This window comes from Puntigrus tetrazona, chromosome 6 (assembly GCF_018831695.1).
Source record: "Puntigrus tetrazona isolate hp1 chromosome 6, ASM1883169v1, whole genome shotgun sequence".
Classification (NCBI taxonomy): domain Eukaryota; kingdom Metazoa; phylum Chordata; class Actinopteri; order Cypriniformes; family Cyprinidae; genus Puntigrus; species Puntigrus tetrazona.
This window is the reverse complement of record NC_056704.1, coordinates 23935033-24079211: the sequence shown is the minus strand read 5'-3', so window position 1 is coordinate 24079211 and position 144179 is coordinate 23935033. Positions and strand designations below refer to the sequence as shown.

General features: G+C 36.0%; 6 protein-coding genes and 1 long non-coding RNA gene across 15 annotated transcripts in view; 5 read left to right on the top strand and 2 right to left on the bottom strand.

Annotated features, from left to right (window-relative positions):
* The first annotated feature begins 1804 nt into the window (after window positions 1-1804).
* Window positions 1805-3216, top strand: LOC122346445. Its single transcript, XR_006251131.1, has 3 exons — window positions 1805-2075; window positions 2285-2326; window positions 2981-3216. It is a non-coding gene; the product is annotated as an uncharacterized LOC122346445 (long non-coding RNA).
* A 2444-nt stretch (window positions 3217-5660) lies between these two features.
* slc2a1b (solute carrier family 2 member 1b) lies at window positions 5661-18812 on the top strand. The gene is made up of 10 exons (XM_043242639.1): window positions 5661-6017; window positions 12632-12727; window positions 15314-15474; window positions 15622-15862; window positions 15949-16111; window positions 16204-16391; window positions 16513-16617; window positions 17490-17591; window positions 17722-17925; window positions 18009-18812. Exons 1-10 carry the CDS (start codon window positions 6003-6005, stop codon window positions 18204-18206), a joined length of 1473 nt encoding a protein of 490 aa, XP_043098574.1. The 5' UTR covers window positions 5661-6002; the 3' UTR covers window positions 18207-18812.
* A 2874-nt stretch (window positions 18813-21686) lies between these two features.
* On the bottom strand, window positions 21687-30475 carry sun2 (Sad1 and UNC84 domain containing 2). Its single transcript, XM_043242531.1, has 18 exons — window positions 30225-30475; window positions 27492-27612; window positions 27279-27400; window positions 26873-26956; window positions 26696-26755; window positions 26511-26604; window positions 26126-26187; window positions 25896-25999; window positions 25709-25786; window positions 25568-25621; window positions 25394-25437; window positions 25166-25283; window positions 24857-25075; window positions 24609-24693; window positions 23863-23978; window positions 23619-23786; window positions 23445-23534; window positions 21687-22766 (listed from the first exon to the last, which is right to left on the bottom strand). Exons 2-18 carry the CDS (start codon window positions 27608-27610, stop codon window positions 22653-22655), a joined length of 1731 nt encoding a protein of 576 aa, XP_043098466.1. The 5' UTR covers window positions 27611-27612; window positions 30225-30475; the 3' UTR covers window positions 21687-22652.
* Window positions 30476-40892: 10417 nt separating this feature from the next.
* On the top strand, window positions 40893-111691 carry rap1gapb (RAP1 GTPase activating protein b). Of its 8 annotated transcripts, XM_043241432.1 has the most exons (25): window positions 72064-72123; window positions 72231-72339; window positions 75053-75088; window positions 86991-87087; window positions 94166-94213; window positions 96660-96698; window positions 96791-96979; window positions 97915-98018; window positions 98832-98910; window positions 99307-99360; window positions 99445-99528; window positions 99610-99710; window positions 100005-100134; window positions 102298-102453; window positions 102646-102717; window positions 103602-103688; window positions 103782-103922; window positions 104499-104630; window positions 105572-105681; window positions 106118-106237; window positions 107282-107423; window positions 107696-107801; window positions 108597-108649; window positions 108857-108909; window positions 109879-111691. In XM_043241432.1, exons 2-24 carry the CDS (start codon window positions 72296-72298, stop codon window positions 108863-108865), a joined length of 2133 nt encoding a protein of 710 aa, XP_043097367.1. In that variant the 5' UTR covers window positions 72064-72123; window positions 72231-72295; the 3' UTR covers window positions 108866-108909; window positions 109879-111691. The 8 variants fall into 8 exon arrangements, with proteins under 8 accessions (XP_043097372.1, XP_043097367.1, XP_043097366.1 ...); XM_043241437.1 differs by lacking the exons at window positions 72064-72123; window positions 72231-72339 and adding an exon at window positions 40893-41153; XM_043241431.1 differs by lacking the exon at window positions 72064-72123 and having other exon boundaries at window positions 72203-72339.
* Window positions 111686-122217, bottom strand: padi2 (peptidyl arginine deiminase, type II). 2 transcript variants are annotated; one of them, XM_043241439.1, is made up of 16 exons: window positions 122008-122217; window positions 118857-119022; window positions 117720-117789; window positions 117503-117564; window positions 116342-116459; window positions 115834-115983; window positions 115326-115516; window positions 115006-115109; window positions 114739-114850; window positions 114181-114288; window positions 113881-114032; window positions 113603-113750; window positions 113346-113439; window positions 113185-113258; window positions 112964-113101; window positions 111686-112568 (listed from the first exon to the last, which is right to left on the bottom strand). In XM_043241439.1, the coding sequence occupies exons 1-16, from the start codon at window positions 122178-122180 to the stop codon at window positions 112335-112337; spliced, it is 2094 nt and encodes a 697-aa protein (XP_043097374.1). In that variant the 5' UTR covers window positions 122181-122217; the 3' UTR covers window positions 111686-112334. The 2 variants fall into 2 exon arrangements, with proteins under 2 accessions (XP_043097374.1, XP_043097375.1); XM_043241440.1 differs by lacking the exon at window positions 122008-122217 and adding an exon at window positions 120692-120925.
* Window positions 122218-124211: 1994 nt separating this feature from the next.
* On the top strand, window positions 124212-136758 carry lrig2 (leucine-rich repeats and immunoglobulin-like domains 2). The gene is made up of 18 exons (XM_043241937.1): window positions 124212-124850; window positions 125678-125752; window positions 125845-125979; window positions 126203-126343; window positions 126551-126694; window positions 127005-127148; window positions 127309-127452; window positions 128238-128318; window positions 128442-128513; window positions 128869-128937; window positions 129079-129242; window positions 129370-129681; window positions 130739-131020; window positions 131139-131582; window positions 132401-132553; window positions 132671-132811; window positions 132938-133213; window positions 134095-136758. Exons 1-18 carry the CDS (start codon window positions 124669-124671, stop codon window positions 134280-134282), a joined length of 3147 nt encoding a protein of 1048 aa, XP_043097872.1. The 5' UTR covers window positions 124212-124668; the 3' UTR covers window positions 134283-136758.
* A 3806-nt stretch (window positions 136759-140564) lies between these two features.
* Window positions 140565-144179, top strand: part of LOC122347530 (membrane-associated guanylate kinase, WW and PDZ domain-containing protein 3) — a 98417-nt gene continuing 94802 nt past the window's right edge. The window contains 1 exon segment of the mRNA XM_043242892.1: window positions 140565-141624. Coding sequence (XP_043098827.1) covers window positions 141318-141624 — 307 coding nt within the window. The 5' untranslated portion in view covers window positions 140565-141317.

Below are 144179 nucleotides of genomic sequence, written 5' to 3'. Positions count from 1 at the left end.
AAATTTTTTTAGATTTTAAAATAAAACTGTGTGTTATTTGAACAATATACAATGTGACAATATTTATTTTTAACTCATTATAAAGAATTCCAAGCACCACAAAACTGAGAGAACGTGCTTTATTTTGGGGTCAAAAGCTGGCTTTTCTACCATTTAAAATGCAACTTATAATAATGTATTCATACGCTATCAAATATATGATGACATAAAAAGAAAATGCCAAATATATATTATAAAATACATAATGAAGGAAGTAGTACACTATAGTTGTGTCACTGGTGTTACCTTTTAACAAATATGATTAATTTAGAAATAAAAATCACACTGACATTCCTTCTTCCTGTTTGAAGATGAAAAAAAAGGCCCATGTTTAGTCCACTGTCTCTTTTTAATTAGCAGAGATGTTTTAGTGATTTCATATAGTTGTGTTGATATTTGAAAAAAAGCAAAAACAAACACGGCCATGCCCTTTTTTAATATCTTCGCCCCACATGTACGTACGCAACCATGGCAACGACGATTGCGGAAACAAGTGAAGATGACACACAAGCAGATTCGAAACAAAAGCTTTGCGTTAAACAAAGCAAAAAAGAAAAAGATACAACACAACCTCGGGGCCAGATTCAGTCCCTTCCCGCTCCTTGAGTTCTCTGCACCACTGGAAAGCTGCTCCAATATTTACGCACGACTAATGTACATAATGTAAAATCTGATTAATCCTCTGTTTACCGATTTTGCCTTCCGTCGAGTGAGAGGGTCAATATAAATGTCACCAGTGCCATCAGTACACCTGAATGATACTACCAATTACTAATTAATTTTTAAATTTACCTATGATAAATTTAGATTAAATTTTCATTTATGCTACAGTTTATGCAGTTACCATACAGATTGAGGCCTCAGTTAACACTGGACATTGAATTTTGCACAGATTTGAAATCAACTAATATAATGACCCAGATTAGACACAAATACTACTTTGTTGAAGTGTTATCACTTCAAATTCCACCACACTGATCTGATTATGTAATGTTCCACTTTGCATATTTCAAGTAAATACTTCTAAATCTTCTATTCAACTTTTAAAAACAAGTGCAATAGGCTTAGAGGTCTAACATCGACCTTTGTGACCTGATGAAATACTGTTGTTTTAAAATCTTTATATCTGCACATTTGAAAGTTTCTAGCTGAATTTCTTTCATAATTTGTTAAAATGTTAACTTTTTAATGGCATTAGGATTAGACAAATTAAAATGCACATTAAATACATATTTATATACACTACTTTCTTTCGCAGATGATTTCGGCAGTGTGCAAAATCAGTCCAAAATCTGTTTGCAAAATTTTTTTTAATAAATATTGAAATTGTATGATTTAATAATATGTATATTTCAGAAGGTAAAAAATTCTGCTACTTTTTGAGTTTGAATATAAAGTGAAAAAAATATTCTCTATTTTCTTGTAAAATGTATACCTAAAAATCAATTGTACACTCTATGTAGCAGTTGATGTAGTTTCTGATGTAACATTTGATTTAATAGATGTTAAAAAAAAGCCTTTGTGAGGTTTTTAAGCTGTTCTTTTAAAGTCTTTTTTGGAATGGTACTGATTGCTGTAGTCATTATAAATCTGCTGAGGTGCTGAATTAAACAATGCCCTGCAGTGGTCCTATTAACAAACCCATGAGACATGCCGGACCTTCTCCAGCTCGTCTAAACGGGAGCAGTGACTCAGCAGGGTTGAAACTGGCAGAGAGGGCATTAGAGAGGGCGTTTCGACGCTGTTGTAGCAGGCTTGTCAGTTCTGCAACCAACGTATCAGATTTCACGGCTATGAAAGCCCTCGCCTCAACTGTCCAGGCGCTAAAATGTCAGAGTGAAGTTTAGATTGCCAGAAAGGACGTGCATATACAAGGACAAAGCATGAGCTGGCCGGGGCTGTGCCTGAATTTACTCCCAGTGAGTCAAATGACACAAAGACATGCTGACCAGACCATTCATCCAACCTGTGCATAGAGGCCAAGGATGCCAGCTGCCTGGGCATTAGTTCGGACAGCTAAGATATACGGATAAAAGGTCAGTTTATGGCCTTGACCACCTAGAATTTCTGGCATGATGCTGTGCTAATTCAGCTATATGACCTTTTGACCTTAGCTACACATTGTTTTTGGTTCTAAATAAAGCTGTTGCTCATATCACAATAGATTACTATATTATATGCCCTACAGTATATGCTCTTTCTAACTCCTCTGCTAAAGGGTTTTTATTTTATAACTTTTCTGCAGATTGCAATTTAATGGAACAGCTAGAAGTGATTCAAGGTAAAGGTAAGATTTCCCAAATAAATCAATGTTTTGTGTGTATTGTCTTGAAAGGACTTGTCTGTAGGGCTGGGCCATGCCACTTATTTTCAGACTTAAAAACTAATGTCAAACAATAATCATAAAAAACTGTGCATTTAATGACTAAAATACATTCTAAAATTCTACATTCTAAAATTATATCAAGCACCACAAAAGAGACAGCTGTTTTTACTTTCATTATAATGAAAAAAGGGCTATAATTAATGAATTTTCTTTACAAAAGTCAAAATAAGGCTCAGTAAATAATAAGGAAAATTTGTTAGATACCTTTTTCTGATTCTGATGTGACTGGTGTAAATGTAGCACTTTGTTTCTAATACTTACCAGAACCATTTCTTGGCCAGTAACACCAGATTGCCAACTGAATTGTGTATTTGCTTTTCTGAGGCTTTTAGTGATTGGGGCCAAAAGGTTGGACAAAGAGGACCACTTTTCACTGTTATACATCCATCATCTTGTTTTATTGTTTTCATTGATATCGCATATTGTATATAACGCTCAGCATTAAAATATTTTCCTTAAGTAATGATCATACACCCGTTCCTTATAAAACAACTATTGCACTTCATCTTCTTGACTTCTTTACATTTCAAAAAAACGATATGCCCTTTCACGTAGGAATGAGGAGGCGTTTTGACATAATTAAACATCCTCTTTTGAAGACCTGAAGCCAGGCCAGACTTAAGCCTGAGGGGGTCCCAAGAAAAGCGTATTCCAGCACAGTTGAAGGAAAACCTCCCGCTTGGATGCAAGGTGTGATTATTTGTCTGTTGTACCTCGATGTTGTAAGATGCATACTTTACTATTGTCCGCTTTCCGTATTCAGAGGTCAATTTTCACAACTCAGTCAATGAAGCCCCTCACCACCTGCGATGTACTGGAAACCCTGTAGACACATCAATATGGTTCATAGAGTGACTGCTGTAAAAACATTTGAACTTATCCTTTGCCAACATGGATGAACGAGGCATAAAAAGCGTATTTATTTTAAACGCATGTCCCGTAAGGTAACATTTAGTTCTCAGCTGATCCACAGATCGTGTTTAGTATCTAAAATATGAAGTTATATCACCCTCATGAGCAGCTTTTGTGTTTTGACAACAGCCTGAGATAGCCCTGCCTTTTGATTGACAAGGAGAATGAAATGCGAGGCAAGGTTTTCCTAAAACCGAGTACTGTTATTTAGTACTGTTACTGTTTACGTGCTGCTTACTCCTAACCAGAGCTTCTTGTAGTGAATGAAGCACATGGTTGCTGGTTGGTGCGGTTGATACGCACTATGGAATGAGTGTAGATGCCATCTAAGCACATTAGAGCAACAAAAGGGCACATTAGTTAGCCCCTTACGTGCAGGAGTCCACAAACCCTGCCAAGAGAGTGTATGGCTGCTTGTTCTGCCTTTGACGGATGGACTGGGCAGTATTTCTGAATGAGGCCAGCACACCCCAGCATGCTGCCTGTAAAGGGAAATCCAAGCAGGAACAGAATTACGGAACAAAAAAAAAATGACTAACACATTTTTTTCTAAAAATGTAAATATTAAGTGTCACTGTTCCATTTAAACTGCATGTGACTAGAAATATTTAGTTACCTAGATAAACAAAGGTTAACGGGTTTATATATTCCAATTTAAAGTATATATTCAAAATTTAGTATGATATAAATATCAATAAAATTATTATATAGAGTCAAATATTGCAAAATAATATATAACTATAAATCATTGTTTTTGTATTATTTTCTTATTTATATATTAACATTTTTATAGTATTAATAGCATTGTAGGTAGTGTTTATATTGAAATCTTATTCTGATTGGAAATCTTTTCATTGTAGCACCGTCCTGCGTCGTATTGTTTTTTTAGCGCTTTATTCACTCCTCTTGCGCTCTTCTGAAGGCTTGAGATGACGAACATCCTGGACTGTCATGCTTATTTTATTATTTTCTTTTCTGTCTCGCAGGTCCAGAACATCCATCATTGATTGTTCAGAAATGTCTGTTTTTGTTTTTCTTAGCATATCAAAGAAACGCAACAATGCAACAAAAGGTGCGCGCTCTTTAACTTAAGTCAGGGTTTTTTTGGTTTCTCATTTGTGTGTAGTTTTGATTATTGTGCCAGTGCGTTGTTGTTTCCCGCTCTTGCAGGTTGATTATTTTTCTTATGCGATAAGCAGATACTTCCCCACCAGCTCGAACAAAACCTCTCTGTCGTAATGAGTTGTTACGTATTACCCCCTCTCATCTCTCGCTTTCCCACGATCCAAAAGGAATTGTCTGTAAGAGCGAGACACAATCGCTCTTTGAGCTTCTCTACAAACACTTGCTGAGTTTGACTGCAAGTCTGGTGGTTTAATCGCTGATCTGGTACAAAGGGTCCTGAATAGACAGCTCATGCAGCACATAGTTACCTGGACACCCGGTTCCACTCTTGGCAGGATATGATGCCTTTGCATAAGTGATTCTGCCACATAATCTCTTAAACCTGTGCTCATATTTATTTGCCTGCATCTTCAACTTACCACTGAAGTAACATTTTAACACGTAGACCAACTATATAAATAAGTTTAAGAAATTAATATATGTTGCAACAATTATAACAGCAATAATTAGCATTCTGGTCGAATTTAGGTTTTTCTCTTTTTTTTTTCCTCTGGATACCCAGACTTTTCTGTCGCCAGTTGCTACTTTTGTTTTCATTAGATTTCAAAGGAGCAAGACATGAAAGGTTTCTTTCTATTTCGATTATGCAAAGAGTTTTATTTGGAAAGATTGTTTTCTCCACACACTTCCTTAAACACTCTTTAGGAAACACAGATTCCCCTCACAGCCAAATTTTGGCATGCATTTGCTAAATATTCTCATTCTGCCACATAAATATTTTTCTTCTATATTTTTTTATTCTATATTCAGTTATGAAATCTTATTATGAAAAAAATGAAAGCATATTTTTAACGCTGCTGACTCGTGGCTTAGTGAACATTGATGTAGTTTGTATTAGTTTTTAAAATACATTTGCTTTGTAATAATAATATTAATAATAAACTAAAACTAAAAATGCAAAGCTAATATGTTACTAGAAACACTATTGTGCGAATGCGTGTCAACCTATCACCGTTTCGAAACAGAAGTGTACTTTGGTTAGTGTTATCAAAGAAAGACTTTTAAAGACTTTTCAGTCTTTTTAAGATTGATTGTCTTGATGTGTGGTTCTGCACGCTCTTTTTAAGCAGGCCAGATTGGCCAATCACAGGTCACGAATCCAGTCCAGCCCACCTCGCTCGCGACGCTGTTGCGTCATGCATATAGCCCGGCGAACACGGACAGCATCTCAGACTCACCGGTCGAACCGATAACTTTAGTTTTGTTAAGTAGACCAGATAAGAAGAAGAAGAAGAAGAAGAAACAGACGCGTTTAAGAACGAGGGAGCTGTCAGGAGAAGTTGAAGAGAGGCATCTAAAGGCATTTGCTCGGTCTCCCTTTTAAGCTACATCGCGCTTGGCGACGCTGTATTTATTTACTTATAGTTTTTGTCGTTAATTTTATTTAAAAGTTTAATTTTGGGTGAAAACCGAGGGAAAAGACGAAGTTTCGACTGAGTCAACGTACGGCGAGACGTCATCGAACGTTTGACAAGACGTGATGGAGGGCGGAAAGGTAACGCCAAAAAAACTATTTGCTTTTCTCGTCAAAAATAAATAAAGACCGGGGACAAACCCTGATAAGACCGTATGTGAAAAATTTTATTGTTCTGTAATGGTATTACTGTGTAGTTAAACGGAGTAGTTTAATACTTCTCCGAATGTCAGCTATTAGCCGCATAGCCTCGCGAGCCTTCATCTCGAGCTCTAAAAAAGTTGACAAACTAGTTGAGTGACAAAAAAAAAGCCAAAATAAACCTATACCACATGCTGAGAGCTGTCACATGGTTACTGAGTTGTGATGAACGCACATCAGCGTGTTACAGTTTCCTAAAAACTGGTAGGTGTTGATCGTAGTTAGTCAATGCCGGGAACTCGTTTGTTTAAAGATAAAGGCTGTGTGCTAAAAACCTTGTAAGCTGCCTACATAGACAGCAATTTGGCGAATCATACTGCTGTCTTCTTGGATGTGTCTCTATAGCACAATGAGCTGCCTGTTTAGACGGCATCTTTAGGTATCAGTGGTGGCGCATGTGATGCCCTAAAGTGCTATTTTTGTAGGCAGCATGCCTGGTTTTGAGACACGGTCAGAGAATCGTGGTGTACGTGCCCACTTGAATCCATCAGTAGCCAGCTCTTCTCTCTTCATTTTTTTTTTCTTTTCTAATCTTTTCTTGTCTTTAAGTTTCTTTTATTTTTCAGAATTGAATTTTAAAGTACTTCGTTTGCATTTTGGTGTTTACATACAATATTGCAATTTATTACAACATCACATAAACAAAGCAAAAATATACTCTACTATTTTCTATATAATATATCTCTTTGCTTATATCATCAGAAATACTAGAATCATAGTGGTGTGTCCGTATGTGTGTGTGAACACTACACTTTATAGTGTATACTTTCTTTGTTTATATATTTGCAGTAATAGGGTGTCTATATCTATTTAATTGGATTGTGTGTGTGTATATGTAATTACATGTGACTGCATTTCTCCTTAAAATTGATAATAATGTTTCAATTGGATGGCCCCATCTCTAGTTTTATTTTGGTCACCGTCCAAACTAGTGACTAATACTACTAGAGCTAGAGACTCATACGTGACTAGTAGGCTGTTATACATGGCTAACCATAGCTGCATGATGATCACCGATGATAGTGTCTTTCAGATTTCATAAACTTAGCAACTTTACATGATCTTGTGGGCTTTATTTATCTTCTTTCATCACGATAAAGCAAACCACAGGAATGCATTGGTTTAATACTGAATGTAGAGTTCGTAAGTGAAATTAGACCTAAAGTGTTAAAAAAAAATACATTGTGTTTTATGCTGTTGCTGCATTTATTCTAGTGTTTGGTAGATGTGCTGGGAACGATGGAGATATCCCTTGGGGAAGGAGAGCTGCAGCTGGCTTCAAGCTAGGGAAGACTTAACGTAACCCTGCCAGTAAGGTCGTGTTCTTGACCCGTTCCCAGCACACTGCCTAGTGTTTTGCCTGTGTCGTACAGGGCTTTTCATTCAACGCTCACACTTGTGTCCCTAATGCCAGAGAAACATGAACATGCATTGTTGTTTGTTAAGACAACCCTCGTGCTTAGTCTTTTCATACCGAACCAGCTTCTGATATTAAATAACATGTGAAGAATGTATGCTTTACGGAAAGGTTTTAGATATTATGACCGACTCTAAAACGTGCTTAGACCTTTTAAAGTAGATTTATCTCTGTGTATTGTGTGAACAGACAGCAGAACCACGCCTGTCACTCACCTGTCGGGTTTTAATATTTGCGTAGGAGGATATCTATATTTTCTTTTTGTCTCCAGATACTGTGGTTGCGTTCTAAACCAAAAGGAAACATTTCTGTTTTTTTATTTGAACGTAATTGGTTTCATGCAGACTTCCGAGGCACAATGTCACATCTAATGATCTACAACGCATTCTGTTCACCTTCAGATTACCGAGCAAATATTTAATGACTAAACAAAAAAATATTTCCAGGTAAGATGGAAAGATAAAATGAAAAACAGATCGCTTACGAATTCATCTCATTCTTTTGGCTCTTCTTTCCACCTGTCACTGAACCAAACTCTTAAGACTATGGGATATTATGAGCTAAAAAAGTTAAGCCAACCGGATAAAGTCTTCGAGTTAGATATTTGAGATATGCATTTACCATATACTGTGTAACAAAGGCAGTGTTTTTGATTCAAAACATGTCATTATAATCTCTTCAAACTGTTGAAAAATTACACCTGAGCATCAGGACAGATGTAAAGTCAAGTAATTGGAGGCGGTGTGCAGTTGACCTGTACTACATGAAGCAGAAGCAACAAGCGGAAATCTCAATTTGACATTTGAAGCATTTGATTAAGGATTAAATCTAAAGCAGACTGTCAAAAGACTTAATTCTATTTTGCTTTCTCAGTTCAGGCTGGTTTTCTTTTCGTATTCACCCCTGCATGACTGCGTCTCGTGTGTACTTCCCTGTTAATGTCATTTCAGCCTAATGGGTGCTAATAAAGGGATTTCTAAGCAGAATCGGATTATGGAATGATAGAATTCCAGTGAGGTAATTTACTTCCTTGAAAAATCAAGGGGCGAATCGGTGCTGAGCTGTAATTGTTAACGCCAGACGTTTAAAAGAGAGTTTTTAGCTTGAGGTCATTTACTGTAGGTTACATAATATTGTTTGTAATACAGCAGTAGCAAATCCTAGCGGGGGCCCATTTCAGTGAAGGATAGCATTGTTAGCGCTGAAAAAAGATGCAGAAATGTATGCATAGCGGTGTGTAAAAGCAATTCAGTGTAGTTGTGAGAGGCTTATGTTAAACCGTGATATTAGTGGAGTCCCAGACTTTTGGCAGATATATGCTGCTTGAGAAAGAGGACGTGCCAGTCGGAGCATCACCTCTGAGAGAGTAAGTACGGCAGAAAGAGAGAGATCTTTGTCTTTGTTGCCGGCTAAGCTCTTCTCCTTGAGTATAAACCAAACAGCTTCTCTTTCTTATCTTGCAGGCCTGTGTCATCATTAATTGACTCAAAATGTACCCAGACACATTTGACAAAACAAAAAAAACATCTGGATTTCCCAGATCTCGCATACCATCTCATTATGTAGCGTCAGGTGATTTGAGTGACTTTAAGTTTGCTAGTAAGAAAATATTTTAATATATTTAAACGGCATATTTATCATTTCGTTGTTCAAGCAAGAAGTAATGTAGAATAGAACCAGCTGGATGTTCACGCAAATGATCCACGAAAAGGACATGATCATCACTCTAAAGGGATCCTGATAAATATACAGCTACTTCCCACATAAGTAAAACACTGGATGCATAGTATTGATCAGAATTTAAAAGTTTTAGTAGTCTAATAAAATCTAAACTTGTAACCTAGATGAATGAACAAGTTTGAACATAGGGTGTGTTGTACAAGATCATTAATTAACCATTAAATAAACAGAGTAATAAATGGGTGAATTGTTTGAAAGGTCAGTAAGTTCAAGCACAGAAAATGATTAGTTTAGCTTGAAATGATGTTAATGTTGTGACGGGAATCCTTGTTTTTTAAGTTTAAAGAGGCTATAAAGTATGAAAACTTCCAGCAGCGTTGCTGTTGTTTAGTTGATAATCTATAGTTTAGCAGTTATTACACCTAGATTATGAGGTCTGTTGATCCTGGATGACTAAAGATACCAACATTATTAGACACATTTCTGAGAAGGGCAAAATGAAACTAAATTTAAAAAGAAAACATTTAAAGTAAATAATAATAACCCAGCCTCTGCAAGTTTTTCAGTGTCTTAAGCAATGCGAAGATCAGCTCAAATTGGTTACGTAACTCAGAGGGGCCCAAAATCTCCCCCCCAAAAAAGCCTTTGCACTTTGCAATGAATAGCGAGGTTTATTTGCATGCTAGTTTGGTTGCTACAACAGAGCCAGCATCCAATTGCCTGTTGAGGAAAATTGTTTGCATTTTTCGACAGGAAGTGACTCTACTGTTCATGCAATAATGACATTTTAAAAAGTCATTATTATTCCTATTGTTTGAACAGCAAGAAGAAACCCTAACCCTTATGTAACCTAAATATAACACACTCACAATAAAAGCACTGAGTCAAAATATGTGTCCAAGTCAACTGTCAGTATGTGCTATCAGCAGAAGGGTGTGACTGTTTATGTTGTGAGCGGTGTGAATTCAGGATGACGAAGCTAAAATCATCTTGTCATAAATATGTAGCCAATCAACCATTTAATGTAACGTTTCCAAAATTGTCCGAGTTCCACACATTAATATATTTCATAGAGAGGGCCAAGTCAAGTGTATATATCTTTTTGATCTGTTTAGTTAGTTACAGGTATGCAGTGTTTAACTAGGCATGTCTGCATAGTAATATAGGGTAAAGGCAGGATTCCTAGGAGGAATGTTTCATAGCCAAACCTACACCCTCCCCTCAAGTTAAGACGCAAATCTTCCATATTTAGAGGTTTCATCTTTCTTAAAGAGATACAGACCTTACAGGCCTTGTGTTTCCCATCAGAACTAATGTTTTAGCGGCAGGAAGGATGTAGTTAACTACTGAAGGAAGTAGACTGTGCCAAGGCTACTGTTTGTTGCTTTTTCATTTGTGCGAGCTTGGTGAATGTGATCCTGTGTGCGATTTTTGACTTATATTTTAAACTCCAGAATGAATATTTAGGTTTTGTCTGTGTGCATTTGGCTTCCTGGTTCAGAGCTGGTTAAACAGCATAGTTGTGAACTCCGTGAACCAACATGAAGTGAAGGTGTGTCCACTTCATAAGCGCTTGTGTCCTGTTCAGGGGAGTGTACAGTATATGCAAATGAAAGGAGTACAAATATCCAGACCTTGTATCTTTCACATCGCTGACTGTCTGTTTATAAAGAAGGAATCCAAGCTCTGAAAAATGTTCAGAATGGAGATCTGTTTACAGTCTCATCTTGCACGCTAAATGCTGGCCTGAGTAAGAAAAACTTGAAGTTTAAAGCTCCTTTTTAGAGTTGTTTAGGGCTTTTAAAATGAATCAACAAGCCAGAGAACTTTAACACATCCCATCTTTTGTAGATTGATTTCCTTAAAAGGAATACAAAAAGTGTAGAACCTGCTGATGCCGTGTCATGCGAGTTTGAGTAAACTTTAAGAAGTGCTTGAGGCTCTGTATGATGCAGCGACAGTATTTAGTATTTAGACCTACGTTTTCATCAGACATTCATATTCGCAAAGCTGTTAAAGGCTTATGAGTCAGAAAATGTCCTGAGATCCTCCCTGTGTGAAAAGTCCAGTTCAGTGATTTCTAAAAAAAAACAGTAACCCAAACGATGATGATGCCTTCAGAGGAGAAGAGGGTTTACATAAACTCATTCTTTATAGAGGCTGATTAAACCACTAGACATTCTTCACCCAAGTTGTCCAGTAGACTTGCATCATAGTCTTTTTTTAAGTTCAGGTTCAGTCTTTGTAGTTTGCAGAACAGTTTGTTTCAGGTCAAAAGGCACAGTCTCGCTCTCATGTCATTTTACCCAGACTTGGGTAGATAATGTTGAATCATGTGAGGCCTCTCGTGTCCCAGTCAAATTTTTCCTCTAAAAATAGGTAATTGCATTTTTATTTAAAAGGAAATAAAGGCTATATTAGTTTTGCACAGTGACATTTTTTTTTTTTTTTCGACAGTTAATCTTTCTCTGTTTTCACAGTAAATAAATTATATGCTTGAATAAATGAAAATAATGTCAAAAATCATAACCTTAGTGGTACATGAAATGTTTTTGTCATATTCTTGTTCTTTTATTACAATTAATATAAAGGATTGATTATGTAGCATTGCTTCACTGCAATATTAGTACACCATACTGTTTTATTGAGCTTTCAGTTCCCTTTCACCTTCAAGGTTTCCTGTGTTGCAGACAGATTTCATCACATTTTGTCCAGTCATTTTCAAACCAGCCAGTCTCAAAGCAAATATATTTCAGCTTGGCTTTGTTTTGTAATAATGAGGAAAGCGATTTATTTTTTGAGCATTTTCCTGAGAATTATGAAAATAAATCGTCCAAACCTGCAGACAAACGAACAAAACCTGTCAGAAAGTCATCCAAGTGAGTGAATACTTCTATTGTGTTGAAAGAGGCGGAAATGCTTGTCATTTTGCGCAGCACTAATCTTTAATGTCCACCAGGAAGAGAGGGGGTGATGCTGGATATTTGAACAATAGAATTCTTTTGAGAATGCCGGGAAAGAAATATTAATATGTTTGGGTTGTTTCTTTTTTTAATCTTTCAGACAAAAGACTTTTAAACAAGACATTGTAAGACATCTGTTGTCATCTGAGCAATATCTTAGCAGTTAGCACAGTTTGGCTAACATGATGTGCTGATTTTGCTATTTGAGGAAGCAAAGAATAAAAACAAGCTCTACAGCTACCATGACACACAATGTCAAACAACAGGTCACCACACCTCTGAGAATAGTTCTGATTATTGCAGTCAGGTCTGGCCAATCTTCTTTTTTTGTCCCGAGGTTAATAGAGCTCTATTGGACAATGAGAGATGATGGAGATTTCAAAACAATTCATTGTGTAACACAAAACGACTCTGTTTTATTCTTCCCTCGACAGCAACTGACCTTGCCGCTGATGCTGGCTGTCGGGACGGCTGTGATTGGCTCCCTTCAGTTCGGCTACAACACGGGTGTCATCAACGCCCCGCAAAAGGTGAGTGACGAGCAACAACTGACACACGCGCAAACTCTTGAGTGACAAACTCTTTACTGTTCACCCCAGTATCCCAGGTGTGTCCTTGGACTTTAACATTATCAAATGACCCTTCACAAATTCATTATGGACTGCTGCAGCTGTTTCCAAATCCCTGTCTGTCACACATACACACACGCACACACATCAACATAGCACAAATGCCTCCTGTTCAACTCCAGGAGGACTGTAGAGTTGCTCTATACATCTCCTTGGGGAGATTTTGCCTTTCGTTCACATATTATAAGTCGGTTTACATTTGTTAAGTAAGCGACTGTCTATATACATGAAATATGCTCTCTCTCTCTCTGCTACAGGGTGTAGGTCATCTCTCACACATAGCTTAGCTTGTTCAGACATGTGTGTTGAACTAGGGGCCAGGCTTTGCTTATGTGAATGCAGCTTTTCTGTCTTTAGCACTATATGGAGTGTATGGATTCTATATTCTCACTATATGCTCTCTAGAGAAACCAGAGGAGGATTTGACTTATCAATATCCACCATAAAGAACAAGTAGTGTGTGTGTGTACATATACTCACAATATATTATTTTAATATACTGCTTAAGAAAGATTTTTTGTTGTGCTACTTAATATTTAATTTTTCAGTCAATATTGCAAATGATAGATGCTAAATTAAGCATTCTCATTTCCCCAATTTGTTCATTTTGATTGCCTTCTAACACTCACTTACAGTTAATCTTTAAAACACTAATAATTAAGTAACACTGTTCAAATTTGAGCAAATCCAAAAATGATTGCCCTTTTTCTTGTGACATTTAATTTTACCGTTGTATGTTACTTTTTGTGGGGTTTTGTTTTATTAATTTATGCAAAGTAAAATACGATTTTATTATCTGCCTATTGTTATTAGGCCAGAGTACAGTGTTTTAACTACTTAAACATAGCTGGCAAAGAATGGTGTGTTCGCTTTCACTGTTTGCATTTCTGATGGTTGTAACAATAGTTTTAGCACGTGAGATGGGGCTGTGTCGACTCCGAGGCCTTAATAGGAGTAACATATGTGTGGGTGTGGGTCTGACGCAGACCCTCTCTATAAATAATCTCTTCGATAAGATTACTGTACCCTCAAGGGCTCGCTGTCCACAGTCCCTTACTGAGACTGCACTCACAATTTACCAAAACTATACTGTGTTATGAAGCACTATTCAGCATGAAACTCCTCTGTGAATAGACTGTATTATTTGTGACCAGGTGGGTCTTTGCTGTACTCCCCATGCAGGAATTTATTCAGAAAACCAATCATTAAAGTTCAAATGATTTCTCTCATTCATTCCAAACACATTTGATTTTCTTTTTTCATACTTTAAACTGTGTTCAGCATTTACTAAATGCTTTCTAAAAGTACTGTGTTTAAAGAGATTATTTGAGAAGCAGTTTAGCCTCTAAAAATGGAAAAAAGACAACATTTAGTATATGTTATAAACTTTTAATAACTAAATATCTTGTTCTGCGTGCATGTGTCTAATAGTGATTGTATAAAAACAAACACCGTGGTGTTTTTTCTAACAGGCTTGTGTAATGACGGATTAAACTTTGAGGCACATGAGTTTAACCATGCATGTAATTTATGTGATGCTGATGCACTGAAGGGCTTTTTACATACCCAAGGTGTCAGAGAGCTGATGACGAGAAAGGAGAGACAGAAAGTAGTGCAGACAACTGGCATCCTGACCTTAATACGTCAACAGATCATACAGAACAAGCTGAATTTCTTGCCCTTTATAAAGCAGCTTGAATCTTATTGGGTGACATTCCTCTGAGCACAGCAGACAGTCTGTGTTTATCAACAAACAGTTCACACAGAGATCCCAGAGAAACATGACTCCCTCTGAGGGTCTCAGTTTTCATCACAAAACCATGTTACCTAATACTGAACAAGACAGCGAGCCACCTGCTGGGCAGAATTGCTCATTACTATATAGATCTCCAGCAATCAGAGCAGATTGGTGATATAAAATTTAGCTTGTATTAGTCAAATAAAATAAAAAGTTAGCTTTTAAAATGTACTATTGTAATTATAATTAAAACGATTAAAAAAGGAAGAATCACACTTTTGTAATTTGCATAATATTTATATGTGATCAAACAATTTTTTTGATTTGGATGTTTTGCTTTCAGAATTTTTTAATTAACAGAAAATGTGCTTCGTAATAAAATATAAATAACAATGTAAGATTTTTGCTGTAAGGTGTAAGTTTTTTTATTAACATTTTGAGTCAGTTATTTAGTTTAATATTTTTATGTTTTCATTTAAATTTGTTGTTTTTGCAATTATTATTATTATTATTTTTTTGTTGGGCTTTTTATTTAATTTTATTATTTTCTACCCAAGTCCTGTATAGTTTTTACTATTTTATATGTTAATATTTTATTATATTCAACTAAATTAAAATATTTCCTTGGCAAAAAGCTGAAATTAAACAGGGTTTTTTTTAGTTAAATTATTTCAAGAAACAATTTATTTTTAGTTTGAGTTTTAGTAACTTTAACACTCTGGTACTGAGTGACTGTATTTGTCTTGTAGATCATTGAGGCCTTCTACAATGACACATGGAATGATCGATATAAGGATAGCATCCCAAAAACAACCATGACTACCCTGTGGTCTCTGTCTGTGGCCATCTTCTCTGTGGGTGGCATTATTGGATCCTTCTCCGTTGGGCTGTTCGTCAACCGCTTTGGAAGGTGAAATACATTTGATATTGTTTTAACATTAATAATGGCACAGACTTTTACGTTATTATTTTATTCCTTGTATACTATACAGTCATTGTTTCTGATTATTTTAATGTTGTATTATTAATCTCTTCCTATTTTTTTTTCTCGTTTCAGGAGGAACTCCATGCTCATGGCTAACGTTCTGGCTTTCATTGCTGCAGCACTGATGGGCTTCTCTAAGATGGGGGAGTCCTGGGAGATGCTCATTATTGGGCGGTTCGTGGTGGGCCTTTACTCCGGTCTGTCCACTGGCTTTGTGCCCATGTACGTGGGTGAAGTGGCCCCCACAGCCCTCAGAGGAGCGCTGGGCACCCTTCATCAGCTGGGCATAGTTATTGGCATCCTTATGGCTCAGGTACATACGTACTCAGGACGTTTTTTGCAGTTTCACTAATCATTTGTGTGTTTCTCCATATTTATGTGCTGTTTTGTGTATTTTAGATCTTTGGTATGGACTCAATCATGGGTAATGCCACCATGTGGCCATTCCTCCTTGGCTTCACCTTTATCCCAGCCCTGCTGCAGTGCTGCTTACTGCCCTTGTGCCCCGAGAGCCCCCGATTTCTCCTCATCAACCGGAACGAGGAAAACAAAGCCAAAGCGGGTAAGCCCGGACCCACGGCACCTAAAAATCTCTGTTTATCCAGCGTAGTACTGTTTTCATCAGTGTAAACAAATGTCTTTATGTGCCTCTAGTGCTTAAAAAGCTGCGCGGGATGACAGATGTGAGTGCAGACATGCAGGAGATGAAGGAGGAGAGCAGACAGATGATGAGAGAGAAGAAGGTGACCATTCCTGAACTGTTCCGCTCTCCGCTCTACCGACAGCCGATTGTTATAGCCATCATGCTGCAGCTGTCCCAGCAGCTGTCTGGTATCAATGCTGTGAGTACCTGCATGCACACACGTTTACTAATACAACAGAGGCAAACCTCAGACCTGTGCCTTTACTGATTTTATAGAAACTTGATTTTCATGACTAACTGGTGTTAACATTGTTGTGTAGGTATTCTACTACTCCACGAAGATCTTTGAGAAGGCAGGTGTGCAGCAGCCAGTCTACGCCACTATCGGAGCAGGAGTCGTCAACACCGCTTTTACTGTCGTATCGGTAAGTATCCGTATGCAAACATATATATATACATATTCGCATATATATTATAATGGTGCTCCTATAATGATTATGAAAAGTTCATATTAGAGTATTAAACAGGATAACATGCAAGGTCAAAATATACTTTCATTTCCTTATAATATGCATGTATTTTTTATCATATTTGTTAAATGATTCCCAAACTATTTGTTCAAAATAAATTTTTTCAAACCCCTCCAGATGATTTTGTTAATGAGATTTTAATGCTCCAAAAGCACTACCTAGTAGCATTTTCAGTCAGACCAGCTCTCGAAAATCAAGTTTTTCCAGGTCAACAAATGTGACAGACAATTTTATAATGTTTCATATTGACGTCAACATGAAACGGCTTGAGACAAATTTTTAAATCAACTGGTTTCAGTGACTGAGACAATAACTTTATACACAGTGCACTTTTAGATGTAAAACTTTCATTTTATATGAAGTGATAAATATATGCATAGAATTTATTTATATATATATATATATATATATGTGTGTGTATATGTATGTGTATATATATATATATATATATATATATATATATATATATATATATATATATATATATATATATATATATATATATATATATATATATATATATATATACTTTTTTTATATTTTTTATATATTTATGAAATGGCAAAATTTTGATATTTGATATATAAAATAATCAAAATGTAGTAAATTATCAATTTAATTATTATTATTTTTATTTATTGTACACAATTTCTTTACATAAAAATTGTTCAGTCAAACAGTTATTGAATAATGATGTCAATCACAAAATGAGCAAGTATTATTCAGCATTTTTCATCCTATCAATATGATTTGTTATGTTTATGCAGCTGTTTGTGGTAGAGCGAGCGGGCCGCAGGTCTCTGCATCTCTTGGGACTGCTGGGAATGGCTGGATCTGCTGTACTGATGACCATCGCTCTTGCCTTGCTGGTATGCAAATAATATATATTTTAATGCCATGGTGATGATGTTTAGAATTATTAATCATTCAAATAGTCGTCCTTGTGGTTTAGATTGTATGTATTTAATCTGACGTCTTTATTGCCCATCTCTCTAACAGGAGAAGTACGACTGGATGTCCTACATGAGCATCGTAGCAATCTTTGCCTTTGTGGCCTTCTTTGAGATCGGACCGGGCCCTATCCCATGGTTCATTGTGGCTGAACTGTTCAGTCAAGGCCCAAGACCGTCTGCTTTTGCTGTTGCTGGATTCTCCAACTGGACCGCAAACTTTATCGTGGGCATGTGCTTCCAATATGTGGAGGTAAGAGGCCAGTGAGAAGTATCAGGGAAACAGACACATATATAAATGGCTGGGTTAACTTTATTCTCTCTGTGCTTTAACAGGAGCTCTGTGGGCCGTACGTGTTCATCATCTTCACCGTATTTTTACTGTGCTTCTTCATCTTCACCTACTTCAAAGTCCCAGAGACCAAGGGCCGGACGTTCGACGAAATCTCCGCCGGTTTCCGTCAGGCAGCATCAGGTGCTGAGAAGCACTCTCCCGAGGAGCTTAACAGCCTGGGGGCGGACTCTCAACTTTAAACTCCTCCTCTAACCCCGCCTCACTCACCTGGTCACTCTTCTGCACACAACTACTGAGGAGGAGGGGTCGGCGGGCTGTCATTCAAACATTTCCCCCTTCCCTCGGCTGCACTCACCTCTTAGTCTCCCCGCGCTCCCCGACGACTTCAGACAGACGCCTGGTCAAGAGACACGGGGGTTTTAAAGGCAGGGAGTTCTCATATTCCGATTTATCAGAAAGATGATCATTTTTAAGACATGTTTGAGGTGTCGTATTTTGCTTTGGAATTGCTTTGGCTAGTTTTACTAGGTTTTATGTTTTCTTTCCTGACTGTTACTTCTGCTGTGCTATGAGAGAGTAAAAAATCGACGGTCATCGGGTCACTCCTGAAACGAGCCGCTATGCTGTTGACGTCACAAACCCACAGGCCGAGCATATGCAGACCAACAGTTCAATACTGTATTCCTGATAACTGTATCTCCATCATAAAAGGCTTGTGGCATTGATAAACTAAAATGAGGCTCACTAGGGTCATTGGCTTTCTGAAACAACATAACATGAATACAAACAAAAAAATTAAATAATGGAAATTTATGTATATGTGTGTGTGTATATATATATATACACACACACACACATTTGTATTTGACTATATTTGTGTGTGTGTGTGTATATATATATATATATATATATATATATATATATATATATATATATATATATATATATATATATATATATATACACACACATTTGTATTTGACTATATTTGTGTGTGTGTGTATCATATCAACTAAAATCACCAAAATATCGAATTATGATATTATCCATTAAAAACAATATGACATCAAATGCATGTACATTTAATGTTAAAGTATTCTGCATAGCAAGCATTTTTTTCCTTTTTCAAATTCATTACAGGGTATCTTGTCCCAATATTCATATCAATGTGTTCTGTTCTTGCTTTTCAAAATGCTTTTAAGCGTATTTATATTTTGTAACAAGTCCACTTGCTTTCTCTACGAAATGCAGTTTGATCACTTCCTTTCGTTACGTTACTTGTCACCAAATTTTACATCAACCCGGTTTTTTAATGTAAGGTCGTCACTTTATAATGCACACTCACTTAATAGTATTAACATCAGTGCAAGTAAATGTTTATCATTAAGTACAGCAGTTGTCTGACATTCATAATGTCACTCATGAGTAGTAGTTCAGATGTCAGTAGTTAGAAATGCGTTTTGCACAGTCGAATCCCTCCAGCTGAGGGAAGATCGTCAAGTTGGGAAACACGGAGAGCGACCAAAATGCACTGCGACTCGCGGCGTGATTAGAGTGCACTGAACAGCCTTGTTCTTCCTCTTCCTCTTCATCTGATGGAAGAGCTGAAACCAGACCATTGATGATGCTGTTAGTACAAACCATGTGTCTGTCGAGCACCATCTGCTGTTCAGACATGTTTGGAAACACAGTATGCCTGGCTCCAATGTGCCTTGTCTTTTTTTTTTTTTTTTTTTTTTTTTTTTAGACTAGTAGTTTCACCCTTTGTTTTTGTATTTTTTTTAACCTAGTAGTAATCAGGTTTTTACTGATAGTTCATCTATAAGTATTTGTGATATTTTATATATACATCAGAGTAATCAAAGGATATATTTTACTTATGTAATATATATATATATATATATATATATATATATATATATATATATAATATGCTATTAAATATATTATAAAATCTGCTGTTAAACTTTGTTCCGGTTTTTAAGCACTCCAGAATAAATGTTAGTTTTTAGTTGGGTAAAAAAAAAAGCACATACTTGCTGTTCACCTCCTAATAAATCAGATATATTATTTTTCACTTTTTAGATATATCAAATACCTGTACATTTTTCTTTTTTTTTCTTCTTTTGTTTGCTTTTGAGTGTGTGCATGTGATTTGACCAGCAATACAAGAGGTCAAATGAATTTGTGTTTCGACACCAGCATATTGATCCTCGCTGCATTCCATACGGGAGCATCGTGTGTGTGTGTGTGTGTGTGTTTGAGGTTTTGTACACATCAGAAAGACATGCGTGTGTGTATTTGCGTGTTTCAGATCATATGCATGTTCACGTGAACTCTCAGAAACGAGCGTGTCCCACTGTGTTGTGTGAAATTGTCAAAGAAACATGTTTTAAAGTCTATGGAGAGTTTGGAGATTTCCAGCTGTAACTGTACATAATGAATGTAAAATAGGTGAATTTTATGTCTAAGACTTCAAAGTTGTAGTTTTATAGAGTGATTTTTAATAGCTGTACCATTTTCATCTGTTTTTATAACGTAGAATATATTTCTTTTCTTTGATGCACTATCATGGTAGTAAATACTGTAAGACAATGTAAACATCTTACTGTTTTTTTTTTTTTTTTTTTTTTTTTGTTTTTGTTTACCATACTGTATTTATTAGATCACCTAATTTATTTAGTGTTTGCTTTCAGTTTTACTTCTGTTATGGAAATAAAATTGTTAGAAAAAAAACTACAGTGTTCAGTGTGGGTAGTTGTAGCACAGTAGTTCTGATTGATCAAACACAACTGATTCAGATTTTAAGATTTTTTATTTTTTTGGTTTTGGGACAGGCACGCAAAGTCAAAAAACCCCTAAAATATGCATTTATTTTTTACCTTATTTGTTCAACAACTGCCAAACGATTAATTTTTTTCAAAAATCCCCCGGTGATCGTTTGATTTCTTTAAAAACTCTATTTGTGAGCTTTTAAGGCTCCAAAAGCAGCATCTAGTGGCACTTAATGAATTTGCATTTTCATTAAGAAATGCATCAAGGCCTCAAAATGCTAATGCTTCATTTTTATGTCAACATGAAACGGCTTGACTCTATATGAGACTTTTATACAAAATGTATATAAATATTCAAATTTAAAACGTTGCACTTTTCATTCACTTAAATGTGTTACACACTGCATGATATTTAGCATTTTCAAAAATCCATAACGGGCACTTTAATAGAGAAAATGTGTTTTATTTTAAAGACGTAGTAGCCATTGCTTTAGCTTAGAGCCGCAGAAATCAAGAGCCTCAGGAACTTATTTTTGAAGTAAGCAAAGCAACTGAACCCTTAAAGTGTTTCATAGTGAAGTATTGGCCTTTCATAACAAAGCGTTTGTGAGGGTGTGGTACAATTCTCTGGTCAGCAGTAGATAAATGAAACCAGATTCTTCTCTTTGTGTTAAATACGTATAGATGTGTCCACACTAGGGGAAAACAACTTCAGAAAAGCGTGGGTAAAAAAATACTGGCCGTATAAATTTGAATTCAAATTCAAATTGAGTCAGGTCTAAAAATAATGTTGGTGCTGAATTGCCAGTGTATAAAACCATGAACTTTAGCACTGAATTACTAAATGAAGCATGAAAAGATGAGTGCAGCGCTATACAGGCAGATCTGCATTAAAATGTTTTGTGTGTGCGACTCAAATGCATTTGTAAATGCATTCACGCAGCATCATGTACCATGAAATTTATTTAATAAAAATCCTATTCCTTGCAAAAACAATCGACAATGACAGCAATTTCATGTAAACTTGCCAAATTAACACCAAAGCTCTATTAAGCTTAATGTAAAACGAGCCAAAATAAATCAGGGCAATGTAAATATTTATACCTTTTAAGTGAAATTAAGTGCATCTGAAAAACTGCATCATTAAGCACATATGTACAAATAAGAGGACAACAGAAGTATATAATCTGGGACGTTCAAGAGCACTTTGGTTTGAAAACCCAAAACCTGAGTTTGACTCCGGTCCTCCCCCGTCCCGCAGAGGAGACGTACGCCATCTGACACTTCTAGTACCTATCTATACTCTTCAGCCGGGGGGCGGGAAAAAAATGATAACATCTCAGAGTGCAATCAAAGAAAACAGCATTGTTACATAAAGATATACATAAACCATCAACTATTATAAGCTTCTTAAGAGGTATATGATTCTATGATGACGTGAATAAACACATTTCAGAACCATCTATCGTTGCAAAACACAGCACGTAAAAGGCAGAGCAAAACAACACAAATGCTGCTTTTTCCAGCTAAGCATGACACTTTTTGTCCTTCATTTTGTTTTACAAACCATGTTTGCTCTAAAACACAATATAAGCCTGTCCTTCAACAAAAGCACAAACGTCTGTATATCTGTATAAACTAAAAATGTACACCTTTTAATAAACATTTCCTATTAGTACTTAAAAATTAACGTTTGAGGAATGTAAAACAAAATAGTTTTTTTTGAGAAGGCAAACGGTCTTCATTCTGATATCAGTCGACCGTTTGTGTGCGTTTTTTGGTATTCGTACATTAGGAAGCTGTCTGATTCGTTCCTTAAGAGTCCAGTGCATTTGAGCTTTACGTTTTTTTTTTGTTTTTTTTTGCATAGAGTAAACCAAATCTGAAGAATCATTTCAGATCCTCTTCCTCTCAGATGAGTGAAGGTTCTCCGTGAACTCTGAAGCGATACACGCAGGTGTACTCCAGGTGACCCCAGTTGCTCAGGATCCTCAGCTCTGTCATGCTATAGATCTCGGACACTTCCTGCAGCCAAGAAAACAGAAGCAACTTTATTAGAATTTAGGATGAATTTCACAAAATTATATCTGGTCATATCTAGGTACCCCCAAATTTAGCAGTTAATGTTTTTTTATAAATGTATAATTTATATGTATAAAATATATTTTACATAAAATAAAATATGCCTATATTATTAACTAATATTTATTTTGCCCCAAATTTTATTATTATTATTTTAATGTGTACATGCTGTTATTATTTAAATAAACACTACTGTTGAAAAACATTTTTTTAATCATAGATTAATTTAATAAGGATGCATTGATCTAAGTGACAAAAAAGAAAATACTTTTATAAATGTTTAAAATTATTACAAATTATTAATATTAATTACATATAATTATTAAAGTTTTAATAAATGCTGTTTTTTTAAACCTTCTATTCATCAAATAAATATATTTAAAATGATCACCGTTTCTAAAAAACAAAACATTGTAAACACAAGTGGTGTTAAACATTATAAACACTAATAAAATTAATAAGAAATGTTTCTTGCAGGAAATCATGTCATACCGGAGTAATGGTGCTGAAGATTTTATTGCATTTTTGATTTACCAAACTTTTAAACGGTAATGTAAATACAGAAATACAAAATGCACTACAATGATATAACGGTAGATAATAAACAGTCTTTGTGCTCACCGCCAGCTTGAAAGTCTGAACGGGTTCTCCATCCTGGTCATACGTGAATGTACCAAGCAGCTTTCCGTCTTCAATCTCATCAGACATGCCCTTAACACAGAACACCCGAGGAATCTCAAAACGGTTGCTTTTTCATTGTTACGCAGAAAAGAAAACACTGAAATATGAACTCACATAGACAGCGAAATCCTTAGGTGCGCTGTCAATGCGGCCAGTCGGTGAGAGCTCTTTGGGAAGGTGTTCGAGTGTCACGTGGCTGATTCTTACTGGGTACGACAGCGCAATTACCAGGAAACCCTGGGAGCCTTGGAATGCCCAACACTTCCCGGGATACAGCTCCGGCTGCAACACACACACATACAGAGAAGCTCGGGAGTCGGATCAGTGTCTATGTGCCGGTGTTTGTGTGATCTCATACCTGTATAACAGTCCGAGGGCTTTCTGAATGATACCACAGAGGAATGCCGAATAAACTCAGACACGCAGATCTGGTCTTATACGTCTCCGAACAACGAGTGTTGAGCACACTGGCACCTGCACAAACACACACACACACACGTTATACACATATATACACACTACCGTTCAAAAGTACAATTTTTAAAAATGTTTTTGAAAAAAGGCTGCATTTATTGATAAATCAGTAAATGTAGTAATATATTGCAAATTATTATAGCAATTTAAAATAACTGTTTTCAATTTTGAGAGATTGCAAAGGTAATTTATTCCTGTGATACGAAGCTGAATTTTCAGCATCATTGCTCCAGTCTTCAGTGTCACATGAACTCATTGTAATATTCTGATTTGAGCTCAAGAGACATTTTTTACTATTATGAAATGTTGAAAACAGCTATTTTCAATCTCTGTATGTATTTATTGTTCACACACAAACACGTCTGGTCAGCTATCCTTATGGGGACTCTCCATAGGCCTAATGGTTTTTATAGTGTACAGACCATATATTCTATTGTTCTACTTCAACCCCACCACTACAGGCATTTTTAGATTTTCAAACAACTTCATTCTGTGTGATTTATTATCCTTTTTGCCTGTGGGGACCTCAATTCAGGTCTGTGTGTATCCCTGCCAGGGATATAAAACAGGTATACACACACACACACACACACACACACACACACACACACACACAAGAGAAATTAGTACCAGAAGATTCCAAGGCATAGTCCGCCAATCCAATCCCATCCGCCCTGTAGAGACTAAGTGCCCTGTGGACGACTTCTTTGACATCCTATTACATATTAAAACAAAATTCTCATTAAAGGGCATCGTGATCCTGATGTATACTTCAATCTAAGACTAAAACACCTCAAGAAAAAAAAAGACAGAATTTGCCTTTTTTTTTTTACTATACTAATTCTGCATTTAACATGCCGTTCCACACAGACACACACTTGTATCGTGACAGCTCCGGCTCCTTCCTGCTGCAGCGTCTCTCCCACGGTCCTCCACACGTCTCTCCTGCTCTCTTTCTCATGGGCCAGTTTGTCTAGTATCCGTTTCTCCAGATCCTCCAGCGCCCTCTGCAGCTCAGGACGGAGCACTAAGACCGATTCCAACGAGCTTGGATCTTTCAGGAGTTTTATTAGCCAATCGGATAGCTCTGCTCTCAGCTGCAGAGAAGATGATAAAGGATCAGTTGAATAATAAGTAACTGCAATCATCACATCAAAGGGATTTAAATGCGTTCAAAGCAGCCTTACGTTATTGTTGAGAGTGTCTTGTGCATCAACTCTATCCTTGAGGAGGTCTTGGGCGGATTGAAGGTTTGAGATGCCGGACTTCAGTTTAGTAATCTGCTGCTCATGTTCAGTCTCAGCACTAATGAATATTAAACGTATTCATTTGATCACTACATGAAATAATGATGCAATGTGCAAAAGAAGATTTAACTCCACAAAATCAAAATACAAATCTGATGAGACACTAACTTCTTCATCTGGTCATTCATAGACTTCAGATCAGTTTGCAAAGTCTAGGAGACAAGCACAAAAAAAAAAAAATCTGAATTACAGTAGGTGGATGAGATCATTTCCTGTTTTGTTGCTATGACAGAAGAAACAATGGTAGAAAGGAAGAGGGAAGGTTTCGTTTTCTTTCCTCACCTCAGATATGACCTTCTGTCTAATGCTCTCCTTCTTCAGCAGTTCGATGTCTTTCTGAGATAACGGACGCAAAGAGAAAGAAATTGGGACACTTCCTCTTCAAAAGATACAGACATAAGAAGATTTTGATTAGATAATTACCATCAGGCTCGCCTCCCTTTCTTGCAAGCTGGTGAGCTCTTCCTTCAAGTTTGACAGGCTGGCATGCTGGAGATGATCCTACAGAGAAAAGTGCACTCGATTAAATAATAATTAAGTAACTGAGAAATAACTGAGTATGAAACATGACCTTTTAGAGGTCTAAAGAACCTTGAGGAAATCTACTCACAAATATTTCTTTCACGGGTCTATCTGTCTTTTTAACAGATGGAGTTTTGGAAACAACCTCAGATGGAGGAGAACGAGAAGCAAACGGGAACCAGTACCATATTCCTGCACAACGATATTAGGTGATTACATATTAATGTTTACAGCGACATGTGCCGTATGTAGGCTTAACGGTTCAAAGTGGGTTATTTAGAAACATAAAGATTCATTTTTTACTATTTGCTGTCTCACCAAAAATGAGAAAGATGAGAAGGAGGACCAGTATGACAGCCTTTCTCATATCCGATGTGCATCTACAGAGAGAGAAAAAGAGGAAATGTCATCACGTGTAAAAATAAATCTTCAACTGTTCTTTGAAAATGAACAGAATACAGCATACATTTCCAGAACAGAACAAAATTCTCTGCTATTCTGAGGTCTGTGAGACTTTTGTGAATGTTTTTTGTAGTTTGAAACAGTTTTGATGTTGGTCTAGACAATAAAAAGGTTCTTTACAATATAAAGGTTCTGGTTTAAATGCATGAAAGTTACAGTGAATCTAACTATCTAAATATCAAGCATATTCTTAAGACCACATATTAGCAATCACAACACACACACACACAGAGCACTGTACCTGCTGAGCAGAAACACATTGATCAGAGACAGTCGAGAGGTCAGGCTGTACCATGAACTTCCCAGCCACCAGTAGAACATAACCAGAGCCTGAGCTGCAACACACACATGAGCACATGACTACTGCGGGAGAAAAAGCCTGATTGTTCATGTTAGTGGGGTGAAGGGAGGGTTCACATTTAATACCTGGAGAATGAAACGCATCCCACACAACAAACCGCGGTTCAGCTACAGACTGGGCAGAACCTGATAAGGGAAAACAAAGATTTTTCAGCTCTCTTTGCCTGACCGACCAACCAATGCAACCAACCAACTAGCCAGTGATCTTTTTTCCCATTTATAAAATTTGTAATGCACACTTACTAGGGTTTGATTTTATAGATTGTTCATAATGCTCCTCAGCCGAGGAATATCCAGAGGAGAATCCCTGAGTAGCAAAGGGCATGCCTGAAATACAAAGACAGTAAAAATGAACAATGCTTATATAAATGTAATGTATTTTAGTTATTTTAATTTTCTATATATAATTTTTATACATATACATTTTCTTTTATTATATTTTTATTAATGTATATATGTATATATATATATATATATATATATATATATATATATATATATATATATATATATATATATATATAATTACAATACAAATATTTTTTATTTTACTTATCTATATTTGCAGATACTGTTTATGTATTTTTTTAATACTAAAATGACTTATTTATTTGTTTACTTTTCAGCTTTTGCATGTGCAGATACTAACCGTTCTCATTCTCTGTGAATTCACTGCGCTGCCCAGTCAGTATCTGACTCACACTGCTCGCGCGGCTTGAACTGCGGGAAACACTGCCTGCACTCTTGCGGCCGCTCCTCTTCTTGAAGATCCTGAGGGAAAGCATCTACATCAGGTGAAAATGCACATGCAAATATTTACTGTATATGAAGTAGCTCCAGCTCCAGCTCCGTACAAACAGACCTGGTCGGGCTCTCTTTGTAAGAGATGTGGCCAGTGGATCCGGTGGAGCTCGTGCTGGCAGCGTCATCATCCAGCAGGGACGTCCCTTTGGTCACTAACCTTGTGCTTCGCCTTGACATCTCTGAAGAATACATTACAAGTACTTTAACTTATTAGGGGTGACTGATATTTTCTTATATTGATACTGTAAAGCTGCTTTGACACAGTCTGTATTGTTAAAATAGTATATAAATGAAGGTGAATTGTGAGGTTAATCCCATTTAAAATAAAAGTTTTTGTTTACAGGATATATGTGCACATACACACACACACACACACACACACACACACACACACATAAAGCATATATTTTTTAAATATTTCCACGAATTATAAATTATATCATATATAAATATATTTCATGTATAAATGTAACATCATTTTTATTTATATAATAAATATACATAGTACACATACATGTATTATATAAAAAATGTATATTAATCGATTAACAGCATTAATATAGACATATATAATTAATATTAATATATATTTCAATATAAATATTAATATCGATATAGTTCAGGTTTCATTTTCATTTAGTTTAAAAAGTTTTTATTTAATTGAATCCATTTTTATCATTTTATTTGTTTATCTAAGCTTTTATCTTAATGAAAAAATTTTTTTAAGAATTTGTTTTGGTTAACGGTGATGAACCCTATTAAATGTTCCCTCGTGATTATTACAATTTACTCATTAAGAAGTCCCTGCTCACAGGCAACAATGTGAATCAGACCACCAACGTGAAAAACACGTCAATAAACGTCAATTTAATAAGACGCTGCACATTGCAGTCACAAAGTGTAGTCTGATACTGATCTTTGTGTAATTCCTAATCTTAAACAGCAGGCTCATCCCGTGAAGGGTGACGGAGCTTTTAGAAGCAGATTAAGTGAAGGAGAACACGTGGAGCAAATTCCCCAACCACGGACCTCCAGTTCCCCTTCAATCAGTTACATTAAGTCCCTTTAGTTGGATAATCTCAACAACAGACTGCACTTTACATTTTAATTAGCTAGGAATCCACCCTTCTGCGCAGATGGAGAAATGCAAACACACACTCATTCGACGCTCTTGTTTGCATTAATACATCATTCAGCGTTTGTAAGAAAGCACCTATTCTTTTTTTCCCTACAAAGCCTTAATCCTAATAAAGCTAATACTCTCAAGCTGCATTAAATCATGCCTGTACATTTAGAAACTACTCAAAGGCAAACGGAGGAAAGCACTAAGAATGGACAAGATGCAAAGTTTAATAGATCCGACTGTATCAGTATGTCTGTCAAAACCTGTACAAATAAGCATCAGATGCTTTCGGTGACCCAAAACAGAAACTAATGATTGAGAACTGAAGTATTATTTACACCACGTTTGATGTAACGGATCCAGTGCTTTAAAACTAAAGCTAGTAATCCCACTAACAGCTATTTGAAACTGAGTTTTGTCTTTCAGATCAGCTGTGTTCATTAAATTCATCATACATGATTAAGATATTTCTGTTAAATGTGTGCAAATGATTTAAAACACTTTTTATATTATTAACATGTTATTTATTAGTTATAATATTGGTTTATTTATTTGTTGTGTTTGAGAAAATGGTAAGAGAACTGTTTGGGAAAAAACAGTGTGTATATTCTGTATTATTATTATTTTCTTCACTCAATTATTGTTTTTAATATTACTGTTTTGTACACTTTTTCAAGGTGAAAGGACTACTAATATACTACAAATGTTCATGTTATGGTCATCAACAAACGTGACACTGGACCACAAAACCAGTCATAAGTAGCATGGGTATGGTATGTTTGTATATATATATATATATATATATATATATATATATATATATATATATATATATATATAAAATTTATATTTATTTATTTATTTTTGCCACAAATAATTAGGATATTAAGTAAAGATTGTGTTATCTGATGATTATTTTGTACATTTCCTACCATAAATATATAAAAATTAATTTTTATAATAATTTTTGATTAGTAATATGCATTGTTAAGGACTTTATTTGCTTTAAAGGTCTTTTCCCCATTATTGTTATTTTATTTTATTTTTATTCTCATTATTGTTAAAATTTGCCCTATCCTGTCAAACCAATAGAAATCTTATTTATTTAACTTTCATATATTTTATTTTTTAAAAATCTATTTCAAAACAATTGTCTGGTTTTGTGGTCCAGGGACACGAATATATTATTTTACATTGTAAATGTATCACATATTAACTCTATTATTTAAGTTATATTAACTAACAAGAATAACCGTGCAAACACAAGCAACAAACATCCCGTTATATATCGCGATAATGTTCTGGAGGCAAAGCCAGTTTCCATTCTTCGGCGGTTCTCTTGATATTTGCGCCAATTTTAACCACAAAGAAACGTTTCTTGTTAAAACGGGGTCGCTTCGCTTCCTTCCCGCAAATTAAATGTCTGTGATGAACAACCCCGAGCGGACTCTCCAAATGAGAAAATAACTACACGTTATGCAGCTACGCAGCCTTTTGCATGGAAATGCGTGTATTTACGAGTGCGTTTGCGGCACGCGCCTATAAAATGCTCGCGCAGCATCACTTCTATACCTGAACACGTCGACTAGCTAGTCCACTAAACGGGCAACTCCGCTTTTTTAAAAAAAAACGTAAGTTAGCGTTCATACACCCCCGTGGTCGCCTCACCTTCTCCGTGGGTCTCCAGGAAGACATGCAGTCTGTCAAAACCTGCCAAAGTGCGAGCCGCTCATCCGAAACGGCTCCGCGGTGACGGAATAGCGGCGGAGACGTCGCTACGCTCGCGAGACACGGAGCACACGCGTCGATTACGCGGCTTATAACGGTTTCTAACGCGCTACGGCAAGATGCTTTGAGGACGGAAGGGCTCGTCTTTATCAGGAAGGCTCTTTTGACAGTTGTCAGCTCAGCGGCTCCACCTCTCGTCGTCGTCTCTTTGGGGTTGTTTATAGAGAGACGCGGCCGCCGCGCTGCGCCTCCCAGCGGACGTGCGTAAGTTACGTAGAAAACCTCGCTCGTCGAACGACGCGCTTAATTCGCGACATAATCCTTTTACGCAACTGGTCTTCGTTGTTTTGTCCAAACACTTATTTTAACTAGTTTTAAGCACTCACCTTCTGTCGACCAGCTGACTTTGCGTAACCGCGGCATGTGTGAACGGTTTATGTGCAAAAATTCAGAAGTAAATAATAACGGTCGTCACTTCTTCTCAAGGCGTGTTTCTATAAAATATGATATTTATATTTATAGGTGATATGTATATTATGATAGAGTATAGTAACGGAGCTGACGCAAGATTTATTAAACATAATTTTAAATAATTTAATGTTGTAGAATTAAGTAAGTGACTGTTTAGGGCTTTTATAAATAAAATGTTGCCAAAACAAAAGTACTATAAAATATTTTTATGAATAATAATAATAATAATAATAATAATAAAAGGCTTCTGGATTCACCAGTGAAGACTGGAGTAATGATGTCATCATAGAAATTAGTTATAATAATAATAATAATAATAATAATAAAGACTTCAAATCACCTTTGACCTTTTTGTCTCTCTCTATATGTAATCTTGAATATAATTTTCTACTAAAACCTAACTACAGTATGTTCCTTATATATATATATATATATATATATATATATATATATATATATATATATATATATATATATATATATATATCCTATAGGATTCATATAAGGATATGACGGCTAAGACTGGAGTAATGATGTCATCATAGGAATTTATTATAAAACATTTATTTATTTCATGTTATAATATGCTACTGGTTAATGCTTATTAATGAGTATTACTTGTTTGTTGTATTTTTGACCAAACAAGTGAAGTCTTGGTCAAGACTTTTAAAAAATTGGAGAAACTTTTACGGAGCCAAATAATTTTTTATATACAGAAGATGGCGCCATCGAGCTTTCTTATGCTTGGACCGCGCACGAAACCAGGAACAATTGCTTTCAGATATAATCAAATTCATTTAAATCATAGCCTACATTTGTTTGCCCGTGTCAACCACTCTCAGCGCCTGTTAAATCTCTTTCAGCCTTAACATTCAATCAAATTTAAATTACATTTACCCATTAAACACACTAATATTAATTCGTTTAAAAAAAAAACATTTGCCCGTCTGAATATAGAACACTTTTTCAGCACAAGACCTAGCAAGACCTCATATCTTACTGCTTTAGATTGAAAAACTGCATGTTTGCTTTGGCTGTGACGACAGAGAAAGAGGTTTTCTGCGGCAGACAGACAGGGTTAATGCATTCAGAGCTCTGCCGGCAAGTACAATGCAATTTGTACCCTTCTCGCTGAGTCAATGGAGGTTAACTGAGAGCTATCAACTCTGATGTGTTCTAGAGGGATTGAACGAATGTTTGAATGTCACGCGCGCCTCCAGCTGTGTTCACCTTGAAGAAAACATCCAATCAATAGCACATCCTCAAGGCCTTGTCTTATTCTAATCATTGTACTTACATACCATTTTAGTTTGATCATGTCTGATTCTTGAGATATTAACAGAGCTAAGCGACAAAAAGACCTGTATAGCTACAATATATAGGCCTACAATACAATAAATTTGTCACAAGTCGTAAGGACAACGAAAACCAATCAGAATAATAGCTTTCACATATTTTGTCAGCTGTGGCAATGCAATTTAATATAAGTTTCATATCTCAAATCATGTATGTATATATATATATATATATATATATATATATATATATATATATATATATATATATATATATATATATATGCACAAGATGCATTATTGATAATTCTCATCCATTTTGCTAGAAGAGGAAATTTCAGATGTATAAAATGCAGTCAGGTGTCTAAATTCATAGGGATTTTAAGATTGCAATAAGCTTGCAATCTCTGTTGCCAATCTGTGCACCTTGATTAATTAAGTGAGGCGACATGCGGTGATCATTTATTTCCTGCCGGCTCTATGGATTACATTGCTTTATCAGAGCCAGATGTTTTGCTCAAGGTCGCAGATATACACTGTAAGGGATGTCAGGCTCAATTGTAACTGAAAATGTGATTATTTTATCACTTATGCAAGGTACAATCACATAAAGGTCATCCGGAATGAAAAGGAAATGAAGAATGTGAGATGCACTTCCCAAAATTTGATTTTTAGTGCCTTTCTGCTGTTGCCAAGGAAACCAGTTGCATGTGTGTGTGTGTGTGTGTTTTCACGTGTGTCAGTGTATAGTTTGTGTATAGCAGCTATAAGATCACGTAATCAAAAGAAACACCACTTAATTTGCTCTTTTTGTTTCTCACACGCAGATGCACACGAAAATGAGGATGAAGAAATCGCATCTGACTGCCTGGACATCAGGTTTTAAAGCTTTTGTCCTGGACATTCTTTATCGAGTTGAACCTGCCGGCTGATTTATTCATTATTCGGAAAGCGGTTCATGATGAAGCAGTTTTTCAATTGTATGTGAAAGGCAATCAAGCTCACTTGTGCATCTAACAACCTCTAAGGTCCTTAATAAGATGGGGAAAACAGACATCTGATGCATATGGATTTATCTGAACATGTATAAGGAGCTGAGAACAGAGGAAAAAACACTGACCAGTGCATTTCCCCTTGTGCTGAATCACACCGTCAAAAGACATTATTATTATTATTATATTACTAAAGATTATATAATTAATTATAATTGTATAATTATAATTAAACAACAGTTAGTTAGGTACTCAAAGCTGACTGGCCCGAGCAGTGTTCAAACAGCATTTTTTCATAGTTTTCTGTCAGTCTGTGCATTAGTGGCAAGGATTCTGTTTGGAACTATTTTAGTTGCCTGGCTCATCTCTTATTTTACGGTTATAAAAAGAATGCCCTTAAAGGACTAATTGCTAAAAGTTTTTATTTCATTATTTTTATATATTTTAATTTTTTAAATTATATTATTTAATCAACATTATATATATATATATATATATATATATATATATATATATATATATATATATATATATATATATATATATATATTTATATATATAATTTATTTTATTTGTATTAATATTGCTATTACTGTAACCAAATTTCCTGAACAAAATAGGACAGTAATCGCTTTATGACTTCATGTCATATGAATCATTTGCCATTTGTTTCACTTTAAAATTTAAATTCTGAAATGTAAAGAATAAATTTTTTTTCAGCTCAACTGCTTCATTGGTAATCATTTCATGCTTTACAGTTACAAGCCTCTACATTTTTGAAGCACTTTCTATTATATACATTGCTGTATTATAATGTTTTCATGTTCACAAAGTAGACCTTAAAGTCCCTTTGACACCAATACGTAGTGCATGATTTAAATGTATAACAGTGTTGTTCTAAAGTGTATTTTAGGGTTATTCTATGTGCCATTCATATTGTCAAGAGGCTGTGTGTGTGTGTTTGTGTGTGTGTGATTATTTGTGCCTGTGACAAGGGAAATGCAAATATATGGTTTTCAGACTGATTGCATCTTTTCATGGCAGAATGATTGCGTGACAGAAATATTTTATCTTCGAAACAGAAAATATGGATTGCTGACTTCCTGTGAAACAAATTATGCAATATAGCTGTTGTAGATTGCTCCTCACAATTGCTTGGCAAGCTAGAAAGATTGACTGTCATTAGGCTGATCACCAGAATGACAGTACAGACTCTGTTGGAAAGGGCTCTAGGGAGAGGGAGAGAGAGAGAGAGAGAGAGAGAGGGAGGGAGGGAGGGGAAATATGAAGGAAGTGAGGGATATGGAATGCCAGCCGGAGAAAAATAAGCAGGCCAAATGGGAAAGACAGAAAACAGATTAATTATTCATCAGTACTCAGAACCTGGTGCAGTCCCTGTGGGGGATGTAGTATGGAAATATAGTGCCATGCCGTCATATGTTTCCTTTCAGCCTGAATTCTCCATCACACGCAACCCTTGACCCAAAGCGGGCTAAGATTAGTAGTATTTGAGCTCTCAAACTGTATTTCAAAGGACCACTTCGTCCATGCGAAGTGAGGCTATCTTCGGTTCCTGGACCTCCACTTCAGGAGATTAATACCTGGCTTAAATGCACTCAAATATTTTGATATGGAGAAGCAATATGTAGGATCATCTTCTGCTCCGAAGGCTTAGCTGAAAATGAATTGGCCGCTGCATTTATTTCCAAACACTCAGATAGAACTGCAGCACAAAAGAAATGCTTTCATTTTCTTGCAATGATGATAATGCCGTCTGGAAACCACTTGTGTCAATGAATAGAATTTGTAATACAGAATAATGTAAAAGTTTTTCGACTACAACACATTATACTGCTTTATATTGATATAATTTATTTAAAAAACACCTAAAAAGTACAGCAGGCTATTGTGAAACATGTTTTGTTCATCGTAATTTAGTTTATAAATATAAAAATAAAATGTAAAATTTAAAGAGACTTTTATTGGATTTAACCCTTTATTTTTTGATTGTTTGTATGAATTCAAGTTCGATTCAGTGATGCTAAATTGTATTTTATTTAAATTATTATAAGGTTGTCATTTAAATATTATTGATGAATTACTTATAAAAAATATTTAATTGGTTTCTAAAATTTTTTACATTTAGATTATTTAAAATTTATTTGATCATATAGCTACTTTGTATCATTTTTATTATGAATTTTTTTCATGTTACATAAAAAAAAAAAAAAATTCCCACTTTTTAATTTAAATGTTTTTACATTTATTTGTTAATGGAAACCAAGTCCTTTCTTTTTAATCCAAGTCTGGAAAAGTTATAGACCATATCTTGATAACAGCTTTCTCGTCAGGTTAACGTGGTATCCAGTCGTTTCCATGGAAACGAGAGTGTGATAAACGCAGTCTGTCTTTCTGATTCATCTATCCATTTGTTTATCCTCCTGTCAGTCAACATGTACAAACACTCACTTACACACAGAAAGCCTTTTGACCTTTTAGTTGAAATCAGCCCACAATTATGCATTTTTGTAGTGTGTTTACTTATCATTCAAGAGTGACAAAGACTTTTTATCGCATTTTATCCATTTTCTTCATCTCACTTCTATTACAGCACGGCCAAGAACCGCACACATACAGTATATATCCTGCTCTCCCCTTAAAACTCTCTGGTTCAGTAGATCAGATTGTATCGATCAGTAGGGTTAACAGTCCGGTGAAAGCAGGCTGTCTGTGTGTGTAAAATTTATCTCTGCGCTTTATCCCCCTGCAGGAGTGCAGTTTTTTCTTTTTCAACTGCATCGAAATGCTGGCTGCTTCAGACACTTTACAAACATGTCTCTTGCCACAGCGCTCTAAACCGGCTTAAATAAGCCCCAACCGACCTCAAAATGCTCTCAAATGATTATTCAGCAGGTATTTCATTGTACATTATGTAAAAAAGGGAAGAAGCTGATGCAAGATCAAAAACTTAGAATATGCTAATAGAATAACATAAGGGAGATCAAATGTGATGCAAGAGACCCAGTGGGCTGAGTGCTCTGAAGAAGGTTTTGAAGTAGATTTCAAGTTGTTAGTGGTCCTGATGTCCACTTGAAAAGAGATGAATTATAATGTGAATTTGTTTTGCATGTTAGGATTTTTTTTCCAAGAATGAGAGAGCTGCCGAACACTGTTAGGAGTCATATTATTGTAGGTTTGCAACAAAGGCAAGTCCCAGAATTCACTGCAATAAGTTCAAATAAATAAATGAAATGTGCACAGTTCGTATATTACGTAACAGCTTAGTAACACGCTAAAGCCACAACTAATGCAGTATGTGTCATGTGCACTGTAAAAAATGTGGTTTTAAGAAAAAACTGTGAAAATGCTACAATAAATACTTTCCTGTAAAATTAACAGAAAAAATATAAATTGACATTCCCTGCATTGGACTTAAAATTTTGTCTGAATTTGATGTTGCATTGCATATTTCTGTTTAATGAATCTCACCATGATGATGTTTAGTGTTTGTGTAAATGACACTGTGCACCTTATGTAACTTTTCTGTACTTGTATTGTGCAGTAAGACCGGAGGAAAAGGAAAATAGGCTTATATGACTAGGAACTAAACTTTCATTCCGGTGTAATAATCAAGGAAGTTGGCTGCTGTACCAGCGCAGTGATATCACGCATCTTACTACACAATATAACTACAGAAGAGTCAGGTTTTAAATAGGAAATATATCAAAACTCAATTTTTATATACTTCCTATTTAGTAGCAATGCTACTGGTCTAATTGGATTCAATGATTTTTGCTAAGCTATGTTAAAAGTGTTATCGCTGATTGGCTGAATGGAATTAAAAAAACTCAACATTAACTCTGGGGGAGTTGAGAAAGAGCCTATTTCCAAAAAAAGTGGAGTCTTCCTTTAATAGGTTGGTATATTAACATTATATCAATTAATGAAATTAAGGTATTTAACTGTAAATTGAAGTTAAAATGGTAAAAAATGCAAAAAATAACACACACACACACACACACACACACACACACACACATATATATATATATATATATATACATACACACACATATAAAAATGAACATTTAAAGTTAATTTTTATTAATATGTAACTGTATTGACAAAGAAGATATTTTATGAAAGCCATATTAAAATAAAATATGCTACCACATATTTGTGTATTTAGCATTTTTAATATATAGTTAAATGTATGCTCTCTCTCTAAAACGACTTTCTATTCAAATCTGTGTAAACAACTTTTGCAAGAATTTTTACTTAAATGAATAATCTTTAATGAAAGCAGAAAGATTCGCACCCCTATTTTCTCAATACAGCCATTCTGAATTCTCACCGCACTATTCCTGCTGGAACCATTAATGATTCTTTGTCAAAAGGTTAAGACAACATCCTAGTAGTGTGAGTCACAGAGACATCATTATGTGCCCCTCTCTCTCTCACTCACACTCTGTCTGTCTGTTCAGCAACAGCTCCACTAACAAGCAGGCTTTGTGTAGATTCAGGTCACAATCGCTATAGTGCATCCCCTCGATTATTGCACTCTGATGTGACCATGCTCTGGGACTGAAGGTCATTACCTCTACTGGAGCTTTTTCACTGGCCCAATTATCTCATTTTCAAACTAAAGTGGGCTCTTGTGTTCCTGCAGTGCATTCTGGGTCACTGTATAGCGTGTGCTGTTTGGAGCCTGTGGACAATTTAACCACCTACAGATTGTATAACATAAAATGGGAAAATAAAGGTAGCTCAATTTCTTTGTTCTGCCGAACACAAAGGAAGATATTTTGAAAAAGGTTTGTAAGGAGTCTGTTTTGGGTCACCACTGTATCTTCCTTTGTGTTCGGCAGAACAAAGAAATTCATACAGGTTTGGAACTACTCGAGAGTGAGTGAATGATGACAGAATTTTCTTTTTTGGGTGAATTATTCAGTTAAATATTACTAGCTAACCTTCCATTCACCGTTTGTGCTACAGACATGAATGAGGCACTAAATTATATAGTTTGTAGAGGAGAAAGCTGTTATTACTTTTGAAAGCAATCAGACCGGCCATGTTGACTGAAAAAAAATACTAGACTCGCGATCAAGTAAGAGACAATAGAAAGCAGGAGGAGGTCTCTCTATGAGTAACCAACAAAACCGAATACACTAGCAATCGCTTAAAAAACATGTTTGCAGCTGCACAGCGATGCCCGAACAACCATCACTAGCAACTTGTCAGTGATTTTTGCCTTTCTGCTTTTGCTGACTGAATCTGCTTTAGGGACTGGCGCTTTAAAGGAGTCTTTCACTTGATATTTACAGTGAGGTGGGCAATCAGTCAAGCTCAAATCAAGGAGAAACACCCCCACTGTGACCCCCCCCATGTGACCTATCAATCCAGTCCTCGCTAACGCGTTCGGCTACAGTAAAAGAATTCACAAATACCTTTGTGCAAAATATATCCTGAAAAATATCAAGGATTGCTGGTTAAGGTCAAGCGCACGGTGAAAAGCCGTTATATGGATGATGTCAGCATGCTTACTAACTATGCACACAGCGATTGGCTGATTGTTTCTGTCAGAGATTTATTCATAGAAATATTATAGAGCGCGATATTATGTTGCCGTATGCAAATAAAGGTTTAAAAATGTAAATGTTAATGGCCACAAGTGTCATTAATTAACAAAGTATATGTTCAGCTTATTGTCAGCTATAGTCTCAGAAAAACTGATTGATATGACGTATTTGTGCAAACATTTTGCATGCATTAATAAAAACCAGACAATTTTGAATGAACATTCTGTTGATGTTACTTTAGAAGATGTTTGGGAGAACCTTTTCGCCAGAACATTTCCCAGCTAACACACAATGTGTATTTACTGGTACGTTTTGGTCATTTCATTACTTATTCGACAACTAAGCAACGTAACTGCTACACTGCATGCTCATAAATTCATTTCTATTAAATTCACAATGTCACAAGCTCATCAATCTTCAGATAACCAGAATCATAGCCAAAGCTCTGTGAAAGTTCCCTAATATGTTAGATACAGAAAATTAAAACGCTGGAAAAAAAGGGTATATGATTTGCTTTCAATTTTGTTTTAGAGTTATGACATATTATTTTATACTGTACATTAATACACCCATTAATTTCCCCACTTATGCCTCTATTTGTTTCTCTGGTCTCCCCTCCACAGCGTGAATTCATTGCTTTGTTTTCCTAGAGCTGTTCTCAGCTGCGAACTCCATCTTGCAGGCACCTATTGATCTGGATCTTACTATGATTAGAAATCTGGACCGGGGCTGCCTACACACTGCTCCAAAATTACCTGTGTGTGTGGGAGCACAGAGGAGGTGGCAGGCTGCCAAAGAGATACAGAAAAACTCACAGATTGTGAAAGAGCACACGTCTTTATTGTTGGCGGTTGCTCGGTGCTGGTTGGATGGTCGCTTTATCTCGACCAGATATTTTGGGGAGGCTCAGAGTTCTTTGTTAGATGCTCAACGCACCTATAACTACACAATACTGCTACACACGCTAAAAATACACACGCTGGAAATGAAAACTAACAAATGCGGGTGCGGAGGATGCTGCAGGGCAGATACCTCTGCGTTTCTCTCCAGTTGAGAATAAAATCCTGTCTCTTGGCGAAACCTGCGGTGCTGTTTTTCCCGGCTGCACAACTGGACAATGGTGCACACGTTAGAGTAGACTTTGCAAATGTTATTCATCGCACGCACCTTTGTTCTTTTTCTCTGGTGTTGGTTTTAAATTTACCCAGAACCGAACAACCCTAGTAATTATGCTTCAATTAGGCTGGCAGTAAAGCTCACTAATTGGTGCCACAACATGAGCAGAGATTTCATTGCCGGAGGCTCTTTTGCATGTGTTTAACAGTCAAAGAGACACTCAGCAGGAAATTCTTTCTAATACAGGGTCTCCCAGTTCTGTAAAAATTGCTCAGAATGTGTCATACATGCAGCGACCGACGGCTGTGGCGGAGGATGACAACGGCAATGCCATTAATAATGGGTTTCTGTGTGCGGTAGTTAACAGCCTTTTAGCTGTTGCTCGATGGACCACGAGTAGTTGGTGAGAACATAATTATACATCAGAGTGAGTGGTTTCCTCATGGGTTAAAAAATGTGTTAGGGACCATGAGAGTGAACTATAAATGGTTCTTGTGTTTGGAAACATTCACATTGTAATGATAAAACTGTGAGTTATTGCTAATGCTTTTTTCGGTGTAAATTCACATGAAGGGATTCATTTGAATATTCATGTTAAAAAAAATCTTCATGTTGGTTTCACACACACACACACACACACACACACACACACACACACACACACACACACACACACTGTAATTGTTTAGATTTAAATACTTAACAAAAAGCTCAATGGTCCATCAAGTAAACGCCTTAAATACTTTAACTTTTCAAATTTTTTAATAAATACTGCACTGAAAATTAAGGGTTATTTTTATATTAAAATGTAAAAAATAAGGAGGATTTTTTGTGTTGTGACTAGTCACCAAGCTTCCTATTGTTTTAATTAATTAATTTGATCTTACCTATTTTCTCGCATTTTACTAAAATAATAACGCAGTGGCAAATTTTTTTTTTTTTTTTTCAAAGTTTGAATATTCAAAGCAGTCTCAAAATTAACGTGAGAATTAAAATGCGCATGTGCAAAAAAAAACTAAAAGTGCACATATGTGAATCGGCTTCGTATTTTTACGTACCCCAGAGTGTATATGAAAATGCTGATGAGATTGGGAGATGTGCTCGTTGTGTTTGTCCGCGTGTTGTGAGAGAGGAGTGATGGTCACGTGACGCGGGCGTTCTGTACCGTAGCCTCAGCTTGTTTCTTTGAAAGAGGAAAAGCGCCGCGTTCGTTCCTCACTGACATCGTCTCTGAAGAGACGGAGCTCAAAAATACGTTCTTTGTTTGCGTTACGGTTAACCAAGAAACCTTGGCTGCCGTTCCTACCATTTCGCTGTTTTACTACTATCTCGCCCAACAACATTAGAAACGCCAGCCTCGCTTCGAAGACTACACCTGTCCCAGCATCTTCTGAGTGAGGTTCCGCACAGCTACTGGTAATCCATATTACTTTGCCATGCTTTATACGTAACCAATGCAATTACGTGAAACTTGCGTGTTTTATGTTAAATGCCACATTATTTATTACGCGTTATGTGTATTGACTAGCCTGCTGTGCATGTCATCGAGGCGCTCAATTATTAGTCTGAAGTATCAAAATGCACTTGATAACAACTTAAAACGCTTCCCCACGTTTTCCTTTTCTTGGCTTAATTTCGTCTTTCGTTATTTATTTCGGACACCCCGTTGGCTGTTGCCGCAAAGCTGCATTGTTCCAGGTATATACGTGAAGAGCAGAATCGAGCAGCTTGCCATTAAAAATGAACCACGCTGCTTTTTTTTGTGGACAGGGATGAGAGGAATTCTGAGAGACGAGCTCAGAAAATAACTTAACAAGCTTTCTGTGGCGAGCCTGCCTTTGTGATTCAGTCCAGTCCACCTCTGCTTTATTATAAGAGTTCAAACTGTGATGCTTTTCCAATGTGGTAAAAGAGCGTTAATCATTTTCTTACCTCTTTTTTTTTTTGCGTGGCTCAAAAAATAAAACGCACGAACTGCTCTGTTCCGTACAATAAAGTCGATGTATGCTGTCAAGCTCCAAAAAGTGCCAAAAATACCATATGTGATTGACCCTATGTGATCGTTCGTTATCGCACTTCTAGTTTTGAATTCAACTCAAGCGTGAATGAACTTTGGGTCCAAATATTAAGAAGATTTTCCTGAAAAAGACACTTTTTTTTCTGACGGAGCAGTGCGTCCAACGACAAAAGGCTGGGAATATAGTGAAACAAATACAGTGTATTTTTGGAGCTTGATAAGAGCATTCAATGCGTTTAATGTACGGGGTTTGGAGTAACAGATATGCAATATTTGGGCGAAATACTTCCCTAAAAACGACTTTGTGGTGTAAACCAATTCATATTGCATATTGTATATGTTTTTTTATCATCATTATTATATTGCTACTTGTACGTCTGTAAGGCACCAGCACTGTCAACAGCCCCTGATACCGGCTCACACAAATCCATTATAAAAAGATGCGAGCGAGCTGTCGCTAGCTTTTCACCGTCTGCTTTCTGCATTTTATAATGAGTACCTATGAGAAGTGTCTGAATCTTAGTGGAGCCTGTAGTGGGACGTACCAGCGGTGTTTGTCCAATGCCCTGTTATCGCCCGTGTACCACCCTCCCGTCTGTCCCCTCAGCGTCTCTTATCTGCTTCCCCCATTCCTCTCGCTCTCCCTCGCTCTCGCTCTCCCACCTTCTCCATCTCTCTCTTTCACTCTCCTGTAACACTCTTTCATCCTCTATTCATCCTCCTCTCTCGCTCTTTCTTTAACACCCTTCACCCCCTCTGCTTTCTCTGCCCGCGGCTAGCATTATTCCGCGGTCCGTCTGTTTAAAGAGACGGACAGCTGTCGAGAAGCCGCGGAGGGCAAGAGTTCCTGCAGCTATTTGCTGATTGTTGGCTTTTTCCCCATCTCACAAGTCTCATGACCCCGCAGCGCTTTCCACTACAGAAAAATAACACTATTAGATTAGTCCGAGCGAGTGGAGGAGTATTGACTGTTCGGTCTCGCTGCTGGCCAAGGCTAAAAGTTCAGCGCTGTTGTATGTTTTAGGCCCGGCTGCAGACGAGAAATAAATGGATGAGAGGGCAAAGATGGATGAGCTGAACAGTAATTGAGCAGAATCTATGAGCAGGGGATAATGTGTGTATTTTTAAACGTAGAAGGGAGATGGAGTAAACCTGAATGCCGTCTCTTCAAAATCAGCCTCATGCAAGTAAAATCGCTGCTCGTAAATGGAATACATTTGTTAAATCAGATTTTTTTTTTTTTTTTTTTTTTTGCGATATGGCTTCAATTTATGCCACTTTTCGTGAATTTGATATTGTGCGCTTGCAGCACTGCACAGAAAGTGCGCAGAGATTTAACCGTTTATTGATTAAATCGCATCGTTACGTTACATTTTGTTACATTTTGAAGCTGGCAGTAGATAAAGTGGATTAGAAAAGGCAGAATAAAAATAAAAATACTTTATATTCGATGACGTTGGTTGTTGATTTTAAGAAGATCGTGCCATTGTTTTTTTTTTTTTGGACGAAGCATTGGTTGAGAAGTTTAGCCGGATATAGGTCACTTTAAAAAAAGTATTGTAAACGACTTGACAGAAAATAAAATCTGAATTGTGAATGCCCTCTAAAAGAGGTTTTTGTGTATTCCAATCATTTTGATGTGTTTCGTCATGATGGTGTAGCATGATTGATTATATTTTATGTAAGATGAGGATGAAGCAACAGAGATACTGTCCATATTATTATTATTATTATTATTATTATTATTATTATCATAGACTAGTATACACACAAAAATAAAAAATAATATATATATATATATATATATATATATATATATATATATATATACATACACACATATACACATATATAAGAAAATAGTTGTTTATATATTAAATATTTATATCAACCTGTCCTCCAACAAAAAACGACCCTATAGGTACCTATACAACCTATATTTACGTTTTTCTAAGTTAAAGCGTAATGACGTGTATAGTGTCAGTCATCATTAAATGACGTATGATTATCATTGTCAATCAAAATGAGTGTTATTTATATATATATATATATATATATATATATATATATATATATATATATATATATATATACAAAAAATATACACAGTACACACACACACACACATTATGTTCACAAAAACTTCTATATTGGATATGTTTGATTTAATTGCAAAATAAATTATGACGACATGTTTAAAAGTTGCCAAGATGGATTTTTATATACCAAAAAGCTTGAGCTTGTTATTTTTGGAACATAAAGCACACTCTGAGGTGCGCTGGATTACATATGCTCGCCAAAAAACGCTAATAGTTTGGGACAAGGACACGTTTTTGTGTTGAGGGCTTTAGGCAGCAAGTATTTTCAGCAAGGGCAAACAAGGCCAAGGATGCAGAGTGTACACTTTGTGGAGAGAGTGATTAGAAGAGGGAGAGTGAATGTTTCCTTCAGGCCTAGGATACAAAAGCGAAGCCTTTTGTGATCGGAAGCACTTTTAGGACTGTTCTTACAATTCTGTGTTGTTGCAAAATCGCACCTGCCGTACTTCTTACAGCACCATCTTCGCTGTGGGACCTTGTGAAAAATTCCGTGGAATACATTTGTTATAGAAACAACAATAGCAGCTACGGCTTTGCTTTTCAGAAGCAAATGCTGCACAAGGCCGAAAAACAATCGCGTTAAAAGCGTTCGGTCGAGTTTAAATGCTTCGTCCTGACACTAGGCGTGTCCTGTTTTCTGTCCACATAAGGACGACCGTAGATGGTAACCTCGATGAGAGACGAAACCAAAATGAATTCTGCAGATGAATTATGCACATAAAAGCTATGTGTAATTCAGAATGCAAATAAAAACAAAAGGTGAACATTCAGACATTTTGGAGAGATTAACAAGTTTAAAAATGGATTGTAGCTCACAGTTTGCTATAGGGATTATCTGTAAATATTAAGCCGTAAAACTTGATTCAAATATGAATCCTGCATGTTCGTGCAAAATATATGTTCAGCGTAATATATACCCACAGAAATGTAAAAGTATTCATTCATTCAACCCCGTCAAAATAAAAGTTTGGTTTAGACATTGTGCCAGAAATAAATGACTATTATTTAGAACTGTTTAAAAAAAATAATCACACAATATTTCATTTTAATTTGAATAGTGATCCCTTTTATTTACCAAGAAATAAAATGTTTAAAGTTCAGTAATTAAAAGACTAATTAAATTTGTGTGAAACCTTTCATACTTTTACTGCTTGTGAAAAAACTTGAAACCCATTTTAGTAGTAAAGAATGGCAATGATTTTTGTATATTTTTATTATTTTTGTATTTTATTAATATAAATAGTGTGGTTTTTTTTTTAATTGTAATGTTTTTGTGTTTTGCTTTGGTACTGAAACTGGTACAGAGAGCCGTGGATGTTCACTGGTATTGGTATTAAATATAGAAATATTGGTACTGTTTTTGTTTTTTTTTTGCTTTTTACATTTTAAATTTTTTATTTTTTCCCCTTTATTTCTGGCACAATTATGACTATATAAAGGTGTTGTTAGAATACATCAAAAAAAAAAATGCATTATGGATATTTTAACAGTATTACTAACTTTTTCTTAGTTGTTATTTTTTTTATGTCAAATGGGATTTTTCATCTTAAATTGTGAAGATTATTTGCAAAATAATTATCTTTGAGATTATTTGCAAAAAACATGTTTGAAGAAAGTAGAGCAGTGTCAGTGATAGAACACATGCTTTTATCTGGGGCAGTTGCGTCGGACCTTTTCTACTGATTTTCTGAATATTTTTCAGCAGGGATTGCTTTGAATGCGTTCTTTTTATTTTAGTGCTCTGGGATTCCCAGTGCCTTTGATTTTAAATCAAATTAGTTTATAGCTTTAGCCAGTGGTTCATGTTGTAATATCTTGCTGAATCAGTTTAGACAAGTCGATTTGTTTACCTTCAGGATGTTGCTAGTTTAATACAGAAACATAATAATACTATTTTTCAGGCTGACAAATTTATCTCCTCCAAAAGATTGAATTGGACTTGCTTTATTCCCGTTCATTTTCACTCTAATAGATCGAGATCGAAGCCCTCACGTCTGTTTGAATTTTGTCCATTTGATTATATAATGCTGTTTCGTTGTTAAGAGTGAGTTTTATCTTAACTGAATAAGTAAGATGATCCCATACCATAGTGATTTGTTGCTTTGGTTCATGCATTGCTTTGTAGAATCTTTTGGAAATTTCTGAGTGATTCCTCTATCCAGAGATTCCTGTGAAGGACTGAGTCAAAATCAATGTATAATACTCGCGCTAAACTACTCAGATGAGCATAGAGGAGCTTGTAGCCTTTAGGTGACACTATACGGTTTGAAGATGAGACGTGTGACGAGAGCTGATGATGGACTGTCTGTCGACCTCCGAAGAAATAAGGGGATGTGGGCGGTAAAAATGAGACAGATAGATTGGATAAAGCAGAGGTTATAAAAACAGTTCATATCACTTGTGCAGACAGATAGTTGGATAACACCTTTCTAACTCAAAGGTAGCACCTGAAGGAAAGGGTTTCTTTTCAGTGTCCATTAAAGATAATGCACTTTTGCGAGATTGCCGGTGTCAGTTGTCTTCGCGGCGTGCAGCTAGTCATCTACAGTAAATGCCATCACTGTCACCCGAGAGGTTATCTGGAATCCATTTTTGTTTCTGCAAAAGATAAATTATAATCATCATCAATCTGTCATCTATTGAGAGTTGCACGCGTGTCCTCTATGTTTATGTAGTTATTTGAATAAGCATCAAACAAAATGATTAGTTATCAACAGTTCTGATCAAATTAAACATCCGTAAGATAATTAATAATTATTTAATGGTTTTATAATCAAGAATTTCAGCAAGAGTATGAATATAAATGGTTTTGCGTACATAAATAGAAATGTTAATATAAATAATATACAGTATAAATATTTAGTTAGGCCGCTTTTTCCCCCATTTCTTTAATCTGGAGACAAATATTGCAGAATCTAACATGTATTTACTTTGATCACTGCTTTAAAAATTCATGCTGGTGGATTTCACTGGTCTACACAGATGAGTGTGTGTGTGTGTGTGTGTGTGAGAGAGAGAGAGAGAGAGAGACTTCAGACTTCAGAAGGAGGGTGTTGAATATGTAATTGTCACTGGGACTAATCTACTGAGATATTACATGGTTATTTCTTTCCTCTCTCTCTCTCTTGTTCTCTACTCCTGCTTCTCTGGGGGAAAACAGACAGGCTCGGTAAAACCGTCTATTAGTCATAGTGCTGGGGTCAGTGGGGACACCCCAAGCACAATATGAGTAATGATTTCTCAGTGTGAAAGATTTAAACAGAGGTCCTCAGGGGGACACACCGGGCCCCTGCAGACATCTGAGGGCGCTGGGCTTAAAGTAAAGAGACGCTCTGAGATGGAAACCAGGGGTCGGGCCAAAGACCCCATGTCACGCTATTTTGAGGTTTTGTGCTTCTTTGTTTTTCTCCCTTTTTTTTGCTTTTTTTGAAGAATAAACAGGGTTGCTAATGCTTTTTCATCCCGAAAAACTTTAGCATCCGAATCAGCGAAGCCGTTACGCAGATATTGTAAGTGTCCAATGATGTTGCTTGCAAGAGTTTTGAAGCCTGCCTCGTGTGCCGCTCCTGTCATTGTTTTCCTGCCTCACAACATGCTCTGAATGTCAGCAGCAGCTGTGTCTGCGGACGACTCCACCCCGCGTTGCTACTGTTTGTGGAAATATTTTGAAGACGGCAGATGCTTTGCGCGTGGGGTGTTTTGCATTACGTTATATCGTGTAGAAAGTGAAAGTTGAAATCGTTTGAATAAAAAAAAAAAAAAAAAAGGTAGAATTTCAACCTTAACAAATGTAAATATTCATTTAAATTATGTGCAGGTTATTGTTGTTGTGTTATGATTTTTAATGAGACGATTAAAATGAAATCGCATGCTGTAAACGCTTTGGTCTGTAGAAAAATGTATAACACTAGCGATGAAACATGTTGTTGTTGTCGTGTCGTAATCTTGTCTAAAGAAAATATTTGTGATCGGCTGTGATTTTTCTCTCCAGTCATTATAGTTTAACTAAACTGTATTGCTGGAATGTGTGTGTGATTTATTTCGCTGTCCGTTGGTCTAGAGCCAAAGCAAATGCGGTCCCAGAATCATTGATTTGTGGGGTATGATTTTATTTTTTACATGTTCTTTGATTGAAACTAAAGCTGGCAGACAGTTTGAAGCTTTTTGCACGAAAAAAACGTTATGCTCGATATATTCGTATTCATGGGAACGTTTGTAAACCAAAAGAAAACCTTTTAACCTCTACAGAGTCTTCTGCAAATCACAATTTTAGTCGTACAGTCGACTGTTCCTTATTCTAAGACTGTTCTGCTATTCTCATGTAACGCAGGGTGGCTGTGAATTCCTTTTTTTCCTTCTTTAATTTGACATTAAAAAATGTATTACGTGAATAAATGTTTTTATATTCTGAAAATAACACAAGCCAATGTTTTTAAATAATGACTGTAAGAGAATTGTCACAGTCTTAAGTGAGTGGCGTACCCAAGGACATTTTTGTGCTTTATGAATTTGCCTTTCATTTTATTTGTACTCTAAAGTAATACAGTGTTCGGGAGATATTTCAGATTTTAGAGGATCTTTCTCTTCTTGATTAAATTCCTGACTCTGTTCAGAATAGCCAGTACTGTGTAAAATGCTTTACTTTTTTTATTTCTGCAGTATGGTTTACAGTACACTGTGCAGAATATAGCTCCCGTTGCCTTTTTCTAATTTTTTACATTTTTTTTCCTCCAAAAAATGAAGCTTCCAGTATGTTTTTTTTTAAGAGGGTATAAAAGGCCTTTTATGCAAAAGGTTACTCCACCACAAATTAAAAATGTTGCCATTAATCATTAACCCTCATGTTGTCCCAAACACGTAAAAAGCTTTGTTCGTCTTTGAAATACAATTTTAAGCGGGAGGCTTATGACTATATCATTGACCGCCAAGTGAATAAGACTGTCAAGGTCCATAAGTCACAAAAAAATCACAGCTGACCAAGAAGAGCATACACAGTTTGAGTTCAGTGGATATTCTCCAAAATGCCCCTATGGTGACGCCGAGACACACAAAGGAGATGAATTGTTAAATAAAGATGTTGTTTTTATTTTCTTTGCATACAACAAGTTCTTGTCACTTCAAAAAAAATACAGATTGAAGCAAATGGCAAATAGACTTTGGGGGTAAATGATTATTGACAAAATTAGAATTTTAAGACGGAGTAACCCTTTAAGTGTTCTTCACGAAACCACAAAAGATTGTGTTATTTTTAATAATGCATAATACGTATTCAGTGCTTCTAATTCAAGGCCAGTTAAGAGAATCTTTCATCGTACAGATGTATTTGTGCACTAGGTGTCCATTCTGAAAGGACAAAAGCAAAATATAAACGGTTAAACGTTTTTTGAAAGGCGCAAGATATTTAAAAAAAAGGTAACATTTTAAATGTCAGTGCAGGTTCGTTGACTTATTTAGTGATTTAGAAGCGTTAAATCAGATTTTCAAACAAACACATATTGAAAAAGCAGTCAGTCAATCTGTTTGATGGCAGTACTTTCTGTTCTAGTTTTCAAAACTTATATCTTCTATGAACTATAAGTCAATAACATTCAGTGACATCAAAACATGACTTACAAGGCCACCTTTTGAAATGAGACGTTCATTCATTTTGTGAACTGATCATTTATTTATAAATATTTTTTTGTCTTTTTGAAAGTCCCGATTATTATATATGCAGTCATGCATGGCTGTTTAAAAACAAAGTATGTGTCCTTGCTCTCTGTGCGTTCGCGTGTGTGCGCTTGTGTGTGCAGCGGTCTAGACAGTCCTGCTAAATATGCTTCAGGCGTGCTGAGACACGCTGTGGGCATGAGGTAAGACGGCCAGGGCGGGTGAAAGATGTGCTCACCCGGACACACGCAGACACATACAGGCCTTTAGGGTCGTTATGAGTCATGGTCAAAACAAGTATGCGCCGTCGACTTGTCAATCACACAGCTTTCATCTTCATATCACCTTTAAAAACGCCAGTGTGCCAGTTTAGTATAGAAAACGACGATCTGTGGACCGTCAGATTGGAATTACTATCAATTACAACATTCAAACAGCGTATGCAGCAATATTGTCATGTAGTGTGCTCGGTGAATAGCCACTACATCTTAGAATTTCTATGCAAGACTGTGTCACGTTAATAAAATAGCCTTTGATGGAGTTTTTAAATCACTATGATTAAATATGCATTTGATTGCAGGAGTGGTCTGAATTGTCAAGAGGTATTAGATTAGCAAATGGCACTCCATCAGACGCCTCCTGGAACACTTCAGCCGACGGTTCCTGTTTTAACACAGCTCAGATTTTCTGAGTCACTTCTCTTTTTTTAGATATCCGTTTCGCATGATTCGCTTTTGGTGTTGTATTAGAGATGGGAGATTTCCATATATAACTTCTACTCAATTAGATTAACTTCAGTGTACCCGAGGCAGTGTTTTTAAGCTTCGTTTCAATTTTGTGTGACTATCAATTCTTAAAAGGATTGTTCACCCCCCCCAAAAAAACTTTGTCATCTACGCACCATTTATTTTAAAATGTGTTTTTTTTTTTTTTTTTTTTTCATGGGCACAACATGAGTTGTTTGTTTTTCACATTTTATGTTATTTATTATTATGATTTTTATTCTTTTCTTTTTTTTTTTTTGCAGGATGTTCGTGTTGCTCCTGTGCTTCTTTTCATAAAATGACCGTGGTGTCAAGCTTCAAAGAATAACTGATTAAGAATAATTGATTCTATTTTTGAGTGAGGAACAGACAAAAACATTATGTTGCTTTAGAATGCTTATTACAGTGTTAATGTGTAAGTTGAAAAGAACATTTTAGGACTGCATGGTTAGAGTAAAAACAAACTGTCTCATTCTTTTTTCTGATAGAAATTGTGATAACTAAAAATGCTTGTTTGTAGGGCTGCTCAATTTAGTAAAATCTTTTATGTATCAGTAATTAATAATAATAATAGTAATAATAACAATAACTAATTATTACAAATATTAAAATAATAATTATTGTAATATTTAGCTGTAAACAAAATATTTTCTGTAACTGTAAAATTATAATATTAATATTTATGGCTGTCTTAATACGTATCAGTAAAATTGTGTTTTTAAATAATACAATTATTTAATTTAATTTAATTTCCTCATTATCTTCAGCTGGGATGTTCCCATGACAACGAAAGCAGCACAGTGTGCATCAGCAGGTGTATTACATAAAGTTACAATTTTACAACATAAAATGTTTTTAAAATATAAAATGCATGTTTATTTGCAACAGTTATGCTAACAACAGTTAAAAAAAAAAACTAAACATTTATGACATTAAAACGGCAATCTGCAGACGCACATCGTGCTGTGTTCGTTGTCACGGGAACATCCGAGCTGAAGATAACGAGGAAATGACATCGCTCCTTTGACGAGTGCATTCCAAACGACTAAATAATGACACGCACATGCTCTGCTCACTCAGGGGGATAGGGTTGATCAATATGATTTGGAAAATGACCATGAATTGTACGAGACACAAAACTCGAGCCCCCTACCATTTATTCATCTTTGTTCTTGTTAGTTGTTGAAAATACAGTTGTTTTGCAAATACAATGCTCACAGTGCATTAACTAATGTCAACAAACCCAACTTGTGATTTTTATAATACATTAGTAAATGCTGAAATTAACCTCAACTAAGATTAATAAATGCTGTATTGTTCATTCTTAACTAATGTTGGTAACCAATGTTAACTAATGAACCTTATTGTAAAGTGTTACAAAAATTATAATATTTATGGCAGCCTGCATTTACAAATCATCCAACTTTTATTTTTATGGTTTGGGAGCACGTTGGACTTATTTTGAGAAATCATTCTGCGCTAGAAAATATCCCTGTAATTAATTTTTTTTTTGCCTGAGCTCTTCCTTTAATCCTCTTTAAAGGACTGTATATATGTCGTTTTACAGTACGTACATGAATTCTAATCCTAGAATACACCGTGACATTTGACAGAGCGATGTAGACTACAAGAAGACTTAGCCGTGAGTGCTTGAGCACACAGTGCTGTTCCATTGAGTTAGTTCTGATTAGATCATTAATCCTGATCTAGTTGATACGAGGAAGGTTGGCCGCCCGTCCTCTGCTTCCACCCCCACAGTTTCCTCTAAGCACAGCCGGGCTTTGAAAGACTTGTCACTGACAGATCCTCGATCGCCTCTCACCGTCTGATGGAATGATAGATGATGAAAGGACCTGGGGTAAACGAACAGAAGAGATTAGATTCTCTTATCATGTCTACGTTCCCTGACAGAGTGCTTCAGACCGGATGGATGCGTGGATGACGGGAAGTAAGGTTTCAGAGGAGGGCGAGCGGATGAGAAAGATGCTCCGGGAAAAGAAAAAGAACGCGCGCGTCAACCTCGGGTGTTTTCGTGAGGACGGGTTACGTAATCTCAAAGAGATCTCGAACAGTCTCTTGGAAAGGGTGCATATGTGGCGCTTACTCCCACGCGGGGTTCTGAAAAGTGTGTTTTTGAATATCAACTAGATTTGGCAAAAATGTGAGTGGCGCTTGTGCGGTCGCTGTGTGTGTTGTGAGCGGTTATCCCGTCGCTAAGGCGTTCGGATTGCATTCGAACAAATTTCCAGGTGGTTTCTACTGTTAAAAGAGGCCCCTTTTTACAGTAGGCAAGGCTTGGGTGTCCCCAGAATGTTTCTGTGAAGTAAGAAGATATTTTCTAGCTGGTCTCATGGCATAAATGTACCTGGGTGCATTTTTTAGCGAGACACGGAATGCGTACTAGAAAGTGCGTATCGCCGCAGTTTCCAAAAGAAATGTTAAATGCACACAAGTTACAAAAAATGTTGGTTATGTAAAGATAAACTTTGCTCAGACTTTCTCTATGATATTAGAACACTGTTAATAAACTGTTGTTGTTTGCAAAAAAACACAATGACGGTGCTGTGGGCGTAAATGTGTAGATTTCTGCCTGGACTTATGTAGTCATTTTATGGACATTACCCCAAAACACAACGCAATGAAGTGCAAAATTCTAAACGTAGGTAAAACATCTTTTAAAATATGAAAAATTCCTTTACATTAATACGATATACTGTGCCCTGAAGTTCATAATTACAAATCATTTCACAGCATGGTTTGGTAACAGGTGCTAAAGTAAAATATTTTTTCTTTTTTTTTATAACTAGTTAAGTAAGTTAATGTTAATAAAGGTCAGTAAATATCATCTATAGCTAGTTATCAGTTTGCACTAATCTTGATTTTGCTACTTTAAAATGGAAACGATCCCAGATTGGTACAAAAGGGCTGTGATTTAGGCACATTTATTATTTTTCTAGTCCCTATCAATAAAACCTCAAACCTGCATGATTTGAGGCAATATTCACGTTCATACATTACTGATCACAGTTTGGGGTTAGTAAATTAAATAAATAAAAATAATTATACTTTTTATGTAGCAAGGGTGAATTAATTTAATAAAAAGTGTCAGGGGAAAAAAAATATAAATGTTCTATTAATCAAAGAATCAACAAAGACTCCACATAAAATATTAACAAGCACAACTGTTTTTTTGTTTATTTTTACTTTAATAATTAAAAAAAAAAAACACAGATAAGAATGATTTCTGAGGGAATGCTGAAAATTCAGTTTTGCATCACAGGAAAATTCAAACAGGAGTTATTGTTAGAAAAATAAAAAAATCTAAATATTATGATCAAATACATTTAGACTTGGCGAGCATAGGAAATTTACTTTAAACATTTCAATTTTTTACTGACCCAAGTCTTTTAAATGTTAATGTATAAGGGATGAGTGCTTATGTCTAGGTTTTGTTGTCCTGAAGTTTCATAGAAATGAAAAATAGAAAAGATTGTGTTTTGATAACTCTGATCTGTCCAGGGAGCACCATAGATTAACCTTTGCATTAAGTTTGAGCCATATAGGTCAAGTTCTCAAAATCTCTATGGGGCTTTGGGAGAACCAACACAAACACGAACTGTACACACACAGAAGCTCATTCATACCCTCAGAAACAGACAAACACTCGCACACAAGTGCGTCTGGTAAAGTGAAATGTCAAGGAGATAAGTGAAATTGTTTAGTTGTTCCCCAGAGAGTAGAAACCGAAGCAGAGCAATTATCTTAATTGTGTTCCAGTGGTGTTTATACCCATCATGCTCTGTCGCTGAATACCTCTTCTGTTGTTCTCCATCTCCGTCCCTTCTGTGTGGTAATCTGTTTATGTGCCTCTCTGTCATGTTGTATTTTTAGTTTATAACAGTCATTTGTAATTTCCCTACCGTTATTTGGCTTTTACACTTGATTTATTCCTGTTGTGTCTTTCAGTGTCTTGGTTTTGAGATTCTTTCTTTACACCAAGAAGTATTTTTAAAAGCCTGCTTTAGTTAGACTAAGTCTAGTAACACACATCCAGCTTGTCTGCTCACTTTTAAGCAACATGAAAAGTGACAGTGAACATTTGTCAAATTACATTTGTTTTTCTGAATACTTGATACTAAAAAAAAGGATTTAATTTAATTTAATTCATTTCTGATATACAATAACGATTATGCCACAGAATGAAAGCTATATATATATATATATATATATATATATATATATATATATATATATATATATATATATATATATATATATATGTATATATATATATATATGTATATATATGTATATATGTATATATGTATATATGTATATGTATATGTATATATATATATATATATATGTATATGTATATATGTGTATATATATATGTATATGTATATATGTGTATATATATATATATATATATATATATATATATATATATATATATATATATATATATATATATATATATATATATATATATATATATATATATATATATATATATATATATATATATATATATATATATGTGTGTGTGTATGTATATATGTGTATATGTATATGTGTGTGTGTGTATATATATATATATATATATATATATATATATATATATATATATGTATGTAAGTCGCTTTTTGTTTATATTTTCAGTCAGTGGTTTTTGCTGCCAGTTGTTCCTGCTGTACCTTTAGGGGAATCATTTGGAGACATAGGGAGCACAACGTGATGAATTCATTAAACATTGTCATTAGTTTTAGGTTGCTGTTGAGCTATCTGAATAATTTATTTGCTGTAAGCTCTCCACTGTGTTATTGTGTTGACTTAATTGCCATTCCATTCAGCTAAGAATACAATATTCCTGATTGGTTTAATTCTGCTATTATATTAGAATTAGAAGGAATAATAAAAGGATTGTGCTATTGCTGTGATGTTTGCAACTCAGCTTGGCGTTATAGTGAGAACAAATGAACTTGTTTCACTCGCCGGGCTTATTCGTCAAGCCCTTTTCTCTGATGGCACGACCCCAATTAGCTTCCAGGCGGCTCAGACGGCTCCTCTGCGTTATTCTAGCAGATGCTGTTCTAGTTTTCACGTTGAGATGGGAGAGCCAACGTACCAAACAAACATGTTTAGAATCAGGAAGTTTGGAATTGGTGACAGACTGACTGCAAATGGAAAGGAAATATATTTAACATCTCAGTTGTTCCTTCTAGATTAAATGGGGTGCAAATGAGGTGCTTGTGAAAGTTGCATGCTGCTCCGTGTTTTCCTCTGGGAAAAAGACTAGTAAATGTCTCGCGGAAAGTTTCAAATGTCAGAGATTTTGATTTGCACTCCAACATTTCTGTTTTCTTTCTATTTTTATTTTCCCTAAGGGATTGTGGGATGAGAATATAAGTATACTTTATGTTTAAAGCGTTACTGAGGAGTAGTTTATCCAAAATATATAATTTTGCACCATTTGTCTTAATGTCATTCTTAAAGGAATAGTTGACCCAAAATGAAAATTTACAGGAAATGTACTCACCCTCGGGTCATCCGATATGGAAATGACTTTACATTACGTTGTATCCGCTGCAGTGAATGGGTGCCGTCTAAATGAGCATCCAAACAGGTGATTAAAAACATCAGACTTCCAACTAATAATCCACAGGGCTCTAGTTTATCAATAAATATATTATAAAGCACAAATAAGCCTGTTTGCAAAAAGCTAATCCGTCATTAAGATGATTTTAACTTGAGAATGATTTGATCTGTTTGACCGTCTGGTTAACAGCTGACAGTGAATAATACTACTTTCATTTTGGTGGCGTAAAGATATTGTCTCCAGTAGACTTCAATAGATTACACCATTTTTCTGACGCTTGTATGGTGCTTTTGTGTCATACTCCGTTCATTGGAAGTGGGTGGATGTGTACAACCTGTACAGAATTTCTCCTTTTACGTTCCATAGAAGCACGTAGTAAGTCAGACAGGTTCAAAATGACCTGAGGGTGAGTTAATGGTGGTAGAACGCTTATTTTTAGGTTAAGTCACCTGGTCTCTGATAGTAAAATCTCTTCTGAAGCTGACTAGGTAAAACATCGGGCCGAACCAGGAGCAGCTTGTAACCTAACATGTCTAGTTGTGAATGCATGCAATCTTTGGAGACAAAGTTCAATTAGAGCCGATGACTTGAAAGTTCAGTAAAAGAAACTGGAGGAGACCACTGTCTATGCAGGGCTTTCATTACAGGAAGGCACGCACACATACACCTACATCCAGGAAGTGGTGTGATTGAATCATTGATCAGTTTAATGGAGGCTCTGGACAGCCGACAGTGTCTTGCTGCAGTCTTTCTTGTGTAGTTTAGTGAGTCATATATAGACTTGTGAAGGATGTGCATACATACAGCACTGTTTTCAGCATTGATAACAATAAGAAATGTTCCTTGAGCAGCAAATCACAATATTAGCATGATTTCTGAAGGATTGTGTGACACTGAAGCCTGAAGAAATGATGTTCAGCTTTAAAAATTCAGCTCTGCATCACCGGAATAAATTAGATTTTAAAATATATTGAACAGTTATTTTAAATTGCAGTAATATTTCACAATATTCTTGTTTTTGTATTTTATTACTGTATAAATTCAGCCTTGTTAGCATAGCAGACTTCCAAACACGGAATTCAATTCTCTCCCATACACAAAATTATCTCAAAATACCCATCTCAGCAAGTGATCTTATAAACACAGTTATCTTAAATGATGTAAACATAAACGGAAAGAAATTGGATATTTATCATTATGTTGGATCATGCAATCAGTCTTAAAGTGACAGCAGCCTCAAAATTCCTGCTGCTATAATGATATTTCTGTACCTGAATATTACTGTTGTTATCTTTTTTGAACCTTACTAGTTAGGCTAGTATATGAAGTAATAAATGATCTAATCTGCAATAATCAGCAATTTTGTGATCCATTTCATCTCTCTCTCTCTCATATATATATATATATATATATATATATATATATATATATATATATATATATATATATATATATATATATATATATATATATATATATATATATATATGTATGTATATATATATATATATATATATATATGTATATATATATATGTATATATATATATGTATATATATATATATATATATATATATATGTATATATATATATATATATATATATATATATATATATATATGTATATATATATATGTATATATATATATGTGTATATATATATATATATATATATGTATATATATATATATATATATATATATATATATATATATATATATATATATATATATATATATATATATATATATACATATATATATATATATATATATATATATATATATATATATATATATATATATATATATATATATATATATATATATATATATATATGTATATATATATATATATATATATATATATATATATATATATACTGCACTGAATTAAAAATTAAATAAAAGGTAATTGAACATCCCGCAAATTTTTTTTTAAGAATTTTGTGACACAAACTCGTAATTATTCCAGAATTGTGAAATAAAAACTATTTTCTATATACATAGAAACTCTTTTTAGAATTGTGTTATATAAACTCATAGTTTTGAGAATTAAACTCAATTAAACTGATTTAAAGTCAGAAGTGCGAGATAAACATTTTCAAAATTGTGACTTAAGTCAGTAGAACAATTGTATATTCAATATTCAATTTCTTAATTCTGTTTAAATCACGGAAATTCTGAGGGAAAAAGTCAGAACTGCGAGCTTACGTCTCTTAATTTATAAATCACAATTGTGAGTTTGTCATGAAAGGGAAAAAAAAATGTGTTAATTTATTCAGTGGTGGAAAAGGGCTGTGCGTATTTGACATCTGAATTGATTTTCTTCCCTGATGTTCATCCACCCCCCACAGAAACACACAGATCATAAGCGAACTTCCATTAGACACTAATTAGACATGTGAACAGTGCTCACACAACAACAGCACCTATTAATAGAGACAGCGGCCCTTCCACAGAAAACAGATTACAGTCATCATTATCTTAATTGCCTTGTGATGATTCGGGAAAAAAATGCTGCAAATTCAGTTTATGCATTTATAAATACAACCAATTAGCATTTCAAACCTGTTGTTCACCGTGATGTTTTAAGGGGAAGTCATTAATTGTAATATTATAGCACATTCTTGACATGGAATGCGGTTCGTTATCCAATTTCGCAAAGTTCCTTTTTCAGCCCGTGGGAATGATAATGGTGTCGTACTAATGGTCTTCTGGTAATTAAACAAGCAGATATGCAGATTGCAGTCTAATGGTGTTACTGTGGTAACCATTATCAGAATTAACCATCAGTGCATGCATGAATCAATCTCGACATTGATTGTTTTTCAAGCAAATATCCGAGTTTAGTCGACTCCGGCGAACTTGTATGAGTCTCCGCGCTCCCATTGACTCCACAATAGACCGGCCTACTATTTTACCACATGGTTCCGCTTAATGCATAATTGATATTCATGAGGTCTGTTCACGTTGCTTACCATTTTACTGAGGCTGCCAGGAGATATTATTCCACTCCGCTCAGACAAACAGCCTGATGCGCGCTTGGGCTAAGACCCATCACAATGTAATTAATCCCTGTGGGTCTAAGAACGAGTTTTAACGTCGCCTGATATGCTGTGTAGAGGATACTATTGAGTTGTAGCAAAAACTAGGGTCATATCTGTAAATAAAAGTCAAAATCATTAGCATTTAATTAATTGGTTAGCAATGCTTTCATACTTTGAAAATGGATGGTGAGCGTGACGATGAAGCTCCAAAATGATAACGACTCAATGATGAATTCAATTTTCAACTTGCAAAGCTATTGGATGCTTTTGGAAAGCTAGGAATCCAGTGGAAGAGTCGTATGTTTAGAACCAATTCATTTCAGTTCCACTTTTAACGTTTATGTCTCTGATCGGTGTTCTCATAGAAGAAACACACTTTCTTTTCATAGAAAAATGCAGATTGAATGTTCTGCTGAACACCTGCTTTTGTTTTCTACGAAAAAATGTAATAATTTTCTCACTATCAGAGGTTCCTTTGGTTTTGAAAAACGAATATCCGCTGACTGTGTTAGTAAATCCATTGAACTGTTGACCTGTGGACATTAGAAATGAGGCAGTTTAGTTGTTTTCCCGATCTGAGAAATTGCAGCGGCACTTGGCCACACCGAGAGTGAAACTGATTTACTCCTGCTGCTCGGACAATCCCCGAGGACCTGCAGGATGTAGAGCAGAACGGCAGAGCAAAAAACCATCAAGATGTTTTGTACCGTGAAAAATGTGAGATGTTTTGCAATTATGGTAGAAAAGAGAGCTCTTCTATGGTACCTCATGTGTGTCCACATCCTATTTCACCCCAAAATCATAAAAACTATATTCCTACGGATTATTTTAGTAAAAGGTTTAGTTTAAAAATCGAAACGTGCTAGTGGATTATATTAGTTTTTCATACAATATTAGCAGGTGTCTAGCTGTCTCATTACTGTAACGCAAACGTGAAATAATGAGCCATACACTTTTAAATAAATTTCAAAGCGTGGTAAAACGACAACGATACACACAATGACAAACCGTGTGTATACTATGTACTTCTATAGCATTATGTTCTACACCGATGCAATATGAGAAGGCGTTAGTTTTTCCAACAGTAATAAGACTTGTTTAATTGTCATTTAAAATAATAATGCCACAGAGCAAGGCTTTGTTTTCTTTATGCAGAATTGAGGTGAAATATGACCTGTATTTTTTGACAGGTGCACCAATTAAGACGAGGTTTGTTTTTTTGTTTTTTTAATCGCAGCTGGCCCTCGTGATCTGGTAGCCCAGGCTTTGGCGAAAACATCTTCACAGAAGGAATATTAAATTGGTCTAGATTCTCTTCTTCTCATTATGGCATCATAGCGAGCCCTATCATACTCCCTTCACTCAAGATGTCCCTCCCTCTGGGCTTCATAAATAAACCAGCGGTAGACTGGAATTTGCAGTTTCTGAGCTCTGTGTCAGACCAGTGATATACAGGTCTAGCTCTTTAGAAACTGCTACACTTCCTTATAATTGAGTGTTATTACCACACTACAGGAAGATAAACCTTTGCAACAGTGACATGCTATTCATCACAGACGTGAAAGCTGTTCGTCTTTTATGTTATATCAAAACTAGAAGAATGTGTCTGGGTTTAAAAGCAAAATAAGGACTGCTATTAAAAATGTCGAACATCGCTTATTATTACTGACCTTTTCACCAATTATAATAGTCAACATTTTGCTATTCATTGCAATTACATTAATGTAGGGAATATGAATTAGAATTTTAATTTTATGGTTAAATCAGAATATTGAACCACTGAATATTGCTATAACGTCAGCTTCTAACATGATTATGACAAGCTCCATGAATACCCCTGCAGAGCATATAAAAATCTCTTTTCTTTAGCCTACATGTGACGTTTTCCCCCAGCCGCATGGATGCAGAATCTGTTTGACATCTGCCAGCAGCACTTATGTTCCAGTCTGATGGCCGTATAGTTAGCTGTTACATTCAGCGTTAACTTAGTGGCCCAAATCAAGGGCCTACCGACAATTCTCTGAGGCTGTACAGTAAAAAAAATCATTGTGTTTTTAAATGTTAAAAGACTGAAAAAATGCTTCTTTAGAAACCTGTTCATTGGTTACTGCTGAGTTTCCTTAGACTGAAAAACTGTCCGATCTAACATGAAATTTTACAGTAAAATACTGTTAAAAAAAAAAGTCATTGCATAATTTACAGCGAAAAAAAGAAATCCTCACAAAACTGAATGGGTTTTTCTATTGAAATAACTGCTTCATTTTTTGTCGGTTATGTACATTAGGATTTGTTATTAATTTGTTGTTAAATTAATCTTTCTTTCCCAATTTTTGTGTAGTGTACAGTTGCTTTTTTTTTTTTTTTACCAGTATACATTCCCAGCAGCACAATGTGTTTTCTAGTCGTGTTTTATGCACCCATAGTTTGGTTACCGCTAAATAATTTTAATTTCAGTAGTCACAGTTGAGGAGTGAGCTTGGTTAGCTTGTGTCTTAATGTAATCTGTGTTTTTAAATATGGGTTATATTCCCATTGTTTGCATTGTGTTTACATTAATTCATTTTGCGTGATTATAACCCTTAGTTATGATTTTAAGGAAATCTCAGGGGTAATACGGAGGTTTTTATATGGTTGTAATTATAATTAAGTGTGGGTTTGTGTTACAAGCCTGCAAGTAGCTACAGTATGTATGCTTAATTATATGTGGTGTAATGGTTATCTGATTGTTTCAAATGATTTCAGCAGGCTGTAATATAGTCCTTGAATCATATGGTTTTTATGATTTTGTTTTGGCTTTCTGTTGTTTTTGCAGCTTGACATCCCCGATCACCATCCATTTTCATTATAAAAAAGATCCTGTAGTAAGAAAGCAAGTCAAACTGAGATGCGTGTGTCTGGAACAACCTGAGGGTGATGGAGAGAGTTGTTGCTTGATTTTGTAGCTGTTGGTTGCAAATGTTTTGACAAGGAATGCTATTTTACACACACACACACACACACACACACACACACATATACACATACAGCCTCACACTCCCTTATTTTCAGAGCGCCAGGTGTTGTATTAATCGGTATGTGTACAATCAGGCATAATCATTTCAATCAGACATCCCAGTGTTTACGCTGTTTGTTTACTCTGATCGTTTCATATGATGCTCAGCTCACATATAAAAATGCAATTTTAAAATCAGTTTCTGTTTGCCAACAGTCTGAGTTGCACTGTCACATACTCTTGCCAATTTTTCCTTATTTCATCACCTTGAAAGTGCTGAAAAATGAAAGTGTAGACTGAACACAAACATGGGAAGATACAGTTCTAGCTCTAAAATATGATTAAAATACACAAAAATATTTCTTTTTATATTTTTGCACCGATGAATTACCATGGCTTACCAGAATGTTTTTTCGTCTTTCATCATAATTATGGTCATGCTATTTTATTAAAATAAGACTAAGTGTTATTACAATGATTTTACCTTATTTAACAGAGTTTTAGGTGCAACAGTATGCCTAAAAAGTGCTCCTATTATGAGGTTGACATGCAAGGTTCCAAATATTTCTTTTCATATAATATGCATTTATTTTTACTCCGACTCCCAAATCATTCATTCAGCGATTCATTTTTCCAAATGCCCCAGGTGATGCTCCAGAAGCGACACCTAGTGGCAAAGAACACAAGAAGGGGGCGGGCAATATGCTAATGTTTCATTTTGACCTCAACATGAAACGGCTTGGGACTTTTTTTGTTTTAAAAACAGCTCGTTTCAATGATTCAGAGTCTACTCTTTCTTACGAGAGACACTAACTTTATACACTGTGCACTTTAGATTTAAAACTTTGCAGGATATTTTCATTCACTTAGGGCTGTGTTACACGCCTCAAGAAAGGTAATTTTCAAAAATCCATAATAGGGGCACTTTAAGCATGGTAAAATCCTAGTAAAGCTCTGCACCTCATGATCCAAGCTGCTTAAAATGGCTAATGGTCTAGAGGACGTAGGGTTACATTTCCATACTGATGACTGTTAACTCCTGACAAATGGCAGTGCTGTCCTGTTGTGCTCGGTGCCAGCTCGGAGAGCATTAGATCTCCCAAGAGACAGCTTTACACTGCTAGGTTAGTGGAACCGTTCATGCTTGTAGCTTTTTTTTTTGACACGTTTTCAGACTTGTGAACAGATTTTTTATCAGTTGATTTAAAAAAAAATAAAAGGTCAGTTTCGGACTTAACAGACTGACTGGTAGGAGTTCACGATTTCTGCCTCGAATATGAAAAGCGTGTGAAATGCATTTGTTCGCTGTGTCAAAATGGTCCCAGTGCAAGCTGCCAAAAGTGGACAGATGCCTAGCCATCTGAAAGTTTCTGAAATCAAACCCTCGAGTCATTCTCGCCCCATTTGGACTGTGTTTGTTAAGACTAAGACTAACGTTACCCATATGTCATTGTATTAGAACAGAAGTCAGCGTTGGAGCAAGATGTTGAAAGTGCAAAAACGGCATATTTTTCATGTTTGTTAAGTCACTGTGGTACTGTACAGGTATGTGCATATAAGGATCGCATTTAGTCCATATTTTAGAGAAAATATGCTTTGGTAGAGAGGAGAAATGCAAATAACCGTGCCAGGCTCTGTTTCTGCCACAGCAACACTGGCATTACTTTGGCCGTTTGGTGACACGGCATTTCAGACCAGGAGCCAGGAGCGGATGTGCCAACATAATCATGACAAGATGCTTGCTTTGTCCTCCTTTAACTCTTTCTTTCCCTCTGTCTCCTTCTATTTTGTATGTGCCTATAATTTTATCTCTTTCTTTCACATTAATGCCTTTTAAAAGAACAAATTTGTTTCTCCAAAGATCCATTTAGTGAATTAAAAACATTTGAAGAGACTTTTAAGAATGTTTTGTGGATTGTAAAGATTCCAGGAATGTTAAAGGTTCTTTATGAAACCACTTATGAAACCTTCATTTTTAAGAATATAAAAATGTCAGACTGTCCTTCTTAGACCGTAATGAGATTATACTATTGAGAGCAAATGGGGTCTTTAAGCTAAAAATGTGCTTGTAATTTAATTTATTACTACTTTCTTATACATTTAGAGAAAACAAATGATCAGATTTGCCAAGAGTTCAGAGTTTTGCTTCTTTTAAATATAAACTTTGTATCTAATGTTTCCTAGGGTAATTGTTTTAGAAAAGAAGTCTATGACTTCACATTAAAATCTCTGACTTTTCTGAGCATATTATGAGACACTGCTCTTTCTCTGGAGAAGAATCAGCGAAGCAGAAGACAAGACGCCTCATTTGCTTTGAAACACTTTGCTGTCTGGGAGAAACAGTTCACATACAGAAGATATCAAATTTGGGATTATGCCAAATGTTCTGAGCTATGTTATTTACCTTATTCAATATATGATATTGGGAAACACTTTACTTTACAGTTACACCTGTTAGTTGCTTTTAAGCATGCATATTACTAGTATATCAGCCAATTAAACACATATTAATGCTTTATTTTACATGATCTTATTCTACAACACTAATCCTACATTTGACAACTACCTTGCTAACGATTAATTAAGCAAATTAAGAATTTATTGAAGCAAAAGTCGTAGTCAATAGTTAACAAGAGTCACCCATTCTAAAGTGTTATCATAAATGGTCTCCATCTGCAAAGAAACATGTGCTTATTTAAATGAAATATACCCGGAACGAAGATTTTTCTCTGGGAGTATCCCTATCCGTCTCCATCCTGTCTGTCTATTTGAAATGCATTTATGCAGACAGGTCCACTTAGGTTGCATAGAAAGTACTCGGCGCTAGCGTTCCTGTTCAGCTGAAGAGGGTCATTGTCTGAGGCCAGGCCGAGTCTCATTTACTGCAGATTTCACCCAGACACACACACACATGCACACAGCATTTCACTCTCACACTTTGAGACACATTCTCCGTGACACATTCTTATCTCTTTTTCCCTCTCACTCTGCTCGGTTGTGATGTCTCAAGCAGCTTCGGTCTGCCGCCGGTGCTCGCTCATCTGGAGGTCAGAGACGCGGTGGGGGGGAGAGATCGGTCAGACAGAACAACACACGCTAGCTGAGATCGGTCAACCCGAGCAGTAAGCCATGAAACGCTGCCGCAGGCTTTGAAGATCACACTGAAGAGCAGATCTAAGGCGGAGCGCACAGAGAGCAGACGAGCTGTGGCGATAATATACGAATGTGCAGATTCCCAAGATGCGGAGGAACTTCAGATGAATTGCACAATCCACACTGTCACTGACTCTGGGCGCTTTGAAGAATGAACTAGATTTTTAGAGGACTAAACTTGCCATTGGTTTTTTAAGGTTGTTTTTAGAGTGCTGTTTCATTGTTTGAATGTTGTTGTAAAGATGTGACTTGCTAGTGTCTGGTAATGTCTAGCAGTGTTTTCATACTGAGGTCTGAGAGCAGGGTAATTTTTGTAATTGTGTTATGTCTGGTCGTTAAAATGAATCTGATAAATATGAATATTTGATTGAGACTTGAATTGAAAGTTTTCGGAAATGAAGAATAGAAATGTTGCCTTGCCAACTAAATGAACTAAAATGACTAAAAATCAAACTGAACTACAAAAAAAAAAAGTTAATTAACTACATTTAAAATTAAAGCTAACTTGTAATAAAGTCTAATGAATATGATAAAAGATCATGAAATGCAAAGAGCTAATTCAAAATGAATAAATACTATAATAGTATGTAAATACTATTAAATACATCAGCTTGTGGAATTATTTATTATCATTTATTATTATTTATTTACAAAATACATTTTAGTTATGAAAAATCAGCATTAATGCAGTGTTATGAGTTTTTGCCACTATTTTTCACATTCAATTGTAATTTTAAAAGTGTATTCAATTGTTCATCTTCATTGCTATTCCAGTCAAACCGAAATTTATTCAGCCACCTTCGGTGTTTCTCAATTTATTTATTCGCTATAGTTTAGAAAATGGTAATAAAATATGACAAGGACCCAGAGTTAAACTGTCAGAACAAATTTATCTTGATAATGCCATTCTTCTGTTAGACTCTCACAAATGAATTAAATTTAACAGCTGACGGCTATTCAACCTAAGTACACACTTATATAATATACCAATTTAGGTCAACCAATTACCAAACAATGCTTAATTTTGTTCAGACTGTGTTGTGAAAAGGTCACATTAGCAATTAAAGAAAAAATACTTGAGGAAAGTCATGGTCAGGTCAAAGTGTCTGAATAATTTTTGGTCCCAAAGTTTTACTGGTAGTCCATGAAGAATTTATGGGTATAGTATGCAACAGTTTACTTTATTTATTTTGCTATCCACGCTTACATATATGAACTATAGTATCCTGCACCCACTAGTAAAAAAGATATCAAAATGATCATTTTTGGTTTAACTGTATATGTTTAAACATGTTTCTAGAAAGTTTTTCTTTGCTGCTGCATCCCTTTAGCTTGCTTACTGGTGTATGAATGTTTTCTGTAAAGCTGCTTAAGATAGAAACAATTAAGTTTCATATAAATGCATTTTAAATGCATTAAAAAGGCACTGTATACTCAGTTAGTGATTTTCAATATAGCATACACTTTAAATATGAGCTAAAGCATTGTCTGTTGTTGTGTTAAATGCGTTGCAGGATGAGAGATGCTTGAACCTCGCTCAGACTGAGGTTATTTGATTGGACTCCCAGCATTGCCTGCTCACAGCCTGAGGCAGTCTTGTTTCTCCTATAAGAGCTCTGTGAAAACTTGTGTACTGGGCTCTTCTTCCCAGCAGACTGCAGATGTAAATTGATGGGTTTCTGTAGAGAACACATGCTGTTGTCGTTCACGGCGCACTTTGGTAAATAACACGCGTTCTCAGAAAAGCAAATACGTGCTCTGCTGTGTATTCGTGTGTGGTGTCTACATGTGCCCTCCGATGCCCGCCGCTATCAAAGTGCTGAAAGAGACAATAGGCAGCATTGTATCTCACGGCAGACAGCAATACGTGTTGCCAGGTAACCACACCTGACATTGAGCTGAAGGTACTCCGTCATAAAACCTCTTTTTATTAACTCTACCAGGAGACGGTGCTTTATCGTAAAAAGCATGCTCACCTTTTTGGCAAAATTTTGTGGGTGAAAGAAGCTCGGTTGTGAAAGCATTACATGAATCACCTCTCAAAAATAAGTGACTTTTAAAGCAGACAGCTTTCTCCTGTTTGACATTAAAAATTGAACACAAGCTTTTTTTTTGTGCCGATTGCTGGTGTCAAGCCACCAAACAACCTTCATAACCATATGTGCCTTATACTTTGGTGTGAGCACTTTATATAAATTCTGATTTTCATGTCAGTCCACGTGCTTTCCATCGCGGAATAAAAAAGCTGTTTGCATAACAGGCAATAATGATGCTGCCTTCACCTTTCACTTCTGAAGTCATATATAAGAGTTTGTCACATTCAGGTGCTTTGGTGAATCGTGGAGGGTGCTGACTTACTCTACTACAGGTGCATTGAAATAAATTAGAATGTTGTGGAAAAGTTTCAGTAATTTAACTAAAATTGTGAAACTTGTGTATTAAATCAGTGCACACAGACTGAAGTAGTTTAAGTCTTTGGTTCTTTTAATTGTGATGAATTTGGCTCACATTTAACAAAAACCCACCAATTCATTATCTCAACAAATTAGAATACGTCATAAGACCAATAAAAAAACTGTTTTAGTGAATTGTTAACCTTTTGTTTATTTACTGTACATGTACTCAATACCTGGTACGTGCTCCTTTAATTGCTGTTTCAATTTGAAACCTTCAGCTAATTTTTTGGTCTCTTGTTTCTCATTTTCCTCTTGACAATACCCCATAGATTCTCTATTATCTAGAGTTTGCTGGCCAGTCAAGCACATCAACACCATGGTCATTTAACCAACTTTTGGTGCTTTTGACAGTGTGGGCAGGAAGAATGAAGTGCTCCAAAATTTCTTGGTAAACTGGTGCAGTGACATTGGTTTTAAATGGACCAACACCGGCAGATGACATTGCACCCCAAATCATCAAAAACTGGAAATATGACACTGGACTTCAAGCAACTTGAAGCTTCTCCACCCTTCCAGACTCTAGGACCTTGGTTTCGAAATGAAATACAAAACTTGCTCTCATCTGACTTTGGACCACTGGGCAACAGTCCAGTTCTTCTTCTCTTTAGCCCAGGTAAGATGCCTCTGATGTTGCCTGTTGTTCAGGAGTGGCTTAACAAGAGGAATACGACATCTGTAGCCAAATTCCTTGACATTCCTTGTCTGTGTGTGGTGGCTCTTGATGCCTTGACTCCAGCCTCAGTCTATTCCTTTTGAAGTTCACTCAAATTCTTGAATCGATTTGCTTGAAATTCTTCATAAGGTTCTGGTTCTCTCGGTTGGTTGTGCATCTTTTTCCTTCAACTTTCTGTTAACATGCTTGGATACAGCTCTCTGTGAACAGCCAGCTTCTCTGGCAGTGAATGTTTGTGGCTTTCCCTCCTTGTCAAGGCTGCCAATGATTGTCTTCTGGACAACTGTCAGATCCGCAGTCTTCCCCATGATTGTGCCCAGTGAACCAAACTGAGAGATCATTTTGAAACCTTTGCAGGAGTTTTGAGGTGATTTAGCTGATCGGCATATCACCATATTCTAATTTGTTGAGATTGTGAATGAATTGGTGGGTTTTTGTTAAATGCGAGCCAAAGTCACCACAATTAAAAGAACCAAAGACTTAAACTACTTCAGTGTGTGTGCACTGAATTTATTTAATACATGAGTTTCACAATTTGAGTTGAATTACTGAAATTTTCACAACATTCTAATTTGAGACGCACCTCTACTATATACTTTCATCACGTTAAATAAGCAGCTTGCTAACATTTTTGGAATTTCAGTCACACACACTCTATTTTTGCTGTATATTAAACATACAATATGCATCAAATGATTATTTCGATACATAAATGTGCAAGATGTTCACAACAAAACAAGGCGATATTGCTTATCCTTATGACTCATGCAACTCAGCAACAGGGATATCAACAGTTTTCTAGTTGTAAATATAACTTTAGAGGTCCTTTATGACCAAATGCGCCAGGTTTGATTGTACATGGCGTGCATGAGAATTAAATATAGACAAAATGGCAAATATGACAAAAATGTTGAGCACATGCATTTTTTTAAAAGTTGCTCCAATGAAAAAATATGCACTACTTTTTTGAGACTTTTTGTCCTATTTTGAACAAATTTTTTTTATGGGTGAATCTTAGCTAGAGTAGGCAGGAGAAAGTTTTGGTTAACTTCTGGAAAAGAAGTAATGTTATATCTTAAGAGTTTGATTGATTGATTATTGTTTTTATTTATTAATACAGTGTAGTGTTGAATTATGGGATTTGCATTGGGAGTGTAGTACCACATGGTGGCAGTGCTAAGCCAAATCCTTTTCTGACACATTTCTGCTTTTACTTTTTAAGCTTTTCAGGAACTTACTGGCCTGGCCTGAATTCAGTTAACCCACTCCCATAAATTGAACAGAAACCACTTCAGCACAGACTTCATTTAGACCTTATTGCAGGAAATTCTGTAGTAGTAATTTTTAAATCAGTTGATGCCTTTATTGTTAAAGTGAAAAGGGCATCTTTAATTTCCGTTAAATTGAATTTCCTTACTGTACTTGTCAGAGATTTATTCTGTTATTATTGAGCGCTTGTCTGAACATCTCAGTGTCCAGGCGCCATGCTGTTTGGTCTCTTAAAGGACACTGCTGTATTACTTTTTCTTGTAGCTGCTTTTGACTTTTTTGACCTGCTTTCAATTGCGTGTGTGTGTGACAGGGGCTGTTACAGACTAATTAATCTCCCGCTGCCCTTGCCATATCAGCTGTTCACAAATTAACCAGAGTAAATAGTCCTGTTTCTACCTCCATGTGTCCCCACAGAGGACAATGGAGGGAGAAAGAGAGAGAGAGTATGAGTAAGTCAAAATGATTAGGATGTATATGAAGATTTAATTTATTAATTCTAGGGACATATGTTTTTTTTAAAGGCCCTATCCAGGAAAAATGGCATTAAAACTGTATCTTCAATGTGTGTATCTGTATGTGTATATTTGTACTAGGTTTCATATATATTTTTATCTACTGATCGTATGAATGAATCCTAAGTGAATAGCAATAACCAGCAATAAATGGGGCACTCTGAAGTGACGTCCTTTTTAAAAATGAATGGTCACCTTTAGCATTAGCTGTAGAAGAAAAGCTCTAATGGCTTTTGTCTCAGACAGTCTAACCCCATGACACGACATTTCAAAGTGATCATGAAATGTCCTGTGATGCAGAAGCTAGATGCCATCCACCTCTCAGATCAGGACACTAACAGCTACCCAACCTAAAATAATCTATTTTATTCAATTGACTTTGAGTCAAAAACAAATCAAAAGTGACCTAAGACGACATTCATTTTAGGGCTCTTATTTGGAGCTAGCTCATCTAGAGGAGGGATTGTGTGGTGTCATGTATTTTGGAGCACTTGTTCACCAAATGGATTCTCTGCAGTGAATGGGTACCGTCAGAATGAGAGACTAAACAGGCTGAAAAAAAAAAAATCCACAAGTAATCCATACCACACCAGTCCATCAGTGTCTTGTGAAGTGAAAAGCGCAATGTTTATTAGTAACAAAGCCATGTGCACAGATCAAACATCCAGTTTTGTTGGTGGTTATTGATATAAGAGGTAAAAATTGTGTATTTTGGATTTTGCCCAGAAGTGACTGTTTAAAGCTAAATTGCATTAATGAAGGATTTCACTTTGGGGTGAACTATTCCCATAATTGTTATTTCTCTTTGAGTTTTATGAGAAGCATTAATTGCTTAAATGAAACATAAATGGGATTAAAGTTTAATGAACTATAAAAGAGTAATGGGTTGTTACCATAGTAACAGGCAATCAAAGTAAAAAAAAAAAAGATTGTTAGCAACTAATTGAGAGAAAGAGAAACAAGCAAGCAAGAGATGTAAAAAGATCAGTTGATGTGAGAGAGCACATTGTGCTGTTGACATCCATTTATTTGATCCTGAAGTTACCAAAAGTTATATGTTTGCCTTTAAGAGATCAGCCTGAGAAAATAGTACATCTGATTCTGATTCTAAATTAAGTTTTAATGGAATAAGTTCTAGTACATTTAGTCTGGATTTATAGAATGTAATATATCATGCTGTTAAATTCATCAGCTGTATAGCACCAGTGGGAGTCTTTTATTATGTTAGAGCTTTATATTCAGTGTTGAGCAGCATGCAGAATATATTAAGGTTTCCGTTTGTACAAACTGTTCAGTATAGCCACGAAAAAACTTCACTATCCCAATCAATCACTTTAAGTGTATCTCAGAATATTCCAGTTTTTTTATCTTGCTTTTGCAGTATGTTTTGGGTCATTGTCCACTTGTACTATGAAACACCGCCCAATCAAAGTCTAATCAGGCCTTGTTTGCCCCTTGTGTGGTGCATTTGCTGCATTTGCTCTGTATTCGTTGTGTTTTTAAAGCCTAATAATCGTTTCACTTGTACGGAGAGATCCTTTTACCGCACGAGCAGAAGCATCCACATGCAATTGACACACTTAGAATCACAGACCTTTCACCTGCTTAATTAATGTAGAAATAATGAAGGAATAGCCCACATCTGTCCATTAAAAGGCTTTTGTGTCAACTGTCCAATTACTTTGCAAATCACTTAAAAATATACAGTATATATATATATATATATTAAAGAGTTGTAATTCCTTAACCTTACCTCCAATTGTGATGGGAATATTCATTATAATTCATTATAATATTCATTTTTGACTTGGATATGTTTTGTTCTGCAGCTAGAATACTAAAAACTGTGCCTGTGTCTTATTACCTCGCCCTAATAAAACAACTTTTAATTCATATAACATAGTGCTATTGTATGATATCGTACAACCAGGGTTGTACAATAGGTGAGATTTTTAAATGTAGTTTTATTAATCATGGTTAGATTTGGGCTTCTCATAGGGTTGCAATTTAAACTGGTCTTTAAAGAGTTATTATTCTTTCCATTCATTTTGCTTTCGCGGTCTAGGACATCCATGAGTCACTGAAGCGCATGTCTCAAACTAGAGCGACGGTTTACAAGACAAGCACCTGCTCATGGATCCTCCGTCTCAGGTAGTGAAAAAAGGGAGGGAAGAGAGGAGGGATGGGAAGCAGAGAAGGAGGGACACAATATCACACAGTGAGACAGAAGCACAAAACAAGTACCCTCTGTCAAACAGAGATCGAGACACAGACAGAGGAGCAGACACTGTTCGAGTAGGAGGTTAAGAGGGAAAACAGAAGAATGTCTCACAGGAAGAGGAGCTTCACTTTTGGAGCATATGGGGGGTAAGACACACTACTGGAGATTTGTGAATACAGATGACTATGGCTTTGAATACTCATGTTATATGATGTTGTGGTTCATGCTCACTGATTACTTGCTTTTTAGATGCCAAAATCATTTCGTAGGATGCAGATATTGTTCATTTTTCTCATGTTTTATCCTTTCAATTAGTAGTTCACCAAAAACTCCTATATTTAGTGGTATCAGCAAACATGACATCTTCTGATCAACATACCACGCCGCTACTAAACGCTTGATTCTTATTGGTTGATGTATGTTTGAAGGTGTTCATTAATTTACTGCGTGGTTATGAAGTAGGCCCAGGTTTGTTGACCAAATTAGTTACATATTACTCGCCATTTCCTTTTCAACTAATAACAAAGGTTTCGTGAGGCAAGTAGGTATTTTTCAGAACTACTTGTAGAGGTTAAAAACCGTTAAACACATTATATATGCAGACATGTGCACAGGATCGTTTAAAGGTATGTGTAATTTTAGTATCTATTCATAAGCATTTGTACCAAATGTACAGCGCATCTGGCAGACTAACTAATTAATTCTTTTATTCTAAATATTATTTTATTAACAAAAAAAGCCAGCACGTATGAGCGCCTGTTAGACTTGAACGTTTTGTCACTCGACTCTGTGTTGTTATGCCTGCTTGGTTACAACGGTCGGGTTGAACTGCTGACGGTTTGATGATGGTAAGATGATGTCAGAGTTCGCTCAGATGTGTTTCTCAGACAAAAAGGGCATATGGAAACATGAGTAATTTGTGACATTCATCTTGCCCCCGTTTCCTGAAATGATCTACGTGAAGTTTGCGTTAAAGCGAGAGATTATTGAAACACATCAACAATGGCATTGTGTATTGTGATACATCTGTTGCTCTTTGGCTTTTTACCCACATCGTCAGGTCAAACAGGTTTGTATTTTGGATTGCATAAACGTTCTGAAACTGGTTCAGTTTGATCCGGTGTGTTTACTGACACATGCAAACACACACTGATCCCTCATGTGTTGGCTTTTAGGCCTCGTTTGTACATTCAGCGTCTGGGCTCAAATGTTTACTGCTAATCTCTTGCGGTATTTACCACATTTTTGTGCAGACTGAGTGGTTTATAATTGCATTTGACAAAAAATAGCATTTGACAAATCTTTAAATGCTCTTCGCACCTATATTTTATTATAAAATTTGACCAAATATCGTATCATTTTGTAACTAGCTTCTGAATAAAACGTCAGGGGTTTAACGATTTAAAGGAATAGTCCTCTTAAAGTGAACATTTGCTGAAAATTTACTCTCAGGCCAACCGAAATGGAATGATTTTCATTAGAGCAGATTTTAATTTAGCATTATATCACTTGCTCTAAATCATGGATTTCTTAGCTTTTTTGGTTCACAGGATGTTATTTGTGGATTACCGCCGTGTTTGTATCAACTGTTTGCGCTCATTCTGATGGCACCCATTCACTGCAGAGCATCCACAGATGGGCAAGACGAGGAAACAAACTTAACTACGTCTCGGATCTATTACAAAAAAGTTAATTATTACAAATCCGCATCCTCTTGACATGCGCTTCTGAAATAAGTAATTTAAGCACATAAATTTAAGCACGAATACCCTTTGGCTAAATTATACGCATATAATTTAATTTAAACGACATTTTAATCAGTCAACAGCCCAGCTTTATTATTCAAAATAAATCTGATAGACTCAAGCTACTAAATGTCACTGTCACTGTTTGTCTTTTCTCTGAAGGTCATGGAAATATTTGTCACTTTATGCTCTACCTGAAGTGTTAACTCATATTGTTGACACAACAGCCACACTTTTTTCCCTCATACTCAGCAGAAGGTTGGAGGACACTAGTGCTATGATTGACAGTGGAGGTCTGACATGTACAGCAAAACAATTGGATATATACAGATTTATGTTACTTTCGGTCTCGTTTTTTTTGTTTAAGGATTTGATTGAGGTTATTGATTGTTGTTCAACCTTTTCTCTAAAAATATATAATGCTAACACTTCTCAAGTCACTCATATTGTGTGATGCATGTTGTTGTTTTTTTTTTTTACCAATCAAAAGGGGTTGGTAGAACCACCTTGTGGCAAGATACGAAATGACACCGATTACGTTCTTTTACATGCGAAACTGTTCATTGTGTTCAGCATTGTCTATTTTGATATCGAGTCTCATAAAAGGTCTTATTCAGAAAACATCTGAGGACCGAGCTGTTTTTAAACCAAGCAGAGTCGTAGCATATTCTTAGAACAAAGCCACAGCTGCTCTTCAGAGAAACGTTAGAGAAGCTGCTTCTCTCATTAGCGCCTCAAAACCCTCCGTACAATTCTACCGCTTTTGTCGAGCAGAACTGTTGAGTTTTCCAGCGAAATCAAAAGAAACGTTATACCTAAACAAAAAGTGTTTGTCATAGCAATGTCAGTTGCTTGTATTAATTGATGATGCGCTCCATTGGTTCTTCATTATGCTATTGGTCCTCACCCTTCGTTAACTGGACAGATTTGAGGAGTCATTATCAAGTCGAGTGTTAAAGTGCGCGAGGTGGAGATCGATCGGCAGAATGTGTTAAAAGTGTGAAATAAGTTATCGCTCTTTTTGTGCAATGGCTATAAGCGCATGCAGTTTTGTAAGTATATACGCAAACTTTTCCTGTAGTTCTGAACAATACCATGTTTCTTTTCTCCACAGAGTGGACAAAACCTTTTCCAGGTCAAGACATATTTGGTAAGTCCTTCTCTTTCTTTAAATTAAAGGTCAAGCTTCATGTGGTGTTTTCTAAATTTGCCAAAAAGGAAGTTGGGAATGTGAGAACTTTCCAAGTTCATTGGACACACTTCTATTAATTGCCCAAAAATATAATCAACACATTTTTCTTTCTTTCTTTTTTTTTCCCTCCAAAACACGATTGTATAAATTCTGATTATTTAGTATTTCCAGAATATTTATTGAATAACTTATTTTAAAAGAAAACTATAGGCCTATAAAGTTATTAGATTTATACTCCAAACAATATCAATGTTTGCCACAAAATGTCTATAAAGTTCTAATATATATATTATTTTACTATATATATATATATATATATATATATATATATATATATATATACTTAATATTATATATTTATAATATATTTATAACAGTATAACAATATTTTTAATATTTACAACTATATTTTAGTAGAGTTCTTTTATTTCAGTTAAAATAAATTATATATATATATATATATATATATATATATATATATATATATATAGTTTTAGTTATTTTTTTTTTTTTATGAAAACTTTTTACCTTTGAAAAATTTTTTTTATATATATATATATATATATATATATATATATATATATATATATATATATATATATATATATATATATATATATATATATAACTCTACTAAAATATAGTTATTAAATGGTATTGTTATAAAATGGTAAATATTGAACAGTTCATTTTTGTTTCTCTTGTTACTTGTTTGGACACAAGGCGTAAAGTTTGTCACAACATTCCATAACCGTAAAGGTCACCTCGACTGCTGTATGATTTGCGTGAGCAGTTGAAAAGGGCAGGTTGAATCCGGTCACCTCACAAATACGAGCAAACTCTGATATCTTTGGCATCAGCCACCCTCACCCTGCACTGCTGCCGGAAAGTTTTACGCCTGCTTGACTGACAGCGTTATTACTACAGAGGGAGCTGGTTATGTGTAAAGCTGGTTTATAATGGCTGTGAAGAGGATGTGTCTGGAGAGAAGAGGGAACGTGAAGGGAGAGGGCGAATGCTGGAATGCAATTATGGTGGGACCTGGCTTTTACTCCTCGCGTATCATCCCAGATGAGCACCGTAGTGCATGCTAATGTGAAGAGAGACCCAAGAGTAACGGCACATGTGAAAACTAGCTTTCTTTATGCTATCCTTTTTTCTGTTGTTTTGTTTTTCTTCATTTCCTTCATCCCCCTCTCTGTCTTTTTCCCTTTTAGCTTTCATATATTCAGACAGCACGTGTTTCAACAGCTCGCTTTAGTTGCATAAAACATGAAGTAAACACATTAAGTGCCCTCATCCTGAGGTTTGTTGTCAGATAAACACCTAGATTTAGTTCTACATGTATTGGAAGATGCAAAAGATGTTCTTTTGAATATAAAAGCACTGAATATGTATCCATTTACACTGCAAGTTGTTGTTTTAACAAAACCGTGCCCTTAAGCATTAAACTTTGGTGTGTAACTCGTCTTGCAACATAATCTGCTTAAATTAAACCTCACATTAGGGATAGTTCACTCAAAAATGAAAATTCTGTCATATTTTGCAGACCCTCAAACCTGTATGAATTTATTTCAGGTGTTGACCACAAAAAGAGGATATTTTGAATAATGTTGGTAAACGATGGGGGAAAAAAAGGACTATGTAAGTCAATGGGTACCGTCAACTATTTGGTTACCAATATTCTTTTTTTATTGAGCTTAAGAAAGAAATTCATACAGGTTTGTAACAATTGAAGGATGAGTAAATAATGACAAAATATTCTTTTTTAGACATTTTATACCATTGTTCGAATGGCTGTTAAAAAAAAAAAATCCCTTAGTGTGTATAATATATATATATATATATATATATATATATATATATATATATATATATATATATATATATATATATATATATATATATTAGTAGGCTTTATTTTATTTTCTAATTAAATTTAAATTCTAATTGAAACATTTGACACTTTAAATTGTAAAAAATTATATTTACAATATTAAAACAATCTTTCATATACAGCATTATTTTTTATTAAAACATGATTTTATTGTCTCTTGATGAAGGTGTTGATTAGAAAACTAGTTCTTTTAATTGGTTAAGCACTGTTATTGGTCAATCTCAACATGACCAAACATCACCTGATCTATTAGGTTTTTTTTGGAAATATAAAAACTATTTGAAAAAAAAAAAAAAACATTTTGGAAGCATTCTTTTCAAAAGCAATACAGTAATGAATTTGCTGTAAAAGCAGGTTAAAGCACATTTGTAACTTTAATCATTTGCCTTTCAAGTGCTCTTTTGTCGTGCATGTTTGGAATTTCACCGCACAGAGTCACTTTGCGTCCGAACACTTCCTCTCATATACGCCCACTGCCGCTGTCAGAGCCTGTGCTGTTTGGAGGCACAATGCTTTTATGATTAGACCTATTCAGATCAGTATTACGCATCAGCCTGGTATTCTCTTCTGTATGCCATGAATGTCTCTGCTGTTACAGTTGCTGAGACGTGGCCCGTGTGGGCTTTCTAAGCTGGTCTTCATCTCGCAGGCCTGAGAAAATTGTTAAGACAGCTCTCAGATTCACAAGAAACAGGCTGTAAAAGGGCGTATGGAGACTATAGTAAAAGCTGTGCGCTGGATGGGGCGTCCCTGCGTCCTTTCTCATGGGACGAGCATGTGCTTGGGATAAAAGCTGCCAGGGACAACAGGGACGCTTTTAAGTGACGCCGTAGATGTACTCAGGAAGGACAATATTAATAATATGGTGCTTTGATTTCTGCCATATTGCTGAATGATTACCATTTTTAAATGCCATGGTATTTATGTAGTAAATCAACGTGTCTGGTACCACGGATCATGTACCATACATGTCCAAAAATTATTGATATTATCAGATATTAGTACATTAATTGAAAATTATTTGCAGCAAGTTAACTTTATTTTTCTTTATTTTTAATTAAAAAAAAAAATTAAAATTGAGTTGAATGAAGCACCATTTCTGTTCACATTGGCTAAATGTTGTCTGGTTAAATGCCTGGCAAGTATTTGTGACCCTTGACCACAAAACCAGTCATAAGGATCACTTACAAAAAAACAAAAAAAGTATTTATACTTCATCTGAAAGCTGAATAAATAAGCTTGCTAGGATAGGACAATATTTGGCAGAGATACAACCATTTGAAAATTTGGAATCTAAGGGTGCAAAAAAATCTAAATATTGAGAAAATCGCCTTTAAAGTTGTCCAAATTAAGTATTTAGCAATGCATATTACTAATGAAAAGTTTTGATATATTTATAGTACAAAGTTTACTAAATATCTTCACTTTATTTGATCTTTACTTAATATCCTTGTGCCTTAAAATATTAATTTATTAATAATGAATTAATAAAAAAAAAGGTGACCCTTGCAATGTATTGTTAGCTACACAGTACATACATATATTGTGCAAAAGTTTTTATTCAGAATGCGATTAATTGCGATTAATCGTCTGACAGCTTTAGTATTCTAAGTATTAATTTTTATCACTAATGTTAATGCCATAACGGTTTGTCCCATAAGTAGATATTTTGTTGATTGTTGAAATATGGCCTTGTTATTATAGGATATGGACAGCAGTGCTGTGCTTTGGACTGTAGTTCACCCAGATTCTGTGAGGACACTGGTGTAGGGAGGACAGCAGTGGTCTTTGGGGGACATTAGTAAGCTATGCCTCACAGCGGCGTCATTTAAGTCATCTAAGTTGACAGGATAAGTAAACCCCCAGAGATCTGTGCTTTCACAGAATGTGCTTCCGTCTAAAAAAGGGTTTTTAAATGCTCTTTAAAGGTGCCATTGAAAATTGTTCTCTGCTATGTGGTATCGCGGAGCTCTGGACAACATATTTCCTCTATATCTGAGGTCTGGAAAGCACGAGAGCAGGGTTGAAGGGGATCGTAGGAGACGTGGGAACTGATTGGACTGATGAGAAAACGCTGTTCTCCTATGATGATTTTTGATGGATTGGAAATGCATGGTGTTTTTGCTACCTCTATAACCACTCTGAATCCAGCTTTATAGAAATTGATTGAGATATGAGATATTAGAATCTGTAAAAGACTTCCAGTGGATTCAGTTGATTTAGCTGGTGTGTGACATGAAGAGCAAGGTAGGTTTGGGTCTGTTTGATTGTGATATACCCTGTAGGTTGTGTATCACAGGAAGCTTAGCTCAGCTCAACGTGACAACGGGTGCTTTAGTGATTGGGCCCTTCAGGATGTTGCCCTTCATTTCACCCTGGAAACTTTATTAAATGTGTTGTTTTTCCCCTACTGTTTTTTCACTCTGTTGTTTTCCCCATATCTGTCTATCTTTGTTCAACTTTCTTTTGAATTCTTTGGCATTTTGTTGATTTTGGTGTAATGTTGGTGTTCTGCTATATATATAAATAAACTCACAAAAAAGAAGTTCTAAAATTCTTAACATATGATATAAAATAATAGATGTTTTTTTTAAAATATTATATATACAATTAAATTTGACAGTAAATTTATATATATAGTATATATATATATATATATATATATATATATATATATATATATATATATATATATATAATTTTTAATTTTTAAATTGTTATGCTATCAAATGATTAATCATGATTAATTACATCCAAAATAATTTTTAGTTACATAAATACACACATACAGTTTATTTTGAAAATATTACATGCATATACATTTATATATTTATATTTAATATTACACAAATATATTTATTCTATCAACAGAGTTAAATATTAAATATATACATTCACATTTATATTTATGTACACAAAAAATATAAATAGTACACAAATTATTGATATATATTATTAATTTGATATTTAATTATTTTTTTATCATTTATTTTCCAAAAAGGAATTTACGTATGTGTACTGTATATTTCTGTTTTTATATCAGTTTGTTTATGTATCTTTTATGTTTATGTATGTTTTATTTTTTTTCAAACACTCATTCAGACTGTGTTTTAGTGTAAAACTAGTCGGGTGAGTAAACAGCCTGTGAGGGTCTCCACCCACCGGTGTGACCTGATTATCTGGGTTAAACTGAAAGGAATTTTCAGTAGAAAATATTTTAATTGATTGTTTTGTTATATTCTTTTCTTTTAGGTTTTAAAGCATTTGCTAATCGTATTTTGCTTTTATTTTTATTTTTGTTTTTTTGTTTTTTTTTTTGTCTGAGAGTGATTCAGAGGGGGGAATTTTGAATGAGAGTTTGAAAATAGACTTGAATTCTGTCAGTTTTATTTCGGAAATAATTCCCATGACACCAGAGTCAGCCAAGAGCCTGGTTGGTGTTGTGTGTCTAAGATCAGACAGTGTGTTTTGAAACACTGTTGTTAGTGAATATTCATTTCATCCATGCATACAGGGAAAACAGTCAAGATATCTGAAAGCAGACAAATATAACACTCTTTACGGAATATTTTATGTTTATCGTTCCATTTATTTGCCCATTCATTTCCATAAATGAATAATTCAAACACATTTCGTGTGTTATTAATGTATATGCATTGCGCAAAATGGGCCTCAACATTTTTGGATTTTTAGCATGTTCTTGGGTGGTTGCTAGGGCATTGCTAGGTGGTTGTTCACTGGCCCATGTCCAAATTAATAAAGTATCTAGATACGTTTTAGTTTGCTCGGGTCCATTTTTGACTGGTCCAGTATGGCTGGATGTGTTTACCAAGACATGACAAATAGAGAACAACACCCAGCTCTTTCATTTCCATGGTCAGTTATTCTAGCCCTTGGGGCTGGTTTTGTTTGTTAACCTGAAATCTGTCCTGGACCCTCCTGCTGTGGGCAGAGTAAAGACCATTTATGGAGAGAATACTTGAAAACAGGTTTGACTTCTTCACTTCCCCAAGAGCTGGGAGTGAAACTTCAACTGTCTCATAAACACAAAGAACTCAACAGTCAGGTAGACGTCAAACCTGAGTCTCTGTCTACTTGTGTGCGGGCAGAAAAGCTTTTTAGAAAAGAGGCCTGGAGCTGCCGAGAAGCATGTTGGGGAACTCAGTAAATGGCAATGGCAGAAGATTGAGCCTTTCTGAGGCTGTTCTACTTAAAGTCAACCATCTGTGGTAAGATACAAGTTGTCTGCAAGAACTTTACTGATTGTAGTCCCAAAGGAAAGTTTTACTGCTGAAGAGATTTGTTTATAGCTTGGAGTTCTCAGTTATGTTTCATTTAACTTTCGAATCTGGGCACAGCGTTCCAATGTACTTGAGATTTCTTCTACAACTAATTAGAATTTGTACAGAGTTTTCAAAGTTTCAACTTCAGAAGTAAATTCAGAGTGGTTGGAGGAAGCATAACAAACCTGATACTGTAAGTTGTAACGCTAATAGATGTAGACTACTTGACTTCCCAGCATGCATCACGCCATGAATAAATGATGCAGATACAGTTTGTTTTATTGCTTGCCGCTTTTATTTATGCTGTCCCTCTGAGTCATTGTAGCAAGACAATAGAAGAGTGTGCGTGCGGGCTAGATGATTTTCATTGTTACATTCTCTACAGTACATCGCAAAAGCAAAAAATAAGTATATATATATATATATATATATATATATATATATATATATATAATTATTTAAAATTTATTTTAATAATATATTTTTTATATTTTATATTTTGTATATTTTTAATTTAATTTTTTTATATATATATATAATCCTAAAGTAGTCAAGATCACACAATAACATTCTTCTTTCCATACATTTTGTTGTGTATTTTTTACTTCTAGAAGTCATGTGGTATTGTGGTAAACCATATTGTGGTGAAAATTAAAAACTCTTGTTTAATTTTGTGAGATTTTACCACCCAGTTACTGCTGCTTCATAAAGTAAGGACTGATGGGAACTCTGTGGCTACTGTCTCTGTGAGGGACGTTCCCATCTAAGATAGTCATTCAGTTAAGTATGTCTGCAGCTGTGGGAATGGTTTGGGATTGGCAGCAAGTCCATTTGAGTTAGTTTAGAGGGCTGAGTGGGCTAATTGTAGGCTTGACAGATAGTGTCCCTTTAAAACTACATAAGAGGCTCGAACACACACACACACACACACACACACACACACAGAATTTTTGAGTTCAAAACAAGTTAAGCTCTGTTGACAGTATCTGTGACATGCTGTCACTTACCACAGAAAATAATTTGACTTGTCAGAAGTTGTTTATGTAGTATAGCATTCACATTGGAAATCAATAGGACAAGGCATTTTAAAAGCAAAAAAAGTGAGGATATTTTTCATTTGTGTTTAAATGAATATGCCCTTATTAATTTAATTTAATATGGTTATTTGAGCTGTTAAGTTGTCTTAATCATTATTCTAGGTAGATAAACCTCATACCATTCTAGATCCATACAGAGACCAGATCGTGAATGGTTATGAGAACTGCAGATTAATTTAAAAGGTCTGATTCAAACTAATTATTTAGTCATGAATCTTCCAGACGTTTCATATATATTTATATATATTTTAGATATTTTAATGTTTTTATATACTAATTATATGGCACTAATGACACAAGTCTCCAGTCAAGGTAATTGCATGGGAGACCTTTAAATTAATTTAAATAAAAAAAATTATATATGTTTTAATTGAATTGAATTTTATATTATTGCTAAAGTTATGTATGGTTATGTATTGACTTATTACGACTAGTGAGTAATTATCGGATTTGGGTGGACTCGACCTTTAGCCAAAAGCAGCACTTTCATCAGCAGGATGTATCGGTGGCTGTGAGGATAGAGAAATATTGTCATGGGAAAAGACAACTGGCAAAACGTCAAAACAGGTCCGATAAAGGGAACTCAAACTGGTTCAGAAGTAATAGATTCTGGGCTGATAACCTAAAAAAAGGCAAGAGAGGAGAGGAGTGAGTCATAAAATGGTGTGAGAAGCCAGGGGGAGGGAAAGAAACAGAAAGAGTTGGGAGGATGAGAGAGAGAGAGAGAGAGAGAGAGAGAGGGAGGGAGCGATAGGAAAACGAGAGCTCTGTCTATCACCTGCCCATTTGGTTTAGAGCTGCAGAACAGATTGCTCAGCGCTGATTTGTCGTCTGTGCATGTGTACAAGTAAGTAATGTGTCGCTCTCTCTTTCTCTCTGTCACTCCGTCATAAGATAGTCTGTGTTCTGCTGGTGTGGAGCTCAGGTGGTCGTAGTGGGAGGCAGTCATCTGAAGAGGTGTCAGACAGCATTAGTGGAGCAGGTTGTGATGAAGACGAGTGAGCCGTGTGTGAGCTTTTTTGGGGGGCACGGTGTTGTCTTTGGTAGCGATGCACCGATACCATTTTTGGTGACTGTATAGTGATTTCTTGCAAATGTTGGTAAAAAATATTTGTTTAGATTTGAGTGTTCTTAGTCTATTAAATCCACTATTAATTATTAACAAATGCAGAACAGAATGGGATCTGCATTTCTAGTTTAGTGATTTAGTAAATCATATTGATTTTACTTGTGGTTTGCTCATAATTCACACGGTTTTTTTTGCACTTAAATGAATGCACTGCTTTTCTCAGCTAATCTGTTTATCTGTATATTTTTTATACATGATTTCTATCTTAATGCATACTCTGTTCTGTAGTTCTGTGCCAGTGTCAGATAGCTTATTGCTAATTCATGTAAACACAGTCAAATTCATTTGTATTAGCAGGTGCACCTGACAGACCCAGGGAGCAGTTCTGTTTTGCATTTTCTGCATGAATCCTGTAACTCTTTTTGCCTCCAGGTTTTCCTGAGCCTTGCCTAGCCCAATATAGGTCTGGTCTTAAAGGGGTCTTATGTTACTTTTTAAAATAATTTAATTTATATATTAGTGTTTTTGTCACACAATTGACAGAGCATAGCACTAAAATCATGCTAAGGAAATTTTAGTTTTAAACAAATGTTTAAACTCATCTTTTTTAGCCTAAACAAGCCTCTTGTTTTTAGCAAAAATTCTTAAATCAAGAAGTATTGTCTTGTTTTCAGAAAAAGACGTCAAAATTAAGCGATTCTCTGCTTAAAACAAGCTAAATAATCTGCCAGTGGGCTACGCAAAATGTGTTTATTTCAAACAGAAAAAAATATTATTTTGCTTATCACAATGGCAGATTATTTTGCTTGTTTCAAGTACAAATTCACTTAATTTTGACTTGTTTTTTTCTTTTTCTTTTCTCTCAAATTTGTCTTTATTTAGGAAACATGACAAATAATCTAATCTAGAAAAGCATATTTTGCAGTGTGTAGCCCTCAAAAAATTGGGGTTGGTGTGATTTTTATTTTAATAAAATAAATAAATATAATATACATTTTTATTGTGAAATATAATTGAAATATATTTTAAAATGTAATTTATTAAATTTTTTCAGCCATCATTTTTCTAGTTTTTGCTCCCTTATCTAAGATTTGAATGTAAATGTGCACTCTTATGATTTGCTAACCTGTATAAGTTTTGACACTTGTGGGGTGCAGATTTTACTATCGGACATCTTTTCTAATGTGCTTTGAATGGTTATGCAGAGCTGCAGGTGCTACACACAGATAGGAACAGCACAGAATAAGTGAACATTTGTGGAATAAAGATGGATCAAAAAATGCAAGAATAATTAAATTCGGAGAGTAAATAGTTTTACAGCTGTCTGGTGCAAATGCAAATACCCACACTCACCGTCTCTATGGAAATGTCTCTGGCATTGTGTGTGTTGTATCAGCCTCTTGTGCCCCATCTCAGTCAAGCTTGGCTTATGTGCTGTGACAAATCAACAGCTTGTACCACTGTCAAAACTCCTCGATGACTTCAGGGGCTTTTCAGCACACAACCTGCCATCAGGCTAATGAAGTGAGTCAGCTCTGGCGATCCTCAAGAGGTAAAGATCTAACAAAACACCGCTGTGCCTTTGGTGACAGGACATGATGTTGCTGGCATCTGACAATCCCTTTCAAGATGTGCCTCAGCCACTTACAACCCAAATGGCTTTTTGTCCTGCTGTCTGAGGTGACCTCCGTTTCATTTGGTTTTTAACAGTATGCAAATTGTCACTTTTCCGTGCAGCAGAAGCAGACGCTTCTCAGTTCTCCTTAGTTGGACTTTGTTTGATGTCATGTGGTCATCACGTAGACTTGTGATCTTCTGTGAACCCTGCACATAAGAGCTTAAGACCTTCAAGAAATGGTGTCACACATTGTAGCCAAACCAATGAACATCCTCACAAAATCTGATCCACATTACAGCATCTTTTGGTCCTATTTGGGAGAAATCTATAATTATCAATTACATTCTACTGAATCCCTCAACATTCATAAAAATGAAGGCATCTACAGACCTTTTTTTTGTTAGTAAACACTGGTGTTTTTCTGTGGGCGGAGACAGAATGATTTGCGAACACTGGCTATGAAGTTTGAAAATCCGATTTTACCTGCATGTACTCACTGTCCGGGATTGCAGTTGTTATATAAAAAGTGTTACTTTAACGGATCGAAACCGGATCGGCTGCCACATACACGAAAAAGGATTTTGTATGCGTTTGGCCAATCAGCATCACTGGTAGTTCCTATAGAACTGTTTTAGGCCCTACTCTGAAGTAGGAGCTAATTTAGTTCCCTCAAACGGAGTTCCTATTTCCTGCTGTGCATGCTGGCAAAAATAGGGGATTCCACCAATAGTTATTTCTAGGAACTATGAAAAGGTTCCTCTTGTCTGAAAATCCCTTATGGTTCCATAAAGAACCTTTAAGGCCCGTGGAATTTTTCCACCCCCACCGTTATTTTTAAGAGTGCACCAAAAGCCTCAAACTACGTTATATGATGTGTCTATAGCTATAAACCATGTCTTTCATAGATTCAGTGCCACAAAGTTGCAAACCATGCCAAAAGACCAAGAATCCAGTCACTAGTTCCTACTCAAAAGTGATCATTGTGGTAGAAGGGAAATTTGCAAGACGCCTTGTTTCCCAACTGATTTTTTTGAAAAAACCTGCCAACTTCCACTCCCGGAATCTCAACCAATAATAATGGATCTTGCCGTTTTGAGTTTTCCCTTGCCATTTTTACATACAATATCCAACAGGCAATGCCCGAATCATATGCGTGCTTACCATCTGAAGGTGCTTTCATACAGACAGTGAATAAATCGCCCTTCAGAGGTCATCTCTCATTGAAAATTATTTTCAATGCTTTCAGGCTGTTTATTTCAGGTGTGTTAGACCAAACATCAAATTCCAAAGTCACTATATTATATTTATGGTCCTGTTTTGCAGTTAACCGTAGAGCCACCTCATGCAAAATTCAGTGTAATAATAAGATAATAATAATTTCGGTCTGGATGAATAGATCATTATCAGCTCTAAAAACCGGTACGTGCCTTCAGACAGACATTCGTATGCATCCAGACTGGCATGGAGGAACAGATTGCGTGCTAAATAGCAGGGGAGTTTTAATAGATTTAGGATTGGCTGTTAAAAGCGCAGTCGACGTGATTTTGAAATAATGTGTTTGAACTGTGGCAGCGGCTTGAGTCATATTACAGGCCAGCGGAGTGAGGGAACAAAAACCGAGAGCCTGATTCTTCTCCATTGTGTGTGTATCGCTGAGCCGTACTCTATCACAGCCTGTATCCACACACACTTTCACACCTGTGGCTTTTTCAGCATATTGTATTGCATACTAACTAATCAATTCCTTCTCAGCTGGAGTAATCAATGATGCTGAGCATTTCTAATTTGATGTTCAGACGAACCCTTGGGACAAATGTGCCAGTGCGAATGATCTGATTGCATTGAGTTGGTAATGTTCCTGCTTTAGTTCTGAGGATTTTGTTTGTTTGTCCACAGGAAACAAGATGGCAGAATCCCGCGAATCTCTGACCCGTTAGAACGTCCTGGTCTGGTCAAGTCCTTTCCGCCATCACCTGCTCAGACTCTTCTAAAGGTTGGCAGCTTTTAACATTTCACTCCTCTTTCCTCTAATCATGTTATATTCCAGCAGAGCCTTGGGTTCAGTCGGAGAAGTGGTATGAATATCAAACGACTGCCTTCTCTCATTTATTTCTTGCTGCTGTTCACCTGTCTTTTCCTGTTTCTTGTGACAACCATCTATTACAAATAGATGAGCTGCTTTTTGTGTGTGCATACATACTACATATAACCTACTTTTCTTTTTTCTTTCTTTCTTTTATAAGTCTTTCTGTGGAAGGCTTATGTAGAAAATTCTGTACAAAATTAAAGGATGAAATCAGTCATTTAATTATTAATTTAAAATAAAGTACAATACTGTTTGTATTTAAAAAAAATAAATACTGTTATTCAGCAAGGATGCATTTATCTATTTAAATGTGACAGTAAAGACCATTTCCATTTTATAAGATTTTAAATGCTGTTCCTTTGAACTTCGTTCATCAAGGGATCCTTAATTAAGCAGCATAAAGGTTTTTCAGCATTAATAATATGACATTTTTCTTGAACATAACATCAGCATATTAAAATGATTTCTGAAGGATCAACACAAAGAGTGGAGTAATAATACAAAAAAAATCAGTTTTGCCATCGCAGGAATAAATTACCTTTTTAAATGTATTTCAAAAGCAATTAGTTATTTGAAAGTGCAATTATATTTCATAGTATTTTTTTTTTAATCAAACACATAACAGAAACACATAAGATTTTTCAAAAACAGTTTTGAATGGTAAACGCTTGGCATACTACAAGCAACTTCTGACAAAAAAAGTTAAATCTTTAAACTGAATAAAAAAATTGTTGGTAAGCATATGGTAATATGCCAAAGTTAGTTGGTTAAACACAATAGACTTATATAGATTTATTTTTTAAACAATTCATAATTGATTTCTTCATTTTATTTTAGGCAGTCTCCTCAGTCCTCCACAGAAAGGATTCTTTTGTAATTCATGCTTAATCGGTTGAAGTGTGTCACCAGATAATTCTGTGCTAGCGCTCCAAGATTCCCCCTCAAGGACCAACATCCGAGTTTAAATTCAGAAATTATCCTTTGTTGAGGAACAGAATGCTAATTTGATCCAAAAAGAAATCAAAGGTCCTTCAGGCATCAAGATCTCCCGATGAACTGCAAATTAAAGCACTTCAGTCATTTTGGCACCTTTTAATGTGAGCTGACCTGGTGTTGGTCCATTAGGTACCATTTAGGAACCTTTAAATATGTTTTTGAGGAAGTTCAGCCTTTCTTGACTACACTGAAAGACCCCCAGTGAGCAGAACCTCAAGAAGTTCTGGTCTTTTTTTTCATTTAATATCAAATGCTAAATATGTCTTTAGCCAGTTTTATTATCCTAAGATAAAATATTGCTGGCTCTTCTCCGAGGACACCTATTCCCTTCATTTAACACCCAAGTGCTTTTTTAATTGAACTCATCGGTGTCTCTGAGCAGCTCTGAGAGCCATTAGCACAAGGGCTTCTGGGAGCCAGGAGGACTGAAGTGTCCGTGTTTAGGGATGTCCTAAAATGATTAGTGTCTCAATGGCATTTTGAGAGGTTGAATAAGATTAGCTCAGTCTAGATGGTGTAGTTAAGCATTTATGTATTTCACTAAGAGTCTCATAATGCAAGATGCTTATACAATCAGCTCAGCATTTCTGCAGAACCAAGCTGTGATTATAATGGTTGTGAATTTAGTTTTAGCTGGATCCAAGTGAAATTAAATTGTAAACTAGTTAGCTTAGCATGCATTTGTATTATTTATTAGACTTTCCATTAGGGGTCTTCTGTGTTCCCCAAATGCTAATGGTATGTATTGCATTGTATAATGCAAAATAAGGTTTTATTGTACACAGTGTTGACTATTTTGATACAGAATTCAAAACGCCTAGGTGTCTTATCAAATAAATATTGCAAATGGGTTCTTTTCATTATCACAATTGTTCCATTTGAGAGCAAATTGAGTCATTACAAATGGCAAATCTTTCATTATATTTGTTTTTTGGACCCCTGAAAGCGTAAAATGGACAGATTTTTTCCTGTCTGCTGGCCTTCATGTCACTGCTCAAGATTGACTATAATGAATGGCACGGAAATGCATGCATCATTTTCCTGCTGTGCAAGAGTAATTCATCATACCGTTTACACTCATTAATAATATTTGATGAACAACAACAATAAATTAAACACAGCATAAAACCTATGACACATGACATAAAATAGGTTTAACTGAAATAAAAAATAAAACTAAGCTAATAAAATTGACACAAGCACGTAAAATTGGAATTAAGACTAAAATGAAAAATGAACAAATAAAGGCAAATTGCATATATTTATAAATAAATATTAATAAAATCTTTATTGTCTGTGCCAGATAAGCACCTGCCATCCAGATTCAAGTATGTTGGTTGCTGAAATCGCATTTGCTGACTTTTTCTCCTTAGGAATGCTGGTATTCAGCAGTAAACACCACTAGAGTTTAATAAGAGATCTCAAGAGATTTTAGAGATTTCAAAGTGAGATCAAAATATTTCAGTCATCAGTAATGTTTCCACATTAATTATACCAGTCTATACTATAAGTCAGCAGTCATTCTGTTTCTAAACGGCAATCTGTCTGTTTCTATCGGTTTTGTAATTTTATGAGCAACATGTCGGACAGAGTCGACACTGAAATGAAAATGAACTCTTAAAAAGTCTCTGTGACCTGAGAATTTTTTTCCGCTGGGAACAGACATTGCATAGAATAAAATGGGTTTCACATAATGCCTTCCAGAGTCTGTAAACACCTTGATCCTAGGAACAGGAGGGAGTTTGATCCCAGATTCAGTGGTTTTGGATGCTACATTAACTCCCCTGAATCCCAGAGCAATATAACAGCATTACAACATGATGGTTTTCCAGAACACCACCATGCAACTTTTGTACGATGATATTAGAAAACAGAAGTTAATTTGGACAAGGCTTATATCCAGCACTTTCCCTGTAACTCTGCTTCACATTTATAGTGAATTTTGAAGCCGTTTTCTGTCGTCTTGCCTTAATACATTCTCACATTAAGGTTAATAAACAGCTTGCCTGCCTACAAAACTCATCCTGTTGTAGTATTTCTGTAATATGGTGTTGGCAAATGCATAATAGTTGTGCAACATGTGGCCGTAATGTGACAACAGGAAGTCATATTATCTTTCCACAACTGTGACATTATGTCATCTTACCATTTTACATTTTTGGCTGGCTTTAGCTGTATTTCTGACAGATACATTATAATATAATGGGAATTACTAGATATTTGGAGAATGAAGAAAGAGAAGCTTGCACATAAAAGCATAAATGCACAAAACCTCATCTGTTATTCTAAAGCATAACTCTAGTGAGGTAACATCTAAGGTCACTCTAAGGTCATTGATTTAGATTTTAAAAAGTCATGAGATTTCACAGACTCGCTTTAGAAAGCCTGCAAACCTTCAAAAGCCAGTCACTGGACATTTTCAAGTATTGAAAAAAGCATTTTTGACATTTTGATATATTGGTGATTTCTGCAACAGTGTTTGGCACAATTTAATTGTGCAATTTTATTATAAAAGATACAAAAAAAACACTTTTTTTTTTTTATCTGAGGGGGCATGTGCGGTTTGAAAAGGCATGACGCTTCTGGGCACACATGCACACGCACACACACACACACACATCCACATGTCACTTACCAGTGATTTCCTTCAGTATAGTTTCATATGGCATGCCTGAATAGAATTGGGGAAGTTGTAGCAGATTGAGGAAGCTATCTGCCTTTTTCTTGCCTTCCCTGCTGCTTTTCTCATGAGTAGAACATATGAAGACTGAGAGCGTTTCGTTGCCGTTCACAGTCGTTTCTCTAAGGGTTCAGCTGATTTAATTGACTTCATCATGGCTAAGAGTATGTACAGGTTTCGCAGTCCAGCACTCGCTGCTATGCACCACCGCAGGCGCTTCAGTGATGTGAGTAGACTTAATGTATGCTAGTGTGAGAAAAAATCAGTCATAGTCAAATGTGTGAGTTTGTATGTTTATACAGAAAGGCCAAGTGTAAGACTGTAGACATACAGTAATATATTAATGTAATGTGTGATTGTGTTTCTTTGTACTTTCATGCGTGCTGACTTACTTTTGATTTCATTTTTAATTACCATTGTCGATGATGATTCTCAATTGATGTAATTCAGTAAAGAGAATCATGCTCTCTGATATTATCTTATTATATCGTGTATAAATACTTTGCAGTTTGAATAATATGTTAGCGTATTTACAAGAAAATATTTTGTTGCATTATGTAATTTGAATTAGGGAGGAAATTGATATGAAAATGTACATTTTAAATAGCATTTATTGTTTCAAAGTTAATTGTGGATTTGAATTATGATATATAGATCTGAGGGATTTAAGTCATACGTGCTTGCATAGGATCTGTACAGAGTGTACTGTGCACGTTTTGATGCAATAGTGTTATAGGATGTCTTGGTTGAGAAAGAATTCTCACTTGTATTAAGAAATGTCCAATTCACTGCTTGGTTGATTCATAATTTGTGAAATGAATTTAGGAAATGGCATTTCTGCCAAGTGTACATTAACTGCATGTGAGAACCAAATGACAGAAGAACTCGAAATGAACTATATAATGGGACCTCCCAACAGTTAATCAAATAAGGGGAATAATTAATGTCTTAATTAAAATCTAAAAATGCAAGGTTTCCACAGGGGGTAGGTTTAAGGATAGGCTTTGGGTTCTAAGGATATTTAACTGGGTGTATCTTAAGCTTTATGCAGTCTTTAAAACAGATTGTGTATATGAAGGTTTCATCAAAACTGCCTCATCAAACGTTTATCATGCCTTCATTAATTATATTTAGTATTAAGTTTTTGTGTGTCTCATAACCATGAAAGTCTATCATAATGTTAGGAGTTGATTCATTTTAAACATTGTAATAATTAAAAAAAAAGTATTATAATAATAATAGTAATCAGTTTTTTTATAGTAATTGGGTGAAGATATTTTATAGCAACTTTTTAAAAGCGGTTTGTTTTAAGAAAGACCTCTAAAAGTCAACAGGTCCGAAAGTATTAATTGTTAAAGAAACCCAGTTAGATGAACAAAAACAACAGAAATGAATTGTAAGTATTAATGTGTGTGTGGTGTTAGTGTTTGATGAATCAGCAAGCCAAACAGAGAAACACAGTGAAGTTTCAGTTTCAGCGTAGCATTTTGTTACATTGAAGTCATTTAAGGTATCCTGATCTCTGTGTTATGTAAGTGCAAGTTCTGTGCAGTAAGTAAGTGCAACTCTGTGTGAATGTTTTTATTTAATTTTTTTGTGAAAAATCAGTTACTGGCAAGGATTTTGCAGAGTCCTACCTGACTCTGCAGTCTTATCAGCATTAAACATTAAAAATGGTACTGCATTCTGACAAACTACTTTTATTTATTTATTTTTTATCTTTTTAGTAGTGTTTGCCTTTGCAGAATTTGCTGCCAAGTTGGCGGGGCGTTGTTATGTGCTTGCAGGCTTGTTCTGATTGGCCGTGGTGTTACTGTTTGGTTACAGGGGTGTTCTGATTGGCTTTGATGTTGCTATGTGGTTGCTAGGTCATTGTTAAATGGTTGTATGTATGGCTGTGGAGTTGCTCTGAGGTTGTTAGGATGTTGTTAGATGGTTGTAGGTATGTTTTGTTGATAAGAGGATGCCAGGTACTTGTTTTGTCATATGCGAGGCTGAGTTAAGTTTAATATTCAGGGTTAATCGCAAAGCATTAACAAAATAATAAACAGACGGTGATTTCTGAACAATGTTCCCTTTAATTCTTATCCGTTCTTATGCTGGTTTATTTTGAGCTCTGGGCTCAACGATATGACACCGCAGCTGTATCTAGTCAGGTCACATCCTTCATATGCACAGCTGCTCTGTCTCCGTGTTAAATTATGCTGTTTCACAGTCTTCTTCTCCCATTGAGATGAACCGTATGACAGGGAAGAAGGACATCTGGTAGTCTGATGCGCTGTTGATCATAGGATCAAGGCAGAAAGCTCCGTCCATTACTGCAAAGCCACTGTCACCGAGAGAGCCGAGAGTCGTTCTCATGACAAGTGGACTCGCAGACTGTCAGATCTCACTCATTCTCATTGTGTTCATCCTCCTCTCCCCCCCTCTCTTTTATCTGTTCCTCCTGGTTCTCAGACATCAGATATATTTGCAATGATAGAGCGAATTCAGGTGAGAAGTCCACATTTTCATCCTGTTTTGCGTTTATTGCTTTTCCTGCAATCTCTTGCTTTTTATGACCTCTGACCTTTTTTTGACGTGCAAAATATGGTGATGCCTTCCCAGCCTCTGCCTATTATTTCTGTCATCTGTATTCTAAGGTTCTCTCTTAATACTTCACTTACTCGCTTTAAAACTCTTAAAGCTCTTCCGTCATTAAACTCTTGAAAACAGTGTTAGAAATACAGTCTGCGCAAGTATGCAAACACTTAATCAGCACATTTTAATGTCTGTTGAACCTAGTGATCCATCATAATTTGAGCATGAAGTGCATTTTGTGCATCTGAGCCTTTTAAATTATGCTATTATGAAGTTGTCCTAGTAGTTTTTAAAAGTAATATGCAATCCTTACTCGTATTAAGTTGGAATTATCTAAAAATCGAAACTTTTTCACATTTAAGTAAGGGTCATAGAATTTCTTTTAAATATGTGCTATTTAATTATATATCAGTTTATAAAAAATTAGTTTTAAGTATATTAATGTTCATTAATAATTGCTTTAGAAGCTTGAATACTTGCATAGAGTATGTTTCGGACCCACAAGTCTCTGTGTATTGTCTGTATTTAAATTGTTTTTAATATATTGGTCATGTTTTACATTTTTGAGAATTGTTGAATGCATTTTTAAATTTAATAACAAATTGTTACATTTTAATTTCTGGTATTTACTGTTGTAATAATGTATATTGCCAATTCCATATGATTTATGTTTTTATAATATGAACTGTTTTTATTAAACATCCTCTTTTCTTTTCTTTTTTAACACAGAGCAGTAGAATGGATGAACAGAGGTGCTCTCTTCCACCTCCACTCAAAGTAAGTGTGTATATTTAGAGCCGCACAAACAAGCATCAAGTGTTATTACAATCTGTTCTCACAGTCAATGCCATCAGCGTTGTTTATCACATGTGCACAGAAGCACAATGTTGCTTTTGTAACAGGCAGTTACATGTTTTCATATTAAGCTTCATTCTCACAGCTTTAAAGTTCAGAAAACCTCTGCTGCTTTAAAATGTTGACATTTTAATGCATCAAGGGAGCTCTTCTGACATGAAGGCTGGTTCAGAAGGTTGACAGCATAATTACTGCCTATTAAAATACCTTTTTGCCTAATTGCAAGGCAAAATGCATTGCATGTAGCTTAGTGTATTCATTTCAAATACAAGTACTGTTTTTTAAAAAAAGTTTAATTGTGCAAACCTTACAGCATACAGACGTGGACAAAATTGTTGGTACCCTTTGGTCAATGAAAGAAAAAGTCACAATGGTCACAGAAATAACTGTTATCTGACAAAAGTAATAATAAATAAAAATTCTATAAATGCAATGAAAGTCAGACATTGTTTTTCAACCATGCTTCAACAGAATTATTTAAAAAAATAAACTCACGAAACAGGCATGGACAAAAATGATGGTACCCCTAGAAAACACTGAAAATAATGTGACCAAAGGGACATGTTAATTCAAGGTGTGTCCACTAATTAGCATCACAGGTGTCTACAACCTTGTAATCAGCCATTGGGCCTATATATATGGCTCCAGGTAATCACTGTGTTGTTTGGTGATATGGTGTGTACCACACTCGACATGGACCAGAGGAAGCAAAGAAAGAGTTGTCTCAAGAGATCAGAAAGAAAATTATAGACAAGCATGTTAAAGGTAAAGGCTATAAGACCATCTCCAAGCAACTAGATGTTCCACTACAGTTGCACATATTATTCAGAAGTTTAAGATCCATGGGACTGTAGCCAACCTCCTGGACGTGGGCGTGGCAGGAGGAAAATTGATGACAAATCTAAGACATCCGAATGGTAACAAAAGAGCCTAGAAAGACTTCTAAAGAGATTATAAACTTCATGCTCAAGGAACATCAGTGTCAGATCGCACCAGAAGTGCGTTGTTTAGTGGACTACATGGGAGACGACCAAGGAGGACACCATTGTTGAAAAACGAATCATAAAAAAGCAAGACTGGAATATGCCAAACTACATGTTGACAAGCCACAAAGCTTTGGGAGAATGTCCTGTGGACAGATGAGACAAAAAGAAGTTTTTGCCAAGGCACATCAGCTGTATGTTCACAGACGAAAAATGAAGCATATCAAGAAAAGAACACTGTCCCTACTGTGAAACATGGAGGAGGCTCTGTTATGTTCTGGGGCTGCTTTGCTTCTGGCACAGGGTGTCTTGAATCTGTGCAGGGTACAATGAAATCTCAAGACTATCAAGGAATTCTAGAGAGAAATGTACTAGCCAGTGTCAGAAAAGTCGCAGGTCATGGGTCTTGCAACAGGACAATGACCCAAAACACACCGCTAAAAACACCCAAGAATGGCTAGAGGAAAAAAATTGGACTATTGTAAAGTGGCCTTCTATGAGCCCTGACCTCAATCCTATTGAGCATCTTTGGAAGGAGCTGAAACATGCAGTCTGGAAAAGGCACCCTTCAAACGGACACAACTGGAGCAGTTTGCTCATGCAGGAGTGGGCCAAAATACCTGCTGAGAGGTGCAGAAGTCTCATTGACAGTTACAGGAAGCGTTTGATTGCAGTGATTGCCTCAAAGGTTGCGCAACAAAATATTAAGTTAGGGTACCATCATTTTTGTCCAGGTCTGTTTCATGAGTTTATTTTTTTAATAATTCTGTTGAAGCATGGTTGAAAAACAATGTCTGACTTTCATTGGTTAACATTTATAGAATTTTATTTATTATTACTTTTGTCAGATTAAAGTTATTTCTGTGACCATTGTGAGTTTTTCTTTCATTGACCAAAGGGTACCAACAATTTTGTCCACGTCTGTAAGTATTGCATTAAAAAAAAAATTTGCTTATTAAAGGAAATATCGCGTATAGATACAGTATTTAATCTTCTGTTTAGTTTTGCTCTCTGTCTAGTTGTTTGCTGTGCAAGAACATGTCCTTAGGCTGCACTCATACACAGATTACTTACAATTCATAAGTTTATGACGGTAAATCACACATTTAACTCAAAATATAAATGCCCATGAAACATGAAATGTGTATAGAAGTACTTTGTTATAGTTCTGTGCATCTAAGGCCAACATAAAACACAAGAACATGTGATCCGATGCTCTCACCGCAGGCATTGTGAGTGTTGTATAGTTCAGGGTTTGTTTGGAACCATGAGCCTCCAAAGCTCTCTTTATGGATCTTCACATTTCCTTCATCTGCATCTTATAGTGACTCGAATGAGAGGCTCATAATGTCTACATCTCTAATCTCTTTCTATTCCTCCCACAGACTGAGGAAGATTACATTCCATATCCCAGCGTCCATGAGGTTGCAAACTTGTTTGGCTTTTTATACGTAAATATGAATGCGTTTTCTTTGTAAAATACTAATTGTACAATTGCTGTTTTGTGGGCTGGCAGGTATTGGGTCGTACAGGCAGTTTACCGCTCATTCTGCTGCCCCAGTTTGGGGGTTACTGGATTGAAGGGACCAATCATGATTTAGGCTCCTCCTCCACACCAGAGGAACCGCCCCCTTGTCCCGCATCACAGGTTAAACTGGAAACAAACAGCATAGCCAAGATCTACAGGAAAGACTTCCTGGGCAAGGTGGGATTCTGAGTTGACAAAGTTATGTTAAATTATTCATTAGCCATGAAATCAGGTTTGGCAAAGCTAAATTAACTTCTAAAGCGGTCTGGAAGGCCATGGAAAGACCATGCAAGGATCATAAAGGGGGTCAGTGTGACACACAATCTTATAAAGAAAAAAATATATCTTTGTGTTAATAATATAAGTAAATACTAGTGATATTTAGCAAACGTAACCAAAGAATGTCATTTGAAAAAAGCCAATTCAAAAGATTTTGAAGCTCTAGATAAAAATAAATGCTAGTAATTTTTTTTATTATTTTTATTAAAAGAGTTTATTTTTGCTTTTGTATTTCTGCAGTTAAATGATTAATCACGATTAATTACATTCAAATTAACAGCCTACATTTACATAATATATATATATATATATATATATATATATATATATATATATATATATATATATATATATACATATATAAATACACATAAGTATGTATTTAAAAATATTTACATGTATTTATTATATATATAGATTTATTATATGTTAGTATATATTATATATACATTTTGTGCTATTTTTATTTGGACTCAATTAATCATGATTAATCTTTTTACAGCACTACTTTGTACGTATGTACGTGTTTAATTTACTTACATTATGCGTTATTATTAATTTAGTAATTAACTGTGTTGAGATATACTTTACAATGAAGTTGATCATTATCACATTAGGACAGTTCTCTTACCAATGAACAAATTGATGAATAATTCGTATTAGAACAGGAGTAGTGTTACCATTGGATTTGTCTCATTATTGCCATTATAGTCATCTTCCTTTGCAGTGAATACTATTTGGGCTTTCTGTCTCTCAAGGTCAGAGCTTTTAGGAATCTGTGGTAATGTAAAGAGTCTTTTAGAGGCTTTATGCATTTATAACTCTTCCCGCAGGAGCACTTTAATTATTACTCAGTGGACAGCGCTCTGGGCCACCTGGTCTTCTCGGTGAAGTATGATGTGATTGGAGACCAGGAGCACCTTCGACTGCTGCTTAGGTACTTCAGACACACACACATCTTGACTACTCCAAAAAAAAAAAAATATATATATGTATATGTATATATATATGAAATTCCTTAGGACATATATAAAAGTAAATAGCTGATAAACAGTGTCGAAACAAACCCTCATTCCCTTTTAAACCTACTTCCATTCGATTTACAAATCCTTTTTGCAACCTCAATTGAAATCCAGTTGAAGAAATTGAATTGGAATCGAAAAGATATTCCCGATTTAGTTCTGAACGGTGCACAACCTTGTCGCAGAGGCTTTTCTTTTTAAAGAAACATTCACGTCCACTCTCTCCTGTCACATATTCTCTCATTGTTCATTTTCGAAGATGTTCTGACTTAAGTGCTCAAAATAGGCAGCAGAAACACAAGGTCACATCTATTCTTTATAACCCAAAGCCTGTCTCGAGGCCCTTTAATGATGGGGATGGGAACAAGAGACGGTGTACATGTCAGGGAGAGATTGATCTATAAAGCCCCTCTTTTATTCAGGGAGCCCTTCAGGGACTCTTTGAATGTTGCATATTGGCTTTAAGGTAATTGACAAGGGCACCTGTGAACGCTCAGCGTGATTCACATGGCTATTTTTTCATAGTTGAACTACTATTCATCTCTCTTTCTGTCTCTCTCACTCTTTCATTTACATTAACACATTTAGCAGATACTTTCATCCAAAGTGACTTACAACAGAGGGGCAGAGAATGTGTTTGTGAAATACAGCTCAGTAATTTGGTTATAGTGATATTATTATAGTTTATGTCGCAGGTAACTGTAAATTCTCTGTCTTTTTAATTGTAGGTCAAGGTTTAAAACCTACCATGATGTGATACCAATTTCCTGTCTGACAGAGTTCCCTAATGTTGTCCAGATGGCGAAGGTAGGACATTAGCATAAATATTTGAGCAGAGAAGAGTTTTGTATTGACGTCGGTGGGTTATAAAAGAATTAATCCAATTAGTTGCACGACTTGTAGATGAATTCCATTAAAATGGCATTTATTTATATATATATTTTGTGCAATTATAATTATGCATTTGATTAATTTAATTTAAAATATTTGCATATATCAGTGTTTGCGTAGAAAATCCAATGCAAATCAGATATTAGAAAAGGTGACTTTGTAGTTCCTTTATTCATTTATTCACATTAAATGATAAAAAAATATATATTTTTGATGTTTTTTGGTTTTTATTTATTTATTTGTTTTTTAATTAAATTGAACTAAACCAATGTGATTATAAAAATTTTAATTAGAATCACTGTCTTTTTTTAGCTTGTCTGTGAAGAGGTGAATGTGGACCGATTTTATCCCGTTTTATACCCAAAGGTAAGTTGGAACAGAAACGTCAAAAAAACGAACGAACAAATCACGCGGTTTTCTTTCACTGATCTTCGTTTGTTACGTTTCAAGGCATCCAGACTTATTGTGACCTTTGATGAGCACGTTATTAGCAACAACTTTAAGTTTGGAGTCATCTACCAGAAATTTGCACAGGTAATATCATATGTTTATTCCTGGATTGCTTGATTACTATTAGTTGTGGGTTTTTGAAAATATATACTTTCTGTTCTACAGACGTCAGAAGAGGAGCTATTCGGGAACAATGAGGAAAGTCCAGCTTTTGTTGAGTTTCTGGAGTTCTTGGGAGAGAAGATTGAACTTCATGATTTTAAAGGGTATAGACCTACCTACAGTGTTTAACATGAACAGTACCCAAGTAGGCCTTTTTTTCCTGGTCCTGGAGCAACATTCCTATAAATGAAATCACTTTAGGGTTAATTGAACCTCCAGTGGCAAAGTTATTATGATTTCCTTTTGATTTCAGGTTGAGGTCAGACTTATATGTCGAGTGATGGCTGTGATTTGTTTGATTAGACTGCTGTCCCAGGCCCAACAAAGAGTTGTTTGTTCAGCTAGTATGTTTAGAGTTTGAAAATATTAATGAAGTACTTTCTTCTTTTGTATTACAGCTTTCGTGGTGGCCTGGATGTGACACACGGTCAGACAGGAACTGAGTCAGTCTACCACAACTTCCACAATAAAGAGATAATGTTCCATGTGTCCACTAAGCTGCCATATACTGAAGGTGATTCCCAGCAGGTAAGGCCTCGTGTTTTTTATTTGATTTGATTTAGTTTTATTACATTTAGTTTTTTATTTTATAATTTTTCTTTTGTCGTTGTCGTTTTTGTTTTACTTTGTTTCCGCTTTGTTGCTTTTTGTGTTTATTTTTCTTTTGTATTTTATTTTATTATAATGTGTTTTTATTGTATTATCTTTTTTGTTGTTCGGTTTTGTTTCTGCTTTGTTTAGCTTTTTGCGTTTTATATTTTATTATAACGTGTTTTTAATTGATTTTTTATTATTATTCGTTTCTGTTTTGTTTCTGCTTTATTTAGCTTTTTGCGTTTTGTATTTCATTATAACGTGTTTTTAATTTATTTTTTATTATTATTCGTTTTTGTTTTGTTTCTGCTTTTTGTATTTTATTATAACGTGTTTTTAATTTATTTTTTATTATTATTCACTTTTGTTTTGTTTAGCTTTTTGTGTTTGGTTTAGTTTTGCTTTGCTTTATTTAATTATTGCTTTGGTTTAGGTTTTTGTTTCATTCTGGTTTGATTCGCAATCACTTAAGAAAGTTTAAAAATACATTTTTCGACTGCATTTAATTTCGATTTCCCCGATTTTAGATCTCCGCTCTAAGCTAAATCAACATTTGGTTACCTGTTGAGCGTGGGGGAAATATAAATATATGGGCACATTTAGGTGAAAGCTGTAACATTGTGACATATTGTTTTGTGTCACAGTTAGCGTTGTTACCAGTTGCAGCCCCCCAGAGATGCTTGGCCACTGTGTTATGCGCTGACCAACAGCGTGCTCTGTTAATTAGCAAGCAAACCACACAGTGCAAAGGACTGATCCCGAAAAGCCATCTGTTGTCATGCACGCTTTACTTTTGCTCAGAGAGAACATCATCTAGGGGTTTCAGCACAGACGCCCTCTTACAAAGCTGGCCACTAAAACACTCCCTCTTCAATATGGTACCTCAGAGGCCAGAGATAACATATGGTACAGACTCATCACCTGCAGCTTTTTAATCACTTTTGTATTAGATACGCAATGATATGCGAGAGCGACTGTAGTATAGTGATATGTCTAATGGCCTCCGGACCGGCACCGACAAACGTGTTTTTGCCTTTAAAATGGATTTGTTTCTATCTAAAAAACATGGTTTTGAATACGATGTCTCATTCATTTCCTGAACACTTTGATTAAGATAAAGACAAGCGGTTTTCTTTTGAACTTGTGAATGTCTGTGAACTATTTTTCTGTTATGACAGCACTCTCTAATAAGTATTTATGAGCAAGCTGTGAAGACGAACGAACGAACAGTTCAGCTGAGGAAAGGAAAGCTAATCGGATAAACCTTTGAAGGTTTATAGGAGATAAAATCGACGCCCTTCAGAATGCTAATAGTGTTTTTTCGCAACGCTAAATCAAGTATAAATGTAATTATTGTCTTCACTGGTGCAATATAACACAAATCGGTTTGCAATACGCTGTAATATTATGATCCAATATTGTTGTATCGTGGGACATTCAGTAAATAAGTAGAAGGGTGAATTTCACAAAGCACATCAAGATCATAAACAACGAACCAAACAAAACAAACATCAAAAGGAAAAACTGTAGTGGAACAATAACGAATATATTTATGATGCAACAAATCCTGAAAATATGCTTAATTTATTCATAGAGAATTTTTTTGAGACTTTGCAATTGTTATCTGTTATCCTGTTAAAAGTAAACTTATTAAAATGTATTTTATTTTATTTTATGTTTCAAAAAGTTGGATATCGTGTGGGCCTACGCATAGCTACATAATAAACAAATGTTTATTTAGTTATGAGAATGCCCAAACTATATATATATATATATATATATATATATATATATATATATATATATATATATATTGTTTTGGTATATTATCAGTCAGAGCCAAAATGAAAAGAACGCAACAATATGTAGGATGTTTTGTTGGCATGAAAGTGGTGTAATATCCCCCACAAACCAGTATAAACATGTTGGTTCTGAAATATAATATAAATAAAGACATGGTCTATTTTAGCTTTCAGTTCAGATTTCGGTCCTGTCCAGTCTCTTCAAAGAAGTGAATCTTAAATCAGTTGTGCAGACCTTACAGGCAGCTTCCTCTTATTACTTCAGTTTTGATGTCTTGGTGTGACTTAATTTCAGCTCCAGAGGAAGAGGCACATAGGAAATGACATTGTGGCTATTGTGTTCCAAGAAGAAAACACACCATTTGTACCAGATATGATTGCATCAAATTTCCTCCACGCTTATGTAGTGGTTCAAGTGGAGAACGCCTGCACCGAGAACGTCCTCTATAAGGTAATTAACCTTAAAAAATAACCTCAAGCCCATGGATTTATGAATATGAATATGTATATATATTTATGAATATGTATTTCTAATAGGAATGCATGATACATCATTGACTGTTTTCTTCTCTACACATTGGTGTTTTCCAATATAGTAAACAACTTTTAAAATATATCCGTCACAATTCCTTTGATATTGCAGGTATCTGTGACAGCAAGAGATGATGTGCCTTTCTTTGGACCAGCCCTCCCAGACCCAGCTGTCTTTAAAAAGGTACCTCTTTTCAGCTTATATTCATGTAATGTGACTAGTTTCACATAAAATCTTTCCCCTTGAACTGGATTCCACTGGGGAGTTGGAACAGCTGTTTTTACAAAATCCTGCACATCCTTTAACCACTGATGTAGATTTATGAAATATTTGGCTTATTAATTATTCTTTCAGATACCAGTGGGTGTAAACAAGTACTTTTAGTTCAGCCTTATTTTTTTTAAACACTTTCTCGCTTCATTTAAAAGTATGGTTGTGACTGGGCAGTGTCTGATTTGCTTTTTATTTTTTTTTGTAAATTAATTGGTAAAGCCTTTTTTTATAAAATGTTAAAAGTGATATGAATAAATATAGGTTTTTTTTAATCAGTTTAAACAATTTCACTGCTAGTTTGTTGGCAAGGAGTACTTTTGCTGAAAACCTCAGGCCATCCAAGATGTAGATGAGTTTGTTTCTTCATGGGAACAGATTTGGATAAATTTTGCATCACACCATTTGCTCACCAATGGATCCTCTGCGGTAAATGGGTACCACTGGAACTAGTGTCCAAATATTTGATAAAAGCGCTTTACAAGTCATTAACTGATGGACTTAGGTTATATTAGTATGGATTATTGTGATGTTTTAATCAGCTTTCATTCTGACGGTACCCATTCACTTCAGAGAATCCACTGGCGAACAAGTGATGTAATGCTAAATTTCTCCAAATTTGTTTCTATGAAGAAACGTATATTTGCTTTTTAGGTAAGGTGTTGCTTTAATCATAAGTGGTACGACTACATTAATAAATAATTGAATTAATATGTAATTCACCTATAATTTTAACTAAAAAAAAGGAACTGTTCTCTGTATAAATCTAATTAAATCTGTGCATTGCATTTGTGCAGAGTCCAGAGTTTCATGAGTTCCTCTTGACCAAACTGATCAATGCTGAATATTCCTGCTATAAAGCAGAGAAGTTTGCCAAGCTGGAGGTGAGAAGGCCGTACATGTTTGTGTTTGCGCTTATATTTGCGTGGGAGAATCTGCATGCATACTGCTGTACATTAAAAGTCTTTGTTCTCCAGGAGAGGACGCGTTCTGCTCTCTTGGAGACTTTGTACGAGGAGCTGCACATGAACAGCCAGTCCATGATGGGACTGGGAGGGGACGATGACAAACTGGAGAATGGAGGAGGAGGAAGCAGTGGCTTCTTTGAGTCGTTTAAGGTAACATATTTGAATCTCTACAACTAGCAAAAAGGGTTTGTATGTGTTTATTTAATTACTGATGAAATGATCCTTGCGTATAACAGAAGAGTTCTAGTGAAGGGTAGAGATGATATTAAAATAGTTGCATTCCATATTGTAGTATATTAAAATTAGTGTGATATTGAAGGATGATTTATGCAGTATATACAAAAAAAAAAAAAAAAAAAAAAAATATATATATATATATATATATATATATATATATATATATATATATATATATATATATATATATATATATATATATATATGCTGATTTAAATGTTTTTGTTAATGTTTTTGTCAGTTTTGTTATGTCAGTTATGCTTACCAAGGCTGCATTTATATCATTTATTATATATATATATATATATATATTTCTTTACATATTGAAATTATTTTATACTTCTGACTGTATACAACCTGGGCTATTAGTATGTAGTATGCTAGTCAAATCATACACACTTTCTTTGTCCTTTAGCCCTCATATAAACATTTGTAGTGCCCTCTAGTGTTGCGTTGCAGTAATCCGATACATTGTTTTCCTCTTTCCAGCGAGTAATCCGCAATAGAAGTCAGTCTATGGATGCCATGGGCCTCAGTAACAAGAAACCCCACACCGTCTCCACCAGCCACAGCGGAAGCTTTACACACAACCCCCCAGACACCCCCAAAACACCCGGCATTGTGAGTATGAACGCCCTTGTAAAGGTCAGCAAACCTCATAATGTTAAAAAGACACAATGACATGGCAGGAAATAAACGCACGCTGTCACAAGAACCCCCAGAACAGTGTGGAGGCTTTAGTTTGTGCCAGTCTCCATGCCCTCTGACCCCTCAGCCCGGCGGAGTCGCAGCTGGCATGCGTCGTGCCCTGTGAGCGGGTTTGACCTTTGAGCGCTTGTGTCATCATGACACATCTGTGAGGCTTGCACTGATTCTAGAAAAGGTCTTCTCCTGCCGTTTCTGATCTTCATCATTTCACCATTACAAAAGAAATGTGTAATCAGCTCTTATGATCTGTTTGGATGGTGGTCTGTGGAACAGATGGGGCTCTCCACAAGTGACCGTCCCGTCTCTATTGCTATGACAACGGGTGGAACAGCAATAACTGAGAGAGCCTCTCATGATAGACTGACATAACAGCCTATTAGCCATACTAATGTACTAACGTGTCTGCAACAACTGTCCCAGAAAACCAGATAATTATCAAATGTGTGTGGAAAACTACAAACTTGCAGACAGCTTTGATAAAAGCTTTGATATTTTTTCCATCTGGCCCTGTTTTCAGTGTCATCTAGGCTGCACTGCTTTATGCACAAATCTGGAGGGCTTCTCCATTTTTTGCTTTGTACTTGGCTGACATAATTATCTGACTTCTTTTGTTTGATCATAAATCTACAATCACTCTAAAGATTGATAGTAGACACAGCAAGTTGATTTACACTAAGCATTTCATACATATGGGTCGTTTAAAGTGCTTTATTTAGGCAGAATAATAATAACAAGCAGATGTAAAGGTCAAGGAAAAGTCAATGAAAATTGTTAAAATTAAAAATAAGAAAGAAAGAAGGTGCATATTATGTAGTGGCTAATCAAAATGTGACCCAAATGTGATTTCTCCGCAGTCCTTGATTATTCCTGGAAAGAGCCCAACCCGTAAAAAATCTGGTCCGTTCAGTTCCAGGAGGAGCAGCGCCATTGGGATTGAGAATATACAAGAAGTTCAGGAGAGAAGGTAAAAAAAAAAAAAACAGGCAGGGTTTTTTTGTTAGAAGTTGAAGCCATTTTATGAGTTGAGGGCAAAAAACTGGGATATTAATTCAATAATACATAAAAACATTCATACGAACGTTGACTTGAAAAGACTTTTCCTATGATGATTTATTTTGCAATATTTTTGTATGTCTTTGAAAAATGTCAAGGTGGATATTCGGTCTTAACAAAGAAAAAAAGGCAAGAAATTTAGTTTAGCGTGATTGATGAGTTGTTAGGAGTCATTTTTCTTTTCATGTGGGTAGAAAACCATTAAGGATATATAACAAAGATTATTATCTAGTGTGTATTAAGTGCGTACTGACAAATAAGCATCTTTTTATGTCAGGTTTGTTAAATCTGAACAATGCAGTTCTGAAAGACAAATTAAATGAGTTGATTCAAATGAATCATTCCAGCAGTCGAGAGGTGTCCCCTAGTCCACAGAGGACGTCTGACTCTGGACACACCACTCAGGACCTCAGATTCGACAACTCGTCCAGTCAGAGCTCACCTGAGATGCAGATCACTAAGATTGGGTGAGCACCAGTAAAAACACTTACCAGACTTTCCATGCATTTTCCATACAATCTGATCTTTCCTGGAAAGGCGTCTATGATCAGGTGAAGTATAATTGTGTTTTATGGGAAAAGTCTCTTATGCTCGCCAAGTCTGCATTTATTTGATCATTTATTTTGATGCAGCGAAAACAGTAATATAGAGACATATTATTTAATATAGCAGTTTTCCATGTTAATGTGTTTTAAAATATAATTTATTGCTGTGAAATTTCAGCAGTGTTACTCTAGTCTTTAGTGTTATGTGATCCTTTAGAAACCATATTGTTACGCTGACTTTTTTGGAACCTTGTACAATTTGATAATTGTTATTTTTATTTATTATCTACATATGTAAAATCCTCCAAGTTTAATAAAATGTTGACGCGTAGTAAGCAAATAGCCTAACCTGAGGTCGTAAGTGGCTAGTTCAAAAGGAAATGGGCCGCTCCTTGTTAGCTTCAGACTTTTTTATTACCCTCTACATAAAACCACTCCCAACAGCAAATAATAGATATTTGGTGTATCATATTTCAGTTCAAACATTACTAGTTTGACAATGAGTCATTAGTAATACAACTACTTTGAACTTCTGTGAATGTTTGGAGTAATTACACCTTCAATCAATAAACATAACTATGGCTAGTGCTATCATAACGCAGTCCATTATCATTATGCAACAGAAAAATACAGCCCAAGCATTCTTTTAATCACATGGACAGAGCACGATGATTCCAGGTGCAAAGGTCAATAAGTTTTTGCTTTTAATGTGCATACAGCAATTAAAAACTGAATCAAATATACTTCAACCAGCTTTAAAAATATGCATCTAAATCTTATAATAACCACATGTATTTAATTATGGTTATTTAACATGTTTCAATGAAAAATTACACATTTAGTTACCCTCAGCCCTTTATAGATGTTGGTAAGATTTGGAGAAGCTTTCAATGAATTCATATTTGTAGGTGGACAGTTTTAATCTTTCAGGTTTATTTGACCTCATATATATGCACGTGTTTGTAGGTCGGCCCTGTGCTGTCGAGCTCCCTCAATCCCAGAGTCTCAGGATCTGTCTCGCTCCTCGTCCAATGCCAGTAGCTTCACCAGCGTGGTGGAGGAGAACGAGCAGGAACATGAAGCGACAGAGGACTACGACACAGGACTGGTGCGGTCACATACACCCATGACTCATAATCGATTAATACGTGACTCAAATTTGGCTTAAAAGATAGCTCCACGTTATCACTGGTAAAAAATGTATTCACACAAACTGACAGGCACCTGTATTTAAACGCCCATGCTGTTCGCAGGCAAATGCGCCCAGGTGTATTGGAATTTGCATTTAATTGTCTGAACAGAAGTATTAACACCTATATTATTTGGCAGGGCTGACTGGTTTTGTTGTTTGCATGTGTTTTTCATTTTTCTGGAACGCAGGAGAGTCTGTCTTCAGCCGGTACGCCTCACAAACGAGATTCGTTTACGTACAGCGGCGTGTGGTTGGAAGAAGGCCCTGGTACTACTAGTCAGAGCAGTTCACACGGTGAGACGGAACCGTTCACCTCCCAACCACCCAAACAAATATCTATTATATCAAAAGGATTACGTAATGATTATTTGGCTGTTCGATTTATGCTGCATTGAGGAGGCCAGAAACATGTCTCGCTTTAATGTATTTAATGACAAATAATATGCAGTTTAATCGTCTTAAGCCTGTATTAGACAATATTTGCTTGTTTTGCAACCCTGTAGCTTCACCGTTAGCGTTAGCATCCCTGTAGGCATGTGTGTGTATCATACAGTATTTTGTGTCATAAAGACTACATTGTAATAAAAAGCGTTTTTCCTTGTTTCTTGCCAAAATACCTAGAAAGTCAAAATTATGTTTTGCTTAAAACAAGCAAAATAATCTCACTTCAAACAGAAAGCAAGATCATTTTGCTTACCCCGACTGTTTCTAGCAACAAAAAAAAAGCTAAAAACGAGACTATAATTTTCATACTTGTCCTTGATTTTAAGATATTTTGGCTCAAAAACAAGACCGTTAAGGAAACAAGGATGACAGTGCTATTTTAGTACATATTATATTTCATTTTAATCTGTCAGTTTAGGAAATCCTGTTTTGTCATTTTCATTATTGTAAGATACTTTCATTTAACTTGCTTTAGTTATTTTAGTGCTTCCACTTAAATCAGAAATGATCAACAAGTCTATATTAACTCAGTTAACAGTTTTTAGTTTAAGATGGTAGTAATAGAGGCCGTATTTGACACGTTATGGTAATGTCTAGCCTCATCACCGCAGTACAGACTTTTAACAGTCATCTGTTTCACTACAGGTCCCTTTCGACAGCAATCTGAACCTCGGCCAAAAACAGAGAGACAACACTCGGTAATTACTGTGCTCACATCAAGAACATGCTAGTCATAAAAATGTCATCTATATAGTCTTACAGGCAGAGCCGAATAAACATGGGTGGAAGATGAGAATAAACCTTGAATAATGTTACATTATCTGCTATTTACAGTCATAGCATCACCATTCCTGGCAGTATAATTGCTCTTGAATCAGTTTTCGTGTCTGTTTTGTCCTACACAGAACTGCTAGCTGTCCTGTAGGCTGTAGATGACTTCATGGATGTCCATCAACAGGTTAGGAACAGCAAAAAATTATGTTTTGATATATTTATTAGGCTTTTACGGCTCTGGTTAATTGTGTATATTATATTATAGATCCGATTTGATTCGATTTATTCAATGACTCCCAAATGATTCGTTTAACAATGAATTTTTCCAAACCCCTCCGGTGATTGGTCTGTTTCAGTTAAAGTGCCCATATTATAAGTTATAAAAAGGTTCACATTTTGGTTTTGGGAGTCTCAAACACGCATGCAAGGTCAAAAAACACACCTTTTCTAATAATATACATTTCTTTTTACCTTTTTTGTTGAATGACTCCCAAACAATTCATTCAACGATTCGTTTTTCCAAACCCCTCCAGTGAAAGTGTTTGTGAGCTGTTAACGCCCCAAAAGCGGCACCTAATGAATTAGCATTTTCATTCAGAACCAAGTTTTGACGTCAGCATGAAACGGCTCGGGACTCATTTTAAAAACAACTCATTTCAGCGATTCAGCTGACTGTTTCATTTGAGAGCCAATAACTTTCTACACGGTGCACTTTCAGATTTAATGCTTGTTTTCATTCACTTAGAGCTGCGTCACACACACCAAAATCCATAATAGGGTCACCTTTAATTTTTGATTAGTTATGTGCGTTGCTAAGAACTTCATTTGGAGAAATTTAATGGGGATTTTCTCAATATTTAGATTTTTTTGCACCCTCGGATTCCAGATTTTCAAATGGTTATCTGGTCCAAACGTCGTCCTGTCCTAACAAACCATGCATTAAAGGAATATGAAAGAAAGGAAAATGAAAATTACGGCATATTTTACTCACCCCCAAGTGGATAAGCTATTCTTTTAATGGAAAGCTTATTTATTATATTTTAGATGATGAAAAAATGACCCTTACGACTGTTTTTTGGGTCCAGGATCTCTCACACACACAATATAAACATCTAATTCTCATTAATCATTACAAATTTTGTCTCATTTTCAGCATTTTCATAAGCAGCCCCCTGCAGCGGACTTCCTGCAGGGACACGGACGTGAAGGGAAGTGAACTGCTAGCTCCAGCCTGGAGGCGTACAGTCGGCCAAGTGCGCATCAGAGCATCAGCGCGCTCTTGTAAGGACTCGACCCCTTTATCTTCTATCATGTGGCTGTTTGTCTGCAGGCAAAATAGCAAACTTGCCTGGCCAGTGTTGAAGGCTGGTACAAGTCCAGAAGAACAGAGAAGAGCTGCCAGCAGCCGACGAATCACGCATGAGTATGGCCTTATCATAGGCCTCTTTCTTTCTTTCTTTCTTTCTTTCAAAAGTGGCCCTCATTGTGTAGGTTTGGGTTTTGTTTCTATTTATTTATTTATTGAGTAGATCTTCTAGTAACGGGGGGCTGTAAGCTGTCACAAGCTTCCGGGCATCTTTCAGAATAACAAATAAGGTTCAACCTAAACCCATCATGCTTTAAATACACGTGAACCCGCAAAGCACTGTAACACACATCTATGTTGCCTTTCGTGTCATGATGTGATGATGTTGAAAATGAATATACAGTGGGTAAATGTTAAATGTTGTTCTTCAGTGTGGTTCTCTATCTCCTGGCATCAAGCACCCGAGACATTTCCGGTCCTGTCCAATAAAAGAAGCGTAGGCATAATAATTTAAGATAAAACGAATAAACCAGGTGCGAGACGCTGTGTACTTTTTCAATATTATTTATTAAGTTTATGCTGATCAACATATTTCGTACGGCCACAGCCGTTTGTGGTGAAACTGACACGCGTGTAAACTGTACACTAATGTAGTAGCCTCATGTTTGTAGTTTCATGTTTAAAGCTAGCAGTGCAGATTAAATCCAAGTCAGACATATTGAAGTCCCGAAGACTTTTTTGTTGTTATGTTAATGACAGTTGAGCAATATGAATGTAAAACTGCAGACACGTATATGGATTATGAAAAACACTAGGTCAGAATATATTCATCCGATGCTTTTTGTTCGATAGCAGATGTTGGGCATTTTGTTTCGTTTTCAAGCACAAGTGCATGTTTTTTTTGTGATCGCGGGCAAATAAATGCCCATTTTAGATCATATAATCAAATTTTTAGTTTTTAAACGTAACACTACGGTGTTAATGCTTTCACGTTCATCTCAGCTACAGCCTGACTTTTTTTGTTTTTAGCCATATTTTAGCAACTATCCTAAGCTGTGACTTTAAAACGAAAAACTAAATATCGACTCTAATCGAAATAAATAGTTACAATTTTTAGCAAAAACATTCGTCACTTTTACAACTCCTTAAAATACTATGGTATTTTCTGTATGATGCATATTTTAAAGAATACTATGGTATTACTATCATAGAAGAAAGCTGGCATTATCACAATTTCATGTTCAAAAACATGAAAATATGCTTTTTTTATAAGACTAATATCCCAGCTTCTTGTTTGAAGAGGTAAATTAGATCTTTTTTTTTTCATATAAATAATGCTGTTATGCTGTGACGCTTATAAAACAGTTTATGGAAAAGTGAAAATATTTTTGGCTGCCTGAATCCATACTTTCTCTGCGTCAGAGTCCTAAGTCTCTGCTGATTGGTCGGATTGTACATAATGCGTTTGCACATGCTAGAGACATTAAGCACAAACTCATTCCGAACAAACACCGACCGCTTTCTGCAAGTGATTGTGTTCTCCTTTATAAGTGCTTATTATGCTACTTTTATGAAATGTTTCACTGTAAATAAAGCGTTTTCTCCTTTTTTGTAATAAAACAAAACAAAGTGTGTTTAATAAAGATCAGAGGGGTTCATGGAATGTTTTTTTTTATTTCTGCATCGTACATCATTATGGAAAAATGCACACCCAAAACAATCACCAATTATAAAATTCAATTCTCAGTCACTATTAGTAAGGCAACACAGAATGAACATTCATAGTTAGGAAAACCCAGTAAACACTTTTTTTGTTGTTGCTGCTATTAGAAAAGACACCATTTCTCTAAAGCCGTTTAACATTATTCTGAACCATTTAAAAACATTATAATTATTAGCCCTTAATTCTCCTAGAAACCCTGAAAAAGCACCACCGCACCCTAAAGGAAAATCTATATTAGTAAAAAACACTAAAATTGACTACTAAAAATTGTATTTGCTCATGTTGTTTCATAAGCTCTCAAAATCTTAATGTGTGGATGCAACAAGAGTTACATTTCTGTGTGTTTCTTATGGAAATGTGTTACATGAATAATGACAATTAATTTTTAGGGTAATTTCTCATTCTGTTCTGGAGCTTGACAGCACTTTGTGATTGTATGGAAAAGTGCTTTTCGGGCAACATCAGGGTGAGTGCGTTTTTGTAGATGAATTATCAAATAGGTTTTTTGCACTGTGCATTGTTTATTGCTAGAATAAACAAATTTTGAAGTAATAGGCACTTGACTGGTCTAGTCTCTCTCTCACAGCTCTAGGTTCCACCATTTGAAAGAAGAAGGCTCTCGAAGAACATTGGAACCGCAGTGAACTTCGCCCAGCAGTTTGTGGTACGGGGCAAAGTCATCAATGAAGGTACATTTGAGGCCCAGAGGCTCCAGAAGAGAACACACCTCTGTCTCAAGAGCGCACCTGCCATTCACCGTCGGCCCAAAGGGTTTCGGGACACCCAGCTGATCCCCCAACACAATCATGTTTACCTGAGGGTACATACAGGAAATGCATTAAACTAAAATAATGTCATGGGAAAACGTATAATTGGCTTTTTATGCATGATTGTAGAATATTAATGGGTATTTGGTATGATAGGTTAATGATTCTTTATGTTATGCCCCTTTTTTTAAGATTGATAAATATGCAAATTTGTATATTCTAATGATTTCTGAAGGATTGTGTGACGAATGAGTAATGACGCTAAAAATTTAGCTTTGCATCAGGAATAAATTACGTTTTAAAAATTGTGTTATTTACAATATTACTGTATTTCAGAACAAATGCAGAAGAAGACAGAGTGTTTTGACTGGTCGATTTTTTTTAGTAAAATAAAATAAATAAAATAGTTCAAATGTGAGTGGATGTTCAGGGAGTACTGTACCATGTCAGGATAGTAAGCTACAGCCCTGGAGCAGTTTTTCTCCTCTAAAACCTTAAACAGGATGGGCAAATCAATGATGTCCTCATCATCCAACCCCAGCTCTTTCTTCAGCACAACCCTGTTCCAGTCAATACAGTTCTGAGTGAAAGATTACAAGATGTCAGCGTTATTCTTCTCCTTTTAAAAAGACACATCTACCAAATATTGTCCGTTTCACTGACCTGCACGTATCTGTTTTCATCCTGTAGCTTTTTGTTGCTCAGGAGTTTATTCACAGAGATGGCCTCCGGCAAACCTGTTCAGATAAAGACATTGGCTAGAATATGGACCATATTTAAAAACAACAACAACAACAACAAAAAAACAGGAAATTAGCGTTTACCTGAAAACATTTCTGCTTCTCCGTGTCCTTTCTTTTGTAAGCCTTTGAAAACTTTGTATCCAGCGTCAGGGCTAGCCAGCAGCAATCGGAATTTCTGAACAAAGCATTCCAGTTAGCATTTTGGGTATTTAAAAAAAAACAGCCTATTTTAACAATAAAGTACATATAAAAATGTGTTTTTTTAATTAAATAAATGCAGCCTTAGTGAGCATAAGAGATTACTTTCAAAGACTAAATCACAACTTCTAGTGATTTACCTTTCGGTCAGGGGCTGGAACAAAGGTCATGAACTCGTCCACATGACCCACATATAGCCAATCAGAGTACAACGCTATTGGCTCTTGAACCTTCTGTGCCCACAGGAACTCCTGTACGACTTGGGTCATGTTTCGGCCATGTGTAGCACTTAAAATTTAACAAGTTATCTTGGTCAATCTTCAGGTGTTCAATTGATTAGCGCATATCATCAAGTTTGGAATGGCAAAGTCAGCTAAATAATGACGGTGTTCTTTTTTTTTTTAACAGTGACACTCACGTAGGGAACGCCACTCCAATGATGATCCTGCCAAGTGGGTAACTCTTCCCGTTCACTGTGACCGGTGGACTAACCTCCAGGTTACCGAAGGAGTCCAGACTGCTCACCTCCCCATTCGAAGCGTCCCGTGTCACGTACCCAAAATCCGGCCCCTGTGACACAATGTTTTAGCGTTTCTGTGCATCTTTAGAATAGTACGCTCTCGTTAATTGGATTTCAGTGCTGGTTTGGAATAACGTGTCGAGAAAATTGGTGAGTTTCGGGTGAATTTTTCTTTGAGCATTTAACCGTCTCACTAACCAGAATGGACTCGATGGGGAAATCCTGAAGAGCTCCATCACGAGGAGAGTCCAGTACAACAGGGAAATGATGATGGGGAGCGTCAATGTAGCCAAACTCTATCTCATCCTGTGGTGAGACAAGAAATTACTCATCTCATATGATAGTCATCTGACAAGCTTGTCTAGTTCACGATACATCATCGTATGACGACTTGATAGTGTAGGCAGCTCGGAAATTTCTTTATCATACTGTCAAACCATTTTTTTTTTCATTTCTTAACTGGCATATACACATAATAGTTTTATGATTTGGGTTTCATTTATTTGATAACTTGATTTGATTTTCCCATTTCTCAATATAAAATGTTGTAAACTGTTGCTGAATATTTTTGAACACTTGTTTTTCAAGTTCTTTGATGAACATAAGGTCCAAAAGTGCATTTATTTTAATTAAAATCTTTTGGCCGACATTTGTTTCGATTTTGTTCAATTTAATGCATCCTTACTGCGTAAAAGTATTCTTTACAAATATTCACTTTTGTATTGGCCGATCAAATTTGCCTCTGATTTTGCTGACCTGCATCCAGCGGTCCCCCCGGTTCATGTACTCAAAACAGATATTCAGTTTGTAGCCAGACTTCTCCACCAAGTTCTTTATGCTCTTCAGAAAGGAGTAGTTATTGTTTGTGCTGCCAGAAAGACAAAAGTAAATCTTTAAAGCCTGTGACTTATAAGAGGGAGTAGCAAAAAAACACTTGGAAATATCTCTTATCTATTTCTGGAAAATGGCAATTATTTGTTATTATGATATATGAAGGGTTAAAGAAAGCTTGGACTGAATCACCTGCACACATACACCTCCAGGGGTTTGAGGGTGTTTGGGGTCATGATCCAGGGAGAAACATGAAATACCACTGTATCTGTGAAGATGGGCGTTTCTGGGAAACCCTTCAAGAAAATAATTAGTATTTAGCGGTTATTAGAGAATTATATTACCCCTCCCTCCAAAACACTTGCTTTATTCATTTTAGTCCTTTTATGGAAGAGTGTTAGATGGTAACTTTTATTACAAGACTGGAGTAGTTCCTGCACTTAAGTAGAACAAAAAAAGTTTGATGTCTTCTAGGTTGTGTGAGAAAACATTGAGTCGTCTCTTTCGCTAACCTTGCCACAGGGCTCCAGTAGACTGAGGTTGATGGAGATGAGCCCATTAAAGTCTTTATCAGGGAAGCGAAGACCCTCTACAAAGAACTGCAGTTCGGTTTTGCCTCCCAGATACGGCACTTCCTGTGCCAGCGCGTCCGGTCCCACCACCATTATATAGTCTTTCAGGAACAAGTTCAAGAGTTTGTGCTCTGGTACAAGAAAGAGGAGCTATTAAGTACTCGTGTTCCCTTATAATGTATCGGTTTTTGTTTCCGTCTATTTAAGTTAATTGCAAAATGCACAAAATTTCACAGTATACGTTTTCCACAGATAATTAAAAAAAAATACTAGATTTTCACACAGTAATTATATGCATGCTGGTTTTCAGTGGAACGCACATAAATAAATTAAACAAAAAAAAAAAAAGTTCATAGTAAACACTACACAAGCCCCAAAAAGCATTGTTCTATTTTATATTTAAATATTTTTATTGTATATTATATAAAATATCATATGATTCACTCACTCATCGTGTCTTTTTTGGCATTGGTTCGAGGTCTAAAGACTCTCACGCTCCCTGAAGTGGTCTTTGAGATGTGCATGGTCAGTTTATAGCCTTCAGGAAGTTCAGCGGGACCGTTGGTACGCAGGATCATCTTGGACATGTCCTGTAAATCTGCCATCAAAAAAAAATATACACGCTTTTATATCAATTCTCACTTACTTTCCGCAACGTGGCATTCAAAGAGTAGAGTCACGTGATAACTAAGCTAACAATTGCGTTCTATGGATATTTATCACTACTGAATAAACCAGTTTGATTTCAATTATAAAAAATTTCCACTGGACTTGCAATGCATTATGGTCAAACGGGATTAATAATGAATGAATAATAAGGAAGCATTTTGCGTGTATACTTTGTTTGAAAAAGCTGTTTAAGCACACAACACACCTGGCTTTGGTACAAAGTCTATTTACACTGCGGATAAACTTTAATGCCTCCCATATCTGACACCAGGCCTGCCCGGACTCACCTGACACTTTATCGATCGTATCATTCTCACTGTCCACCGACTTTTTGTATGTGGTCTCCGAGTCACAGTTGACCAGCAGAACTGCACCGTGGCCATTAGGACCCCACTTCCACGATCCCTAGAGCCAAAATTCAACTCCATCAAACATTCTTCAAATAAACCCTTCAATATCTACAGTAGCAGTATGCTGTTAAAACAGAAGATGAGACGTTCAAGGATGTTCAAAAAACACTGGACATGTTATGGATGTCAAAAAAAGGTCATTGCATTTTATTTCTCAATTCAGGTTTATTTTATAACTTTGTTTCTCAGAATTCTGATGGAAAGGTTGACAAACTAAGAATTTGAACTGAGATTCCAAGTTCAGTTTTTCCCCCTCCCAATTCCAAATACATATCTCACACGTATGAGTTTTTTTGAATTCTCGCAATTCTGGGATATATTTTATAATACAGATAAAAAAAAATGTATTCTGTTTTTTTTTTCTTTAATCTGAGTTAAAACAATCCTAGGTTTAAATCTCAGAAATACAAGTTATATCTTGAATTCTGCCTTTTTTCATGGAAATTAGTTTTTACTTTAAATTCTGGGTTTGATATATATATATATATATATATATATATATATATATATATAGATAGATATATATATATATATATATATATATATATATATATATATAGATAGATATAGATAGATATATATAGATATATATATATATATATATAGATATATATATATATATATATAGATAGATATCTATCTAGATATCTAATGTATCTTCTCAGAATTTTGATATCTCTCTATTCTGAAAAATTCAAGATATTGCTCTTCCATTGACTTTGATTGCACTGACAAAAATTAAAGACAAATGGAAAAAAAAATGATATCTCTTTCTTTGTGTTACAGTTAAAACGGGTTGACTGTAATCAGAGTTGTCAGAGCAGGAAACCATTTCTTTAATATGCAGACTTCGCATTGCCTTCAGTACTAGATGTCTATCATCTCCAAGACTTCTAGTTCACCTAAATTAATCAAACATTTCATTTTATCAGGCCTTTTAGCACCATCTCCAAACCTGCTGTGATAATCCCAAATTAAATCTCCTCAATAAATGATGATACCAAACAGATCGCAACGCTACAAGCAAACAAAGCTCACCTTGTTTGGATTGTTTTTCTCAACAACGCCATCTCGGTCAGCATCTACGTCCAGAGATATCTCTGCAACAGAACGGAAACAACATGAGGCTTGCCTGTTCCTTCAGTCCCACCAGTATGAGGCTGTTTATAGTTACAACACGGATACAGTTTGCATAAACATTATTCATAAACACAGGCGTAGCCTATGCCTCAAAATAAACACGTCCGAGACGTACCAACAGCTGTTAGATGCAACACGGCGTCCCCCAACGACTCGCTTTTCTCTCCGTAGTACCTCACAGATAGCTGAAACGGAGCAGATAAAAACAAGCATAAGCTGGATTATTGCACCAAATATTGTGCAATTCTTGTGGGGGTTTTTTTTATTACTAAAGTGGTTCATTACTGTACTGCTCAATATACAGCTAGACAGTGTTTTGAAAGTAATGTGAGATCACACCTTAGTTTCCTGCATAGACTAGCACTAGGGTTAACCACAGCGCGTGCATCAGGCAAACAAGACAGACAAGGCCAGCAGTTTCCTCTTTCTTTATTCCTTTCAGTTCTGTTTGACGTTAATTTCTAAAAGACTATTATCTGCTTTAGCGCAAAGACTGGGCCTACGATCTAAAAAACATACTCAAATGGCAGAAAACTCCCCTATCATATGCGCTAGTCTAAGCTTTCTGGCTCCGTTTCAAACATTTTATCACATTGAAATCTATTCCACAGAATTTTCCGCCAAGCACGGAAATGTTCCACAGATTATATTGAAATGTAGGTTCTGTTTAACTTACCTTCGAAGCTTTTTAGGTGTATATGACTTTCTGCTTTCAGACCAATCGAGGTCTGACTTATGTTAAAAATGGTCCTGGTACATCTAAGATCTAACGTTATCATTGGAGTTGGTGAGGGTTTCCATTTAACAGTCCAAAACCCGTTAAATAAAGTGTGAGCAAACGTGATAAAATGTTCCTTGTATGGCGAAGTAAAACCAGTCTCCTCTTGGCTTTTATCGAAATCCTCCGACATTTTCGTGACTGGATTCTCTCTGAGCTCGTCACTAATCATGCAACCCAACACGAAAAGTATTTATGTTTTAAATATGCATATTTTTCCATAATAAGCCACGTGAGGGAGGTTTTATTATGGATGTGAGTACTTTATTTAACGTCTTCCGAAGTCTATACAGCAAACACCTGCTTGGAGGGGTCTGGACATTTTTAATATAACTCCGATTGGATTCGTCTGAATAAAGAAAGAAAGTCACATACACCTGGGACGCTTCGAAGGCAAGTGAAACATATTTAATCACTTTTTTGGTGAATTAACCCTTTAAATTGAAAGGTTTTTTTAAGATGTGCTGTAGATACCTTGCTGTCGTTTGCAGTCTCGCTGACGGCGTCCATGGTGACGAGGAGGACAGAGTTTGGGGTGAGGGGGTACAGGCCGCTCCTGTCCTTCGCTGGAGGAGTCACCTTGTGATTGACGTTTGGCCCGCATTTTATCGAGAACGATTTGGAAAACGGCGGGGCACACCTGTGGAAGAAATAAAATATAGGATACACACACATTCAGAATTTATCTATTCTTTTTGTAGGATATTAGAATACTATTTTGTAGAATACTTTTTAGAATGCTTTTGAGGAATACATTAAACGAATCAAAAGTGACTGTAAAGACATGCACGTTACAAAAGACGTCCATTAATGATGCTGAAAATTCAACTTTGCTATCAAAGGACACAAATTTGTTCGGTTTGGCATCACGCAGCTTTATGGTTAACCTCAAGGTTGTGAATCTACAATGCGGTTCTCGGAAACTGAACTTAATGCTGATGTTAAAAATAAACGATTTCCTCGAAGGGATGATATCATTATGACAATGAAAATGTTGGCCAAAGAGTTGACTCATAACCTGCGGACACTTTAAGACGATTAAGTAATATACTACCATCAAGTAAATATCCTGAGAATTAAAAAAAAAAAAAAAAAAAGACTAACTGTTAAACTGTGAGAAACATCATTTTTGGACATAAATTAAAAACAAATTATAATGACTTAAAATGGATTTCAATAAATAGTTCTAGCATGTCACACCACTGATGTCACTAACCCAAATGCCATAATTACTCCATTAGGATTATTAATAATACATATAGGATTCAATTCTATATTCTAAGCTGCTAGTCAGGATGACGTTGCAGGGGGGATTGCATATTTCGGTATGGACTATTATAATTAAATTATAAAGTATTTTGAAAACCTAAAGAAAGGAGCGATTAAGAGGTCCGGAAAGCTATCAAAGACAATAGTGGACAGTGGTATAAACAGAAGCATTGAGACAGAGCTCAGTGATGAATTTGAATAATGTTGCGGCACAAGCAGTGCATTCATCTGTCTTTGGAACTCCAAGGAGAACAATCCCCCTGAATTCTCACAGAAATACTCAGTAATGCAGAACAAACAGATCAATCACGACAGATACCGAAGCCTCTGTCGCCAGTGAATTGTTCAGAACCTTTACGAACAGAGCAATAAAATAATAGACCGTTTTAGCTATAAACTCGTATTACATCCATACCTTCTGTCAGTGTTGTATTACAGTTCTCAGTCTGTGTATACATGCATCATTTTTAGTTGTGTTTACTTTGACCGTTCCGTATGTTTGGGCTCCCAAAGTCAGTAATGATGTGCTTGTCAAAATAATAATAGTAATTTTGAAATGAATCCTTTTATTTTCCATTCAAATTCCTTGAAAATGTTCCTTTGTTCTAAACTAAACGTAGCGGTCAGACAGTAACGCGCTTTAACCCGTTGCTTCATTTCAAGCAGATACTAGTAACCGAGTTTCTGAGTAAAATTTGACTTTTTTTATATCATAATGTTGCCGACTGAGAGTTTTGGTAACCGTACACTCCTATTGTACGCAATGCGAGTGAATAGAGACTGCGTCGGTCACATGCTCTCTCTTTTTGTTCTCCACAGAAGAAAGAAATTCAAACGACAAAAGCGCGAGTAAATAATAAAGGGGATTTCGAGTGACCTGTCCCTTTAAATATGTCTCTCGCGCTATTAAAGTTTAATTCCCTTGCGTTCCGTTGAGCTGTTTACAAAAACAAAGACGCGTCAAGAGCGACTGTCCCTTTAAAATAAACAACCATTCATACGAGTCTATTCGTATAACGCATAGAAATAAATTCGCCCACCTGTTTAAATTGACCGTCAGCTCAGTTCCAAGCACATATGTCGTTCTTGTCGTTTTCTCCGTGTCAATTGCAAGTGATCGTTGAGACACCATGGTTTGCGAAGATGCGTCTTTCTTTTTAAAGTGACTTCAACGAGTTCCCTTTTAACCCTTTATGTGCTTGAGATGTCACCGTGCCAGAAAGCCCATTGGCTGACTGCACGCAGGTGGATATCCAGAGACACGGGAAGACTTTAGCAGTCTGGAAACGCCCACGTCTAGACTGACCGCTAGAGGGCGCTGTTACCACCAGCCCGTGAACTCGTCTGGCCAAGCATTGCACGGTGTTGCCTCAGGATAACAAGCCGTTTTCATTTGCAAGCGCATGATGCAAATAGAATTGTTGGTAAGATATGGTTTTGAATAAGCCAATAAAAAACAATTTAATGGTGATTTTAATATATTTTTTTCTTTGTGCACCCTGCACGTATTTTGCTCTGCCTGCAGACAAGCTATTCTTTTTAACTCATCCAAAATATAATTCAGCTTTGTTAGTGAGTAAACCTAATTTTATTACATTTAGAGTCATAAAAAATATTTATGGAGGATATGGGCTAAACGTTAAGCTTATTGGTTTGTTGTAGCAGCAACATTTAGTCTACCGTGTTCTTGTATTACTAGACTATATTCTACCAGTCTATACACAGTTAATACTGCAAACCTGTTTTTGTATTATCCATTATTACCCATAATCCTTTTTTTTCATCATGCTTTTGTTAGTTTGTATTTAGCATTTAAGTTGCACTATTATTTATTGTTTAACAGTACTGAACTTTGTTTATTTATTTATTTAAATAAATAAAACCTTTTTTAAAATAAAAATAAAAATATTACAAAATGTTCACATAATGCTTGCAAATAAAATCCATAAATAAAATACTCCTCTAATACTATGTTATAAATGGGTTCGATTTAATGCAAAGGTACCTTAATCAAACATTTTAAACACAGTTGGGTTCCTTTTCAATTCTTGCAAAGGAACTAAAGGTGCATTGTTGTCGAGAATGCTGCAGACATAACCACTCCCTCCGAGCGACCTTCATGTGCATTTGTTAGTCATTCAATTTAAAAAAGTATAAAAATGCACTTGATGCGTAGAGGTTAAAGCACAATGCGCATCTTTTGCATATGTGTAACAAAAACAGTTTCGATATTTTTTTTTCACTCTTCATTGTGGGCTTGGCTGCTACAGTACAGTTCCTCAATTCATGCGACATGCAATTTTTTAAGTACACAATGAAGGGAAGCAACAGATTACAATATTATCACATTACCTACCGGTCTAAAATCACCTTCAGTTCCGTACCAACGACATGCACAATTTGAGTGGGTACATTGATTTCCAGTCTGCAGGTCCTCTGAAACATGTTAGTCATGTCTGTCCCCTTCATTCTCTTTCTCAGGTTCTCAGGTAAGCTGACTGACTGCGTTTGCTCCTGCGACATATCCATTGCTAGAGACTTCCACGTCTACAGGTCTCAAATAACCCGTTTTTCCCCTGATAAATAGGGATGTATAGCGCAGTGGGAGAGAAAAGACATGTTCCCACCTGTCCAAAAACTCGCTCAAAGCCACATGTTCCTAGAAACCATTTAAAAGGAATGCTTACCAGAGTGGTTATTGACCAACAATGCCTAAAGAATTAGCTCAGTAAAAATGTTTTACAGAAATGTTTGGTGGGTAAGCACCATCAGATAGTATTACTGATGCATGTGAAATACTTAGTGTGTCTGTATAACAGATCTGAAGGCATATTCACCTTTTTCTATGAAAACATGTGAATTTAAATGCTTTCAAGTAAGCATTATATCTGCTCTAACAAAAATTATTTTTGATATCACACAGTACCGCATCCTAATGATTATTTTTTCTTTTTTTATCTGTCTGTCAAATGTGAAAAACTAATTTATTTAAGATCAAATGCTTATACTGCAAATGGCAATATTCATATCATATAATGTGTCCATTGCATTCCATTCTTTGTTAATTATTAGATGATTAATAGGTTTTATTGGACTTTATATGCTATATACTTTTACCAAGACATCCATTTATATATATATATATATATATATATATATATATATATATATATATATATATATATATATATATAGAGAGAGAGAGAGATATATATATATATATATATATATATATATATATATATATATATATATATATATATATATATATATATATATATATGAGAGAGAGAGAGCACTATATATATGCTTTCACCACATAACCATACCAAATATGGTATGACAATTATTTATTGCGTAACCCAACTGAAACCCATACTTCAGCTAAAAGTTTCTTTTGTCATTTTTTCCACGTAAATTTTATTCTTTTTTTAAATGGTTGCATTTATTTGTTGACCATAGTCATTACAGTAAATAGCATAATGTGTCATGCAGTATAATGCAATAGCTGTAATAATCTAAATATAATATAAAGTCCATAACTAAAACAAATATATATGTCATATAGATCCGAGATCTTTTTGTTGTTATATCAGTGGGCACAAAATATTACTGGTGTCAACATGCTGGCCTAGTTTAAAAATATCTAATCTCACTATAGTGTCTAATTTATACTTTGAGCTGCATCGAGAGTGTAGTCAGAGAACTGGCCCTTAGCACATACATATGAGTTAGATCATTTCAGTCGTACACATCAAGAAGAGTCACATTTCAATTATGTTGCTGTTGGAACCACCATTAGAAAGCAAATAATCACATGCACTGTTTATGTGTTTAGAGAAAAATAATATTACATTTTAAAATTGAAAGATGAATGACAAAACTGTGCAGTCAAATTTTTACTACAAAAAAATAATTATATATATATATATATATATATATATATATATATATATATATATATATATATATATATATATATATATATATGTGTGTGTGTGTGTGTGTGTGTGTGTGTGTGTAAATTCGTAATGAACTCAAAATATGATTTAAATTTACATTATTTCTAAGTGCGAAGTAGAGTTTGGGGTGAATGTTTTGAGCAGTAGGCAAGGCCATAGTATGGAAAATATTAATTAATTTCTTTATTATTAAACAAAGAATTCTTTGAAAAAATGTTTGGGTAAAACGCTAACCATTTTGCCTTGGCCTTAGTAACAAAATTGTTGCTAGTAATGAAAAAGTTTCTCAAAACTAATACATTTATCATCCAAAATACTAAACCCGTTTATTAAAAAAAAGTTATTTCGATTTCACCAAAAAGAAGCAAATTAGCAGTGATAGCATTTGTCCTGTTTTTACATTTACCAAGTCAAGAAGAACACAAATCTCCATTATTATTCTGAAATGAAAACAATGGCCTTAACGGGGAAGAAAAAAAGAGGATACGAGAGGATAATATAATATTGATTATTCCAAATGATATAAGTACAGCAAATCTTGAGAAACAGTGATAAAAAAGTAAAGGTTGACGGATTTGTCGACTGGCCAATGACGCGAGGCCTCCAGCAGCACGTGACGGAGGGGTGGATCACGTGTCAACGGAAGAAGGTGCTTTTGTTTTTCCTTGGGAAAAAAAAGTCGAGGAACAATGTTTGGAAAGCCGATTTTCGCGTCTACTTTATTTTTCTCTCAAATGCATACGAACAGTCTCACATAGGGCATGAAGTCTCTCGGAATGCCTCAATCACGTTTCCGCGTCTTGAAGCTTGTTTGACGCTCCGTTCGGGAATTCTTAAAGGTGCAGAGATTGCAAGGCGGAAGAAGGCAATTTCGAAGGGAAGAGCTAAGAGAGCCAAGAAATGGGCCCGGGTTGATTTCACCAGAGCGCTGCGATGTTTTTCCAGTTTAGTTCGGAGTTATATAAAATCATATTTCTATTCTAAAACGCAGATTAGTCTCCGTGTCTCCTTAATGTCATAATCTGGACTGATCGTTTGCGATCAAGAAGCTCAAAATGGCGGAGGGCTGTCCCATCCCCCAGGCCCTGTTCCTGCTTCTAGTGAGCGTCGTGGGTCTGGACGCTTGCCCTTCTCCCTGTACGTGTTCTGGTGGTCCAGGTGCAGCGCAATTGCTGGATTGCAACAGGAAAAGACTGGGTGCTACAGCTCTGGAAACTCCAGCCTGGATCACCCATGCGTGAGTAACAGAGGAGATGCTGTTTATACGCTTCGCAGGGACTGCACATGTGCACAACACTAACGCTAACTGACAGCTCATTGCTTCGCTTTTGTTCGTTTGTTTGGTGCAATTTTTGGAATATTTAATTATTGTTTATAAAATGCCTTATCGCGTTGCAAGTGTCACATGATCCTTTTGTAGAAATATCAATGCAGTTGAGTTTTTCTTTCAAAGTAGCGTAATATGGTATTTCTTTAATAATAATAATAATAATAATACTTTGATAATTTAGTTGTAGTAACAAAAAAGCATCTTAAAGGCTACATTATGAAAACATGTCCACCTTCGTTAAATCTTTCCTCCTCCTTTTTGTGAAATCTATAGCATCTTTATTTTATAATGTAAATGCAAGTAATTAAAAAAGACATGCATTACAAGCTAAATCTGAAATTCATCTTCATTTTTATCTATATTAATAATTTCCTATTAATACATATTACATAAGTTTTATACAAAGTATTTTTTTTCTCTTTGAATATGAGCTTCATATTGTAACCGTATGGGCTACAAAAGCCGCGTTTCAAATATGCTACAATATAATTTTTATTCTATCGGTCTAGTTTATTTAATTTAGTTTGGTTTCAAGTTCAGATGTACTATTCCTAGTTTATTAAACAGCTTTTTTTTTTTTTTTTTGCTTTGTTGTTGTTAAATCTGTTAAATGGTGTGAAAAGTCTTACCAGATCTGAAGGTACACATTATAGAGATTCCCCCCAGTCCTCAATACTGGGTTATACATGTGCTACATTTTTTTTCAGGTTTTAACACTGTTATCTGTGAATTAGGTCAATGAATCAGAATGAACTTACAGCGGTGCCTTTTCTTGGAGATGCCTCATCCAACATAACAGTTCTGTCACTGTAAGTTTCCCTCCACGCTTTTTTTTTTTTTTTTTTTAAGCGTATTTAACCATGTATGTTGATACGGTACTATATCTGCTTTATATTTTCAGCGTTCATAACCGAATCTCTGAAGTCGCGGCAGAGCAGCTTTTGCCATACTCTTCTCTAGAAAGTCTGGACCTGAGCTCTAATTCTATATGTGAGCTTAAGTCCGGATCATTCCCTCCCATGCAGCTGAAATACCTGTGAGTTTTTGTACTCGGACTCGTCTGAGTTTTGCGCTTTCATAAGACCGTGTTAAAATTCTAAGTAGATTAAGAAAGCTTATCCATTTCGCTTGAGTTATCAGTTTGAGACACCTCAAGTATCAGTCGCCGCTTTGATCTTTGTAATTGACGTTTTCTTGGTGTTTCTGATTACTTTTGTGGTTCATGGATATTTGCCTGTTTCCTCTCTCCGTCACGACAGCAACCTGAGCAAAAACAAGATAAGCTCCTTGGAACCCGGTTGTTTTGGAAACATCAGCTCTCTTCTGGTGTTGAAGATAAACCAGAACAGACTCTCTCTGCTGCCTGATAAAGTCTTCACCCTCTTTCAGCTCCAAGTCTTGTGCGTATTCATGGATAATGAATAGGATGTTATTGCAGTGCTCAATTAGATTGCGTCTGACAGGATTACTGCTCGCTAAATGCACCTGATATTATCAATTGGGGAGTTAATTTCCCTTGTTGTTTTGTCTCTCTCCGATTGTTAAGGCGGTGGGTTAGATTGTCTCATTACAATGCGCCCCTCTTTGTGATTTTTGTCACTTTTCAGAGAGTTGAGGCGCAACAGGATTCGTGTCGTTGAAAGTCTAATATTCAAAGAACTAAAGGCTCTTAAGTCGTTGAAGATGCAGCGCAACGGCATCACGAAGCTGATGGATGGAGCTCTCTTCGGTTTGGAAAACATGGAGGAGCTGTGAGTCAATGCTTTCAGGATTTGAACATTTTTAATAGAATATATACGTAGGTAAAAATGTGTTTTCCAACAAAAAAAAAATCCATTTTACTTTTACATTTAAATATGCCAAATTTTGCAACAAAGGCTGAAATGATTATTTATTAGTTGTTTTTTGACTATATCGCCCAGCTTTAAGAATTGCATAATTTGTAACTTTTTCTAACCATAATCCGAACCTCGAGGTTTGATTCCTTTCTGTTTATGTAATATAGCTGATTTCTAATTGAAGTAGTGGTCTATGGGTGACCCGTGTTCTGTCCTCTACCAGAGAGTTGGAGTATAATAATCTGACGGAGCTGAATAAGGGCTGGCTGTATGGCCTGCACATGCTCAGGATTCTGCGAGTGAATCAGAACAACATCGGACTCATTCGAGCTGATGCCTGGGAGTTTTGCCATCGACTGGAAGAGCTGTGAGTGACCTTGATGTTTAATCCTATATACAATGCGGTGGAATTAACATGCACGTTTTTCTAGAAATGCATAACCTGTCTTTTACTTTTTCCTTGAGGTGTTGGCGTATTTGATTGTTGGCTGGCTCTTAGGTAACGCGCTTGTGTCTTTTGTTTCAAGGGATTTGTCTTTCAATCACTTGAGTCGTCTGGAGGATTGGGTGTTCTCTGGTCTCAGTCTCCTGCAGAGTCTCAACTTGGGTGACAATCAAATCACACACCTGGGAGAAGGAGTGTTCAGCGGGCTATCTAACGTCCGTACACTGTAAGATATCCCACATTCCTCTTATAGTCTTTGGTAGCACTATAAAAGGGTTTAGGTTTATACAAAAAAATGCATGCAAGTTTTTTCTGCTTTCAAAGATTGCCTGTATTTTCACCCATCCCACCATTAAAAAAATGCTCAAAATGTAATTTTTAGCAACATACAAGTACATTTTTGCATTGTGCTTGCTTATATAATATAATTTTTATTTCAAAATAAAAGTATAAATATCACATGTTTTTAAAGTTGCGTTATAGTAGTTTTGCTGGTAAACTATGGCATGCCGGATTAAACAAAAAAAAAAGTCTTGTTATAGTTTAAAACAGTTCTCGATGCAAATTGAAGTAGCATTGTGCGCTCTCTCTATAAAATAAAATGAGCTCATAATTACAAACAGATACAGCGAGCCCTATGGAAGTCCTCCTAGTTTAGTTTCTCCATTTCAGCTTGCCCCACAGAAAAAGAGCACATTCAAACATGCCCACCTTTCATAACCTCCACCACGTCACTTTGGCACAGTTGTAAAAGGGATGTCAGCCTTTTACAGCCAGCAGTGCGTGAAAACAGTCTCACAATACTCCCACATACCAGCCTGTCCATACAAAAACCTTCTATTATACATGAAAAGCGCATAATGGCTCTGAACTGCCTAGAGTCACAGAAGTACATCACCCAAATAAAACGGCTCTGACATTTTAAAATTAATAACAGAAAGCATGTTCTTCACAGCAGCAGTTTGAAAATGGTCTAATGGTCTCCTTTTGATGTTTGTTTGTTTGTTCCAGGGACATCCGTAATAATGAGATATCCCTCGCCATCGAGGACTTGGTTGGCATGTTTGTGGGTTTGAAGAGGCTGAACTCGCTGTAAGTTTATCGGTGGATACAAGCTGTTTGATCTGATTCAGAGATGTGAATTGTGGCTTGACATAAATGTGTGTGTGTGTGTGTGTGTGTGTTTTTTTTTTTTTTTTTTCTCTTCTTCTCCAGAGGTTTACAGAATAATAAAATCAGGACCATCACTAAGAGAGCGTTTGAGGGTCTAATGGAGCTGGAGCATTTGTGAGTCTCTTTTATCAGTTCTTGGTATTTTGAGAACATAATTTCTCTGTTTCTGGATGTCTCATTATTACTGGATGTAGCAATATAGAAATCCTTTCAGATATTATTTATTTCCCGCTCTCTCTCTCATGAAACCAACACGGAATTGACTAAAACTGCAATTGCACTGGCCACTAGAGTCAGTCCCATAGACTCCCCGTGTTAAAATGTCCAAATTTGTAAATATAATGTAAAGACAAAATGCCAACAGTAAAATTCAAATGTAATCCAATTCGTTTCCTTATTCAGCACAACACATAGGGCTCCTGTTTTGTATTGTTCCAGCATGAATAATCTTTCTGAATTTGTTCCGCAGGGACCTGAGCAGGAATGGCATCATGTCTATTCATCCTGATGCTTTTACTCATTTAAAACTCAAAAAACTGTAAGTAATTGTTTCATGTTTTCTGTGTCAATGCCTTTTACATAATACATTTAGCTTTAACTGTCGTCCACGGTGTTTGTATGTATTAATAGCGTGATTCAGGTGAATTCTCAATAATGCAAGTATTGTGGTCTTCATCAGTGATCTGAACACCAGCAGTCTTCTATGTGACTGTCAGCTCCAGTGGTTGGGCCAGTGGTTGATTGACAGTCAGTTCCAGCAATCCTGCAGTGCCGTCTGTGCTCATCCCGCTTTCCTGGCAGGATCTAGCGTGCTCGAGATTAAACCAGAGGAATTTGTCTGCAGTGAGTTACAGTTATCTCACTCTTTAACATAATGGCCGTGCAATATAAAAAAAAAAGCAGTTTTATGAAACTTTATATTAGCTCTTCCTTGCATTTAAGATCTCTCTCTATTGTCTCTCACTCGCAGATGACTTCCCTAAACCTCAGATCAGTGCTCATCCCAAGACCGCTGTGGCCTTGCGGGGGACCAACGTCACTCTGAACTGCTCTGCATTCAGCAGCAGCGATTCTCCCATGAGCACCGCCTGGCGCAAAGACGGAGAAGTGCTGTATGAAGCCCAGGTGCAGAACTACGCTCGCTACCAGGATCACCGCCTCCTCTACACCACCGTACTCCACCTGCTCAATGTTAATTTCACTGATGAGGGCCAGTACCAGTGTGTGGTCTCCAACCATTTTGGGTCCAACTACTCCACCCTGGCCAAGCTGACTGTTAATGGTTAGTGCCTCGTTTAAATTGTTACGCATTGTTATATTATTGTTCCACAAACAGCTTTGAGCCTTATTTTTCTTCTGTTCCTTTAAAATTTTTCCAAATGCGTGATATAAATTGGGGATTTAAATTTAGATGAATGATCTCCTGATTCATCATTTTTGGTTTGAATTCGAAATCCAAAATAATAAGCATTAATATCCATGGAATATTAGTATCTACGGAAGCACATTATTAATATTGGTGGTGTTAGATTGATTATGTGATTATCTGCAGGACTCTTGTATTGGCGTATTGCTAAACTGTTGTGATCTCTCCAATGCTTTGATAAGCAGTTTGCCATTTGTTTTTTTTTTCCCTCCCCTTATTTACCCTAATTTCTCCGTGGTTATTTTCAGAGCTCTGTCAGTTTAATTTTCCATATCTGTTGAGCAAACATAGCAACCCTCTAGGATGCTGACCTCGGCAATGTAATTATTCTATTTATATCAGTTCATGATACTGATGGAAGAGCGGACTTGTAACCTAATAATAGATTATGACAATAACAGAAACATGATTCACAAAGCAAACACCAGTAAATGCAAATGCCGCTGATTAGGGTTTGATTGGCCATTGGGTTGCTTGTTTTTGTACTAGATATTGAAACAGAAAATGAATTCTTTTGTCACATTTAATACTTAGAAAATGATGATAGTATTAGTGTAATATAACATTTGCGTTGGTTTGCTTTTGTTTAGGCATTTTATTACATTTCTTACATAAAATAATTTTAAGGGTTTAATATATATTGTTGAAAAAAGAATATTCCTATTTCATTACTTATTTTACTAACAATTTAAGTTACTTAGTTAAAATATTTTTTTTTTTTTTTTTTTTTTTTTTTGTTTAGGTAATTTGCCCTTTTTTCAATTCTGACCACTGACCGTAAAAATGTAACAAATGATGTGAAAAATGACTAAATGTATTGTATGTATTAATAAACAGGATCAATGATCTTGAATGCCAAAAGTTATTCCAGGACTTTCTGGAGTGAAATTAACCCTGTAATGGTTTTTCCCAGAGCTCCCCACCTTCCTGAAGACGCCCATGGACCTGACCATCCGCACCGGCACGGTCGCTAGATTGGAGTGCGCTGCTGAGGGACACCCGACACCACAGATCGCCTGGCAGAAAGACGGCGGTATCAATTTCCCTGCGGCCCGTGAAAGAAGGATGCATGTCATGCCAGACGATGACACTTTTTTCATTGCTAATGTAAAGACGGAGGATATGGGCGTCTATAGCTGTACAGCCAAAAACGAGGCGGGCAGTCTGTCAGCTAATGCCACTCTTACTGTTCTAGGTATGTTTTTTTTTTTTTTTTTTTTTTTTTTTTTTTTTTTTTTTCTTCTCTAGTCCAGATATTTTTTTTGAATTATTTTACGTTTGATAATGAATCCTCTCTGGTCTTTTTTTGTCAGAAACCCCATCATTCCAGCGCCCTCTAGAGGACCGTAACGTTGCCCGAGGCGAGACTGCTGTCCTCCAGTGCATAGCTCGTGGTAGCCCCGCCCCCCGCCTCAACTGGACCAAAGACGACGCCCCATTGGTGTTGACGGAACGCCATTTCTTCGCTGCAGCCAATCAGCTGCTCATAATCGTAGATGCCAGCCCTGCTGATGCTGGGAAATACACGTGCATCATGTCCAATACGCTCGGCACAGAGCGCGGTCATATCTACCTCAGCGTATCGCCCTCGGCCAACTGTGACCCGGTGACCAGCATATACAGTCAGGACGGATGGACAACAGTTGGCATCGTTGTGATGGTAGTTGTCTGCTGCGTTGTCGGCACCTCGCTTGTGTGGGTCATCGTCATTTATCACATGAGGAGAAAGAGTGAAGACTACAGTATAACAAATACAGGTCAGTCAACAATTTTGCATGTGTCAGTTATAATAAATAAAATGAAAAATAGTATAAACTGTGTAAGGATTATGATTTTATAATTTCTAGTTAATAGGCCAAATTAAAAGATAATGGTTAGTAGTAGAGCTGTGATTATGAAACTATTAATATATTTTAAGTCTTCTCTCAATTCCCTATTTCTGTAAAGGCAGTGTATGTTTGGGTTATTAATCACAATTTTGCAAGGCAAAAATAATGCAACAGTATTTAACATTAAGTTTTTTTTTTTTTTAAATAATAACAATCTAGTGCAGTTATTTACATTTTATTGTGATATTAAAAAAAAGTAAAAATAAATGATGTTTTTAAAAATTGCTGAGAAAATGTATTAAAATATAATGTTTAAATGTATTATTTTTTTCTAATTAAATGCTATGTAACTGAAATACTAAAAATAATAAATATTGTATTACTCTTTTAGGCCCAATTTAATTATAATACATTTTAAGTGGTCTTTTTAACCCAGTCTGCTTCAATATGATATTATAGTTAAAAAAAAGAAAAGAAAAAGAATTATCCATAATAATAAATAAAACGTTACACAAAATGTCAATGTAATTAATTTTAAACTACGTAGTGATTACACAGTTACTAACTATGTCGTTATTTCAAATAATCACAGTCAGGACATCATGTAATAAATGCAACAGTCCTGCTTAATATTTAAAATAACCATTACAACAGTTTGAGCATGGCCCAGAAATGAAATCATACAAATTTATCCAGACAAATGACATGAACTTTACTGTCTAAATCTCTCTGTTGGTGCATTACAGATGAAATGAACCTTCCAGCGGACATTCCCAGTTACCTCTCATCTCAGGGTACTCTGTCCGAGCCTCAGGAAGGCTACAGTAACTCAGAGAATGGAAGCCACCAGCAACTTATGCCGTCTCATGCTAACGGTTACGTTCACAAAGGCACTGATGGTAATGTCACCCTGTATGTTTTTTCTTTAGAAAGGCAGCATTTGACAGCTTGTGTAGTTTCTATGTGTCATTTATGAAGGATGTATAATAATATTGCGTTGTGATGTGTTTCAACAGGAGTATGTTACGGTGAAGTGAGCAGCGATGTTGATCCAGATGCCAGTGGAATGCTGGGTAGTCGTGTGGGCTCTTTCTTTGCTGGACGTAGCAGCTTCCACCGGAGCGAACCCAGAGAGGGACAAGCAAATATCCCTAATGGTAATGTGAAATTAAAAAAAAGAAGTGATTTGCTTTACAATTAATATTCTGACATTGAGTCATGTTAAAGTGGACTGTTTTTCTCAACAGTGACCTCATTAATCATGGGTTATTGTTTGTTTTTAGGTGGACCAGGCCCTCTAGTCATCTGCTCAGACTGCTACGACAATGCCAATATCTACTCGCGAACCCGTGAGTACTGTCCATACGCCTACCTGACAGAGGACGACCCACTTGTGTCTCAGATCTCTCGGGACGGACACCAGAGCTGCCATCAAGAGCGGGATCAGCACGCCGAGCAAGCAGACGCGGCACTGGAGAGTTTTATAAGTCAGCAGAATGCCTCCGTATTCCTCACCAACCATGAACCACGACTACCAGCGACGCAACACTATAGTACTGGTGAGATAAACACCATAAACACATCAGCAACATATTCTAATGCTGTCTGATTTCTTATTAATATACTTCTCACCATTGCTTTGTTACTAAGCTGAGTGCTCTGCCCACCTAAGCAACGTTTTTAGGAGTTAAATGCTTTTATTCCTAAAAGTTTAGATTAAGATACTTTGCCTTGTAAGATATTTTTATTTATCTATTTGTGCAAATCTAGTGTCATTTGCACGAGGCAATTCCAGAATGCATTTTGACAACATAAATAAAAATTACATCTTAAATGTGCGACTGAATTGATTTACATCCGAGTTTTAATTTTAATATTTTGATATTTAAATATATATATTTGCATAGTATTTAGCACTTTGTATTTACGCATTTTTGCACAATTGCACATTTTTAAATGGTTTTTTTTTTAATGTGCAATATTATTACACTTTAAAAATCAGTTTTCTGTCAACAATTTAAATTTATAAATATAATTTACTACTGATGGCAAAACAGTTAAATTAAAAAAGGGTATTGATGTACAGTATATACTTTTTTTTAATCTAATATAAAGATATAAAGGCCTTTTTTTTAAATCAGTTTAGTAGTTAGGGTTGTTTTTTTGTTTTTTTACATTTTATTTTCATACTTCATAAATGATTACAAATGTTACAGGTAAATGATAAATTCATAAGTAAGAAAATCTGGGAATTCTGTAGAATCTATGTGCATGTAAATGATTTTGTCTTCACATAATGAACACTAGTTGTGTGGCATGCACTATTAATGTGTTTGCTGTCCGTGAAGAACAGTGTAGACTGCAAACAGAGTCTGCTCAGTAAGGCTTGGAACTAATCCAATGCATATATGTATTTTCACAATCTCTATTCTTGTCTTAGATGTCCCAGGCAGGTCATTTTGGGATGAGGAAGAGACCCACTCATCCATCCATGCCCAGGGCTCAGTGACTGTACACAAGCCCCCAATGGGTCTCTCCTCTGGGGAAGGCAGAGAGGAGAGGAGTGGGCCACTGGAGGAAGGCTCATACAGGACTAACCCACAGGAAAGCTCCTCAGCGCCCACATAAACCCAACCTGCCCCGTCTTCCCCAGTCCTTTTGACCCCAAACATCACCACCCTGTCCTTCAGTCGCCTCCCAGTGCCCTCGGCCCACTACCTCCTTTGAGAAGCCTCATTATCTGCCAAATGAAACGCCTCTCTCTTCAATGTTTACACTGCTTCTCCTGTCCCTCCCCACCATGTTCCTTTGTGACCCACTGGGATTTGCCGAAAACTCTTTCAGACAGGAGACAGATTCCCCCGCTTTCACCATTCCTCAGCTAACCGGTCTGGTTTGAGCCCTGAATGTAACATTTCCAAGAGCTCCACTAGTCCTACCGCATCCTGTGGCGTACAAATTATGCAATGTTTGTTTGTTTTTCCCGCCTACTCAAGAGCATTGAGCCTTTTTGCATATGCCAAAGCTTGACCGAAACTCCCGCATAACTTGCTTTTGCTGTGGTACAGGACCTGTACGAATACTGACTGTGAAGATTGGACTGCCAAAAGAGGGCAGTGGTGTTCTCTGCGTGACGTCAGAGGCCCAATTACCTGTATTGCATTTCTCATTGCTATTGGCAAACGGTACAGACTGATGACAAATAATGTGTTAATAGAGTTGATGGCTCTGTTGTTTCCACTGTTATTATACGCCAGAGTTACTGTTATGTCTTTAATCTTATTTTTTTATTTTTTTGTGTAGTGCTTCTCACAAACCTAAACCTATTTCTCAATTTCGCTCTTTTCGTCTATAAAAGACAGCAAGAAAGACCGGATATGTTGCACCTTTGACAATCTTCCCAGGACAGCCTTATACGAATCCTAATATGCTAACTTTTCTTTTACCCTTATCTTTCCATGTTAAGCTTTCGTATTAGTATTTTGTGTATTTTGCGACAATTTCCATTTGTATTGGTTTTTCCTCATTTGCAAGCGCACATCGGACCGGCTATATCCCGACTGACCAGTAGAAGACCGATTGAGCGTTTTAGAGAATTTCTTGCAATTCCATTTGTTCCCCTGCTAGTGTAAAAATCCCACAATTCACTTTTTTTTAAATGTGTATATGCTGCATTTGGTTTCGTTTGTTACTGCTGGATCAAACTGGTCTCGTCGAGTTATTTGCCTACATCTTAATCTGAGGTGTGAAAACCATTTTGACATGCCTAGTCATTTTTATCATTTTGACCTTTTGATCATTTGGCTGGATTTTAAATGTTACCTGTAAACATTATCTTAAGAGGCTGTGTCCAAAATCAAAGGAAGCTGCCTTACAGTCCTGCTGCCCTGGCGCCTTTTAAGGACACGCGTTTTAGACAGACTTTAACATTTGATGATCTGAAGCAAGGTCGCATTTAATAGCTACAGTTGTCATTTCTCAGTAGAAATTGGGCAAAAATACACGAAATGCACATTAATGTAATACATTAATCGCATGCACAGGATTGCTAGTTGACAGGTTTTGGACACAGCCGCTACTTTGCTATCAAGGTGCCGTCACATTTACATTCATGTGGTGAAATGCAGTCGTGTCTATAGAATTTGCCTGTGCAGATTTAGCATAGGATTGAAGTTCGTTACACTTTAAACACAAATCGCAGTCTTTACCAGTATAAAGCTGTGGTCACATGCTGCTCTGCCAAACTTTGCAGGTGAAATTCAGAGTTCTGTTTAGCTTAGAAGAGACTTTCGAGTAATGGACCTTCTTTGCCCACAAATCTTCGCCTTAAGATTCAGACTCGCTTCATTGCTCGACATTTTGTGTCGATCCTGGATCAAATCTGAACCGTTTATTTTTGTTCAGAAAGCTCCAAACATTTTGCACTTTCAGCACACGAAAGCCGTGTATCTCGCAGATATCTGCGGTCACCGTCTTCCCCCGTCCCCCGTCTTTTATTGGAAATGCTTTTGTTTTTAATCACCTTCCAACTGTGATAACTACCCCTTGATTTGCATATTGATTTGTTGCATTTTGCACAATCTCTCGCCTTGCCGTTAGCTATACAGTTACACTAATCAGAGTCAAATGATTTGTGTGACTCCTCGCTGTGTCAGGAAAGGAGCGTGTGTCATCAGCGGCTTCCAGCTACGTTTAAAACATCTAGGTTTTGAGAATTACTCTTAATGCTTGCTTGGTCTCTCCCGGTTGAGCTTGTGAGAGATTTGTGCGAAGCAGTAGCGGTTTTATTTCTCTCTGAATCATACAGGACTTTGTTGGGGTCTTTAGAAATGTACAAGTGTGATTTCACTTACAGATTTGCACCAAAGAAAAATCCACACGGATCGAACATTCCTGCCTTCTGCAAACCAAAGTTTTGCTTAAATGCTTTGACGATATTTAAATGCTGCTTTTTTTTTTAAATGTTACGTTCATTTTTTTTGTGTATTGTTTTGTATGCTGTATCTGTACATTCTGTAAAGCATGTATAAAGAACATTATGTTTCAGAAAGTTCTGACATTTAGCTGACATTTAAACAATAAAATGAATTCGGATGCATCAGGAGTGAAGGTGTACCCGTGTTATTCAAATAAACCGTTATTAGTGGAACAAGCTAAGAGGAATCGCACCGCTGCAATCTCTCACATTTAGGGTCTTGTTTTAACCCTGTAAATCCTACACTGTGCTTCACAATGCCATTGAAGAACAGTTTTAGTCTAAATGGTTCCATAAAGAGCCTTTTAACATCTGAAGAACTGTTCAGTTTCACAAGTTATTAGTTATTATTCCTCCAAATTATTAGCCTGGTCAAAAAATCACAAGTACATGGCTTTAATCATTTTTAGCAAGTAAATGATATTTTAGTAATTGTAAAAGGGTCCACCTTCAGGTTATGGTATATGTCTCGTATATATATATATATATATATATATATATATATATATATATATATATATATATATATATATATATATATATATATATATATATATATATATATATATATATATATATATATATATATATATATATATTCTGTGGACTGATTTTTGTAAAGTAAATGAGAGAGAGATGATATATGATTTATATGATATATATAATTTACATTACATCTTTTCGACTATAAATAAGTTTGCACCAAGCTATATATTTCTGCTTCATTCTTGAGTGACATCCATATTCTATATTTGACATTTTATATACTACAGCATATCAGCCACAAAAGATTCATGTGTCAAACATACGGAACAAATAACGCAAGCAGGCTTTTTCATAGATTAAAAAAAAGATTTCTAAAGCTTCAATAAACTCATTTAATTTTTTTTGTATTATTTTCTATACAGGGTTAATATCAAATAAGAAGGGGTCGATTTTATAAACCGATCTATTGTTTTTTTTTTTGGTTTTATGAAAGAGCAAAAGTCTTTTTCGTTCTGACCCGAGGGCGAGTAAATTCTAACGTTTTTCATTTTGAGTGAGCTATTCTTCAGCGTTATTGCTTTGTGTGGGAAAGTGTTGTTATTGCGAGCGCGCTGCATTACCGTTCCAGCACAGCTCACTTACAGAGTCGGTCTCGACGTGTAATTGAATTATGCTAATATAGTAAACCGCAGAACTTTTCCAGAAGTTTTCTCCACGAGTTTAAAAGGACGCAGACCAATTTGAATCCCTCTAAATACTTGAGCTGACAATTTTCATTGCCGTCCTCCAAGAGATGTTCTGAGAGAGAAATTATAGTCGTGAGATCAAAGTACATACCTCCGCCTGCTGCTAACACTCTTTACTCAGCTTTATCAATAATTCATTCAAACACTAGACTCGCTCTGGATTATTACACTAGTGGAACGGGGACGTCCTGCACCGCTCAAGAAAAAAAAAAACCTCTGGCTGTTGCCTTCATTTAGACAATAACTGAGAACAGAACATGTTTGGAACAACCAGTGGATATCTGATAAGCTGGTTATAAATATGGTGTTTAAATAAAATGAAACATAAAATAATATTTGAGCATTCTGTCCTCCAAATTAAAATGTCATCATCTCAATTATTTTATGATATCATTTGTGTTAAAAACACAGAATGAAGGTCAGTTTTAGTATTTTTCATTAGACATGTTTGCTCTGTCTCAGGCGTCTGATGTTATGAAACAAACATTCCTGATGATTCGCACTAAACATCTTACTGCTCAATCATTGCATATTTATATCAAGTATCAGCAGGTCTTTGGCTATAGTTGTTTTCGTGCTCAGACAAATCTTTCAGCATTTTTACAGGAATTCAGGAAAGTTGTGTTTTATAATACCTCCCAGAATAAACGGCACATATTTTTAAAATGTCGACCCAAAAATAATAATATCACCATAAACATGTTCAAAAATAGTGCTGTCAAATGATTAATCACATCAAAAACACCTTTTTGTTTACATTATATATGCATGTGTACTGTGTATACACTTTTATATTTGCATTTTATATTATATATATATAAATGTATTTCATATATAAACTTTTTTTAAAAATGCATACACGCATGTGTTTGCATTTATATACGTGTAATAACTATACACGTATTATGTAAGTAAAAACTTTGCAATTAATGATCGTGATTAATCGTGATTAATTGTTTGACAGCACTATTTTTTCCCCTTGAACACAAAACAAGATACTTTTATACTTTGAAGATGCTTTCATTTTCACTTTTTTTCTCAATTTATGTTCATAATGTTCAGTTTTGTTCATAATTTCTCTTTTTGTCATTCACAGAAGAAAGTCACGTGGGTTTTCTGGGTGAACTGTCCTTTTAAGGGCCCCACATGCAGGTATTACTTTGTCTGGTGGAATACATAATCTTTTCTGCAAGAGGTATATGTTATTTGAGAATAGCTGTGCTGCCTAACTAACGCACTAAAATTAGTTTCATGTCTGGTCTTGTTCTTTAGTATAATTAACCATGTCTACACACTTCCTGCTGCGTTTCCTGTGTCTGATCTTCATGCTCAGGGGAAATACGAGTGTTTTGCGTCTTGAAGTGCGGCGGTGATTGGGAATTAAATTGAATCCTTTGCAAACCGAAGAAGGCGCTGTTTTGATTTGTCGTGACTTGTCTGTAATTAATAAGGGAGCTGAGCGCATGAATAGCGTGTCATGTTTGTCTCAAGCAAAGGCAGATTAAATGATGAGACTCGAGATGTGCTGCAGTAACGAGCGCTCGCCGGTAGGTGGCAGCTCCGAGTCTCACTCTACGCTACAGGACGGCGCTATTAAGATAATTGGCCCTATAATTTGATTACAAGATGAAATATTCGCTGATTACTTGTGATATCCTCACCTAGGCTTAAGCTACTGATTAAATTATATCATCAGATTAATAAAACAGAAAGAATAAAAGGGCAAGCACTGACATCACAGTTTATTATATTACCATATTTGATAATGGAAGCTTGTTCTGTAATATTTTTAACGCTTTACATTTGGCAGACAATGCTATACAAAATGGCTTTTTAGGAGTATCGCATTTAAGTTACAGCTACTTGCTATCAATTTCCCTGGGAGTCAAACCCGTGACCTTGGCGTGGCAAGCACTATGCTTGATTTATTATTATAACTATTTTATTTATTACAAATAGTTTTAGTTTGAATGTGCATGCTATTTATTTATTGATATTTTTATTATGCTGTCAAAGCAAGGTTTTTTTTGCCCTTCACGTGAAATACAAAGGCATCCGATATTGTGTGTTGCTTGGTGACATGCAAAGATTGATGCTTTGACTTTGACTTATTTGCATTTGTGGACAGGAAACACTAATTTTTGCCTGAAACGTAAGCTACTTGATTGGCTGCATGTTTAAATGCATACACGATATGCATACATATTAATCGCGGAGCATTCAAAGCTGAGGTGTAGTATCCCATTACAGTGATTTTTCCACAAGTAAGGGACTTTTTAAGCCAAATTAAATTTGGGTCAAAAAACACCGTTTTTTATAAAACTGATACAAAGGAAACAAGCCAATATAATTCAGTATATAGCTGCATTTATTTGCAGTAACAATAATTACATAGTCCATTAGACTAACTGTTGCTTAGGGCTGCCAAGCAGGGTGGAAACTCGACACATTAATATATAATATAGCGATTACAGGTGTGCTGTCACTGGTTTATCTTACAGCGAATTATAACGCCACTCATCCAATCAGAATTCAGAGTCAAATTCTGTCGGTTTTATAATTGGCTCATTTGTATCTTCATTTACTAAATCAGTTAAGCTCAGTTTATATAAACCCCCACCTGAGAGCCGTCCAGTCACAGGCCGCTGTTGGCTGCGAGCGCGCGCGCGTTACTCTCTCTCTCTCTCTCTCTCACACACACACACCATTTGACAAATACAAGCTGAGCGCAACAGTAGCCTCCCTCCGTGACTGGAGATCTGAGAGAGGAGCCGCCGCGTATGACAGCATCGCAGCGTCCATCCGAGGCGATACACACATGCTCGACCGGTTCGTTTCTCCGGTAGGCTATCTGTCAAAGGCTCGCAACGCGTGTAAAGCTTGCGGTTCAGCCACAAGCCAGGAATGAAGACGCGTCAGACGCATCCACTCACTGACTGAGCATCGCGTTTCGAAGACGAACCCGAGCTTCGGTCGTTTGTACAACCACCGAATATATCCGAGACCGCCGCTGCCGTGTCTATTTATACCTGTGGGACACTGCTTTGCTGCTAATTCCGTTTATAGGCACATTTTTGTTACGCTTTACTGACCGGCGCGTTTCTCAGCGCGTCAGTCTGGCGCGCTTGACGCTTTGCATGCAAACCCCGAGTGAACTTGCCAGGTAAACACAGTTCACCCCGTTCTTGTGTCGAACGTTGTTTACTTTTGCATTATGTAGCCCCTGGCGCGTCTGGAACGGGCTTTTTTTTATACGAACGACAACTAACGTAATCTAAACGTCGTTTTGAAGTGATAATGGTAGACGAGGCTCATGGAGATATCATCACGGACCGGATGGCGTTCCACACCCGCGCGCTGTCGTCCCCGAACCGGGTAAAGTAAACGGCGCGAAGGGAAGAAAGGCTTCAAGACCTGCTCACGTCAAAACTGCACTGAAACTTCAAGGCTTGAACCATGTCTAAGACGCTGAAGAGGAAGAAACACTGGTCCACTAAAGTGCAGGAGTGCGCCGTGTCGTGGGGAAGCGTCGGGGAGTTCGGTGATGTTGTGGAGATCCTCGGAGGCGCCGAGCACGGGGAGTTCCCGTTCCTCGGTCAGATGAACTTGGACGTGCTGGTGTGTCACGTCGGGAGACTACCGTACTACGGGGATGTGTTACTGGAAGTGAACGGGACACCTGTCAGCGGGCTGACGAACCGAGACACGCACGCGGTGATCCGGCACTTTCGGGAGCCGATTCGAATTAAGACCGTCAAACCAGGTAAACCGAGACAACTTTGTTTTTGTTGTCGCTCAAAGTGAGTGTTGCCAAACAGTACCGTTGCCAGGAGGGTTGTCCGGCTCACAGCGCACCTGTATCTTCGAGGCTTACATTTAAAGGGACAGCTCTCCCCGAAATTATGATCTTCGTATGGAGCTTAGACGCATCGTGGTTTTTAAGTTTATTACTTTTGGGTTGTTTATTGTTTTATTTAGGTTCGCGTTACTTATGTACGCTGACTTTGCTCCTTTCCATACAACGAAAGCGGATGGGGACTGGGTTTTGACACAGCCATGACGTCAAAACCCAGGAGACTAATTCGCCATGGGTTTCCTCGAGGTTTTCCTGTGGGTTTTTATAATGAGGTTTTATACTCAAAACTCTTTTCGGTATGTGTGTGCAATTTTCATTGTGGAGTAACCACGGACCTTGTTTTACTCATAAATTGGCAAAAACCCTTTATAAATGACTTAACAGGAAAATCCAGAAGGGAACCCGCGGCAAATTAGTCTTCTAATTACAATAAGGTTCCATTTGTTATTATAAAACTAACAATGGAAACATACTTCTGAAATAATTTATTGATCTTGATTGCATGATCTAAAACGAAAACGCGAAACAATAATTAAACAATCCAATTAACGAATAATAATTAAATGCATCACTCAGCTGGTTAACGTTGGTTAACACATTGACATTAGTCGGACCCTTTTGCATGTTCTTTTAAGATTTAGAAGTAAATAAAAAAATCCTATCTTCATTTGCTCATCCTTAACTCAAAGCTTCGACTTTTTTCTATTTTTCAAACTGAATGAAGACAATTGCCTGCATTATTTTTAAAGGGCTTCAGTATTGTTTCGATACAAGTGTTCTTTGAAATCTTTTTTTTTTATTCAGAAGACAGTAAGTCGTACAGGTTTGGAATGACTAATGATGAATTAACGATGATTAATTTTCTCTTTTGGGTGATCTAAAATAGAAAAAGCCCATGAATATTGAAGCTTTTTTGGAGTTTTTGGAGCTCGGCAGTCCCAGCATGAACATTCAGTGAAACGTCTATTTTTGAGCCGCACGGAAGAAAAAAAATACTCTCGGTTTCGCACCTGAAGGTTGAACTATCCCTTTAAGACTGGCTGTGTAATTTCTACTTCTTAGAACACTGAGAGCATGGACAAGTACTTTGCCGAACAGCATTCAGAAGATTCTTTGTTCTCTCCCTCATAGTGGTTTCACCACATGCCCTGACTCTGACTTGTGCTATGCTTAAAGTGCCTTTATGTCAGAGGCACAGCGTTTGCCTTAGGGTTGGTGGGCAGTAAACACTCCACACACATCTTATAAAAGCACGAGCGTCATTTCTAAGGACACTCGCTGTTGGAGTGTGTATTGATCATGGAGAGTGGATCACCTTTTACTTAGGACAGGCCTGTGTACCTTACTGGTGTATGAGGGCACGATGAAAATGGGGAGGAGGACGTTGTTACCATGGACACTGAATATCTTAGCATTATTGATGGGTCGGATGAGTGTATTCTTAGCAGAAGGAGGGGAAAGGCACAATATGTCAGAGTTGTTATGGAGATAGGAGGATGTTATTAGCATGTAGATGTGAGAGTTGTTGCCATGGAGAGAAGGAGAGGGTACAGAAGGATAACATTAACTGGATGGTTGTTTGTTGAATAAATGAGCAGTATCTAAGATTGTGTGAGCACGCAAATCAGCAGCAGCTGAGGCCCTGGCCTTTAGGACGTGTGATCTTACGTGGCTACGATGGCTGTATATAAGGGTTGAGAGAGAGCGAGACTAATTTGGAGATATTTCTGAGCAATTCATCAGCTTATAAGAATTATTAGACTGATTCAAACTGCTCAAAAATGATTTGTGAGTTTCGTAACGGATTCATGCGTTTCTTTTGTTCGTGAATCAGAGTTGTGTGGTTGATTCAGACTGATAACTAACCGTTTGAAACCGAATTGTGAGTATTTTGACTAATTTATTGAATTATTAGTGTAATTCTTGTGTTTATCAAACTATTTTGGATGTCAAGCGCATTGTTACTTTTGTGCATTGCAACTGATTCTCTCCATGCAGTAATACGTGAGTCTGAAAGTGATTTGTGAGTTTTGGAGCAATTCATTAGCTCGTAAGAGTTATTTGTTTTCATGTTATTTTAGTGAGTTCATAAGTGTTGGAAGGCAATAACTTATGCAGTAACTCACGTATTCATTAGCTCATTAGAGTTTGATTTAAACTGATAACTGAGTTCAAGAATCATTTGGGAGTTTTGGGACTGATTCTCTTTTTTTAACCAGTTCATTAAATCATTAGAATCATTTGTTCACTTGTGAATGTTTGACCAGTTCATTAGCTTGTAAGTTTTATTTGTTTTACATTGTTAAGATGAGTTTTTAAGAAAGAAACTCATGAGTTTTTTCTGAATACCATTATTTTAAAGAACGAGTGAACCGTTTAAGCGAGTATTTGTGAGTATTTTTCACCAGTTTATTAGTTATTTCTAAATGCAAACTATAAAACACACGTTTTCTTTATGTTGA

Coding starts and splice junctions, on each gene's coding strand:
- slc2a1b (XM_043242639.1), top strand. Junction 12,728..15,313: donor TCATCAACGCCCCGCAAAAG/GTGAGTGACGAG, acceptor TTTGTCTTGTAG/ATCATTGAGGCCTTCTACAA. Junction 15,475..15,621: donor TTCGTCAACCGCTTTGGAAG/GTGAAATACATT, acceptor TTCTCGTTTCAG/GAGGAACTCCATGCTCATGG.
- sun2 (XM_043242531.1), bottom strand. CDS start 27,610: ATGTCAAGGCGAAGCACAAGGTTAGTGACCAAAGGGACGTCCCTGCTG. Junction 26,605..26,695: donor GGATGCGTTTCATTCTCCAG/GTATTAAATGTG, acceptor TGTGTGTTGCAG/CTCAGGCTCTGGTTATGTTC. Junction 24,694..24,856: donor CCGGAGCTGTCACGATACAA/GTGTGTGTCTGT, acceptor AATATGTAATAG/GATGTCAAAGAAGTCGTCCA.
- rap1gapb (XM_043241432.1), top strand. CDS start 72,296: ATGTCTCACAGGAAGAGGAGCTTCACTTTTGGAGCATATGGGGG. Junction 99,529..99,609: donor TCTACCAGAAATTTGCACAG/GTAATATCATAT, acceptor TCTGTTCTACAG/ACGTCAGAAGAGGAGCTATT. Junction 103,689..103,781: donor AGAAGTTTGCCAAGCTGGAG/GTGAGAAGGCCG, acceptor TTTGTTCTCCAG/GAGAGGACGCGTTCTGCTCT.
- padi2 (XM_043241439.1), bottom strand. CDS start 122,180: ATGGATATGTCGCAGGAGCAAACGCAGTCAGTCAGCTTACCTGAGAAC. Junction 116,460..117,502: donor AGAAAAACAATCCAAACAAG/GTGAGCTTTGTT, acceptor TTTTGGCTCTAG/GGATCGTGGAAGTGGGGTCC. Junction 113,751..113,880: donor ATTGGAGTGGCGTTCCCTAC/GTGAGTGTCACT, acceptor TTAAATTTTAAG/TGCTACACATGGCCGAAACA.
- lrig2 (XM_043241937.1), top strand. CDS start 124,669: ATGGCGGAGGGCTGTCCCATCCCCCAGGCCCTGTTCCTGCTTCTAGTG. Junction 128,319..128,441: donor TTGAAGAGGCTGAACTCGCT/GTAAGTTTATCG, acceptor CTTCTTCTCCAG/AGGTTTACAGAATAATAAAA. Junction 128,938..129,078: donor CATTTAAAACTCAAAAAACT/GTAAGTAATTGT, acceptor GGTCTTCATCAG/TGATCTGAACACCAGCAGTC.